At 43.2% G+C, this 144,179-nt stretch overlaps 5 protein-coding genes, 1 pseudogene and 1 gene segment (V, D, J or C); 3 read left to right on the top strand and 4 right to left on the bottom strand.

Annotated features, from left to right (window-relative positions):
* Positions 1–14,398: 14,398 nt before the first annotated feature.
* On the bottom strand, positions 14,399–27,392 carry LOC108922496 (dual specificity mitogen-activated protein kinase kinase 6-like). Of its 2 annotated transcripts, XM_018732680.2 has the most exons (13): positions 27,325–27,392; positions 27,028–27,150; positions 24,026–24,092; positions 23,690–23,738; positions 22,127–22,240; positions 21,802–21,921; positions 21,481–21,597; positions 21,223–21,274; positions 20,418–20,545; positions 20,015–20,092; positions 19,613–19,752; positions 18,870–18,915; positions 14,399–17,721 (listed from the first exon to the last, which is right to left on the bottom strand). In XM_018732680.2, exons 2-13 carry the CDS (start codon positions 27,116–27,118, stop codon positions 17,644–17,646), a joined length of 1,080 nt encoding a protein of 359 aa, XP_018588196.1. In that variant the 5' UTR covers positions 27,119–27,150; positions 27,325–27,392; the 3' UTR covers positions 14,399–17,643. The 2 variants fall into 2 exon arrangements, with proteins under 2 accessions (XP_018588196.1, XP_018588195.1); XM_018732679.2 differs by lacking the exon at positions 27,325–27,392 and having other exon boundaries at positions 27,028–27,306.
* A 1,051-nt stretch (positions 27,393–28,443) lies between these two features.
* btbd17b (BTB (POZ) domain containing 17b) lies at positions 28,444–39,403 on the bottom strand. Its single transcript, XM_018732714.2, has 4 exons — positions 39,380–39,403; positions 34,518–34,905; positions 32,301–32,586; positions 28,444–30,573 (listed from the first exon to the last, which is right to left on the bottom strand). The coding sequence occupies exons 2-4, from the start codon at positions 34,609–34,611 to the stop codon at positions 29,487–29,489; spliced, it is 1,467 nt and encodes a 488-aa protein (XP_018588230.1). The 5' UTR covers positions 34,612–34,905; positions 39,380–39,403; the 3' UTR covers positions 28,444–29,486.
* A 510-nt stretch (positions 39,404–39,913) lies between these two features.
* On the bottom strand, positions 39,914–65,164 carry ccdc137 (coiled-coil domain containing 137). Its single transcript, XM_018732665.1, has 8 exons — positions 65,034–65,164; positions 64,257–64,396; positions 62,245–62,470; positions 61,892–61,974; positions 61,729–61,808; positions 61,488–61,625; positions 42,246–42,313; positions 39,914–39,942 (listed from the first exon to the last, which is right to left on the bottom strand). Coding segments are annotated over exons 1-8 (801 nt in total). The 5' UTR covers positions 65,099–65,164; the 3' UTR covers positions 39,914–39,941.
* LOC114910167 (G-protein coupled receptor family C group 5 member C-like) lies at positions 49,822–52,836 on the top strand (the record flags this gene model as incomplete). Its single annotated transcript, XM_029250081.1, has 4 exons — positions 49,822–50,740; positions 51,611–51,649; positions 52,487–52,575; positions 52,696–52,836. Coding segments are annotated over 4 exons (1,188 nt in total), but the record flags the coding sequence as incomplete, so codon positions are not given.
* A 6,770-nt stretch (positions 65,165–71,934) lies between the features above and the next one.
* On the top strand, positions 71,935–73,158 carry LOC108922489 (retinal rod rhodopsin-sensitive cGMP 3',5'-cyclic phosphodiesterase subunit gamma-like). Its single transcript, XM_018732666.1, has 3 exons — positions 71,935–72,086; positions 72,748–72,788; positions 73,082–73,158. The coding sequence occupies exons 1-3, from the start codon at positions 71,935–71,937 to the stop codon at positions 73,156–73,158; spliced, it is 270 nt and encodes an 89-aa protein (XP_018588182.1).
* Positions 73,159–85,012: 11,854 nt separating this feature from the next.
* Positions 85,013–96,485, top strand: LOC108922509 (nuclear protein localization protein 4 homolog; annotated as a pseudogene).
* A 16,343-nt stretch (positions 96,486–112,828) lies between these two features.
* Positions 112,829–114,469, bottom strand: LOC108922508 (immunoglobulin lambda constant 7-like). The segment is given in 3 exon segments: positions 112,829–113,253; positions 114,129–114,202; positions 114,381–114,469. Coding segments are annotated over 3 exon segments (483 nt in total).
* Positions 114,470–144,179: the final 29,710 nt, after the last annotated feature.

The following is a 144,179-nucleotide window of genomic DNA, read 5'->3' on the forward strand; positions in this document are numbered from 1 at the left end:
CTGTATCCACATCCACTAAAACAGGAAAGCAATCTTTAGTGAAACAGAGGGAGCCAGTTTGTTTTTGTCAAACAGTGGAGCTGCAGATTTTGTTCATCTACATGGGAAATGAATACCTTCAGCTTGTAGCAAGATTATGTTCATGCTAAGAACAAGATTTCAATATAATTTATTTAGCTTCATCAAAGAGATGCAAGAAGCCACGTGGCTCTGATTCTGCTGCACTCATATTTGTTTCTTGTACACAAAAGAATTAAAAGTGTCAGAGACCATTATTCTAAAAGAATATTCAAGCAGAACCCACACAAAAGCCATATGTTTCCCTGCAATACACTTTCATGAGATTCCCAATCTTCTAATCTAAGGGTAACCCAGTAAAACCCATTTTTACATTGTTTTCATTTTTAAAGCCATCTAATGTAAATGAAGAGGGAGCACGGTGGCACAGTGGGTTGGACCTGGTCCTGCTCTCTGGTGGGTCTGGGGTTTGAGTCTCGCTTTGGGTGCCTTGCAACGGACTGGTGTCCTGTCCTGGGTGTGCCCCCTCCCCCTCCAGCCTTACGCCCTGTGTTGCCGGGTTAGGCTCTGGCTCCCCCACGATCTCGTATGGGACAAGCAGTTCAGACAATGTGTGTGTGTGTGTGTGTGTGTGTGTGTGTGTAATATAAATGAAGCAAACAAATTAACACGGATTTATGGAAAGACAAACAAACATCACCAGAGATTGGACCATCATTTCAGGGAGACCCAGTGAGGCATAAAGCGCATTTCAAGGTGGCAGGCCACCTGGTCACTCATGACTGGGAAAATACAAGGGCATGCATAAGGTATTATTCAGTATAGTAGATAAATCAGTGTATGAGAAACCCTTTGGCTCTTCAGGGGGATTCTCAAACATCTTCACCAAGTGCCTTTACTGGTCTAGCTGCATATGTCCAGAGCAAATTCAATCTCATTTTGGCTAGTGGTGCAGTTAGTGTAAAGGGATCTGGGGTATCAAGGTCTGGAGAAGGGGTATCTCAGGAGAGCACTAAAGCACAAGAGAACAGATCTGCTTCCCCATCTACATTTAATTCCCCTGCAATGGGATTAAGGGATCCAATCATCTGCCAAGCTGAGCCCAGTCCTCCAAGGAAAAGAGATACCCTAATCCTCTAATTAATCCCATAGCCTCGACAGATTAAAGGACCTCCTTAACTTCAATAGACATTTGGTGATATCTTAATTTTTTTCTTTTTGTTTTCTGGTTGTCTGATCAACCATGAAAACAAAAAGGAAATTCAGGCTCAGCGGAACTCATTTTGGGGCAGAGAAAGGCAGCTTCTGTTGAACATCTCCATCTCAAAAATCTCTTTACAGCATTATTATCATTCTCCTACAGATGAATACAGTTCTGCTTGGATGACAGAACATTCCAGTATGCAGTAGGAAAACTCAGAACCATCAAAAACACAAATCTCTATGTGGAACGTTTCATTATCGAACTCTGCACGCAGTAGTACAGTTTTAACCTTTTTGTAATACAATTAACAATGACGCATAGTGACTAATTATCAAAGGCAGAAATGTATGCCTCCAAACTTTAACAAAATTCACATTAGATACTACACTGAATACCAGTGCTTTGCACTCTTATACGCTCAAGTAATAAATATGATTGCTGCATGTTGTAGTTGCACAGTAAGGCTCGCTGGGTTGTTTGGACAAAATCAGCAACATAATTTAAATGAAAACATTATTTTTATAGTTTCAACAAAAATTCTTCTTTCTTCATAAAATGAGTGAGAGTCCTACATGGTCTAGTCACTACAGACACCTGCCCTCACTGAAGAGATTATAACCTGCAGAGGACAATTTTCTGCCTTGTCCTGTGGGAGATTAAAAAGCTCCTTTACCCTTCAGAACCGGAATTATAGGGTGGACATTGTGCTCTTTCTGGTGACAATAAATTAATTATATGAGAGGAAACTGAACTTATGGATGGAGCTATTTCCTGTTGTATCTTTTCATTGTAAATTTATTCTGCATATGAACAACAATTTTTATTTATATTTTCTAATGCAAAACTACATTTGATGTAACCTCAGACAGCCTTTCAGGGGTATAAGGTCATTCCTATTATGTTATCTCAGAATTCCATAAACTGAATATGCTGGAAATATTCGGCCGAGAGGCACCTCTCTGTAAACCTTATAAACAAAAGACAGGATCACTCTAAAACAACGGCTGCAGTGTTTTAAGCAGGGCTTTAAGGACAAGTTTCATTCACATTTCCTTTCACTTCCCTTTGACTCAGAATCCAAGCCATGTTAAAAGTAGGACTTTGGTGATCCTAGACAGGATATCCAGTGAAACGTTAATGTCTTGGCCAGATTAGATGGGCAGGAACACTGAAGGGAGCAGCTAAGTTTTCTACAGCTAATTTTGTAAGCAGGTAAGAGAAGACGATGAGCACAAGTGACTATCGATGTTTCCAGAGATAAGGAAGGATGTTTTTCACAGGACCTCAACTAATTAATGCCCACTTCACTTGTTTTACCTTTAGTCCTTATAACCCTTGTTTGTTTCTGGACTTCATCAAATAATTTATGACTGGCTTTGGAAACTTCCTATTTATGGCAAGTGAAGAATAAAAGATATTCTAGTCAGTTATATTATATAGCTAGAAAGATTTAGGATCTTCACTGTCCCATGCTCTGAGCAACAGTTCCCGCAAACCTTCCTTACAGTAACCTGTTGTGTAAATGCAAAAAGATTACAAGGGTAACTTCAAAACCTTTCCTGCACCTGGACAATTAAGGGGGAATGTCTTCACTTCTTGGATCTTCCCCAGTTTCCCCAGAGTCCTCTGGGCCCTTGTGATGCCACTCCAAATAACTGTAGCAGATTGTGCCAATTTTGGGGATTATTTTCTAAGGAGGCGAGGCGACATCATCCCTTTCCCAGAAGCAGAGATTTACCTCTGTTGTAAATATTAGTCGATTCAGAGATTATCTGTCCAAATCCAGGGTCAGACTGCAGTGTGAAAGGAATGCGTCATATGGTGAAAGCACCATTACCCTCGCCACCCAGACCTCTGTAGCTGGCATTGGAGATGATGTGACAGAAATATTGACTGACTGGGATCAAGTACCAATAGCATGCAGAGTGGCGGTCTCCACCTTCAGATTTCCAATACCACCCACCTACATTCCACTGCAAATTATCATACCTTTGATTTTCAGTTGCTGCAGCAAGAGCTCTAATTTTCTGCCATCTGCCAAGCTGAGCAAAATGTGAATAACCCAGGAACAAAAAGAATATCATAGCTCAGCTTAAAATAAATCCAGCTACACAACCATACTTGTAAAGATATACCTCACCCCACACTGAGACTTATCAACACCAAATCTGCTGAGAGATGGCTGACATATCTGCTGAGACGTTACCATGGGATTCTCAACTCTGCCACCCCTAAAGTTTCAGAAACATTACTGGGATGCTTTGCACTTGCTACAGCCTGGAATGGCCACTGTGCTGTCAATTGGACCACTGTTACTCTATTGTACCACAAAGCTTATATAACCGGCACGGTCAGATATTCAGTACTGTTGCCAGCATTTGCTCAGCATCATTGTTCCATTTTTCCACCATCATTCCCAGTCAACTTTTCTCCTCCGTCTTCCCCAGTAAACTGTATCTGCAATCGTTTTTCCTCGTGTGCCCAATTTGAAACCATTTTGCCTATTATTTTAATTTTGTTGCATTTTTATTTAATTTCTAAATAAATTTCATGCTAATAATAATACCTCAGTTAATCTAATTTTACATATTTGTGAAAGATTATGCCTGATATCCTGACTGTGGAATCAATGAAAACTGGATGAGAAGTGTGTCATGTTATTTATCACAAACAGCAGATTGCGATGAAAACACAAAGACTAAGTTTTGGAGGTCTGAAGGTCAGAACGGATCATAAAGCTGCAGACTTACCCTTATTGCTTGCCTCTGTAGCAAGCTGTGATACAGGTGACTTAATTTCTCACTGAAGGACTAATTTCTGTGGACGCACCTTTCTCAGGTCCAAAGTGTTATGCAACAAGTTTCCTTTTTTGACCTTTCCCCATTGCTCCACCCAAAACCTGTGCTTCTTCTGTGTTTCTGTCACACATTGCTTAACTCACTCTGAGATATATAGTAAAACAGCTGGTGTCTCAGTAGATGAATGCACAGAATGCTAGGTGACAACTAGTGTTTGGAACCACTACACTTGGATGTGAGCTGATGCTCTAGAGCGGACTTTGCCTACTTCGAAAAGGAATTTTTTTTCCATTATTCTGGGAGAATCACTCCCAGAAAATCACAAATCTGGGAATTTTCAAAAAAAAAAAAAAAAAAAACATGTAGGAAGGTGATCAGGATTCATCTATCTTGAGTTTTGTGCACCTACTTGAGCGATAAACATCAGTGAGTAAAGTGGAAAGAAACAAACTAAGTTTATTTAAGAATCACGTCTGCAACTATGTCTCCCTTTCTGCTAATGTAATGAACACATTGTATTTTCTATGAGATGTACGTCGCTTTGGAGAAAAGCATCTGCTAAATGAATAAATGTAAATGTACATGTACATGTAAATCACTCCAAAATGGTAACATGGATTCTTCGAGCCAGTACCCTAAAATTAAAACAATTCTTTCTATTTTTACAGGACATTGATGTCAGAATATTTTACCCAAACGTGAATTCATTCTACAAAACCAATCATGTCTTTGCCTGCTCTGAGAAGAGCTATCTGAGATATTTTCATTTAAAATCCAAATTCAAAGCTACACCATTCACCAGCAATACTTCACCTGGGGAGCAGATTGATACAGGTTCAGAGCCCATGCAAATGACTTCTATTATACCCCTAAGACTGCTACTTAACTTCAATGGTCTCCTGAAGTGCCTATCTACGCAAATGCGTGCTGTGAAAGAATTATAACCAGTGCAAGTCCTCTCTGATGACATCATCTGCTTAGCAAATAATCGGTTAATTAAATTAATTAAACATGAGGTCATGGGCACCAGAGATACTACAAGGCTGTCTGTATCCCAAGCCACTAGCATTTAGGAAAAAGTAACTCCAGCTCTCCCTACAAAGTCTGACACCATTTGCATGCTTTCAATAAGTAAAAGCACTTTTGTAATTATGTCTCTACAAAGGAGGTCTCTTTTAAACCCCAAGGACAAGTTGAGTGGCTATCAGTGGGTCCTAATAGCACTACCGCATGAGTAGCAGAGGTGCAAGTCTGCCACAGACAATGATGTTGCTCCTCAGCTTATTGTCTTGGCCTGGTCGCTTCCCTGAGGCTGGGAACCTGGCTGTTTGGCACCATGAGGTCATTGCAGTGTTTTATTTGAAGTTTACCACATCGCAGCAGTTTCACAAGGCTCAGACCTGATCTCCAGTTAACTCCACTTTTGTAACATGTGTGTCCAGTAATGTTGCACATGGGGTCCTCTGTAACAATTCCGTCAGCCTTTGACATTCAACGTGAAACTTCAATGTTGAATTTTAACAAAACATTGTGTGATCCAAGTTCTTATTTCTTTCACTTAATACCTACTTAGGGTCACATACTTTTTTGCTTTGAAAATGTTTTCTGGTGGTATTTGTACCACATACACTGTCATATTCTTGAAATTTAATGCATGTTGACCGTTACAGTTCAGAATACAGATTAGCGAAAAGATGTATTTGGGGGAAACACAAACTGCTATTTATCTTATAATTACATGTAGCATTACGTAATCTCTGCAACTGGCTGGCATCTTGTTCAGGGTGGATCCTGACTAGCCTAACTCCTGGTGCTTTTCCGATAGGCTCTGGACCACTGTAGTCCTGACTTGACAATAACGAGTAAATTAAGCTAATCTATTACTGGAGTTGAATTGTCCAGTACACAAAGACATCTAGTTCCTTCGTTGTTGTGGAATGACTGGGTAACTTGTGACCGATGATTCACTCAACTGCTAAAAACACGAAAACCGTCCAGAGGAAAAAAGAAGTAGATTTCCAACAGTCACTGTGTGATGACAGAAAGCTGGCAGCTGGAAGCCCTGCCCTGCAGCTGGCGCTACTGGTGGGATGTGGTGTTGGAAATCCCAGAGTGGGACTTGTGAGTATGGATGCCTCTCCGCACACTCTCCCAACAAACAAAAACAATACTGGAATAACACAGCTCTAGTTTGGAATTATGCGGCCTGGGCTCCGCTGTCCTGACTACTTTGAAAAGTTCCTTTCTCAAAAGCAACATGTAACAAGACAGTGAAGAACAGGCAACAGAAGGCGGTAAAGACCGAGAGCAAAACTTTCCTATATTCTCCATCCCACGTAATCATCCCAGCCTCATGGACCCAGTCTTTAAAGTGCATTTTCTGTGTATGAATATCTTCACTGTTACTGTTTACTGTCCAGTCATTGCCTCCTCTGTGAGCCACTGGGGACCTCTGTTTGCTTCTGTGTAAGACAGCTGTGGAATCACACTTCCTTCAAGTTTCCCCTGATATCAGCAGCTTTTAATAGCCCTGGAAAAAAGTCATATGTGCCACTGTAACTATGGACATATGATCACTGTAAGGACTTTACTTCAAAGCAGTATAGCTATAATAATGAAGCATACACACACATTAACTGAAACCGCTTGCTCTCACTGCTATGCATGGCTAATCTCATAAGTGGGGTCGCGGCGAATCGGAGCCTAACCCGGAGCCTAACGATGAACCGCGGTGCAGCAAGTGGTAGGGAACAAACTAGGTTTGCTTGAGACTTTCATGTCTGCAGCTATGTCTCCTTCTCTCAATGTAATGCATAAATTGAACTTTTGCTGAGATGTATGTCACTTTGGAGAAAAGTGTCTGCTAAATGAATATAAATGTAACTGTAACCCAGCAAGGCACAGGGCTGGAGGGGGAGAGGACACACCCAGGAGGGGACGCCAGTCCGTCGCAAGGCATCCCAAATGGGATTTGGACCCCAGACCTGCCAGAGAGCAGGACCCGGCCAGGCCTGTTGCGCCACCGTGCCCATACAATGCTGAAGCAGTATAGCTAATGAATGCCGAAGCATTACACATATGGATAAAGGACCCTTCTTTAACTTCAGCTGAACGGCTGACTTCTTACTACTAATTAGTGCTGTAATTAACTTGTTTGGGAGTCCAAAGCCAATATTTTGAAACAAATGTTCGTTATAGGAAAAAGGGCACAGGAGGGACAGCTGAGACACAGACTACCTAAACATTTTTTTCCATTTGAGACAAGCATCCAGGTACTGTTTATTCATTTAGCAGACGCTTTTCTCCAAAGCGACTTACAACGAATACTAAGTAGTCTAACAATGTTCAATACATTTTTCTGCCATGCAAAAAAATCGCTAAGCTGATTTGTTCCACTCAATAAGAGTCAGAATTTGTGAGTCATTATGACAGAAACCAAACCAGTGCCTGAGTGGTAATGAGATGTCTGGACTATTTTTAGTTTTCCATTTCATTCATTATCCACACTTTTCTGTTACATACTTATCTAAATGTTATATTTTCTTCAGTAGTATCTTTGTGTCCTCTCTCACTGTTTTTATATCCTGTACTGCTGTAGACTTGTCCAATTTTCTTGGGGATTAATACACTTCTTTATACCCACCAACCAGCATTACAAGCCTCAGTGTACTATGATTATTAATAGAAACATTTCCTTCATAGGTGGTCACATGGGTTAATGCCTTACTAGATTGACGTCCTGGAGGAAAGCAGGTTGTCCTGGTGACAAGGGTAAAAGCACAGCCCTTGAGCAACACTGGAGACTGTTACCGTCTCTCTCTGTCATACACATACATACACACACACACAGTCAGCAAATCAGACACACAAGTTGTAAAAGCCCCACCACCATGATGGGGCAACGTGTCCAGTACGGCACCTCAATCTGTAATGAGCTTCACGGCAAAACATTTGTGATATAACACTAACATTGCTGTGCTACTATATTTCTGTTTCTTAAGCAGGACACTGGTCTGATGCGAGGTAGAAAGTGAAAAGCAAGTAAAGTAGCGAACACAGTTCAACCGCTCAGCTTCACTGAGACTCTGATCCCTGCAGCTGCTTGGCTCATTAAGAGTGGCCTCATTTCTCTCTCGCAGGTAGATATTACGTTTCCTTCTCTGCATTAGCCCCACTTTTAAATAGTCTAAAGCTGCCTGTAAACAACACATACAGTACATATCTGAACATTCATCAGTGGGTACTGTTACTATGGCGCTGAATCCATCGCCCTCATTGAGAACCGCGAGTACGATGAAGAGGACGGAACTTCAAAAATACACTCATCACTTCCACAAATGTTGTTCTCTTTCCCCTTTTAGCAGTGCACGCCAAACACGATTCCCTCACTTCAGAGTTCTTCATTTATATAGAGGAGCTAGTGAACCTGCCTGACTTATTCTATGGTGCTTGTCCATGTCCATATCCAGCTGCAGTGATGATCTTCTGATGGTTTCAGTGCTGAAGCATGATGATGTGAATTACATTACAGAAAATGTGGTAATTAGTCAGTTTAAATGACATTTACTTCCCTTCTGTTTCTGGCAAGAATAGCCAAAGTCATCGAAGCAGATTCCATGGCATTGTAAGATCTTGAATTACACAGGAGAGAAGCAGGTGGACGAGACCCAACCAGGTGGTACGGAGTGGGGTGGGGTGAGAGGGAACGCCAGTGGAAAATGCAAACCTGTGCCAAAGGTCCGAGCGGCCTTTTTTCTATTGACACAAGGTGCTCGTATCCTTAGCAAAACATTAACCCTATTTGTGTGCAAAATTTACACAGAAAGAGCAAACTTGTGCAACTCCATGCCTATCAAAGCAAGCTTCTGCATCCTTTATATTTTATTTTTAGCTTTGCATTAGATAGAATGATAGGCAAACGAAGCTTTTTCATTTTTTTTAATCTTTCTTCATAAATATAAAAACAAATATAATAATGAAATAGCATCTCTAAGCAGTAAAAAATATACATTTTATTAGCCCTAGAAAGATGAAACAGCACAGGCATTTTCCAAGTTTCCATACACTGATAAACAGACACCCTGACACCTCAATCATGAGTTACATATCACCTAGACAATGCAGCAACCTTGCCAAGCTTTTAAAAAAAAAAAAAAAAAGTCTTTACTTCCACCGGTGATACTATGTCAGTTTGTCACCTGATCTCCTATTATGTGTTATGTGTAGCTATTCCTGTGGTCGATGAGCTGTTGTCATTCTGTATGTTTTACATCTCTGACACCTCTAATTCTTGGTTAATGCATGCAAACATACTGCCAATGAGTGTCCCATTTATTTTTTTTATGGAAGAATATTACAGAAAGATCAGATACCCTGTGCAGCTGCCACTTTTCACATAAGTGAAACATGCTAATGCTTCTAACAAGGATTGCAGAAAGATGCTCTCAATACAGTGGTCAGTAGTAGACAGACTTAAGACAAAATCCTTTTTCCTGGTCTCAGCAAATAAATATTCATAGATAATTTAACATCAATGAAATTATGTACTTTGACAACTAAAACCAGTTACTTAAATTAGCAATTTATATTTACATTTGTTTGCTTAGCAGATGCTTTTCTCCAAAGCAACTTACAATGAACACTATGTAGTGTTACTAGCCCACACACCTTATTCACCAAGGTGACTTACACTGCTAGACACTACTTACAATGGGTCACTCATCCATACACTAGTGGAACACACGCTCTCTGTGACAATATTTATTTATAATAAATTAATTAATGTTCACAGAATGAACATTTCTGAATGAAAACAAGTCCAATCAGACAAAAAGGCATTCTCAGTTCATAGACAGTATTTCTAGAAACTCATTGAATCTGTGATAGAGATAACATACAGTATGTACTTTATCATTCTGCAATTGTGCAGTACAGAAAACCTGTGTGAACCCTTTGAAACTATATAGATTTCTGCATGGTTTCTAAAATGAGATCTGATCATCTAAGTCAGAATAACAAAGAGTCTTATTCAAACAAAACGTTTTACACTGCCATACCTTTATTGAATAAATGGATCAAACAATCACTGCCATTTACTTAAAAAAGTGGGTGAACCTCCAGGATAATGAAACTTTGAAAAGAGGGTAAGTGAAGCCAGGTATTGTAATCAATCAGTCGGGTGTTCCAATTAATAGAGGTATCCCTTTCACCAGCCCTGCTGCATAAAAAACAGTTTTGGTTACCTGCTCTTCACAACAGAATTCTGTTAAAGTGCAATATGGGTCAATCAAAAGAGATTTCAGAGAACCTCAGAAGAAGAGTTGTTTAAGCTCTTCTGACTGAAAAGGGTTACAAAAGGAATTCAAAAGACTTGGTCCTCCACAGTCAGGCAGAGAATCTGCAAACTGAAGAAATATAGCACTGTTGCTACTTTCCCTTGGAGTTGGCATCTTACAAAGATCACTGCAAGGGCATCCTGGACAATCTTAAGAAAAGTAACAAAAAAAAATACCCTAGGGTGACCGTTAAGGATCTACAAGCATCTCTCCCATTTCATAACATCTGTGTTCCTGAATCTACCACAAAAAGCAGTTTATATGAGGTTACCAAAGAAGAAACCATTGCCGTTTGCCACAAGTTTACTAAAGATCACCTGGATGTTCCACAGCACCACTATAACAATGGTCTGTCAGACAAATGTTGAACATTTTGGTAAATATACACAGCATAATGTTTGGAGAAACCAAAAAAAGTAAATACCATTACCAAAACCTCATTCCAAGTGTAAACCATAGTGGAAGGAGTGCAATGATGTGGGGCTGCCTTGCTACTTCAAGGTCTAGAAGGTTTGAAATCAATAAAGGACCAATGAATTCCAAATGGTATCAGGAAATTCTACAGAAAAATGTAGGGCATCTATCAGTGATGTAAAACTTAAATTTGAGTTAAAGACAATTATCAAAGACAATGTAAATCAGCAACAGTGTGGGTCAAACAGAAGAAACTGCATATTCTCTGAATGGCTAAATCAGAGTACTGATCTCAATGCCACTGAAATGTTGTGCCATGATCTGAAGCACACCACTCAGGCATTCAATCTCAAAAATGCACAGGAACTAAAACAGCTTTGTACAGAGGAACTGGTCAAAATAGACCTGCACAGTGGGTTCTGGAGGTAATCAGCAGTTACAGAAAATGTTTGGTTCAGGTTATTGCAAATAAAGGAGGTTCCACATACTTGTTCCATCGAGGACCTTGATTATTGAACAAATGGTTTAAACAAAGGTAAGGAAATAAAAAAAAAAAAAAAATGCTAGGTGTGTTTGTTCAGTAACACTATCTTTATTATGATGTACAAGATCAAATCACATCAGGCATTCATGCAGAAATTCTGATGATTTCAAAGGGCTCATAAACTTCTAACAGATGTATATCACTGCAACAATAGTAGCTTAACATTGTCAGGTGCTTTAAGGAAATATGCAAACTAAATGAATAACTAACGTAACTGGAATGGATACACAGCCAAAAACAATCCAGCCACGACTAGCCCCATGACTCAGTTACACCACCACCATGCATGTTGTAGATGTAGTCCTCATTCTATATGGTAACTCTTGATTAGCATGTGGCAAGTGGGCTTGTGCAATGCTGAAGCAGTGCTCCATGACCCAGCTCTTACCAGGCCCATCCCTGCATGGGTTAGAGCCTACTGGAGTTGTATAACCACAGCCCTTACAGCCTGGGTCTTGTCTGGATCTGCTTTCAGATGAATGCTTCTCTTGCTCTCACTGCTATGCATGGCTAATCTCATAAGGTTCCTCTTTCATTCTTTATTGCTCGAGGGTCTCTTGCACTATGTAAACGTATTTACTGCAGCAAAGGTGGTGGGGGGCAGGCAAATGGGAACGACAGTTCGAAGGGACCTACAAAGCCGCCACATTATGCCCTGTGTACCTCACCTTCATCTGGGGACAAAGTTAGAGTGGACTCCATTTATAAATGTATAAATTCATATTTTAGTTTTGTGATACACTAGCAGGGAGTGATAGAGATCATTAGAAATCATAAAAAAAGTAGACGTCTACAGTCTGAGCAGTGCTTTAACATTATTGTTGTTACATTATAACACCAGAAACAACCAGTTGCTCTGTCTCTTTCATTTAGTTCAGCTGGAACTACCAGCATGCTGAAACAGTGAGGCCAGAGCTGGGGTAAATCCTTGGCATAGATGTTGCCTTTGCAGGCATCACGTAGCCCACGACAGCAGCAGATTGGCGAGCCTTGCAGGCAGTGGAGCAGAAATGACCTGAGAGTTATAGAAGAGGCAAACCCCTATTAGAATGGGGTCTGCACTAGTCAGCCAGTCGGGGGGAATCATATAACAGCTGACTGCTGCTTATGGCTAGCACTCCGCCACCCCCCCCAGCACCATGCCAGCCGCTGTCTACCATGTACGAATGGAGGTGCTATAGAAGTTTCGTAATTGAAAATTACTGGACGCATCCCAGAACTGGATTTCCTCAATGAAAGTCAGTCTTACATCATGCTTACTTTAATCATTTTTTAGTTTTAACAATGGAAATACATTTCAAAATGCAACACACATCAGCTGTGCTAATTGCATTGATACATCAAATCTCCAGCATTAGAAGAAGGGATATCCCTCTATCTAATCCAGGCAGACTGCTGTAACCACTGATGAAGTGTAACTCAATGTCAATAACCACTTATCCCAAGGAAGGATCAAGGCAATCTTGAGCCTACCCCAGAAACACAGGCTACTAGGCTAAGCAGGGGGCACCCCAGGCTGGACACCAGACCACTGAAGGACTGGAACAGTTTTATTCTAAACCAATAATCAGCCGGGTCTAAGTCCTCTGTCCATATACAAACACCCTGCACCTTACTTTGCCATGGCCCCTTCATGTTGGTCTCTGCAGAAAAATAGAACCTGAATTTCAATAGGAATACAACCAGAATTCCCCCCAGAGTTGTGTCTGTACATCACTATTGACAGTTTGCAAAATATATGGGATAAAGCTTTTGAGCGCATTAAAAAAATAAACCAGTGTCTGCTGAAACAAACACTTCTAGAATGTACTACCTTAATCACAGGAGGGTAGCCAAAGTAAAAGCCATATAGAGATGGACAACCAAACATTTACAGGTTGTACTCTGCAGCAGGATACTTAATCCTTTGGATGCCCCCTGCTGCTGTGACAGAGAATTCCAACAACCTGCTGTTCACTGACAGATTCTTCAACCTCTGATGTGAATACTATTTACGGGTTTGACGATTAGATGACTTTTGTGGCTTTTGAGAGGTTGTAGTCAGCCCCCCCCCCGCAAAATCTAGTAAGTAAAGGTGGGTGGGGCAATTACAGAGCGAGACATCTGACACGTACCAAAACAAAATCATCTGTCTTTGAGGTTACCATAAAATCACAGAAGTGCAAATAAAGCTACCATATTTTTTAGAATCCCAATTAAATATCAACTTTTGGGTAAACTGGATCTCTCCAACTTACCCTGAATTACTCCCAGTCCACCCTGGCTTTTAGTCACCCTATTTAAATAAAATAAAGTTGGTGTGGCAAGCAAGTGGACTCTGGGGGACTGGTGATACAGAGACAAGAATCCCAGTTATTCTCACCTCATTTCACCTTGTTCGTGTCCTCAAAATGGACATCATCATTCCAGAGAGATGCAACAGGATACTGCTCTGGTCCCAGACCCGGTTAGTTTCCTTTTCCTTATGACTAGTCCCACTGAAGTGTGTCCCTGACATATACACCCTTTCATTTCATTATTAAACATGTTGCACAACAGGTGCTTCCCCCTGCAGTGTTTCAGTCTATGGTACCATGGGGGGCACTGAATACTAACATACCTTAAAAGCCTACTGAAGAAACCATTTAGTCTTCAGTTGTATCCATCACTGATCCGCCGGCTGCTTCCTGCTATTGTACCTGTGCTCTGTAGCATAAGGAAACGGCATTAGGAAAATCAGCACTGGAGGAAGCTAGTAAGCTTATTATTAAAAGTATAACCAAACATGATTTCTGGCATCTTGGGGTGAAGAGGTTGGCAAGGCAAAAACTTCATTCACTTGAAGTTCTGCAAGTGACAAGTAGGGCCCATTCTTCAGAATCAGGCACCAAAAACAATTTCCTAACTCATCGCAACATGCAGCTGCACAGTATAGTCTCCAAGGTGGGGTCTGGCGATGTTCATCTTCACAGTAATGTTTGGCAAACTTCTGTAGGTACAGGGACTAATAGCTTAGGTTATTACAAACAAAGCTAAAACAAGAGCAATGACAACTGGTCATCTGGGACGGCATTTAAAAAAAAAAAAAAAAAAAAAAAAAAAAACACACACAATAAAACTTACCTTCCAGCCAGAATTATATTTCTTTGGTTTGGCGCAGAACAAAGATCAAACGCTCTGACTAACTCCAAAATGGTCTTTTTTCAAACATCTATGAATATACTGTATGAACACAGCAGGTGTTTTGTGTCATGCTCGTTATTACTCATTTACCAGCAAAAATTAGTTGGCGTGGAAGCAATGCCTTTTATTTCCGAGTACATGGGTGTTTTCATTACCTGTCAGTGAAAAATCTTCAGTGGCAAGAGGCTGTCAGGACCTGACAGTATGATGGGTCTGTAAATAAACAGCTTTACTGTCACACAGCCTTCAAAAATGTCATATCACTTCCATAGCAACGTCTCTTTAGTTTGCATCTTTGCTGTATTACAACTTTAAGAATGAGCAGATAAGTTGGGAATCCAAATCCCATCCCAGAATAATTAAGCAAACAAAACCGGTCTAATTATGTAGTTATGCAGTATCTGTTTTATCAGAACTGTAACATCAGATATGACAATAAAAAGTATCAAAGGCCTCACAACTGTCCTGTAGTTATCAGACAAGGCAATACAACACAGGAAGAGGCTTTTGACACAAATTAAAAACGTATAGAAAACTGCAAAGGCTGCAATCTTCAAGCAGGTTGGTCCGTCTTCATGTTTGTGTTACATTAAATGCCTGTTGGAGACACCTAAACAAGACTGAAACAAAACACACATCTTTCACTACAAATAATAAAGCAGATTTTTAATTAAAATCTCTAATATTACCACAATAATTAACACACTGCAACCCACCCATCTAACAAATCAAAAATTCATTTGACTAATAAGCAAAGGAAAAGGAGGAAAAAAAAAACACCTACATTTGCAGTGCTCTCTTCTACATTACAGTACAGAAATTGATTTTAAATAAACAAAGAGGAAATTCAGTGTTTCAGGCATACCAGCAGCCATCTCAGGCAATGAAACTTTGCAATTGAGCATGAGAGGACAGATAATGTTGTTCTGTTTTTTTCTGCATTTCACTGAAGCCCTCTTCTCAAACCCAGGGAGGGAAAAAGGCTATCTGGGACAGTTTCACACATTCATTACTCAGAAATGGACTGTAAACTAAGCTTTGGTGTGAGACCAAATGAAAGACACACAAAGCCCTTTGGCTTCAAATAAAAAGCTGTTTAGCAAACATACAGCTAATAATCTAAACCAGAGAAGGTAACCTACATCTACAAACAATGAAGGTTAAAACAGACCTCTCTGGAGCTGCTATGAGACCTTTACACTCTGGAATGCCAAACTACAGTTGCATTCTATGAGGCTGTCAACAAACCCCATGCCTTCAGTAGTCAAAGTGGCAGAAGAAACAGCTAGTAAGAGGAACTGTAGTGAAGCCAACATCTGAGGCTTCAAGGCCCACTGGTTACTTGATTCAGAAGTTCAAACCTGGACCAGTTGGCAGAGCACTTTCTGCAAGGCACTAGACAAAGAAGAGCGAGTAACAGGATGAGGAGAAGCAGTAAGGTGGAAGTGATACAAGGAGACTTTATAACGACAAAAGCCAGAGAAGTTCATTTTGGTTTAAATGTCCTCCCATCAAGCCCTTTAAATGAGAATGGTCTCACATATGGTGGTTGAGTCACCGCTCATAAAACCTTGTGGAAACTAAAAGACATTGTTTCATAACTAGTGTCTTAAAGTATAGTTGAGGGAGCAGTGTATGAGAATCCTTCTGTGGTGGTATGCTCTTACAGGGACTCTCAGTCTTTGGTCTCTCCACAGCAATAAAGTCATCCAAAAAAAAAAAAAATAAATAAAAATTCCAGCCAATCATGTCCAACCAGCTAACTTGTAAAAGGACCAGAGTACTAAGGGTGGAAGGGAAACGTGTGGTCCATCACTGACAAATCCATCAGGTATGCCTTTTGAAGTGCCCCAAAACTACAAACCCTCTGCATCACTTTACTGTCTAAACAATGGGCTGTGTATGCATGGCAATAGCCAGTGAGTTGAGATGTGGCCATCTGCAAAGCAGCGTTTACAGTGCACCAGGTGCCTCAAAAGGGCAGTCTTTGGGCATGAGCCGCCCCAGCATACAGCAGAAACATGCTGATGGCATTCTCAATACACTGCACAGGATATGGAGATTGTATTACCTGTCTGAAAAAATGAGAATCAACACCAACTCCATCAAACAGTCAGGAAGAAGAGATGACAACAATATAAATATCATTATTAGAGTCCTCATCATTGCATCCAGTCATATTCAGCTCTTCTGGTGACTCAATACAACTGGTAGAACCAGCAGACTTTCACAGGTTTGTCTGCTATGAATGCTGTGGGATCACACAAAAAGCGCACAAATATATAGTCAAACCACTGACTTAAGTGGTCACAGGGTCTCTCTGCTACATGGCAGGCAAGAGCTCAAGGAGGGTGTGGTTGGGGTTGGGACAATGGACCATACCACCAGCTGAACACATTGTACCCCTTCCTGTCAGTGTTGGCTTTTCAGTTGTAGGCCAGCCCACCCAGGACTTCCATGACTCTTGCCCCAGAAGCTCACTGGAACCCAACAGTCCTTGTCTGCCCCGCCAATCTGCACTTCATTGCTTTTGGCAGGTGGTGGGCATGCTGCACCCAAATCTATGGATCACTGTAATGATTTTGTGGTTTTTTTTATATTTTGGCAGCAGTCCCCTATAATCTTCTCATGATCCAGGAACACTTTTTCATGCATTATTCATGCATGCAGAAAACCCATATCAGCTACTAGTATTAGTACGCATATTGTTGTAATTTGCAGTAATATCAACTTTTGATTTTTTTTGTTTAATGCACAAAATAGGTTAAGTTTTTCCCTGACATTCAGTGAATGTCAAAAAATGTTGCCATTGTCCGTAAGTCCAAGAGAAAAGAGGGCAGAGAGTCCAGTAAGATTAGATCCTTTCAAAACAACTTAGAGGTCTGACATAGTAAGACAGACATTTAATTTAGGCCTTCTTATTTTCCCAGTATGAGGACAGTATCTTACACTAGTTAATCAGTTGTATTTTTGTGCTGCAATTGTGGGCAATGACTGGTGCCCAAACTACTAACCTACCAGCCAGCGATGTGCAAGTATAACCCTCCTGGATGCATAAAGACCCTACTTCCCCTGAGAGAGCCCTTCTGGGTTTCTGGACAACTACTGGTCCATTGGTGAAGTGCTCCGCCTCCTCTGGGACATGTGGGTGGTGTCATGCTTCCACTTTCAGTAACCGAGGACAGACTTGACAAAACTGGCCACATCTGTCTCTTTGGAGTCATGAAGTATGAAAAAGGGATGTTGCTGCAAAGAAAGACATCAAGAAGTCAGTCTACCCTCTAGTGGACATTTAACAGAAATACAGATGACCCTGAACAACATGGGTTTGAACTGTGTGGGTGCACTTAAACACGGATTTTTGTCAAATATATTTGAAAATTTTTTGGAGATTTGCGACAATTTCAAAAAACTTGCAAATGAACTGCACACCGTAGAAGTATCGAAAAAATTAAGAAAAAGTTAGGTATATCATAAATGCGTAAAATATGTATGTATTATGACTGACAATATTGTTTGCCATAAAAATTTTATAACAATTCATTCATTAATGTACAGGCTAGGCTACCGTAAAGCAATCATATTGCTACTTCTTTATTATCAATGCAGGAATCGTTATACCTGTAAATAACTATGAATTTCTTTTTCACATCATCTTTTAATTTTTGATGTCTTGTATTAGTAATACGTATAACATCTACAGTGTTTGTAGCAATAAGATAATATTGATGTAGGTACTGACAGACACACAATTCATCTTGTAAACAGATGACGATAAATACAGAACAGTACTGTAAATGTATTTCCTCTTCCCTATGATTTTCTCAATTTTCTTTTCTATAGCTTACTTTGTTATAATACAGTATATAATACATACAAAATACGTCTTAATCGACTGTTTTTGTTATCAGTGAGGCTTCTGGTCAACAGTAGGCTATTAGCAGTTAAGTTTTTGGGGAGTCAAAAGTTATTAGCGGATTTTCGACTGTATGGGGGGGTTGGCAACACTAACTCCCACATTGTTCAATGGTCAACTGTACATCCAAATTATAAATGTGTCATTTTATGTCTATATTGTACATGCACACAAACATTCTGCACATAGAGACTGCCCCCACACACACAGAGCCTGAAACCGTTTGTCCCAAGCAGGGTCGCAGCAAACTGGAGCCTAACCCAGTAACACAGGGCGCAAGGCTGAAGGGGGAGGGGACACACCCCAAGACGGAAAACCAGTCTGTTGCAAGACACCCCACGCAGGACTCGAACCCCAGACCCACCAGAGAGCGGGACCCAGCCAAGCCTGCTGCACCACCATGCCTCCCTTGCCCACATACATTCTTACATTAAAAGTTGAGAAAACACCAAAAAATTTAGCAGTATTCTAAACCTACCATGAGTTCTGTGTATGCTGGCCTCTCTTTGGAGTTCTTCTTCAAGCTGTCCAGAAAAATATAACAGAAAAACTCAGAGGAAAAACAAAGGCAAAAGTTGTGTTTGTGTAAGGCAACGCTAAAAGGAGAGCGTCAGCACCCTGTCAGCAGGGGAGAGCCCAAGGCGAGTTGTGGGCCTTCCTCCAGTTATGGACGGTGCTGCTGACCAGCTGTTTCTGTTACTGGGTTGTATGCGGGATGGGCATCCCAGCACCTCCGTTTCTGCAATTACGACTCATCACCTCCATTGTTAACTGGAACTGTGTCAACACCCTTGCCAGTAAACCACGACAATTGGAGCCCAAAAGAGTTTCCTGCACACACGTGCACTTCAGTCACCCTGAAAAATCCCACAAAAAAGTCTGAACCAAGAAGTCAGGCCAATATAAACAAGACAATAATGTGTACTTTAACTACACTGACATTCTGCAGTATAATCTGACTCCTTGGTGTACCTGAACCAGTTAGCATCTTTGGGATTGTAGCCACTGTGAAAAAGATGTACAAAAAAGGTACTCAAAGCACCACACACCCATTTCTAAACGGGTAAAAATGTAGAATGATTAGAATTACAGGAATGCCCAATGACTATAATAATAATAAATGGAAAGGATATGGTGGTTATCACCAACACAAAATGTTGTGATTCAGACCTTGTCACTGCACCTCGTTGCTAAAATGACAAAAACATGAAGTGGGCGTACCACTGCGATGTGAAATCTACAAACTCGGGGGAGAAGCGATCCGCTGGCAGCTGGGGTGACGGTTCCTCTACCACCTGTTTGAGCTGCTGGAAGGGGGTACCCCAGGAGTCATAAGGGAAACGCAGGATAGCCAGCTCAATCTAGAGGGGGGCATAAGTGTGTTTACTGTGGGACTGCAAACCCAAAGTCCAAGAACATCACACCAGCAGCAGCAATTTTTATGGTAAGATAGCATTCAGACACATGCACAACAGGGCTGCTAATCTCTAATGTACATGCATACATAATCACATACGCAGACAGGACATCTGCAGAATGCAACTATTCTCTCCTTATGAGTCACAAATATTTTACAAACAAAATCAGACCGGCGCGGAATATGGCCAAAACCTGGATACTCACGATTGTAATTCCTAAACTCCAGATGTCAGACTTGACATTGTAGCCTTTCTGATTGAGCTCTGGATTTATCCTCTCAGGCTGAGGAAGAACACAGAAGACAAGCAATAAATCAACCAGTGGCATTACATCCGTATCCATTAGATTTTACCCTATAGCATTACCTGGACAAGTTGAAGGACTAGTTTTTCAAATTGTTTAAAGTAACAAAAAGGCAAAAACATTTAAGGTGTACTCCTATTTTGTTTCACTTTTAAAATATCAATGTCTAGTCACAGAAAATAGTGAACATTTTAAACTTCTGGAAGAGCTAGGAAAACCTAGTGCTAACCCTTAGCATGATCCGCTACCTCTCTTCCTTAAAACTCCAAACTTTGATGACAAACTTGCCAAAAAGTCTACTCACTGCCATGTACGGCTTGCACCCAGCATCAATGGTCTTAGCGACAGAGTCCACCAAGTAGCCACTGATCCCGAAATCACACATCTTTACTCGACCCTGAGTATTGATGAGTACGTTTGAGGGTTTTACATCTGCAAGCAGAGAAAAGAATAAAAGGCTTAAAAATATATATTTCTGAGGGGCAAATAATACTTACCAAAAGCTGAATACCTACAGCAATAGGATGCTGATGTACAGCTGTCAACAAAAATTTAAATTTTGAAAAAAGAGGGGGAGGGAACCTTACCAATTGCAAATGATAAACTTACAAAATAACAAGGTCTTGAAAAATTGAAGAATACACTTCAGGAACATTTTAAAGAAAATCTTCCAGGAACTGCTGAAAATGTTAACCCATCAGTTCACTGGAGTAATTATTCATACTAGAAGATCAACTGTAAGGTTACGGCAGCAAATCAGTCCTGTACAGAGAAGATGTGCACATTTTCTGAAACTATCAAAAACAGATTAACTGAAAGCCATAAAAGAAAGAACAGATACAATACTCTACATTGTTTTTTTCACTGATCTAAATATGATATTTATTTATTGCTCAATTATTTGTGGTTTTCATCACTAAATAGCTGTATATGTGCTGCTGTAGCCTTGTGCAATTTCTTTCAGGATTAATAAAGTTTCTATCTATCCATCCATTCATCTGTCTGTTGAACACAAAACAACAGAGAGAGACATTCTTACTTTCAGTAATTGCTAACGTGGAGAATGGTAACATGCGGAGAATGGTAACATGCAAGAAGTCTGTTCTCACCTCTGTGTATTACTGACAGGTTTCTGTGCAGATGTTCCAGGGCCTTCACAATCTGCAGTGAAACAGTGCAGGGGATTGATTTAAACAACAGTCATAGTACTTGAAGCATATTTTGCTGACAACTGTCTAACCCATCCAGGGAGGCCACCCCAGTTCTGCCACACATCTAAACATATTCTAAAACAAACACACCCTTTCACCTTCTCACAAAACAGCATGTGCACAACAAGCATGAGTAAACCAGCTGCTGCTGCTCACCGAGGTGGTGATCTTTCCTAGGATGTCCTCTGGGATGACCATCCCTCTTTCAATGACCTGCTTATAGAACTTGTCCAGGGACGTGTCCATAAGCTCCATGCAGATCCACACATCACCCTGCAGACAGGCAAAGCGCATAATTAAGATCGAGACCGGTCTGGCAACGACTAGGAGGAACAGGAAGAGGGTGATTTTATAGGGATTTAGCTCTGCAAATAATGTACCAGAGCAGAAATACTTGTTGCAGCAAGGATGCAGTAAAAATCTAGCTGCCCAAAGAGACTGTTCTAACAATACAAAAGTCAATCTGCATTGAGGTACCTCTCGGAAGAGTGCCCCGTAAAAGGTAACTGTGTATAAACAGTCCACCGTCCTCATAGAGATGTCCAGGTCCATCAGCAGCCTCTTCTGCTCTTGTGTGTTTACTGTGGCCCGTATCCTCTGAAGTAAAAAAAAAAAATTACACTCTGTCAGACTTGCCAGAACTGGCATTGCTATTCTCCTGAGTTCAAATGCCCTTTGTGCACTGGAATGTCAGAACTAAAGCTGTGTGGTCCGCTGTTCTCAGCCCGGCTTTAAATGTCTTAAACCGAAAAAAGGACTGCATCCACCATTGATTCAGGACTTCATCCACCTCATCCCTCACCTTCACAGCCATAATGACACCACTGGGGACATGTCTCATCTTGTCCACCACCCCGTAGGCTCCTCGGCCCAACTCGCTAATCTGCTCCAGGTCATCTGCCTTCACCACAAAATTCTAAAGAGACAAGAGAGAATGAAAAGCACATATACATGAATTTTGCACTGTACACACATACACTCAAAAGGCTTTTTTTTTCCCCCTTCCTGGTACACCAGGCACATATAGCTCACCCCTCACAGTTCGAGAAGTCACAGGATTGTGAATTAGAAAAAGCAATAAGACAAGACAAGGAAGCCCAGTTACTGTTAGAATGAACAAGATATGTGATGTGACTTTGAACATACTCACACTGGTTACAACATCTCAGAAATGGCCATTCTCTAGGTATTTTTCCATGCTACAATGTCATGAGTTTACAGGAAATGGTGTGATGGACAAGTAAAAAAAACTGTCAGTAGCTTTAGTTGCTGAGGGCAAAAAAGTCTCACTAATCAGAGGTCGGAGGTCAATGGCCAGACTTGGTCAACTTTGAATATGCCGAAGATGGCATCTTGTGTGATGCTGGAACATTTAGACCTAAAACGCTGAGCCCCACGTGAGCTTAATCAAATGTGGTAACCAGATCTGAACTGGATTGGTAAAGCCAACACAATGGTCACAATTGCAAAAGTAGTGGCTCAGTACAATAGGGGTGTTAGAAAGGAATGCCACAATGCACAACCTGTTGAACATTAAAGCAGATGGGCTACAGCAGCAGAAGAGCATGCTGCGTTCTCTCCTGTATACTCAGAACTAGAGGCTGAAGTTCCAGTGAACATGCAGTCACCAAAATCAGATGACTGAAGAGTGGGGGGGGAATGGTCACTCAATTCCCAGTTTCTACTGCAACATGCTGATGGCAAGGCCAAAAACTGGCATGCATAGAATGAATACATGGATCCATTCTGCCTGGTGTCAACAGCACAGGCGGTGTTGGTGTAACGGTGGTGGGGATTGTTTTCCTGGCGCACGCTGCATTTTTTGGTATTATCAACATCGCACTGTTTGAATGCCACAAAGTTCCAAAACTTTCTTTGACTAGGTGCATCCCTTCAAAGCCAGTCTAGTCTTTTTTAAATTGATACTTCCAGCAAGATAATGTGCATTTCACAAAGCACACATCACCCCAGGATGGTACCACAAACATTACACTGCCTTTACTGTGCTCCAGTGGTCTACGCAATTCCCACTTCTCAAGCCAATAGAGCATCTTTTGGATGAAGTGCCACACGATGCTAGTAAAGTGCTGCCAAAAAAAAAAAAATCTGTGGAAACTGTATGAAGCTGTCAAGCCAACAATGACCAAGAACCTGTGAAATGTGTCCAGCATCTTCTTGGCAAAATCATGCAGTTCTGGAGGCACAAGATCATCCTACCCAGTACTAGCTAGGCATATCTAATAAAGTAGCCAGTGGCACAAATGTATATAGCCAAAAAAGTACACTGCACATTACATATCAGCATATACTGTATATGTGCACCTCAAAATTCACTCTACAGAACAGCACTGTCTTCCCATCCTACCTTTTCACCAATGGTGACACAAGCTTTAGAGTCCAGATCCCGTGGAGGCCTGCGAGTTAGAAAAACATACATGATCATACCTTCTTTAAACTACTGCACACTAGAGGTTATTCCAGGCTAACTCTCTATAACAATGGCTATCCGTGTAAAGCAACCTCTTCATCAAGCTGAACATTACATTTGACTGAAGGAACAGCTTTTCCCCCCCATCAGAGTTTAAAACATTACTTTTTCCTGCTTCAAAGCACTTGCCTAAATACTGCTGGGATTTAAACTTTCCATCAGAACATGCTCCTTGCTGGCCCATGCAAAGACATGAAAAGAGAAGTGCCTTACGATGCTGTCAGCGGAGGCTGCTCAAACACCTCCTTGGAAAGCTTGAGCCCTGGGTTCTTCTTCCTGCCTGAAGGGAGGAGGAGGAGGACAAGGACAGAGAATGAGTGCATGGCAGTGGAAACAGCACTACTTTTACAATGTATGAATTCTGAAACAAAATGCTGTTGGTTATAACTATCTGACAAGATGGCAGGCTTCTCCATGAAGAGAGTGAGAGGAAGAAGTTCACCGCAAGACTGCAACCCCATAACAGCTAACATTTCCCACCTGTAAATTACATTTTTTATAGAACTCCTGGAGAATTTAATGTACTAAATGTAAAAGAATGACATGAAAGTGGAACTTTGAATCCCAGCCATAAATGCTGCTCTCCTTTATGTTGTTATTTGGGAGACCCTTTGGAAACTGTTATACATCACCAGGCTCAACCGGGGGTAGGCTAAAAGGAACTACACAGTGATGTTCACATCAAAGAAAACAGAGGCAAATAATTATTTATGCTGATCATTGTGCTTTCAGCATCTCCCTCAGGTCACAGACAGATGAATACCACTCTGCTGCTCCTCTGTGAAGCCTTGTAGTCTATTCATAAGTTTTGAAACCATCTGAGTCCAAGTAAACCCAAGTGTACTGAAATACAGAATCAACTAAAATGCCAGTTCCAGGATGTGATTTCCCTAATGCAAAGTTCCAGCAGCCAACACCCAAGTCAGCTGGTCCTGCTACGAACAAAATGCCAAGCATTTTTCAAACCAATTAATGACTTGTTAATATGCACTGTAATCATACTTTAGAACCACACTACAACCAGAGCCAGTGCTTGCTGAATTACTGTGCAAACAATTTCATAACTAACTTCCATCATGTCGCTGTTGCTATTTACACAAGGAGCGCACTTCCATCAAGCAAACACCCTTCCCTGTGCTCAACACACTGTGGTGAGACATGTTTGTAAATCCGTTCCAGTCAATGTTTGTGCACCAAGCCTGAAACGACGTGCGACTGAAGTCAGAATACTGATCTAATAGCTTTCTTACAACTGGCAGCGGAATAAGTAGAATGATGGATGTCTTGGTACAAATGTGACATTTACGGAATTACGTTAGACATGCAAATACATACAGCTCTTTATTTTGACTCCATACTGCGTTAAGGACGCACACTATCCACGTGAAGCAAGTTCTAAGTAGTCCTTACTGATATCAGGTGAGAGTTCATTTACACTCTGCTGCACCACCCAGATGTGGTTGAGGAAGTACTCGTGTTGCAGTGGCTAAACAAATCAAGACATCCCCAACATCCCCAGCCTATTCATGAGGCTGTGAAGCTCCTAATTTCGCTTGGCAGGTATGCTGAATCTCGGCTGAACTCTTTTTGCCAAAGTAGGATGCGGGCAGCAGAACTGACAACATCAATTTCAACACATAAACACAAGTATTCACAAACAACCTACAAAAGTGACCTATGAAAGTCTTTCAGTGCAACGGTGGTGTTCTGATGTGCTTCAGAAATGCTGAATCCCTTTCAAGAAGGGTCTCAAAATACATCTTTCACCCTAACTCCTCTCCCTTCCTCAATTTGCATTACATCATCAGTCGGACCACCTAGACAGCTACACCTATAATGCGCGCTGGCAAAAATAGCAGTATCAGACTGACTAACTGCTTTTGAAAACTGTGCCTGTGCTAAGGCCTTCTGCGGTGAAATTCCTATTTGTTTACTGAGCTGTAGGTGACTGAAGAGTTTGCGCAACGAAAAATGTAATCACCTGTATAATTAGCCAAGTATAATGAGCCATGACTCAGGAGCACTACAGAGATGATCACTTTTTCGCTGGGAGGCCCATTAGATGTGAGTATGAGGAAGGCAATGGTGGTCGACTGGTGTTGACCATGCTAGGAATCACAGGGATAATATCGTAGAGACATTTGGGCCATTCCACTGGGTGGCACGAGCAGCTAGCTAGAAGGAGGAGGACAAAAACATGCTCGAAGCCTCTGAATTTTCGATATGACTATTGTATTGCAATCGATTTTTCATACTTATAGTTATTTCACATACATACTCAGATACTGCGCATTTGCCACCAAGTGTTGTCACTCTTGCACTGCAGTGAAGGAATTAAAATTGTTCACTCTGCAACATTAAGAATTATTATTCACCACATTTTCTGAAGTATTTACAGAACTTTACGGACTGGAGCTTAAGGACGCGTAAAAGTTTGCTTTTTTTTTCTTCCGGAGGTGCGCAGCTACACACGGATACTGGGCGGCTATTTATTGCGCCGCAACTTTTTGCTTGGAGACTCCTATTTTAGAGCCTTACCTTGGGCGCTTTCAAAGCAGCAAACCCTCTATTTTTAGCTTGTTGCATTTGTTAAGTGTGTCTATTTATTGCGCAGCCGGAACAACTCTGTAAGAGCAGACGTCAAATGGAGAAAATATTTTCCATTACGCACAGCGACAACAAAACAAGCATGAAATAGTGATACGATTCTAAATATATATTTATATGTGTATGTACAACTTTCAGACTGAAGCCACCTGCATGGTACCGTGCACTAAAGTTGCTAAAATGCAATGCACCGTGCAAGGCAAGGCAAGCTTTGCTGCAAAAATCAAATGGGAGAAAAAATAAAGAGTGGCAGAAAAGTAATAATTCTGCAAAATTCTGTCTCTGCAGAAACGCTGCAGCAGAGTCCGTCTATAAATGGACAGTGGGCAGATGGTTAAAACTAGTTTAGGCAGCGAGTACGTGCAAACGTGTCCGGAGTTTTTTCTGGAAGCTGCGGACCGTGCAAATGTGCAGCCGAAGCGCGAGCGCGGTGCTGGAGAGAGCGACGGACGGGCTGGCAGGCGGCGCGTGAGCAGAAGCCGTGCAGCAGAGCCCTCCAGCCTGAAGCGCACCAGCAGCACCAGCAGCAGCCAGAAAGCCGCGGGCAGCCAACTGCAGAACAAAAAATGCAGTCCTGCGGTATTGCACGGACCAGTTTGCGTTCTTACCTCCCTTGGATACGGACGTTTCCTTTTTGCTTGAATGGGGGGGAGGAGAAGCGCAAAAGACTTTGCCGTCTTTTTCCCTCCCTCCCTCCATCTGCTTCGTTCAGGAGTGTCGGCAGCTCGCCTCTGCAACAAAGGTGCACAATCCTAAGCTCGCGCTCCGCATGCAACTTGAGCGCTCCGGCCTCGGTGCTGCAGGTCTCCACGCAAAGGACGAAAGTGGACATGCACAGCTTGCATAACAAGCTGCAGGGGGGAATTCTGGAAATGCCCTGCAAGGAAAAGCTCAGCAACACTTACATTATGGGCCAAGACTGGCAGCTGAAAGGTCCTAACTTGGATCAGTGGGAGCCACTGTTGAACAAACGTCCTTCCTGTATAGCTCGCAAAGTATTGTGGTAAATGTAGTTGATCATAACAGAAGACTCAACCCCCTTTGGCGATGATATTTGTTTTTTCTCTCATGAGAGTCATAATATAATTTCATAATGATGCAGGGCACAGAATACTATTTAAGAAACACACATATATATTTATATACATATATATTTTGCCGAATTTCCTTTATAGTTTTCTTTTGCTATTTTTCAAAAGAACGTTTTTGTATACATTTTGTGTTAAATGACTGAAATTACACTTACGGCCTGGGAAATTACAATAACCAGCATATTTTATTAACCATATTTATAGCAATTTTGTGTGTAGTACCCATACATGCCTGTGGTACACTTACCCTCTGTTAAAGTACTTAGCACCATGTATTGTCCATTTGAATGAGGATTTTGAATATGTCAAACTGTGCAACCCTCTCAAGTACTGCAAAGTAGTTTTTTGTTGCCAGCACAAGTATTTAGAAAGCAAGTGGAAAAGTACCATGGAAAAAAGAACAGAAAACCCAACCTGTCCCTTTAAAAGCACAAACCATGCAATGTTCTCAGTAGAACAGGTCTCTCCAGTTCTCTGCATATTATAGAAACTGCTGTTTGCAGAGCTATTTACAACACAGTGACTGACCACCAGTGGTATCAAGCAATTTCTAACATTTATGCAGCATGATTATTTGCTGGTGGATTGTAATTATTGTGAACTTTTTATTTAATGGTGTTATAAAGGTGTAGAATGTAGGAAAAATATTAAATATTCATACAGAATATATTTTGTTGATCTGTTTAAAATAATATGTTATATGCTGTCTTACAAAAAGCAAAAAACATCTGAGTCCTTCAGACAACCTTTAACAGTGAATACTGAGGATTTCGGAAGCTACAGCTTTCATCAAAATGTTCATTTCAAAGGGTGCAAAATAACCTACATAGAACACAGTGAGGTCTGACTTTATATTTGTCATTCATGTATCATTATTCAGACAGAAAAAATGAGAAAAATCCTTTTATTGACATGAACTGGCTAGGTGTTTGCTGGAGAGGGGTGGGGAATATGCATAAATAAAGACTTCAAGATTATACTTCATACATTTTCCTAAATTTTAATCTCAAAAATCTATACTTTCATGAGTCACAACATCAGGAAGGCTGATGGGGAAGAATACTGTTAAAAAATCGGTTCTCTTCCTACCAGAGATTGGTTATTCATACAGCTATTTCAAAAGTTCTAGACTAAAATAACTACTGTACATCAAAGTTAGAAAATAACAACTGGAACAGTTGAGTATAATTTCTGTTGGAACAGTGGCAACTAGATAAAAGTTTTTTTAACTGTAAAACACGTTTCAGAGAGCGGAGTTTATGGATTTTGATGTTATGTACACACTGTAATGTAATATGAAAGTTTATGTATGGTTTGATATTCATGGTAACTATGGCCCTTTCTGCTGTTTCCTTTGGGGTGCACACAGCAGCACCTTAGAATTGGCAGCTGTCAACAAGAAAATCCCAGGCTGGCACCTTTCCTGAGATGTAGTACACCCAGTGGTAAGAATGTGCTGATGGCGTTGCATATTTCCAATGTGCACTTCTTGGAAAAAATTCCATCTTCTGTAAACAAAACCAAAACCAAGGTCATAGCCAAGTTTCGTTGCACACGATTTGAACAGCACTGAAGATATCACAAATGACACATGATGTATGGTGTTCTATCTGCCACTGAAGTGTATCCTGAATGCACACACCAAGGTAATGCTGCATTGTGATTTTGAGTTCTATGGTACAGGATTATGACTTTCTGCCACTTGGACTTTGTGCAATGAAAAGGGTAAAACTATCATTGGGGACATCTGGAACTTGACACCTCTCTACTCTGCTCAGATAAATGAAAAACAGGTGGACATTAAAAAACAACCAAATAAACTACAGTCCTCTGACTGTAGGAATGAGGTCATCCAACTAAGAGAAAAAAATACTGAAGCCACAATTTTAGTGCACTGCTTAAACTGAATTTGTGTGTGTGTGTGTGTGGAATCTCATGCCTCTGTGCACCTCTTTTCTTCTAGCTGGAAAGGGGTTTCACTTCCTGGCCACGATGAGGCTGTGGTAGAGGGGCTTGACCACAATGTGAAGGTACAGGGAGCTGTCAATAAGATACTCAGAGGCTCGCCGCTGCAGGTCCGCATCTGCCAGGAAGTCTCCTGTCTCTTCAGTGCTCTGGTGGAAGTTGTAGACATGCCGCACCACTGGTTTGCCTTGCTGGCGTGCGGAGACAATTACTGTTTTCTGAAAGCTGACACCGGCAAAATCGGCGCTAGAAGTGGCCGGCGTGACGATAATGCGAGGGTGGCCAGTGCCATCAGAGGCTGCAGCACGTGTGGCTAGCATGGCGCTGCTCTCTGCGTAGGCTGATCGCATGCTGAGAGGCAGCCAACGAGGTGAGAAGAGTGCGTTCCACGTCACCTTCTTGCTGGCATCATGGCCACTGGGGCCTAGCTGTGTCTGAAAGCTGGTGCTGCGGTCATCGCGAGTAGGGTTGTTAATCACCCACTGGGAGCCCCAGGCTGGCGACAGGTAGTTGCGAGGTGTGAAGATGCTGCAGTTGACATCAAAATATTTGGCGAGCTGTATTGGGGAGGCAGAGTGGAACTGGAAGGCCAGGAAGAGGAGATCACGCACTGACTCGTAGTACTTCAGCATCAGTGGTGACTGCTTTTGCAGCCGAAAGAGCTGCTGTGGGGGGATCATGCCGTAGCGGATGGAGCGCAGTGCCGACTCCACGGTGGGGCCACCAGGTTGGTTCTGCGTGATCCAAGCCTCCAATGCCTCATACAGCTCCAGCTCGCTGTGCAAGATAAGGTCGGAGCGCTGCAGCAGTGAGAGCAACAGCTCCTCACTGAGCGAGGCCCACTCCCTGCTGTGCAGCACCGATGATAGGTTCCAGGCTAGGTACTGCAGGCAGCTGTCTCTCAGAGCCACGTCACCTGTCTGGGTGGCATATTGGTACCAGCCAACGACGTGGCCACCAGGCGAGTCACTGGCCAAGTGCTGGGTCATGTAAACACTCAGTCCGTGCTGCAGGGCCGAAACACGGTACTTGCTGGCCAGCTTGTGCAGCGGTACAGCTTGTTCCAGGCGCAGGGAAATCTCACCACAGTACAAGTACCTGCATACAAAAGGGTTGGTTATCACTGCTGGTACAGAGTTCGGAAGGTTGCGTATTTGAGTCCCGAGTGGGATAAGGTTACTGTAAAACCTCCTGATGGACTGGTTTTAATTCCAAAAAAAATTCAAATCCAAAAATTTAGCAAGTTAAAGTACACACACTGGCTGAAGCTGCTTATCCCAAGCGGGGGTTGCAGTGAGCCAGAGCCTAGCCCAGCAACACAGGGCGTAGGGGAAGCACCCCGCTTTGGACGCTAGTCTGTCGCAAGGCACCCCAAGCAGGACTCGAACCCCAGCCCCACCAGAGAGCAGGCGCAGGCCAAACCTGCTGTGCCACCACATCCCCCGCAAGGCGAAGTAGTAGTTTTCATTTGTACATTTCATACCTAATACATATGTTTTCTTAAAATTACAGGCATTCCTCGATTTATGAACTCTATCTGAAATTTTGGTCTAATACCTCTTAGTGTTTGATACCCAAAATTTATTGAAAGCATGTCCAAAAGCAGTCTGAAAATTGCATTTCATGTAAGTGAAGGAAGCCAAGTAATGTATTATAAGTCTACAACAGCTGTTTCCTTTTGTTTTCCTGTCTCATATTACTTTTTTCCACTCATTAGTGCAGTGGTAGTACAAGAATGACTGCCAAGCACTCTCCCTTCTCAACAGCAACTCACAATCAACAGTTCTCTTCACTTGCTGAGAAAAGTAACAGTTCATTAGAGTAAATTGCAATGTTTATTTAAAATTTTCTGCACTTTTCGTTTTTTTACATGCGCATAATTTTTGAATATTCACTGCTGTTTACTGTAGATGTAAGACATACAGTCAATTCTGAAATGTATTACCTAGAAGCAAACCCATTAGTGAACTCAAAAAGTGTTTGATAATCATGAAGTGATTCCTGTCTCTGCATCTAGATCTTTCTATCTGTTGGCTTAATGCATTTTTGTCTGCTAAATGAATTAATATAAATGTAAGTGTTTATGATTTCATGCTGAAATCATAGGCTGATAGTTATACAGGTGTTTTACAGTATATTAGTGGTATTTGGCAAAAATGGTTTGGGGTTTTTGGATGGGCTAGGAGTGCATTATTATTTTTACTTTCGGTATATGAAACTTCAGCATTTGCGCTGATTTCAGAAACTGATTAGTTTAGTAAATCAAGGGATTGAGAGACTGTATTAAAAATATCTAAGCATTGAAATTCCTGGAATAAAATGCATATTTTCTTTTCAAAATTTGTGGATGCTTTTCACTTTGTAAGAGAGATAAATGTTCATTACATTTTACATTTTACATTTATTCATTTAGCTGACGCTTTTCTCCAAAGCAGCTTACAATGTTAAGGTCACAGTTGTTACAAGCTATTACAGTTATTTACCCATTGTGTGTGTGTGTGTGTGTGTATGTGTATATTGTACATCTGGGTAATTTTACTGGAGCAATTCAGGGTAAGTACCTTGCTCAAGGGTACTAGAGCTGGAGGTGGGGTTCATCTTGGTGGCTTCCCACAGACTTTAGGTCATGATGAGTATGCTTTTCCAGATTAAATGAATAAATGAGGAGCATCCTGACTGCACATTGATTAGTTCTGATCATCTTTGTGACCTGTGACCATGAGTGATCTTTCTGTCCTCTACCACTAGAGGGTGACAGGCCTACACATACAGACACACATGTTCACAGCAGAAGAGCACTCACCACCTGCCTCCAGTGACCTCACCTGATGAATTTCTCAAACACAGCAGCACAATCAGGGGCCTCCCTCAGGGTGAGGACGCTGCTGTTGCGGCTCTGCAGCAGGTCCTCAAACGCCTCGCTCTGCAAGGACAGCACCAGTGTATGCGCCTGTATTACCTTCACCTCATCAGAGTTGGCTGTGTGCACGCGCAGGGCCACGTCACTGCCGTTTCCCTGGGCAAACAGCGCTTCCAGCCGCTGGACGAGTGCCATTGAGTGGTTGATCAGGGCAGAGCCGCTTTCCAGGGCTCCCTCCTGCTTCAGCGCGCCTAGTAGAGAGACACCAAAGGTCAGGCAACCTGTCCACCAATCACAGCACATCTCTCTCATAAATGACAAATCAAAGCAAAACTATAGCCCCAGACAAGGTTACACTTGGTACTTTAGTGAAGTAAATACTACACATGTATCACACACATATCTTCTGAACAACTTGTCCCATTTGGGGTTGCAGGGAGCCAGAGCCTAACCTGGCAACACAGGGCATAAGGCTGGAGGGGGAGGGGACACACCCAGGACAGGACGCCAGTCTGTCGCAAGGCACCCCAAGCAGGACTCGAACCCCAGAACCACAAGAGAGAAGGACCCGGTCCAACCCACCACGCCACTGCGCCACTGCGCCCCCTCCACATATATCTTATTCATTCATTCATTCATTCATTCAGTCGGCAGATGCTTTTCTCCAAATCAACCTAAAAACCTGTAAAGCTAATTACAACAATTTACCCATTTTTACAGCTGGATGTCATTTTAAGTGGAGCACACCAGAGTAAGTACAGCTTTCAAAGCTGCAGGTGGGATTACAGCCAGCAACTGTAACAACTATGCTACCTTCTCCTCGTGTAAGTATTGGGACTACATTATGATGACTAAGTCAGCACAGGACTTTGGAGTGGCGAATTTTACATCATTGATGATATTTGGGCAGAATATCCTGGTGACATTAACTGTTGATTCTATGATTGTGCCTTGCAGTGTATGGTTTGTAAACATGCGTTTATTATTGTGGGGGGGGGCAGCTGAGAGGTATTCCGTGGACTCCAGCCTCCCTACCATCATCCCTGATGCGACAGTTCACCACAAGAGAGTCCAAAGGTATCCTTCCACATCAGAAAGGGAGAGGCCAATAAGCTGTGAGCTCAGCTAACCCCACAGCTGACGAAAGCCCGCATACCCCCAGAGTTACCAGTAGGGGATAACAGGGGAGGGCACCATGGGGGTCGAGACTCTTTGCTCAGACACATTTCAGACTCATACTCATTCCACACGGGTTGCATAGCTTGCTTAATGCATGGTATCCTTTATATGAAAAATTTCCGTTCATTAAGTATTGCACAGTGCTGACGTAATCTGTGGGACAAAATTTCAATGTTACTTTTGTATGCAGAATTAAGGTAACCAAACTTTAAGAATCCCATTCTTCCAAACTGTATTTTTTGCACGGGACTTTTATTTTTTTCAACACTTTCCACACGGCGATACAGCAACAGAATTCATTCAGCCGCTTCTCTTCTGTTTCATGGCTTTCTACCGGTTGTAAACAGACACTATAGAAGAATGTCTAAATATTTAGACCACCGCTGTGCAAAGACCAATGCGCTATAAAGGGGGACATCATTCAGAGCTCCTAACAACTACAGAGCAGCCCAAAGGAATGCAAAAGAGTGCAAAATCTGCCAGGATTTGCAAAGGGGGCCCAGGACTTCACCATTAAAAAGTAATACCTTGGGGAGTCAACACACGTACTGTATATTCCGAGTAGTGATAACAACCCAGTAGTCTCTTTTCCTCTCAGCATGCCTCTTTGCTTGGGTTTCTTTTTTAAGCAGGGCTATGGTTAGATTTGCAGAATGTGGAGCAGGATGCTTTGCCGCTGGAGATCAAGCCTCCCACCTGCTGTATTACCACCAGCGGAGAGTGCAGCTCCACTGTTCCCTGTGATCTGCTTCTCCCACTGGCACTTACAGAACCTAGAGTGCTCCTGGGCAATGTTCCACTTCACCGCTGAACCCCCAGGCTTCACCCCTCTGTGTACATTTTTTGACTGTGCTATACAATGTCTTTGAGTGGCTGCAGGAGCTCTCTACTTTTTTATCTGTCAAAAAGAACAGGGTGGTGACGTTGGGGGCTTACGGAGAGTAAAGCATCATCTCCTTAGGCTCTGCAGCAGCTTCAGTACCAAAATACAATGTCACCTTACCTTCAGTGACCATCACAGTGTGCAGGCAGACAGTGATGAGCAGCATCCTCCAGCAAATCTGCCCAGAGGATCCACCTTGCAGTGTCCAGGCCATTTCTCCTCCTATACCCCCTCCCCCTTATTGTATATTCCTTCCTGGCTCAGGGTTCCAGCGTTCGTGCTGCGGCTCTTCGCTGCTTGATGGACGTTTTGCCCCGTGTTGTGCTCTGGCTGCAGCTCGCGTGTGCTTTATGTAGGACGGCAGTCCTTCTAGGCATCACTCGCAGCCCTTGCGGACCCCATTGATTGGTGGAATCTGGCAGGGCCGTTGCCATGGCGACGGGTTTGATTTTGAGTTTTCCTTTTTCAGTGCAGCATGGCATCGATCTGGCATACTTCGGAGGGGAGCCTGGGGGGAGTTCAGGGAGGGGACAGCCAGGGAGGGGGATGGATAATAAATGAGATTATTTGACATTCAACAACAAGGGGCACAAAAAGAACCAAAGGAAAAACAAATAACGAGAGGAAGGCTTTCTCATGTGTTTGGCAAGAATGTGCATGTGCAAACCAGATAAAACACAAACACAACTGATTTTCCTTCACTTCCCTCTCAGTTATTGATCTTTAGGTAATTTTTGTTCACCCAGACCCAGTTCCTTACGACCACTTTTACAGAAGCAACTACTCTGTTTTATCCGGGCAGCATTTCATGAGCAACCGCCAATGATAGATGCAATGAGACACCTCCTGGAGTATCTGAAATAGTCAGTGCATTTGTTCAAGGTGCCAACTGCCTCCCAGTGAAGGGGTGGGTTTACAACACAGGTGCAGCTAATCTGAATTCCTGCTGGGATGGAAACAAGAGGATTGATTTAATATTTTTATAGAGCATATCTATCAGCATTTGCATTGACAATGCTGGATCTTACATATTTGCATCCATAAGAAAATGCTTTCTGTGGATTAAAAGGGAAACAATTACACAGACTGATGCATGCAAAATTTACCCACATCTCAGACTCCCACAGTGGTCTGAGATAATATTTTTAGGTGTAGTGATAATTATCAATCATAATATTTGAAAGATTATATCACACACACACACACACACACATTTTCAGAACCGCTTGTCCCATACGGGGTCACGGGGAACCGGAGCCTACCCAGTAACACAGGGCGTAAGGCCGGAGGGGGAGGGGACACACCCAGGACGGGACGCCAGTACGCCGCAAGGCACCCCAAGCGGGACTCGAACCCCAGACCCACCGGAGGGCAGGACTGTGGCCCAACCCACTGCGCCACCGCACCCCCTATAGATTATATCATATTAATCTAAAAATATTATAATATAAATAATTTATATTAATTTAATTTATACATTCTCTGAACCGCTTGTCCCATTCGGGGTCGTGGGGAGCCGGAGCCTAACTCGGCAACACCAGGCGTAAGGCTGGAGGAGGAGGGGACACACCCAGGACAGGATGCCAGTCTGTTGCAAGGCACCCCAAGCAGGACCCCAGACCCACCAGAGAGCAGGACCCGGTCCAACCCACTGCCCCACCGTGCCCCCCTCTTAATTTATGCATATTATATTATATTATATTATATTATATTATATTATATTATATTATATTTACTCTAGTGAATACTCAAGTCTTGTTTCTTTGTCTTATGCCTTTGTTCTGTGCTCTGTGACACTGTATGAGAAGAGCGCTCTATAAAAATAAAATTAATTGAATTTAATGTACGAATTGAATTTAAATAATAAAATTATGCAAATTATAACGAATTATAAATTATAAGGAGTTGCTAACTGCCCAGTTTTCAGTCAAAGTAGTATCAAAGAGTATAACTGTGTCACAAACCATTCGCATCTCATGCCCTCTGTAGCCCCTTTCCATAGCTGCAGTTGTGTGAACAAAAGCAGAAGATCCTAGCTGCAGCAGTGTGGTTTCCTTTCACGTGCAACATCAAGTAACCCCCTTCCTGGACTAGACAGCTGGGAACAAAGTGCACAGAAAGGAACTGACCAGAAGCTTAGCTTTTAGGCACTTTTTATTTGGGGGTGTGTTGGTGTAAGCAAATGTGAGTACACAGTCACTATGTACTGCCAGCATAAACATGTAAACATACACACATTTCGGCAAGCCTTGGCAACATGGCCATGCTGAAACATATGGCTGACACCAATGCAGGGATGCTGAACTCCAAGTTTGTTGGCAGCTGCAGGCAGGGAACATACCTAATTACCCAGATCGAGCTGGTAAATTAATGTCCGGGTCACACACTGTTCTGTACTGTAAAAGCTCAAAAAAGCCTGACTGGGTCATGCCATCTTTCATTCAGCAACTCTGGTACAATCTGACCCTGAAAGAAGGTCAAAATTATTGCACGTGGTATAAGTCAGCTCTGGTCATCATCCGTGATGCTCAGTAACTAATTAACACACACACGCACATGCATACAGTATATTTATTTATATGACATGTTGTATAAATGTATACATCTACACGAAAAAAAGCTGAAAAGCTGTCATTTCAGCTGTGAGATTATGGAAAAGCACAGTGATCAAAACAGCACAGCTCCCATCCCTGTGTGCTTTATATTTACTTAAGGTCAATCCCTGCAGTTCACTGCTTGTTTACCCACAGGACAGTATGCTCCGCTGCTCTGTGCACACAGAACCTCGTCACTCCAGGAAAGGATCAGAGATGCACGTTACATTAAAAACGGAGTAATGCTACCTGCAGGAAGTACCTGCCCATCCTGAAGTGCTGGCAATGATCTACGTGCCTTATGTCATATTTGCAGCACCCCTTAGCGTGCGTATTCCATGTTTACAGTAGATGAAAATTGTGTTTGCCTTCTGAGCACCCAGTGGAACCACCACCTGAAAGTCCCGAGAAAAGGACATGTTGTCCTCAGCTGTCATGCTGTTTTTATGTATTGTCCTGTGCTTACAGCACACAGCTCATCCCACTGTTTTAAATCTGTTATGTGCTGTGCTTGTTACTCCTTTGCTTGCCTCTGCCTCCGCGAATCTCTCCTTCTTTTCTCCAGCTTATTTACAGGATTCCCTTCTGACACAGTCGATTTGCTCTCCCACACAGCCACGTAAAACACCCACATGTTCTGTTTTACATGAAATGATAACACACAGAGTGCTGCACCCCACCTTGGCAGCAGAAAACAAAATAAAAAACATGCATGAAGAGACATCACTTGAGCACAGATATTAAAAAGTTGAAGGGATTTTGTAAAGCCTTCTCATTCAGATGTCAGTGCAATGCATTTAACCATAGGGGTGGCTCAAGCGAGGTTACTCTGCCTTGGACAACATTTGTATTATAAGAAGAATAGACCCAATTCTAACTGAATTTAAGTCGTGTTCCCATTGATTACTTATTCACAATGATTCTCAACACTGTTTCACGCAGCAATTACACTGAGTGCTCTGACCTTCTGTCATTACAAGTGAGTAGAGTGAAGACAGTGATCAATTTAAGGGGTGTTCATATTGGACATACTGAGCACTATTACCAATTTCCCATAATTAAAAGCATCTAAAGCCTTTTCTATGTGAGATCTTATATCTAATCTCAAAAATTAGTGATTTTGTTCTTTATTTAAGAACCTAATATGCTTCAGTGTAAAACCTTTGTCGCACAGAGCGGACTAGACACCCAGCTGTGGACCCAACTGTAGGATTATTATTACAAAGGTACAAGGGGCAAAGCAATACTCGTGGTCGGGCACAGGTGTGGTTCAATCCAAGGTGCAAAGGGGGTGATGGTTCGATGTGGGAGACTGGAAACAGGGACAAGGAGACAGGTGAGGCAACAAGGAGGGAGATGCACAGAGAAGGACAGGTAAGGTAGACGTATCGTGAGCGCAGGAGGGACAGTTGCCTCAAAGAGATTGCGAAACCGGGCAGCGGTGGAATGGTGCCCTTTATACCCGGCTGTGTTGATTGTGACCAGGTGCTTGCGGTTCAGCTGTGGGTGTGGGTGTGACACCTCTACAACTGCACTAACAATCTTCAAGCAAAGATGAGGGCCTAAAGTCTTTGCATGGAAAAGACATAGCACAACCTCACCTCACACTTAAATCTATTTTATACATGTGATTAAATATCATAGGTAAACAAACACACACACATTTCAGAACCGCTTGTCCCATACGGGGTGGCGGGGAACCGGAGCCTACCCGGTGACACAGGGCGTAAGGCCGGAAGGGGAGGGGACATACCCAGGACGGGACGCCAGTCCATCGCAAGGCACCCCAAGCGGGACTCGAACTCCAGACCCCCCGGAAAGCAGGACTGTGGTCCAACCCACTGCGCCACGGCACCCCCCTGGTAAACAAACATCTCCAGCAAATATTTCCCTCTCTGATAAAAAATTGTAGCAGTTTATCACATTACCGGAAACCCTGAAAGGAGCATCCAGTTTTACCATTCATGTGTCAGTCTAGGTCTGCCTTAAAACTGTGTGGCACACATGCATTGTTGCAATGAATGTCATAGCCTATAAGCCACAGAACACATTTGCATCACTACACTTGTAAAATCTAACTCTAACCCTAATTAACCCTAAATTTAACCCCAACCCAAACCCTAAACCTAACCCTAGCAAGCAGGTGGAACTACATGGAGAACTAGTTATAGAGTGTTTGTGGACTACCATGGAAGCTGAAAAACACTTGTTACTTGTAACCAGGTACCTGCTGTTCTCTACTCCTACTATTTTTCACTCCCATCAAATTCATACCATGCTCACCCTCTTATTCAAATAACAGTGTGATCATAGTTTGGTTCACAGGTCACATGCAATACTGGGAGTAGGTTCAATAAAGCTTAATTAGACATAATTATATGTAATTACAGGGCGCGGTGGCGCAGTGGGTTGGACCAGGTCCTTCCCTCCGGTGGGTCTGGGGTTCAAGTCCTGCTTGGGGTGCCTTGCGACGGACTGGCGTCCCGTCCTGGGTGTGTCCCCTCCCCCTCCGGCCTTACGCCCTGTGTTGCCGGGTAGGCTCCGGTTCCCTGCGACCCCGTATGGGACAAGCGGTTCTGAAAATGAGATGGGGGGATGGGATATGTAATTACATTTAAACCTATGGCTAAAGTCCATCATGGTGTATTATCAAACAGTTGACAGGGACATCATGATATTTAGTGATTGTTATAGTAATGTCCTGACAACAGAATACAACTTGCATAATTACACTAAATGCATTAACACTCATATTTATTTATTCTTTACAATTATTTTTTCTTTCTTTTACCAAAAGGCATGCCAGGGCATCCTGGGACTCATACTTTTAGGATAAAACAGAGTCCACTCTGCCCTGTCCTTTGAGATCAGCCAGTTCTAAGCTCTTTGGTACCTCCGTAGGGTCTGCAGGCGAAGCAAAGCAAGGGTTGATGCAGTGGGGGCTGTCAGGTCTGCAAAATGAAATGTTCTTACAGTTGGCAGTGGATACTCCCTTACACAGCATTTCCTGACACAAACGGTAGTATGCTGTGAAAGTACTTGTCTTGACAGAGTGTATGACAGAAGCAGAAATCCTGCATTCTACATATCTGTGTGAATACGAGAAACTTTCTCAACAGCTTTTGTATAACTGGGAATGAACGAACGAATGAATGAATGAATGAATGAATGAATGAATGAATGGATGGATATTTATTTATTTATTTATTTTAAATATTCATTAATATTTTGAACCACAACTTGTACATTTTTAGAATAATGAAACGGCTAAATTATTGCCAATGAGCTAAATCTGAAAAGTCTGTTCAGAAAAAAGGGAGTATTTTTTTAAAAGTGAATGTAAAAAGGTAGGAAAAGGTTATTCTCGTCAGTCAAATGCTGAAATTTGCCACAAGAGGTCTCAGAATGCTCAATTTTCACGGAAAGTAGTTGCTTATTGAAACAAACCCTGTACTGCAATGTATGATAAATACAATACAAGGATGAAAATGAAGAGATTAAGGAAATTAAGTCAGTTCACATTCCTTGTTTAAGAATTCATTAAGTAGTCTTCCTCCTTTAATTAGGCCTGTCAGCTCATTGACGTGGAAGCTTGGGTGAAAAGACACATGTCAGTAGCAGGCATTGTGTGGCTCAAAGCTAAGATCACACCAAATTAGGTGGCCAGTCTTCACCCTGGCAGACACATTCCACCAAAGTTTCTGTGATGCTTTTCCTACTTCTCCTGCCAGTTAAACTTATCACACAGCTTCCTTCTAAAAATCCCAGTGAAAGACGAATATACACAGTCCTCCAGTTTAATTCTGATAACTTTTATGAAAATGAACTATAATTAATTAATTGCAGAACTAAGCAAATTATAAGTTTGTGTAATTTTGTATTCAATTAAAACTTGCCAAGCTGAATATATATATATGTATATATATAAAATATATATAGTGTGTGTGCGTGTGTATATATATATATATATATATCGATACACATATACACGCACACACACGGTCTAAAGCCGCTTGGCTCGAGTGGGGTCATGGTGAGCTGGAGCCTAACCTGGCAACACAGGGCATAGGGCTGGAAGGGGAAGGGACACACCCTGGACGGGGCGCCAGTCCACTGCAAGGTACCCCAGACAGGACTCGAGCACCAGACCCACCACACAGCGTGACCCAGCCAAACCTGTTCTACCACCATGCCCCCCCCATATACATATGTGTGCATGTATGTGTTTGTGTGTGTGTGTGTTTATGTACTGATGTCTGTTAATATGCCTTACTATAAACTGTGTTTAAACATTGTATATGAATGTTCACATTTGGAGGGGGCACGGTGATGCAGTGGGCTTGGCCGGGTGCTGGTCTCTGGTGGGTCAGGGATTCAAGTCCCCCTTGGGGTGCCTTGTGACGGACTGGTGTCCCGTCCTGGGTGTGTCTCCTTGCCCCTCCACCCTTATGCTCTGTGTTGCCGGGTTAGGCTCCGGTTCGCTGCGACCCCACTTGGGACAGGGAGTTTCAGTCAGTGTGTGTGTTTGCATTTGTGTCTGTAGCAAGATCCGGTGTGTGGCAGAGGGCTGAGGTAGGTGTGACCACAGGAAATAAAACAGAGCACACACAGGGAGAGGAGATTAGTTGTGATCAGCTGCGACAAAGAGCTCCACGACAGAAGGATTATACATCCTTATATCGTCAGATGACACAACTGGAGAGCCAAGTCACATTATTGGTTAAAAAGGGCTATACACTTTCTGAGGATAATTAAATGGGAGGAGAATAAGCTAGTATCGACAGTTTTTGGAAGTGAATATCGTTGTTTTTTACATAGAGTTTGAATGTTGGAAATAGCAGTCTTTTATTTTTTCCCTTTTTTGAGAAAATATTCTCTCAAGAACTGGAAGAAACAAGACACCTAAAGGAAACTTCAGGTAAGAGTTTGGTCGGCTTATTAGGGAAACAAGAAAAACTGAAGGAGTAAGGGTACAGGTTCATTAATTAAAGCTGCCGTCAGCAGAAATTTAATAAAAGTAATTCAGTGATGTAGTTGAATTGATGCTATTGTGGGATGACAGAGTAAAATAATTAATGCTTCACACCTGTATTGGAAGGTGTCCGTGCAGGTTGGATCACGCTTATCAGTGATTTACGTTTACATTTAATTTCTTTTTCAGATGTTTATATCCAAAGCAATATGCAGGCTGATAGAATAAAAAGACATTAAATGCATTTCTTGTACTGATTTTACAAAGAAAGAAACTGCATACCAGCTCTCTGTAGATTCTTTTGAGTTTGCAGGTACTTTCCAAGATGTGGGTTGCAGCTTGTAACCTGTCTAGTTTCAACAAACACAAATTGAAGGAAATAAATAATGAAAACATAGATATATAATATGAAGATCTAAAATGTTTTGACGTGAAATACCTTTTGTACTATGCCATAATGCCCAGACTGGCAAAAACTTTCTCTCATCAACATGAATACCATAGAAACCTAAAACATTATTCTACATCTGAAAGAGAAATTTTACTGCTACTCACCTGTTGATCAATACAAACAAATCAGAATGAATATAAGATTGTGACTGCAAACTGAAAAGTTCATGGCACATTAATACAGATTTTTTAAATTTTTTTTGCATTCGGACAGTACATTCTGATTTGGTGTGTTCATATATAGTACTGGAAATAACACCAGAAACTATGAGAGAAAAAACAGGAGAACATGGCCCTACATAGCACAATTACATATGTGTGTGTGTACATATATTATATATACACACACAACTACAATATACATTCCTGGTGCTTCTGAACTACATTTACAACCAAGGTGCCACCACCGGCTCTGCCCGTAAAGAGTATGAGCATATCCATGTCCTTTAGGGAAATATTCACTGCTTATCAATCTATGTGCTCAAAAAAAGCAGCAGGGAACCCAAGTGGAAAGGAAAGCACAGAAGTACGTGTCACATCCACATGGCACAATGTGCCACCGTCCCACTCACAGCCTGCCTGCTCATGCATCTTGCAACAGCTCCCTAAGGCTGCTGTGGTAACTGCTACCCCCTCCCCTGCCGCTCAGAATAAAAGCCCGGCAATGTGAAGGAAAGAAAGGGAAAATTGATCATCCCTTGAGTGGGCTCAAAAATCTTCCGTGTAAACTGCTTAACCAAGCTAGACCTGAAGATGCAGATGGACAACTACAGTCAAAGAACAGTAGGAAGGTGAGGAAGTCAGATATGAGGACCACTGGTATGCCTGTGTCTGTGTGCACAGGGGAACATCAGAAGTCTGGTTTTCCATCATGGAAAACAGTCAGCAGTCAGTTAGGGGTTAGAGGTCTGGTACTCGCAACCAGCATGGTTAACATAAATATCTGTCTCTTTGGCATAATAAAACATTTTGTTCACTAGATAAATTCGGAGTTAGAGAACTGGATTTGTGAATAATTTTTTTTATATATTTTAATACCCCTCCGTGAACCGCCACCTTACCGTGGTGGAGGGGTTTGAGTGCCTGAAATAGTCCAGGAGCTATGTTGCCTGGGGCTATATGCCCCTGGTAGGGTCTCCCATGGCAAACAGGTCCTGGATGACATACGAGACAAAGCGCGGTACAAAAACCTCTTATGAAGAAAATAAAAGCAAGGCTTCCGTTCACCCCGCCTGGTATGGGGTCACCGGGGCCCCACCCTGGAGCCAGGCCTGGGGGGGGGCTCACATGTGAGTGCCTGATGGCCAGGTCTATGCCCACGGGGCCTGGCCAGGCTCAGCCCGAAGCCATGACGTGGAGCCGCTCTTCGGTGGGCTCACCACCTGCCGGAGAGACCATAAGGGGCCGGTGCATTGTGATTTGGGCGGTGGTCGGGGCCGAGTGCCTGGCCGACCCAAACTTCGGGCGCCAACTCTGGTTTTTGGGACTTGGAATGTCACCTCACTGGCGGGGAAGGAGCCTGAGCTGGTGCGGGAAGTTGAGAGATACCGTCTAGATATAGTCGGGCTCACTTTCACTCACAGCTTGGGTTCTGGAACCACTCTTCTCGACCAAGGGTGGACTCTCCACTATTCTGGCGTTGCCCAGGGTGAGAGGCGGCGGGCGGGTGTGGGCTTATTAATAGCCCCCCAGTTCAGCCGCCATGTGTTGGAGTCTACCCCGGTGAATGAGAGGGTCATATCCTTGCGCTTTCGGGTCAGGGAACAGTCTCTCACTGTCGTTTGTGCTTATGCGCCTAGCGGCAGTGTAGAGTACCCGGCCTCCTTGGAGTCCCTGGAGGGCGTGCTGGAAAGCGCTCCCACTGGGGACTCTGTCGTTCTACTGGGGGACTTTAACGCCTATGTGGATAGCGACAGTGACACCTGGAGGGGCGTGATTGGGAGGAACGGCCTCCCTGATCTGAACCCGAGCCGTGAGTTGTTATTGGATTTCTGTGCTAGTCACAGCTTGTCCATAACGAACACCATGTTCACGCATAAGGGTGTCCATCAGTGAACTTGGCACCAGGACACCCTAGGTCGGAGGTCGATGATCGACTTTGTAGTCGTTTCTTCTGACCTTCGACCATATGTCTTGGACACTCGGGTGAAGAGAGGGACTGAGCTGTCAACTGATCACCACCTGGTGGTGAGTTGGATTCGATGGCGGGGGAAAAAGCTGGACAGACCCAAACGCATAGTGAGGGTCTGTTGGGAACGTTTGGCGGAGGCCCCTGTCAGAGAGGTCTTCAACTCCCACCTCCGACAGAGCTTCAACCAGGTCCCGAGGAAGGTGGGGGACATTGAGTCCGAATGGACTATGTTCCACACCTCCATTGTCGGGGCGGCGGTTCGGAGCTGCGGCCATAAGGTCTCCGGCGCCTGTCGCGGTGGCAATCCCCAAACACGGTGGTGGACACCGGAGGTAAGGGATGCCGTCAAGCTGAAGAAGGAGTTCTATCGAGCCTGGCTGGCTCATGGGACTCCTGAAGCAGCTGACAGGTACCGGCGGGCCAGACAGAGCGCGGCTCTGGCAGTCGCCGCGGCAAAAACTCGGGCCTGGGAGGAGTTCGGCGAGGCCATGGAGGAAGACTTCCGGTTGGCCTCAAAGAGATTCTGGCAAACCGTCCGGCGACTCAGAGGGGGGAAGCGGTGTTCCACAAACACTGTTTACAGTGGAAGTGGTGCGCTGCTGACCTCAGCTGAGGATGTCCTCGGGCGGTGGAAGGAGTACTTTGAGGATCTCCTCAATCCCTCCGACACGCCTTCCGTAGAGGAAGCTGAGGCTGGGGACTTGGAGGGGGACTCGTCCATTACCCTGGCTGAAGTTGCTGAGGTAGTCAAAAAACTCCTCGGTGGCAAGGCTCCGGGGGTGGATGAGATCCGCCCCGAGTTTCTCAAGTCTCTGGATGTTGTGGGGCTGTCTTGGCTGACACCCCTCTGCAGCATCGCGTGGAGTTCGGGAACGGTGCCTCTGGACTGGCAGACCGGGGTGGTGGTCCCTCTTTTTAAGAAGGGGGACCGGAGATTGTGTTCCAACTACAGGGGGATCACACTCCTTAGCCTCCCTGGGAAAGTCTGTGCCAGGGTACTGGAAAGGAGAATCCGACCGATAGTCGAACCTCGGATTCAGGAGGAGCAATGCGGTTTTCGCCCTGGTCGTGGAACACTGGACCAGCTCTATACCCTCACTAGGGTGCTGGAGGGTTTGTGGGAGTTTGCCTAACCAGTCCATATGTGTTTTGTGGACCTGGAGAAGGCATTCCACCGTGTCCCTCGTGGCATCCTGTGGGGGGTACTTCGGGATTATGGGGTTCGGGGCTTGCTGCTACGGGCTGTTCGTTCCCTGTATGACCGGAGCAGGAGCTTGGTTCGCATTGCCGACAGTAAGTCAGACCTGTTCCCGGAGCATGTTGGACTCCGCCAGGGCTGTCCTTTGTCACCGATTCTGTTCATTATCTTCATGGACAGAATTTCTAGGCGCAGCCAGGGAACGGAGGGTGTCTGTTTTGGTGGCCGCGAGATCTCGTCTCTGCTTTTTGCGGACGATGTGGTCCTGTTGGCTTCATCAAGTCAAGACTTGCAGCGTGCACTGGGGAGGTTTGCAGCCGAGTGCGAAGCGGTGGGGATGAGAATTAGCACCTCCAAATTCGAGGCCATGGTTCTCAGTCGGAAAAAGGTGGATTGCCCCCTCCGGGTTAGGGGGGAGTTGCTCCCTCAAGTGGAGGAGTTTAAGTATCTCGGGGTCTTGTTCACGAGTGAGGGAAAAATGGAGCGGTAGGTTGACAGACGGATCGGTGCGGCGTCCGCAGTAATGCGGTCATTGTACCGGTCTGTTGTGGTGAAGAGGGAGCTGAGTCGTAAGGTGAAGCTCTCAATTTACTGGTCGATCTACGTTCCTACCCTCACCTATGGTCATGAACTTTGGATCATGACCGAAAGAATGAGATCACGGATACAAGCGGCAGAAATGAGTTTCCTCTGCAGAGTGGCTGGGCGCACCCTTAGGGATAGGGTGAGGAGCTCGGAGTAGAGCCGCTGCTCCTCCGCATCGAGAGGAGCCAGTTGAGGCGGCTTGGGCATCTGTTCCGGATGCCTCCTGGACGCCTCCCTGGGGAGGTGTTCCGGGCTTGTCCTACTGGGAGGAGGCCTCGGGGCAGACCCAGGACACGTTGGAGAGACTATGTCTCCCGGCTGGCCTGGGAACACCTTAGGGTTTCCCCAGAGGAACTGGAGGAGGTGTGCGGGGAGAGGGAAGTCTGGAGGACTCTGCTCGGACTGCTGCCCCCGCGACCCCGCCCCGGATAGCGGAAGAAGATGGATGCATGGATGGATATATTTAAATATATAATTACAGCAATATTAAGCTATGTTTAAATTAATTTTCATTAATCATCCTGTACGGGGGTGCGGTGGCGCAGCGGGTTGGGCCACAGTCTTGCTCTCCGGTGGGTCTTGGGTTCCAAGTCCCGCTTGGGGTGCCTTGCGACGGACTGGCGTCCCGTCCTGGGTGTGTCCCCTCCCCCTCCGGCCTTACGCCCTGTGTTGCCGGGTAGGCTCCGGTTCCCCGCGACCCTGTATGGGACAAGCGCTTCTGAAAATGTGTGTGTGTGTAATCATCCTGTCTGCAAGTTTTCTTGATTTGCTTAGGTAACAGGATGCATCTGTTTATAGCATATCATAGTCTGAATCACTGACTCCTCAGGCCAAGTAATGCTCATCAGATCCTCCCACAGGTTAGTCATATGCCAACATCATGTTGCTAAGATCTTGTTTAATGTGTTATGATTTTAACTGGTCTCTTTCTTCATTTTAATTGGAACACATGCATGTGTGACTACAATGCGATGGATTCCTGTCTTGACCAGACTGTACCCCTGCTAGTCTCACGCCCAGTGATTCCAGGATAGGCTCCAGACTGCTGTGGCCATAAAAAACGACAAGTGGTTCACGAAGGTGTGTGTGTGTGTGTGTGTGTGTGTGTGTGTGTGTGTGTGTGTGTGTGTGTGTGCGCGCGCGTGTGTGTGTGTGTGTGTGTGTGTGTTGTCCTCATTTTGCATTGGTGGTCTGTGTAACCTTAAGTGAGAGAAAGCTGTTTGCAGGCTCTAAATGCTGGTGAGGAAGCAACAGCAGTGCCTTTAAATGTGAATAGAGGGAAAACCAAAAACTGCTTAAATTCACTGTAAATCCAATATTTCCAGGCACTATTTTTGTTCTATGTTTGCCTGTTTGTGTAGTATAAAAACTGCTGTGCTTGGTGCTCTGGTTTCCTCCCGCTGCTCAAAGGCACTTTTTTTCTAGTGAATTGTTTACTCTAAATTACCAGCAGTCTGTGTGTGTGTGTGTGTGTGTGTGTGTGTGTGTGTGTGTGTGTGTGTTATCTTTGTACCTAACTGCAGTTGCTGGTCAGGACTCAGAAGGGAAACTTCCAGCATCATGTATGCTTATTTGTGCATTATTAGTATAGTAGAGTTGTCCACACTTACACTAAGACTCCAGAGAGTGGATCTTGAAGAAAATGACAAAATTCCTTGTGGACTGGTCAAGTTTACAGCAGCCTGGAGCCTATTCCAGAACCACTGAGTGCAAAACTGGACCATTACACACTGGATGAAACACCAGTGCATCACAGGGTAGCCACACACACACACACACACACACACACACACACACACAACAGAGGCAATTTTTTGCATTGGCAATCCACCTGAACCACATCTTTATGGTTTGAGCGAGGAAATAAAAGCACTCAGAAGGGATGTGACAAAGTTCAGATTCAAATGTTGTCAAACTTCAATAATTTTTGGCAGATCCAAAATCCATCAAATTTTATCAACACTTTTTGGCGGATATGAAGTTAATGTGGGGAGAAAAGGTAGTCAAAGCAATGCAGCTCATTATAAGCTTTATTTTATATGTTTGTGGGTTGTTGTCTGCAGGTCAAGGTGCACCTGAGACAGAGTGATAATTAATGATTGTACAGTACTACACGCGCACTGGTGTACACTTTTATATGCGAATCACAACTCAATGATTTGCATGTAAATTTGTGCATCGATTGCAAAATGCATGAAATGTGTTAGGCCTACTTCGTAAGACTTTGCATACCATGTATGTCATTACTGCGCAGCATAAGATGATTTGTGTCAATTCACTTATATGCAGCTTGTTTTGAGTTTTTAAGTGGAAATACTCATATTACAAAAATTAATGTTTATATTCTCACTAATATTTAATTTGAGCATAAACCAATGTTTTTTGAATTGCTGAAAAGGAAAATCACTCCAATGTGTAAAGTTGAGACCAAATAAATATTTCTTTTTATCTTTTAACTGATATGTGTATGTGGATTAATAAAAATTATACTTTCCATTTTTTTCATTAAAACCCGTATCTGCATTCGCATCGGTACGGATTTAGGCTATAAATTTAAATCCACATTCAACAGATGTGGATTTTGATCAGTTCCATCACATCTCTAACTCAGAAGAAATCCATACAGACATGGAGGGGACATGCAAACTCCACACATACTGAGCCATATTGGAACCTATGCCCAAACAGTTCAGGCCCTGTGAGGAGGCATCTTGACCCACTGTGCCACCATTCCACTCACAACAAAAATGAAATGATAAAAATATAATTACAGATGTTCCATGAAGCTGTAGATCCAGATCTCAGGAAAATCATGTATAAAATCTTACTGAACAGCAAATCTCTCCTGTTTAAATTTAATGTCACCAGTGATTTATGTAACCGTTTGAAAAGCTCCCATAAGCACGTGCATGCTTCTGAAAGGTCCTTGTGAAGTCTCCTGAGTCATGGAATCTTTTCACACACACCCATGACATGCCCATATTTATGGCAACAAATTCATGTGCAGATAAATATACACTGCAAGATAATCAGTGGTGCCAGAATGATAAAACTGTCTAACTGCACAGTGCAGATCTCACTGAAAACCTTTACATGACATACATTTTCAGCATTGTGTCTTACGAACAGTATGATTCCACGTAGTTTTTATTTCGGAATTTAAATTATTTTTCCAATTTGTTAGCTGTTCAGTGTTTATTCTGATAAGAAAATGCATGATTGCAATTAACAACAATCAACATTTCAGGCTCATTGTTTTTGCAAAACATGAGGAACTCAGGCAATTGCATTCCAGTATTCTAGAGTTAACATTGGAAGGACTTTAGCTAAATTTGAGTGCTGCACCACTGTGGCTCAGACTACCAATATTCAGACTGCTTTAGCTCTGTACAGTTGCTTGTGTCTTAGTGAATAGTCTGCTTTCCTTTACAGGTCTGTGAAGGCTGTCATATCACCTTGACATTCCTCCTGCAATTACACCCATGGCCTCCCTTTCACCTTCAACCACAGTCCCTCCTAATGGCTGCGGCCCTTCCGTCCTGCCACTCTACTACAAACTGTGTGACCTACATGCTATGTGGGGTGTGGTGGTGGAATCGCTGGCTGCAGCTGGTGTGGTCACCTCTTTTGTTTTGCTGGTGGTTCTGTTGGCCAGCCTGCCCTTTGTGACGGACCAGAAGAGGAGGAGCTCGATGGGGTTACAGACTGGCTTCTTGGTGTGCACCATGGGCCTCTTCAGTCTGACCTTTGCCTTCATTGTGGGGCAAAGCTTTGCCAACTGTGTGGCCCGCCGCTTCCTGTTTGGTGTCCTGTTTGCTGGCTGCTTTGCCTGCCTGCTGATACAGGGTGTGCGGCTCAATGTGGTAGCACACCGCGATCGTGGTCCCCAGGGCTGGATGCTCTGTCTGGGGGCATTGGGGCTCTGGCTAGTGGAGGTGATAGTCAACATCGAATGGATAGTCATCACCGGTGAAGCCGTACACTGCTCAACATCACAGCAGGACTTTGCCATGGCACTTATCTACGTCATGCTCCTTCTCCTCGGCACCATGCCAGTTGCTGTGTTGACCCTAATGGGCAAGCAACACTGGCGTAGGGAGGGAGCATTCCTCCTAGCTACTGCCTCAGTCTCCTTCGCTATCTGGGTAGTGTGGCTCACCATGTACCTCTATGTGAACAAGTCCATTGGTAATTCCAGCTGGGATGACCCTACTCTAGCCATTACCCTTGTCACCAATGGTTGGGTATTCCTCATCCTCAGCTCCACTCCACAGATCTGCATGCTCACCGAGAATAGCGAGATGAACTTTGACTATGAGGAGGCCAGCTATGAGAATGTCTTGAAGCAGCATCAAGTGTCTAAAAATATTTATGTGGAGAACAAGGCCTTCACCATGGAGGAGCCAAACCCAGGTAACTGTCTCCAAGGTTTTCCTGCTTAATTTGATGTCATAGTGTAATATCAGATAGGCAGCAGTGGAACTTAGTCTTGCAATGCCAAAGTTGCCCAAGAAGTGCCATTGCTGCAGAGTGTTTAACCTCAGTGGCTTCTCTAAAAAAACATAATATGCTGATTAATATGTTAATGTGGCAAAGCAAACACATATACACTGTTACAAGATGCTTTATTATTTTTATTTATTCCATCACTTGTTCCACTACTGTCACTATTTAGATGAACTGTTCAAACATCTTTGTGTCTAAAAGAGAACTATTTATGTTTATAGTATTATGTAGACAAAAATGTGTGTGAGGGGGAGGTCTCAAGCACTGGAAAATGTAACAAGAATCATATTTTCAGAGATGTTGGACAAATGACCTTGCCTTTTATAAAAACTGAAAAACTGAATACTATAGGGTGTTCATAGCTTTTACAGGTTTTCAGATTATAAAAGAGTAAACAAACGTCCAGCCTTCTGTCCGCAATGATTCGCTTGTGAAATTTGTTCATTTGTAAGCAAGGTATAAGCCTGGTTGAGCTCTGCTTATTGTAGAAGCTTACCATTGTTCCATTTGCCACATGACTGTGATGATCTCTTAAGAAAGAGGCAAGCTGAGAAGTCTTTAACAGAACACTTGGCAAACATCAAGAGTTTCAACTTTCACTGAAGTGGACTCACGTGCCTTATCTTCAGTGAAAAGCTTGGTGCCTTCATGGGTTTTGGAGAATATGTTTCTAGATATTTCACACAGAGTGAATAATTTCCTGTAGCTTTAAGTTCTGGTAACTGTATTTAAAATGGATCCTATGTTGACTTTTTTTTACAACACCCGGACATGCAGAAGTCACACTGGAAAACAATGACTTCAAAGCACTGACGGGTATGTGAATACACCTTTACTCTGTAAAAAATCTGGATCTTCGTAGTTTTTTATAGATTGCGTCTACTAAACTAACTGTTGATAATCGTAAAAGCAGACCTGTTAGAGGTACAAGGCATAGATGATGTCCAACTTGACTCACATCACCGTGTACATTTGTGTCCATGAGCCTCAAGGAAACACAACAGGTCCTGTTCAAACATTTATGACTGAAGGTTATATTTCATTATATGGTTTTCCAAGCCTCCACATTACTGTTGTTTGTTTTTTATAAAAGACACGAGTTTAAAAAATGCCAGGTACAGCAGATGCAGCTGTGCCAAGATAATTGCAGCTAATGGTGGAGAGAAAAAAAAATGCTCACAAAAAAGAAAGATTCTGTTCTTTCTGTACCTAACTGTGGCATTTACTAGTTACTCAGTGGACAACTCAACATGGGTAAGAAGCAATTAGTAGTAAAAGCATACTGTTCTTCATCTACAGCAACTGGTTCTTCAAAATAACAGCATCAATTTCCTCATGGACACAAAATTAGGCTGACCCAAGCAATTTCAAGTGTATAGTCCTACAACCAATGTTGTGCACTACATTTCCTGGTTGTAAACATTCTGGCATGGTCGTACTGCAGTAAAAATACATTTTTCATTTCCGCTGTGGCAAATACAATGTGAGGCAGCTTTGAACTGAAATGAGGAGTGGCACGATCTAAGCGGGAGAATGGCAGAAAGTTAGTCTGATCTTCTGGTCTTGTGGGCTGTACAAACACACCATCCTTCACAGCACACAGGGATTTGATGTATTCTTTGCCCTGGTAAAATGACTTGTTCTCGCCCGCAGCATCCCCCTACAGCAGCTACACCGGGCAACTGCGAGGTTGTGTGTACCAGCCCACTGAGCTGGCCTTGATCTCCAAAGGCTTATCCACTGTGAGTGCAAAGCCTGATGCACCTTCACATCTCTTTATGGACTCCATTGTGTAATTCAAAACACCCAATTTTACCAGATTTTTTTCTGTGTATCTGTACTGTCTTCATGCTGGCTTCCAGAAACAGAAGGAATGGTCGTATGAGACATCGATGACACGGATCACCCCCACTCCTCACTCAAGGAGCTGCAGTCCAACTACCGCATGCTCGGATCACACCCTTTCCACAATTGGGCCTTCACATAGCAGCACTGTAGGTTGAAAGGCTGGCCCTTCCCACACCTTTACTCCACACTAACCTGTACCTACACTCTTTCTGTCCTGTTGGAGCAGTGCAATTTATAACCATGCTGTATTTGTAACCAACCAAAAATAAGAGGAAAGTTTCACCAAGGAGACATTATTGTAATGAAAATGTGGGTTTCTGGACAAGAGGTTAGTGAACGTGTTTGGTAATGGATGCATGTGGGAAACTGCATTTTAAATTAGGCAGTGTTGCAAAATGAATAAATTGTTGTTGTTTTGAGGTACTGTACTGTATTGTGTTCTAAAATTAGTTTGCAGAAAAGAAAAGAATATATACTGGATGGTATAATGCCAAATGAAGCAGAGACTTGTGTTTCCTGCATGCCATAAGAACGACAAAGCTTACATGTACTCCATAAAGTTTCAGCAGTTCCACATACACTGACTTTTTCCATATTAATATAACTGGCACTGAAATTAAAAAATCCAGATTTTATCTGAGTTTGACACAATAGTCAGCACTAGAATGGTGGCATAAAAGGCAGCTTTGTGTTTCCCTTTAATGAAGGAATTTAGGTCATTTTTGCTAAGTGTGGAGAAATTAATGCTTCATTCAGCACAATTGTGTATGGACTCTCAAAAATCCTATTTCCAACCTGTGTTCTAAATATAAGAATGGCCATGTAGAAATATCTCAAGAAATAATGTCAGAGAAGCTGGAGGAATCACTGACTCCTGTATGCAATATAGTATGCCATGGGGACAGGAAAAGGGGTTTTCTATGGGACATTCAAAAAACACACCTTTTTCATATCTGTTTGTTCAGTTGTTTCTCCCCACAATGATGTACTAAAACAAAAGACTCACTTTGAATGTGTCTTCTTTTCTATTGCAGGGAAACTACTTGCAGTATAGACCTCATTGGTGAATGAAATCTACTTATTTTTTGATAAGTTTAGCTTTACAAGTGATTTTTTGCTTCATATATTTTTTGAATTTTTGTTTCCCAATTGTCTGTGGTTGTGGATAACAACTCAGGATCCCAGCAGAAAAGGTTTTGTCTTTGGACTGAGCAGGATGGTCTGCCTGCTAAATGTGAATGCTGAAATGGAACCCTGGGAGTCCAAACCCTTCAGAAAACCATCACGTGATCACCCTACTACAAAAAAAAAAAAAACAATAACAAGGGACAATGATTTTTGAAATTATGGACTTTTTCTGTAATTGTTTCCAGCATCGCCAAAGCTGTGATTTACTGTGAGACCCAGGGTACCACATATTTAATGAAAGCCTGGGTGTGCCCCTCCTCTCACTCTTACTTTTGTACACATGGGCACTTCTAGTAAGGTAGAGGACAAAACTTAACCCAGATATTTAAAATGAGTTCTGACTTGATGGAAATTTCCAGATTTGAAAAAAAAATCTATTATTGAATCTCTAAAATAAAAGAAACCTAGTTGTTCTTCTTGTCACATACCATTGTCTCCATTTTCATCAATTACTTTTTCTGTGAAGGGTTTCTATGATCCAGAGCCTATCCCAGATGGTTACTATAGATAGGGCACATGCTGGACAACATACTAACCCACAACCTATCAGTCATTAAGTAGCTTACACAGTTTTACCCATTTATAAAGCAAGCCATTTTTACAACAGCAAGGGAGAGTAAGTACCTTGCTTAAGGGTATTACAGCAGGAAGTGAGATTCAAATCTGCTACCTCTGCACGTGGAGGCAATACCTCAAAACACTATCAGCCAGCCCACTGCAATTCACTGTAAAATGACTGCAGTTTAGTGTAAATGTGAATATCAGTGATATTAGTTTTGGCTATATTATGCAAGAACTGAAAATATGCATAAAGGTTCATTGGCATAGGAACTAATCCACTAAATGTGCTGGATTCTCCAGAATCAAACAGCACTTTGGTGTAGAATTAGGGTAAAGTCAATGCATCCAAAAAAAACGGTGAAAAAGAGTGGAATGAAGGCCACTGAAGCAGCTGATCCTTTCAGTTAGGGTGAGACCATTACCTACAACAAGTTTATTTCTCAGAAAAACTATTTGAAATAACACCGCAAATAGTAATTTCAGTGTCTTGTTTCAGAGAATATCAGGTGCGTCAGTACACTAACAGAGCGAGATATAAATGTCAAGAGCCCCCTTCTTCTGGAACCTTCTTTAGTTCTCCCTACATGAGAACACCCCTACAAAATCCTTACATGGTTAAAGAGTAAAACAAAACAGCTGAGGGGTTGCAGCACTGCATAAAGAGAGGCAGTGTTGTAAGAGGAAGTATAACTTAATAACATGAAACTACAAAACCTCAGTGCAAAGAATCATCATAACAACATAAAACATTTGCATGCCTGTATCAGAGATAAGGCCAATTACAATGAATGAGTGGAACAGGTGTTAAAAGACTCCCACACACCCAAGACATCCCCAGCTTTGGCTAAAAATGTATAAAACATGTTAAGCAGATGCTTTTTTTCCAAAGCAACTCGCAGTGTAAGGTACCTACACTTATTTACCTGTTTAGAGATGGATAATTTTTAGTGAAGCCATTTACAGTAAGTGCCTTGCTCAAAGGTACCATAGCAGTAGGTGGGATTCAAACCAGCAACCTTCGATCAGAAGGCAACAGTTCTACATCAGGTGACACAGGATGAGAATTTAATTCTGAAGAATCTGTACAAAGCAGCATATATACAACAGCACAGAGAACAAGAATGAACTGACCGACTCTTGGATCACAAGAGTATAAGGATAAACAAATAAGAAGAAATAAAAGGCAGTAAGAAAAAAAAAGAAACTGAAAAGATGAAATAGAGTGCAGTACAAACAGTTCAGCACCACCCCACCAAGGAGAGGACTATTTATTGAGCCTAATGCCTGTTGACAAGAATGTCCTCAGATGGCACTCTTTAAAACAGCAGTGCTGGACCAGTCTATTGCTGAAGGTGCTATTCTGTTCATCCAGGGTGAAAATCGCTGCCCACTAGGGTTAGGAGCCCTTCTTCGTACCACTTCTTCCAAAGAAGAACAGCTTGTATGTATTAACTAACACAAACACACATTTTCAGAACCGCTTGTCCCATACAGGGTCACAGGGAACCAGAGCCTACCCGGCAACACAGGGCGTAAGGCCGGAGAGGGAAAGGGACACACCCAGGACGGGACGCCAGTCCGTCACAAGGCACCCCAAGCGGGACTTGAACCCCAGACCCACCGGAGAGTAGGACTGCGGTCCAACCCACTGCGCCACCGCACCCCCCTAACACAAACACATTCATGCAAATGAATGTCAGAGCACAGGGATGTGTGTGTTACAACTGGAGACTTTGTTGGCAATGGTGCTCTGAAGCATACAGATAGACAAAACAGCAAAAACATAGCACACCTTTGTTAATGTATCTTTTGCATTTGTTCCTTAGCATTTTCATTTTTTAGTTTATTTTTTAAATTTATTTCATTATTAGTTTGCATTTTACTCATTTGACCTTAAAACTAGGGCAGCACGGTGGTGCTGCAGGTAGCGGTGGTGCCTTTACTTCCCCTGCACTGTAGGTTTGGATGTGGCTTCAAATCTAGCTCAGTGTATGTGGTGTTTGCAAGTTTTTCCCACATTTCAATAAACTGATAGAGTGCTCTCCTACACAGTGAAGGATCAGAAGCATAATATAAATAAATGGTTGACTATACATTACATTATTAGAATAATTGTGTAATTACTAAAGCTGTAAGTCAGCCAACTGCCCATGGACATAAGGAAGTAAAACCCTGATAGATACATGCCACAATGTATTAAAATTGCCCTCCCAGCTCTGAAGCATGTGGCCATTCCATGCTTGCCATAGACCACCACAACTCTGTTTTTAACATACTTTTTAGTTTAGGTAGTCACCCATCCATCCATTTTCAATAACTGCTTATCGAGTGCAGGAATACAGTGATCCAGAGCCAATACTGGAAGCATATGGAGTGAAGCAGGGTACACCTTAGAGAGGATACCAATTGGAGGGAAAACAGACACAGACCGCAAAATGTGCATTAGGATTAATAAACTTCTTATCTGTTTGTCTGTTCATCTATCTATGAACACACCGCAAGCAATTTAGAGTTACTGACTCTCTCAAAATGCAACTTTGGACTCAGACTGCTAGAACAGCTAGAGCGTAAAATTCCACAACCTGAGCCGGGTCCAAATGCTCAGCCCAACACAATTCCGCCCTTAGGCAGTAATGGCAGTATAAAACATGCATATTTACATTTAGTCATCAAGCAGATGCTTTCATCTAAAGTGACATACAGATCAGGGTATACAAACATATCCCCAGGACAATTACAAAGGGTAAAGCTACAGCTTTCATCTGAAATCAATGTATCCTTACATCAAAAAAAGTGATAAATTAATTTGTGAAGGGGGTGCAGTGGCACAGCGGGTTTGGAAGGGTCCTGTTCTCTGGTGGGTCTGGGATTCGAGTCCCCCTTGGGGTGCCTTGTGATGAACTGGCGTCCTGTCCTGGGTGTGCCCCCTCCCCCTCATGCCTTGTGTTGCCGGGTTAGGCTCCAGCTTGCCGTGACCCCGCTTGGGACAAGTAGCTTCAGGAAATGTGTGTGTGTGTGTGTGTGTGTGTGTGTGTGTATAATTTGTGAAATACAAGTCGATAAAAGTACTGATATGACTTACAGAAAGTTAAATTTAACAATGGTAATTTTGAAACTTGTGTGGTTAGCCCTCTTGAGCAGTATGACTGACATTATAAAGGCAAATGGGTTTGAGGTCCCCTTGAATATTCAAATATTAGACAAGGGTGTGGAAATTAGCAAGGCTTTGCCTCCACCCTTGAGGGAATGGCTCAGTGTAAAAACATAAACAAGTTAATGTAAATACATAATTTTATTAGCGCCCATGGGAAAAACCATGCATCAATCCAAATTGCAGGTTAACCCTAATAAGGACATTCCCATCACTTATTTCTACAGAGCAAGGCTTCTGTTATGAAAATGGACATGTTTTGCTTATAGCCTATGGATTTGCATGTGCTCTAAGTAAGACAATGCCCTACAGAGTAAAGAGTTTAGTTAATTTTTAACATGTGCATGACAAGTTATTTTCTTTATAGGAATAAAGATCATTTAGGATGCACAAAATCAATTTGCTTTGGATGCTTAAGATACAAGCCCACCCAAGTGTGGTCTTTCAGGGACAGTTGCATCACTGACTAGTTCTTTAGCCAGCCATAGTGGCTGAGTTGGTCTTCCACAGCACCCTTATAGTTTGGGAGACAATTCTTAAGTCTGCTCAGCCTTGGAATGTCACAGCCATCCTTACGCACAAAGTCAGCAGCATGCGACTAAATGAGGCTCCAGTCTCAAGTATTGCACCACTCCCAACGACCATTTACAAAATGCTGTGTTAAGTTTACAGGAAAATGAGATTCATCTCCCAGCAACAATTTTACATTAGTCAGGAGCAATGTGTTTCCAAGCAAATGAGGTCGTGGAGATGAAGCCTGAAATACACATTTGCTTGGCAAAACATGGAAATACTTTCTGAACCGCTTATCCCATACAGGGTCACGGGGAACCGGAGCCTACCCGGCAACACAGGGCGTAAGGCCAGAGGGGGAGGGGACACACCCAGGACGGGACGCCAGTCCGCCGCAAGGCACCCCAAGCGGGACTCGAACCCCAGACCCACCGGAGAGTAGGACTGTGGTCCAACCCACTGCGCCACCGCACCCCCTACATGGAAATACTTTGAAAATGTATTTTAACTGGAAACAGTCTTACCTGCCTAAAATTAACACACACACACACACACACATTTTCAGAACCGCTTGTCCCATACGGGGTCACGGGGAACCGGAGCCTACCCGGGAACACAGGGGCGTAAGGCCAGAGGGGGAGGGAACACACCCAGGACGGGACGCCAGTCCGTCGCAAGGCACCCCAAGCGGGACTTGAACCCCAGACCCACCGGACAGCAGGACTGTGGTCCAACCCACTGCGCCACCGCACCCCCTCCTAAAATTAACAATACAATTATTAATTAAAAAAAAAACTGTCATCCCAGGTAAGGTAGCAGACTGGTAGACAGAACTATGATGATCACCTGAAAACACAAAGACCCTCAAAACACACAGTTACATACTTGATTCATTCTGAGCAGACAATGGATACTGCTTCACAGCTTAGCTATGCATGTAACATTTGTGACCAACAGGGACAAAGATCTGAATTATTTCTACTAGAACATCTTGCCACTTGGGCTACTATTTAACAAAGAGAGCTTGTTTGATTGATCTCCCTGAGAAATACCCTCCAGCTCATCTCACAAGTCTTTTGAGACAGGTTTCATTGTGTGTGATTTAAAGAGAGAAGGGAAAAAAAAAAAAAACCCAACAAGGACACATGTCACAGCCCAACAACTACTTGCCACACCTAGCAATCCTTATCAGTGTGTTGGTGATGCGAATACAAACAAGACAAAGGTGCAGACTTCATAAGACCCTTTGCTCAGCTCTGAGTACATGGTTCTCATGACACATTTATTCACAGTCTGCCTTCATCTTAAAATTCCCAGACTGGGTTAGGTTGCAATGGCCATTTCTGGCAGAATTATTTCTTATTTTTCTTCATGCTTCAAAGCTGTCCTGTGTTGCACCATGGTCTCCAGAGAAACATTTTGTCACACTGTATACAAGATATATAGAGGAATGACAATAAAAACAACTTGAAATAGAAGCTACTTACAATGGTTTACATGTTTACACAGTTAGATAATTATGTATCAGTTCAGGGTTAGTACATTGCTCAGGAGATAACTAGATTTTGTTTTTTTCTATATTAAAACTGCACTATTTCTTTAAACCAGTCAAACAGCAAAGCTATTAGTAATATGTGACCTACAGGATGCCACTTTAAAACGTCTAGCTGTCTGTCATGCTAAATTGGTGACACTCCTCTGTAAGCAGCTAGACCTCCATCAGGAACTTTCAGTTCCCCTGACAGGATACTTTTCTTTCAGTTGTAGGGGGTAAAGATGTCACTGAGCATAAAATACAGAACGTATCATCCAGGTATAAATGTTGACAGCAAAATGAACCAGACTCAGATTGTTTTCTGAGCACCAAATATTTAGCATCGTATAGCAGAGGGGTGGGGGGGGAAAAAAAAAAAAAGTTCTTGCAAATAAAAAGTTAGACCTGCAACTAAATAGCTTTCTGTGACCCTAATACCTACAGTAGATGTGTTTCAATATTGGATATGATGAGCGTTACCACTATTTAAAAGTACCCAAAATATCAGCCTGGACTACAGTTGAATTTCTGGTGTTTATTTGCACAGCTGGTTTGCCACTAAGACAAAGAAATATTTTAAATCCTTGCATAAAATGCAAATTACCCAGACAATATACCCTCTTCTAGGTTCCTGAAGCCATGTCTAATCTGGATGGGGAAACCACAGGACAACGTATTGGCACAGCAGAGTATCTGCATACCTCTACTTGGCTCATTCATACAATCAATGTTAAGAATGAGTTCATAACCTGGGGTCCATGAACTTGAACAAGAGAGGGGAAAAAAAAAAAAAATTCACTTTTTTTTTTAAACTAACCTCTAAATGAAATTTAGCATATGTACTTCAACTATGAATGTAGGCAACAAACCAGAGTAGTACTAGTAGTACCAGTGACTTTGTCACCAATACAGACAGCAGACTTCAAAAGATTACTATATCACAAATTTATTTTTATAATATTCTGATAACTTTACTTCATTATAATTTGTTTCCTTAGTAATCCTATATTATTTTATGCATCTAGATACATTATTCTGAGAAGGGGTTTATACGCTCCACCAGACAGACAAGGGGCCCCATGGTCCCCTGGTTTTGAAGTTTATACCCTTCGCAACATGTTAACAGGTCAAGTTTCTCAATGGTTTCATTTACATATGAACTGAAAAGGCAAACATTAATGAATTATCACACACACACACAATTCATTGTTTTGTCTTTAAAAATACAAACATTTCTACTGAATCCCAACTATAGATTGATATTGCATATTTACAAATAGAAACATAGAAATATACATTAATTCTTATTCTGACTGCCATCTAGTGGAGATGAAGAAACAACAACAACAACAACAACAACAACCTACACCACTTTACATTGTTGCATAAATCAGCAGGATTATCCAAACCTCCTTCAGACACAGCCATTCTCAGGTCAGGGAAAATGCATGAAGTTCAGAGAGACTGAAATAGCCATTTTCACACAAACAATGTGGTAACTGGGGACTGGAACAGAGAATGGCAGTCAAAGCAGAACACTTGGCTTTTAAACCTGATTTAGCCTGAACTACTATGCCAAACCATGCTGATACAGATGGATTGCCCTGGTGAGGATGGGAAAGGCAGGGTACCAACTAGCTCAAACATCTTCATTATGAAATGATTTCAAATAAAGTGCTTACTTTTCTACACATTTCAGCATTGTAACAGATTCACAACCTTTGTGGATCAAACTGAAGGAATGAAACCATGGTATGTAAATTCCATACTATAAACCTCATCACTAGTACTCCTCCTCAGTGCGGCTTCTGTAGCTCATCCTTCCCAGTCACATTGGAGCCTTGCCACTCCTGTTTTACCTTCTTCAGGTTGCGGTAGGCCTCAACCACACGGATTCTCTCTTCCTCCATCATCTTCTGCCTTGCCATGGAGGGCTTGGAGGTGGAGAGTGAGGTATGGCCAAGAAGGGAGTTCAGCAGGAGTCCCTTTGTTATCCCCTTGTAACAGGAAATTTTTATTTATTTTTTTAAATTACAAGATTTTGCTGCAATGCTTACATCACACCCAAAACTTGTAATCACCTAGTTTTAATTAACCTACCCCTGACTTGGTGGGTGCCCTCTTGGGTTTGGCTGTCAAAGATGGGGGTGCCATAACCACCTCACCAAAGCTCACCCTGTCTGTGAAAGAAGGACAAAAGCAAAGAATTAAAAAGCCAAAAATAAACCTATCATTGCCCCCCAAATATAAACCAAATGCACACCTGTAAACTTCTCCTTTTCCTCAATCTTCTCTCTCTTTGCCATCTTCTTCTTCTCTATCTTCTGTACCTTTATTTTGTCAAATCTGCAAAAAGAGAAGGGCAAATTAGGAAAAGAATGCAATTTCAAAAAACCAATAATAAATCAATCAGTCTGGTTAATTTTCAATAAACTTCAAGACAAATGCACACATGCCTAAAAAAATCTGCAGTATGCATGTAACAGTCAATGGTTCAGCTGATATCTGAAGTTCAGGACTGCTTTACCAATGAGAACAACTAATAAGCTGCAGAATGTACGGTGTGAATAAATGCAAAAGTCTTCTGTCTTTGAGATGGAATTGAGCGCTACGCACTCTTTCTTCTTCTCAGCTTTCCGCCTGCCGGCTGGCTGTTCCTGTTCCTGCAGCTCCACCTCTGGCTGGCGCTGCACTTGGTTTTTGGTGAGGAAGAGCACATGCTGGGTTTCTTGCTCCATCCGGTGGAGGTAAGCCCTCTCTGACTCCCTTTGCCCTCTGCGAAAGCATGGGACTGGGATGTCTGTTGCCTCTGCAGCTCCTTCTACAGGCTTGGGTGCTGTGGCTACAGAACAGAGCAGAAAAAGAAAATCAGGTCAGCTTGGTCATATTTATATTTACATTTACTTATTTAGCAGATGCTTATCTCAAAAGTAATGTACAATGTAATTTAGTTGACACCTTTACAATGTTATATTTACTACACTAAACTCCCTAGGTCAGCCCAGGACCCGCCAAATAGATTATATCTCCCTGTTAGCCTGGGAGGGGCTGGGGATACCCCAGGTTGAGCTAGAGGAAGTTGTGAGGAACAAGTACATCTAGGCTTCTCTGCGCTCCCTATTGCCACCACAACCCTAGAAGGACTAAGACGTTAAGAAGATGGATGGATGGATGGATGGATGGATGGATGGAACTCCCTACAATCATTCACTCATTTGTACACCATTTATAACACACACACACACACTCTCTCTACAGGTAATTTAGAGTCACAAATGCACCTGAAACACATCTGTATAGACTGTGGAAGGAAAATGGAACCCACATGAACACAGGGAGAAACCTCAAACTGCACACAGACTACATGGGATTAAGTCCAGGCACCACAAGACTCCACTGCACCCTACAGAGCATGAATATTTTCAAATACACTCACCAGCCACTTTATTAGGTACACCTGTTCAACTGCTCGTTAACGCAAATATCTAATCAGCCAATCACAGTGCAGCATCTCAATGCATTTAGGCATGTAGACATGGTCAAGATAATCTGCGGAAGTTCAAATTGAGCATCAGAATGGGGACGAAAGGTGATTTAAGTGACTTTGAACATGGCATGGTTGTTGGTGCCAGACGGGCTGGTCTAAATATTTCAGAAACTGTTAATCTACTGGGATTTTCATGTACAACCATCTCTAGGGTTTACAGAGAATGGTCAGAAAAAGAAAAAATATCCAGTGAGTAATAGTTCTGTGGGTGAAAATGCCTTGTTGATGTCAGAAGAGAATAGCCAGACTGGTTCAAGCTGATAGAAAGGTAACAGTAACTCAAATAACCACTCATACCAACCAAGGTATGCAAAATAGCATCTCTGAATGCATAACACATTAAACCTTGAAGCAGATGGGCTACAGCAGCAGAAGACCACAATGGGTGCCACCCCTGTTAGCTAAGAACAGGAAACTGAGACTACAGTTTGCATGGGCTCACCAAAATTGGACAACAGAAGATTGGAAAAACATTGCCTGGTCTGATGAGTCTTGATTTCTGCTGCAACATCCAGATTTTAGGGCCAGAATTTGGCATTAACAATATGAAACCATGGTTTCATATTAGTACCAATGGAGCATCGTTTAAATGCCACAGCCTACCAGAGTATTGTTGCCGACCATGTCCATCCCTTTATGACCACAGTGTACCCATCTTCTGATGGCTACTTCCAGTAGGATAATGCGCCATGTCACAAAGCTCAAATCATCTCAAACTGGTTTCTTGAACATGACAATGAGTTCACGATACTCAAACGGCCTCCACAGTCACCAGATCTCAATCGAACAGAGCACCTTTGGGATGTGGTGGAACGGGAGATTCGCATCATGGATGTGCAGCTGACAAATCTCCAGCAACTGTGTGATGCTATCACGTCAATATGGACCAAAATCCTTGAACGTTTCCAGCATCTAGTTGAATCTATCTCACGAAAAATTAAGGCAGTTCAGAAGGCAAAAGGGAGTCCAACCCAGTACTAGCAAGGTATATCTAATAAAGTGGCTGGTGAGTGTAAAAGACTATTTGTTTACATTTAGACTGAAAATGATGTGGTCAGTAAAAGGGGGGGGGGGGGCACACCTTTCCTCATCTTCTTCAGCTTGCTGGCCCCCATCGCAATCCTCTCTTTACTCTTCATGATCTCACGCAGTCGAAAAGGAATGTGTTCCAGGTGTTGTTCTTGCCGTGCGAGGTGATTCTCTCGCTTGTCCTCCTTCATCCTACGGGGGTGACAGCTTAGACACTGGTATGTGCGCTGCAGCTAAAACTACCCTCAATTCACTTCTACAGGGTGGACAGTAAAATGGTCATTACATATGATATGGTGGCAGAGCAAGTACCAAGTAGTGCTGCTGTCTCACAGCACCTGGGTGGTGTGAGAGGACACGGGTTCGATCCCTGCTCTGTGTGGAGTTTGCATGTTCTCTGTGTGGGTTTTCTCCCACAGTCCAAAAGCCATGCTGTTCAAGTTCACCCAGTGTGAGTGACACAGAGAGAGTGTGGTCCACTGTATGGATGAGTAACCCATACTGATAACACTACATAATACATAGAGTTCCTTGCAAGTCGAAGTGTCTGCTAAATAAAATGTAATTTAATTCACATGATTGATTGGCTGTGTGTGTCTCACAAAACATAACTTCATAACTCGCAAAATACCATTTTTGAGTTTCACTATAGACAAACTCATACTTCAAGTCACCAACACAGCTATTTTACATAAAAATCAGAGGGAGAGGAGCCAAACGGAAACTGCACATGATAGTGACATACACACATGAAATGAACAATTTTTACAAAAACAGCCACACTCCATCTGGGTGGTAACACTGTCGAAAATAATCAAGCACTATCTACCTTGCAGGATTGTATTTTCGTAGCTCTTTCGAATGTTCAGATTTAACTTTTTTGGATTTCCCCATGCCGCACGCAAAAACGCTGCCCAAACTACAGATAGCACACCGCTAGCTAATCCACATGGTGCTGAACGTACACATTGACCTCTGAACTCCAACCCCGGCCCAAGTCCCACCTACTGCGGATTATCGTTCATGCCAATTGGTGGAAAGAGATCTCATTTCTGATTAGCAACTTTTTAAACCAATAATCATGAAATAAACGTTCGAGGTTTTTTTTGTATTTCCTGTTTGAATTGCACAAATTACAAGTCGGCTATTCAAATTTTACTCTATGCATCCGCTTTAAATTTTTATATAAACGCTGATAATTTATTATTATTATTCACTGACCAGGGGTGGTATCGCTTTAGCCTAGAACAAGTATTCGGCGAGCTACGCATGATCTCATTTTAAACGTTTGGTGCTGTGTGTGTTTAGACTAGTCGTCGACGTCTTGTAATTACTTGAATTTTCAAAATCGGCATTTACGATTGTTTATAATAAATTATTATTCGGACCTGCTAACTGTGCATGATTTGCTATCTGACAGTGAAGGGCCAAATTTATAGGTAGTTTGATAAATTACAGGCTGTTTCCCAGTTGCAGTAGTCTCGATATGCTACGGGATTTGAACATACATTCTCATTCTGTTCCATTTTCAGAAAGAAATTTTATATGACTGGATAAGTCTTAAGCCTATTTAAGTCAACCCGCTTTCATTAAGATTGTATACAAGTTGTATGCTGATATGGGAGCAAAACAGCACCAAGTCCTGCACTAACAGATACTGCACGCATTTTATATGAAATTACATAATTATCCTAGAATTCACTGATGTACATTTTACTGCCAAAGCCTGTTTGAAGTATGAACTGACTTTTGTAATTAATTTACACAAATTCTGCTTGCAAAAAAACTCCCATGTTCAAATTAATCTCAAACAAAATTATGTCTGTTGCAGTAATTTTATGTATAAATTATACAAAAATTATGGGGGTGCGGTGGCGCAGTGGGTTGGACCACGGTCCTCCTGTCCAGTGGGTCTGGGGTTCGAGTCCCGCTTGGGGTGCCTTGCGACGGACTGGCGTCCCGTCCTGGGTGTGTCCCCTCCCCCTCTGGCCTTACGCCCTGTGTTGCCGGGTAGGCTCCGGTTCCCCGTGACCCCGTATGGGACAAGCGGTTCTGAAAATGTGTGTGTGTGTGTTATACAAAAATTGAGATGTCCAATCACAACAGGCTTTCTCTGTGGTATTGATCAAAGGACTGCACTCTTTGGTCAAGTGCACTGTACACCAATGACTACACCGCTAAAGACCCCTCTATCAAACTCCTGAAGTTTGCAGACGACACCACACTCATCGGTCTCATCCGGGATGGCGACGAGTCTGCTTACAGACAGGAGGTCCAAGAGCTGGCTGTCTGGTGCAGTCATAACAACCTGGAGCTGAACACGCTCAAAACAGTGGAGATGATCGTAGACTTTAAGAGAAACACCTCAGCATTATCCCCACTCGCCATCATGAACAGCACTGTGGCAACAGTGGAGTCATTCAGGTTCCTGGGCACCACCATCTCACAGGACCTGAAGTGGGAGCCCCACATAGACTCCATTGTGAAGAAGGCCCAGCAGAGGTTGTACTTCCTTCGCCAGCTGAGGAAGTTCGACCTGCCACAGGAGCTACTGATGCAATTCTACTCCGCAGTCATCGAGTCTGTCCTCTGCACCTCTATAACTGTCTGGTTCAGCTCAGCTATGAAATCAGACATCAGAAGACTACAGCAGATAGTTCGGACTGCTGGAAGAATCATCGGCACATCCCCCCCAGCTCTCCAAGAACTGCACTCGTCCAGAGTCAGTAAAAGGGCTAGCAAAATCATTCTAGACCCCTCACATCCAGGCCACTTCCTCTTCGAACCTTTGCCACCTGGCCGGCGCTACAGAGCACTGAGCATCAGGACAGCCAGGCATAAGAAAAGTTTCTTTCCTCAGGCCACCTACCTCATGAACACCTAAATCCACCCCCCCCCCCCCCCCAGGGAGTAAACCAGTGCAATACACAACGCTATTTATATTTATATTTATAACTATTTATCAAATCATATCTCTTACTCACACTCCCTTGCATTTGTATCTAGTGACTATTCTTGTATATTGGGTACTTTGTAATTTTATATATTTTTTATCCCTTATTCACATACTCTATCTTCTCATCTGTCTTGTCACTGTCATTCTGTCTGTGCTGTGGAAGTTCCTGTCACCAAGACAAATTCCTTGTATGTGTGAACATACTTGGCAATAAAGCTTGTTCTGATTCTGAATCATAGAAACTGGAGTGCTGAATCAAATATGACAGACACATAAATTGATATTATACCAAGCCAATCGGGCAGCAAATTTCTACTTCTTTAGACAAACAATCACTTACAGAAAGTCCACTGAATTTCCTAATCCTCCAGTTCTTCGGCATGCTACTGCAGCACCCTCAATCAGTATAATTTAATGTTTACCTTCTCCCATTTATACAGAAATGTTACATGACATGTCTCTCTGCAAGTCCTCTTCATTATTCATCAAGCAATGTGTGTCTGGTGCAGGGACATCCCAGCATACATTCCAACAAATACAAAACCTGGATTTTAGCCAATAATATAAGGATACTTAGAAGTGTAGAATAGAGTACAGAACTTCAATGAATGAAAAAATGAAAGACACACACACACACACACACACACACACACATCTTCAGAGCCGCTTGTCCCATATGGGGTCACGGGGAACCGGAGCCTACCCGGCAACACAGGGCGTAAGGCCGGAGGGGGAGGGGACACACCCAGGATGGGACGCCAGTCCGTCACAAGGTACCCCAAGCGGGACTCGAACCCCAGACCCACCGGACAGCAGGACTGTGGTCCAACCCACTGCGCCACCGCACCCCCAAATGAAAGACATTACAGTAAAATGAAACATGGGACCTCCTTGCTGACTTGGTGCCTGTTAGCTATGATTTCACTGGGGAAGCTGAACCCTTGCTGCAGAAAGGCTGGACTGGACTTTCCAATGGTTTTGTGCAGCCTTAGCAGCACAGAACAAGATGAAGTGCAGTGACGCAAAGGCACCTTCTGTCCTGCACGCACATGGTGAGCAAGGCTCATAGAGAGAATCACATTGGTACAGGCTCAGGATCAGTGGTAAGAAAGCTCAGTCAGCGACACGTGTGAGAGATTCTTCCTTACTCAGATGATCCTGGCTTTACTCCCAATCCACATTTGTGTTCCTGTCTTCAGCCCCTGAGTGACTTTGACTAACTAGTGCCATCTGATATCTCCAAGCAGGAGAGATCTACAAACACCTTCATAAAGAAAAATGAAGTTTTCTGTTCTGTTCCAATGATCAAGTAGATAACCTGTTCTAAGATCAATTTGCGTCACTATCAGTCTTTGCTAGCTTAAACAACTGAAAACACATAGACATGTTGTCTGAAACCGCTTGTCCCAAGGCAAACCGGAGCCTAACCCGGCAACACAGGGCGCAAGTCTGGAGGGGACACACCCAGGACAGGATGCCAGTATGTCGCAAGGCACCCCAAGGGGGACTTGAAACCCAGGCCCACCAGAGAGCAGGCACAGGCCAAACCTGCTGCGCCACTGCACCCCCTACTCAACTGAAAACATTTTGTATAAAAACCACACTTTTATGAAACTGAACCAGTTAAATTCTCCAACTGCATCACCATAAGAAATGGAAAGAAGGTAATAGATGTAACCTACAGATGCGATACAATAAAAATTGAGATCTTTTAGATGTATGATCCTAACCGTATGAAATGACATACCATTCCTTCACCGTGTGATACTTTGATAGCGTTACTCAAAACACAAAAGAGTTTCTTGACTAACTCACTCACTTATGCTAACTGCTTATCCATATCCAGGTTGTGGGAGTTCAGAGCTTATCCTAGAATCACAGGGCGCAGAGCTATTCAGAGTACACCTCGACAGAACACCAGTCCATTTCAGGATAGCCACACACATTCATTCACACCCTGAAAGCAATTTAGTGACCAAATAACAAAAATGCATGTCTTTGGAGCAAGGAGGGAAGTGAGATCACCCAGGGGAAATGCACACAGACACAGGGAGAATGTGCAGATTACACTCCTCTAACTGTAACTTACCCCATGCAAGAGCTGTCTTTAGAAATCAGAACCTAATTTCCTGTCCAATCTTTTTTCAGGGTTATTTACAGTTTGACTAAGATGCTGCTGACTTCAGGAAATGTCAGCCCATGTATAGGTCTTTCTATATTAATGCAATCATGTCAACATGTGCACAGGCCCAAAATATTTAATGAGGTGAAATGATGTAGTTCACAAGTTCCTAAATAGAGCTTTCTATTACCTAATAGAAAATGTTAAAAAAAAAAAAACAATCTGCAGGGAAGTTATTTCCTACCTTGTAAATCTGTGGTGACAGCGCATGAATTAGATTGTTAATTGCTAATATTCAGCAGTCTATTCACTGCCTGCGGGAAGGGTTACTACCTCTGTGTAGTCAACTCAGGAGACTGCAGACTGGAACACTAGGTTTGTCAGTTTTTATCAGTGACTGGACTACATGTGCTTCAGCAGCTGGAAGTGCTGCACATTGGCTTTAGCACACATTGGAATGGGGACTCCAGACATCCTAACTCTCATTTACTTACTTTCATTAATCGCTTGTCCTACTGAGGGTTGTGAGGAATCGATGCCTATCCCAAAATCACCGTGTTCTAGAAAGTCTGGAACAAAACAGTAATTCTGACCTCAGATATATCCTCTGATCTTACATACTTCTCTTGTCAGCCTCTGGATAACTCGGATGAAATATGTTTCTAGAAACACACAAATCCTTCTATCTGTAAACAAGTGTTTATCACAACTTCCAACTTTACTTATTTTGGAGTATTTCTCACTTTATTACACTTTGTTAGACTTTTCATGTAAATCAAAGGCAAATGCACAAATGAAGATCTGAAATTCATGAGGTTATACTGTATATGAGCAGATAAACAGTTTATGTTACAATGCTTGTTCTGCAAACTGGAAATAGTCAGCAAAGCAAAAAAATTATGTAATACATGATCTGTAATATAATACTGAAACATGTAATAAATGGTCTCAAGTCATTTAATAACTGAAAAAAATAGCAGATGATTTTGCATAACTGGCTAATCTACACCTGGAGTAAATTGCATTGTTCATCAATCCTCAGAGGGATCAGGGAAGTAGTCAGCTCACCTGAAATCCTCTTACATTTCAGCAGGTACAATAAGCCCAGTGAAACACATCACATAGATCTAGTGTAGCATAAACCAGCAGATCTCCACACAGGCTGCTACCCACACAGTCAGTGAGTATCATGGCTTATTTTGTTTTTAGCCTGTAAGCATCTGAAAGGATGAAAGGATGGATGGATGGATGGATGGATGGATGCTACAGAGTGGGAAGATTTTTAAGGTTAGAGGATGGAAAGAAAGATGGACTGATGAACACCAGGGGTGTTAAAAGCCTGGAGGTTTAAAGGGGTGCTAATGTTAATGTGTTTTGATGGTATAAACAAATAAAGAATTCAGAAGCATCCAAGAAAACCAAGTTGTAATCAAATCATCTGGAAATGTATCCCTACATAGGTACTCTGGTTGTACATCTTCAGACCTTCCTTGATTTCTATCACTAAAAGAAAAGTGCAACAATGGCCTATACCTGTGATTATAGATAAATGCCTAGGTATAGGAAAATGGCACTTTCAGCTATTTCTGTCACCAGGTCAGTATGGTGGCACAGCAGATAATGCTGCTGCCTCAGAGCTCTTGGATTGCTCAAGCATAGGCTCAAACAGAGTCTGTGCAGGGTTTGCATGTTCTTGTATTCGTGTGGGTCTCCTTTGTGGTTTTCTCCCACAGTTCAAAAACAAGCATTTCAGGGGAATTGGGGAATCTAAATTGTACTATTTTGTTTGATCGTATACTGCATTATCTACGTCATTTCAACCATAAGTTAAAATTAAAAATTTCAGGTTTTTGTCTGTAATTGAGTGTATACTAATGCAAGTATTAGATTAAACAAGATTAAGATGCAAACTCATGCCCCAATCTCAAAGGTGCCAAGGCAACATTGCACTACTTTTACACTTCTGTGTTCAAATTACTATACGATGTTATACAGTCTACTGTCACTTGGATTTGAAACACTTCCTGCACTAAACAATAGAAAATAGCATTTTTTCTACAACACTAATATATGAAAATGTCTGCATTTCTTATGAGATAAAATTTTAAAGAAGAATTGAAATAATCATGGTGACAGACACAAATTACTATAATACTGTTCTTCATTAAATGCTGGCTGTTAAAAGGCAAGTTAATTACTAACTTACTGCTATGACTCCATCTGAGAGACTACATTACCTCATGGTATCAAACCAGATGGAAGAAAAATAAAAGTGTGCCAACTTTTATCTTTTCTAATTGCGTTGTATTCTGCTTGTTCAGCACATCTTGCTGTGCCCTTGTTCAAATCAGAACATCTATATCAGACCAGTGGCAAGGACCTCATTATCTTGAGCATTGGTCTAAAATGAGACAAGTTCTGTTGATGATGATATCATAAATCTGGAGCGACTTTGAGATTAGAGCATGTAAATCTTAATCTGTATAAATAAATTAAGAGGATTAAAAACATTTCTGGATAAATCTGTAAAGATGAAATGGGCTGATGCTTTGTTTGCCTTGTGTAAGATATCGCCCTTCTTTTCCCTCTCACCAGAGCACCCAACAATTACTATACAGCTGTTAAAGAGGAAAAAAACTATCCAGTGAAGCCATGAATGCAGAGGTTAAAAAGTCTGAGGTTAAGTCTGCCACCCGTGTCACTGGTGGTCCTGTGCCAGGCACTCCACGGAAGGGAGCCCCTAAGTTCAAGCAGAGGTCAACACGCCAGTTCAAGAGTAAGCCCCCTAAAAGGGGAGTCATTGGGTAAGTCAACCATTTAAGTCTCATGGAAATTTGGAAGGTCACTGTATGAGAGTGAAGTCACTCTAGGCTTGCTTGTCTAGGCTTGCTGTGTGTCGCTTACAGCATTAAGGATTTACCCAAGTCGTGTTCCTGCAGGCTGCACTTTGTGCCACTTTTTCTTCGTTATTAATCGTAAATAATGCTAATACAGAATAGAAATGCTAGTTTTATAACAAAAACAATTTTTCAAAATGCCAAAATAAGTTGAAAATATACTTCTGTAAAAAAGTGTTACTTAGTTTATGTAAAAATGTATGGTTTATTAAGTGTTAGCGAATCCATGATGAGTCCAGAAACAAAAGCCTGCACACAATGCAGGGATAAGCAGTTGTGCTTACTTAAATAAACATAGCTGTTGAGTGTTACCAAAATAATTATTTCAGTTTATAAGGGTTGTAATAGTATAAGCGCACTTTAGTGCAGATCAGTGAAGACAGTCTGCATCTTACTTTGTTCAATAACTCTTTGAGAAATTTGATATGGATACTGGGACAGCAGCATTCAGCAGTGGTCTCAAAACTTGATCAGTGCCATTTGTTTATATTTATGGTCTTTAGCTTGTATTGCATGGAAGCTTTTAGTCTTCTTCATTCCTAAAAAACCCTTTCATGGATTCCATCAGCTTTGGTGATGACATTCCTGGAATGGAGGGCTTGGGAACTGGTATGTATGGCTTAAATGTATTTTAAAAACCTCTGATTTGCTTATCTGATAGCTTGACAAGTGATATTTAATCCAAGGTCTTGCTACAAATCAAGTCTTAAACATTAGCTAAATATACCCCTGAGATACAATAATCATAGACCAGTAGGCTAAAGAATAGGAACTGTGACTTCACACCTCGATAAATATTCTATCACTGTACATTAATCAGTATTCAGCAGGGATGAAACCTTAGCCTGTACCTTATTCAAATGGTGAAAAGTGTTAACAAAGTGTACTGCATTTTTCTGCAGACATCACTGTCATCTGCCCCTGGGAGGCCTTCAGTCACCTGGAGCTGCATGAGCTAGCACAGTATGGCATCATCTGAGTCTTTGAAGTTCAGATGATCCTGTGCGCACTTTATTTCCATCCTGAATACACAGTTCATCTCACCCCCTGAAACCATCTGACCACAAAACAAAATGTATTGAAATATAAAGAAATGGTTAAATGGATCTACACATTATCTGTAACAGTTTTTCTATTTTTATTTTGAATCCAAAATTTTGCAGCTTTAGCTCCTCTATAGAATTATTTTGATCCTTCTGTGTGGCGCTTCTTATTACCAGGTTTGTTCTACAATTATAGACACCAGCTAGCCACCATCTTAATTTCCCTCTTATTAGTCCTTTGTTTTATATTGAAATATGATACTTGTATTAATAAGGAAAAAACCAAAGGGTTTTTGAACTCTGAGCTCCAGGTCTTGTGAATGTGTTATTTTCTTGTTGTCTGCTGACCACATCAATTTGTAATAATTTCATGGAAGCAATACCAACATTGCCTTCCCTCTAGTTACAGTATTTCTCCATAAACAGAAAAAAGGCTACATGCCCTCCCCAGCATGATTATAGACTTCATATATTTAGATTCACTTGTGTTGTTTTTCCCTTATCTTTTGCACTGATTTCATTATTAAACAATTCCACTATAATTCATAGCTGTAAATTAAGCATTTTCAAGCATATGAAACTTGTTTTCTTTTGGATTAGTTGGTTGTATTGGCTTCAGTAGTTATACAAACAGGTCCAACAGTTTCTGGTGTGTATTTAAAAATTCTTCGACATAAAACAACAATGGTATCTTTCTGTTAAGCATCCTGCTATGCTTCCTTTGCCAAACCACAGCTGAAATTGCCATGTGTCTATAAGCCATGCTCTATATCGCAATACACAGGCTGTAAAGGTGTGTAAAGACAACTGAAAGTATGCAACTGTCCGATTATGGACAGCTGGTAGTGTAGTGATTAAAGTGCTACCTTTTGACCTAAAGGTCTCAGGTTTTATTCCCACCTCTAGCTGTAGTACCTTTGAGCAAAGTACTTACCCCAAACTGCTCCAGTAAAATTGCCCAGCTGTATAAATGAGTAAATAACTGAAAGTTACTTTGGAGAAAAAAATCAGGTAAATGAATAAATGTAACTACTCTGCTGCATCTTAGTGGCACATGATGTTACACACAAACTATACACAAGCGTTTTCAAGTGACGCCGATTCCAGATGTATATGTCAAATACGTGTGACAGGTGGTTCCTGAGCTAATTTTCGTTCAGGATTCTGGCTTTGCACTGCTGAATACTGAAACAGGGATGGACAAAAGTTTGTGGGCAATTACTGTATGTGCAGTTGAGGAGGCTGTATTACTGTTAAACAAGTATTTTCCTCAGAAGAATGGAAAACAAAATGCCAAAGGAGTGGTCTCACATCAGAACATTATGAAATGACTCTATCTGCTCTGGAATATAAATAAATTACAGAGGGACAAGAACTTGTGTCATTTCTGTGCTTTTTCTCCTTTAACCTCCTTCCTACTGATTCATTAAGATAATCTTGCTCTGTACTTTCCTTCAGTGAAGAAATGTAGAGGTCAATTCAGGGAACAGAGAAGAGCTCTCTGAACCAGCAAAATAACACACTTTTTGTAAGACTCTACTCTAGGAAAACAGTCCCACTATATAGTGTAGTATCCCCCATGGAGCTACTGGAGACAGGCTCAGGAGACAGAGTTCCAGGAAAATGCTCTTTATTGACTGCATACATTTTTTTAATACCTAAAAAACTGTCATACTAAAATAAAATCTAAAATAAAAGAATAAAATCAATAACACCAACTAATATGAAGACTGCATGACAGGACCTTTAAAACACTAAAAGACATCCCCCAAGGCTTAAAACCCTAAATAATTAAAAGAAACTTACCTGGTAACTCCACCGCTAAAGAGGAGCGGTCCCCTGGCCTGTTCCCAGGGTGTTACCATACACTTTACGTACCGTTTTTAGGTGTTTTCCTTTTTACAACATGTCTCCCCTATTGAAATTTTAGTAAAACAGGTAACTAGTACAGATACATATACACAATCAAAAACTGAAAAAATTAATAAACACCCTCACAGTAAAGTAAGCTACACTACACTAAACAGTAAGTAAATAAATAAATAAATCATTCAAACACACCATACCCGTAGTCACAAGTGACTACTTGAAAGTGAAATAAGTGGTACAAATTATAAAAAAGAAAATGTGCAATTAAATAAAGTGTGTTAAAAAGAATTAAAAACACTACACCTAACAAGAAACACAAAACCACAAAACATAACACATACATTCACCAAAAAAAAGGCTTGCGGTATTTTGTAAGTGCCAAAGGACGTGTGTTACTTACCCAAGGATGGAGGATCTGCCACAGACCTATGGGGTAACAGCCAAAAGAGGCCCTTCCACCTCTCTTTGGCTTCTAAGCAACCCCATTGCATTACATCCTTCTCCATCCTAAACGTTAGGTTAGCCCAGACTTTGTGATACACACCCTGGACGCTGAAGTCTACCCCTGTCTGGACTAGCTGGGTTCTTGCGTTCCTAAGCATTTGTTTGGTTACGCTGATCACCAGCCACGTCCAGGCAGTTGCTGCTTTCTGAGCGCCAGGGTTCCATCCTCTCAAGACTTTGTCATACGTCAAAACCATCTGCGAATCGACCTTCCTGCACAGGCGGGTTACCAAAAGCAAGACCTCCTGCACCTGTCCATAGTCCCAAAAGGCATGCATGAAAGTTTTGTGCTTGCTGCGCTGGAGCGGCAAGCAGAGTGGGTGGCTGGTCAGTTTGTGCCTTGTACTTATTTTGTAGACAATGCCAGTTCAAATCTTGCAGATGGTGGTCAAGCTTCTTTTGCTGAAAACTGGCCCACGTGCCCTCCTCGAGCCCTAAAAGAAGTCAAGTTCCTCTCCTCTCTTCTCCTCACGACCATGGCCTTATACAAGACCTTGTGCTTAAACAGAGTCTCTGCCTCGACCCCGGTCACCATGGTCTTACTCCACTTTACAGCATGGCTGTAATGAGCATGCTGTATCTCGGTATTCGGCCCAGTGTTCGACCAGGACTTCAACTGGCGCACTGGAAGGACCAACCAAAAACTCATAAAGTACTGGTGGGGATGCTCAATCGGAGCTGCCAGTCGATTACATAACTGGGAGAGGAAGAAACAATCCAGTTTAAGTGGAATGTCAGGCACATCCCACTATCCCTCCTCCTTCAGAAGGTACTGTACGTGACCTCCCCCCTCATGTACTCGTACCTGCTCCTCCAGATGAGATCGAAAACATCTTTTGTAAGGCCTCTCCGCATCGTGTGGGGCAAGGGGCACACATGCGCAAAGTAGAAAAATGTAGGGAGGATGTCCACCTTCAGCACCAACACTTTTCCTAGCAAGGAGAGGGACCTGGTATTCCACAAACCCATTTTCCATCTGGCTTTGGTCAAGCGTTCTTCCCAATTGACCCTGGCGGCACCTTCCGAAAGGAAACTGCCCCCAACACCTTAAGAGGGCCATCGCATTGGGAAAAACCACTGATGCAGTCCTCCGTTTTTCCAGCTGCCAAAGAACTTGATAACAGACTTGCCGAGGTTTGGTGCCATGCCAGAGGCATGCCCGAACCAGGCCGAACACCCAACCGAGCAGCCGACCCAAGCATAGGAACAACGTAGTATATTCCGCGTACTGGGCCAGCTTCACCTCTTTACTGCCACCCCCCCCGCCCCCGGCAGGAGCAGGCCGTCGATTCCTGGGTGGGCACGAATGGCAGCTGCCAGAGGCTCAATGTAAAAATGTAAAGGAGCAGGTAGAACAAACAACCCTGCCTCACTCCGCTTAGCTGGGGCACCCACCCCCTGAGGGAGCCACTGATGGTAACTTGGCTACCTACCTCGATGTAAAGCACATGCACCTATCTCAGGAAGTTATGACCAAAACCCACTCCACTCAGGTATTTATCGGAAAGTGGTGATCCACTCGGTCAAACACCTTCTCCTGGTCCTACCTGACCAGCGCAAGGGGGACCTTTTGGTCATCCACCCAGGCGATCGCATCCCACACCAGGTGCAAATTCCAGAGCGCGCGGGCACTCCGCACGTCTGGTTGCAATGGTCCAGGTCGGCCATTACCTTCCTCAGGTGCTTGGTCAGGAACTTCACGATGATCTCTGCGTCAACGCAAAGCATCGTGAGGGGTCTCCTGTTGGCCAGGTCGGCTTTATCGCCATTCTTGTACAACAAGGAGAGCACCCCTGTCCTCGTACTCTTAGTAAGCATGCCCCTCCCCAGGACGTCCTCAAAAACATGCAAAAAAAGCGGCCCCAAGACGTCCCATATTGTGGAATAAAATTTCACTGATAAACCATTGAGGCTAGGAACCTTGCAATGATTCATTTCACCAAGCACCTCCGACAGCTTGAGCAAAGTGACAGAGCTCTCTAAGCCGCCAAGGGTGTTCTCGAGAACCCGCAACATCAAATTCTGCAAAAATCTCCTTTCTGTTACCGGGTCCGTTTCCCTGACTTTAAAAAGATTTCTATAAAAAACAGCATGCAACTTCCAACATCTGGGCAGTGTCAGATCCATGGATCCATGTCAGATCCAAAAATCCATGGAATCCTGCCACAACAAAAAATTCTCATTAAAAAGGTCTCTATACTCCTTTCTTGGAGGACTTCAATATTCATCTTCCAGTAGCCACAGCCATGGGTCGGGGCCAAAATGAAAATCGTGGCCTCGACCATCATATGGTCCGTAGGCCACTGGGCGGTTAAGAGAATCTTCTTAAAAGTAACAAAGGGCAATGCTAAAATGTAATCTAAATGACTACAGGCACCGCAGCTGTTATGCCAGGTAATGCCCGGATCGGTAGGGTTGCATTTTCTAAAACTGTCAGTGAGGTTAAAACTGCTAATAAAGTTTTTAAAATGTTTAATATTAGCATTGTTCCTGCCCTCAAGAAAAATGTTGAAGTCTCCTCCTATTATTAGATGTCTATCAGTCACACAATGAGGGACCAACTCATAAAACAGAGCAATGCGGGACTTGACCTCCACCGGAGCGTAGATGCACAGAACACGTATGTGCAGACACACGGCATCCATCTCCTCCAGGGAGGAGGGATGCTCTCCGCCTTCTTCCGAAGGGGGTCCGGCTGGCGACAGGCACCCCTCTGATTCCGCAGCCTCTCTTCCAGACTTTTTCTTCTTCTTTTTTTTTGGTGTTGAATCTTCTTTTTTCCGCTTCAGAATCTTTGCCAGGGTAGGAGCAGGGCTTGCTCCCCATGAGCTCTTCAGCTTCACCAAGGCCCCCGCCTCCAGCCCCTGCCGCCATTCCACCGCTCTCTCCATCCTGTCGATTTTATTGTCCACCAGTGTTAATGCCTGAAGACCCTCCCCCGCAGATACCCCGGTTTCAGACAAGGCATCTGCGTACAAGGGCCTATACTGCGGGCAGAGACGGGCCAGATGGTCTTCACTAATGCAAATATTGCAGCGGCAGGGGCCCTTGCAATCCCTGGCGAAATGTCCAGTCTCCAAGCAGTTCCTACATTCGATATTCTTACACACTTCTGCTGTATGCCCCTGAACCTGGCAGAGCCTGCAGAAGGGAGGCTCAAGTCAAGTCAAGCTTTATTGTCATTCCACTACATGTGTGGACATACAGTGGGACGAAATGTCGTGTCTCGCAGGACCACGGTGCTGTGTAAAATAAGCATAAATATAAACATGCAACACTAGACCTAAGGACAGCTTTTAGACCTACATAACTAATTTACTAAGTCGATAATCTGAAATTAGTGCAAATATACATATACTATAAACAGTTAACTATACAATACAAGTACTTACATAATAACTGTGCAATAGAGGTATTTAAGAAGGAATAGTGCAATATGATTTGTAGTGCATTCACAAGTAAACATTTGTGTTATCTTGTTAAGTCCTTGTAACATTGAAGGTTTTATAAGAAAGTGTCTGGTGCATATAGAGAAAAGAAAAAACAGTTGGTTTGCATATGGAAAGGAAAAGAGTGTGTTTCCACAGGAGGTATCCAACAGTTTACATGTGGTGCGTGTGATGTGGTGGGTTGGGGGGGGGGGGGGGAGTGGATCCTGGTTTCAGGAGCTAAGGTTGTGGATGAGGTTTCAGAAGGTGGCAAGGTGATTGCAATTGAGGGCTCTCACAGCCTGGGGGAAAAAGCTGTTGAGCAGTCTGGCAGAGCGGGCTCTGATGCTCCGATACCGTCTTCCTGATGGCAAGAGCGGGAAGAGACTGTGAGAGGGATGAGTGGGGTCTTTCACGATACTGGTGGCCTTTCTGGAGCATCGTGCAAGGAAAATGTCCAGAATGGAGGGGAGAGGGGCACCGATGATCTTTGCAGCTGTGTTCACTGTCCGCTGTAGGGTCTTGTGGTCTGCTGCACTGCAGTTCCCGTACCAGACAGTGATGCAGCTGGTTAGCACACTCTCAATTGTTCCCCTATAGAATGTGGTGAGGATTGGAGGAGGGAGACTTGCTCTTTTAAGTCGGCGCAGGAAGTGGAGCCGCTGTTGCGCCTCCTTGGAGAGTGATGTAGTGTTGGTGGTCCAGGTGAGGTCTTCTGTAATGTGCACTCCCAGGAATTTAGTGCTGCTGACTCTCTCCACAGTCGAGCTGTCGATGGTCAGTGGGGGGTGGTCAACAGAGTACTTCCTGAAGTCCATCACAACCTCCTTTGTCTTACTCACATTGAGGGACAGGTTGTTTGCACCACACCATTCAACTAGTTGTACCACTTCCTCTCTGTAGGGTGTTTCATCATTGTTGCTGATGAGACCTACCACCGTTGTGTCATCAGCAAACTTGATGATGTGGTTGGAGCTGAACTTGGCAGTGCAGTCGTGGGTCAGCAGCGTAAAGAGCAGCGGGCTGAGCACACAGCCTTGTGGGGCACCTGTGCTCATTGTGGTAGTGCTGGAGGTGTTGTGGCCGACACGGACTGACTGAGGTCTTCCGGTTAGAAAGTCCAGGATCCAATTACAGAGGGAGGCATTTAGGCCCAGCAGGTTTAGTTTGCTGATGAGCTGTTGTGGGATTATTGTGTTGAATACTGAGCTGAAGTCGATGAACAGCAATCTAACATAAGAGTCTTTGTTTTCCAAATGGGTAAGAGCCAGGTGGAGAGTGGAAGAGATGGCATCGTCCGTAGAGCGGTTTGGACGGTATGCAAATTGGAGCGGGTCAAGTGTGTTGGGGAGGTTGGATTTGATATGGTGCATGACTAACCTCTCAAAGCACTTCATCATAATTGGGGTCAGTGCTATGGGACGATAGTCATTCAGGCAGGACACAGGTGACTTCTTTGGTACTGGGATGATGGTGGTGGACTTGAGACATGTGGGGACAACTGCTTGGCTTAATGAGATGTTAAAGATGTCTGTTAAGACATCAGTCAGCTGTTCAGCACAGTCCCTCAGTACTCGGCCTGGTATGTTGTCAGGACCTGCAGCCTTGCGTGGGTTAACCCTAGATAGGGTCTTCCTAACATCGACTGGAGACAGAGCACCTGGTAATTGGGAGGTGTGGGTAGTTTGTGTGCAGACTTGTCATTCTGCATTTCAAACCGTGCATAGAACTTATTAAGTGCATCTGGGAGGGATGTGTCGTCATCACAGGCTTGTGGCAGGGGCTTGTAGTCTGTGATGGTCTGAATAGCTTGCCACAGACTCCGTGTGTCCTTGCTGTCACTGAAGTGGTTATTGATTTTTAGTGCATATAACCGTTTTGCTTTCTTGATGCCACGGGACAGGTTAGCTCTTGCTGTTTTGAGGACTGCTTTGTCTCCCGATCTGAAAGCGTCATCACGGGTCTGTAGCAGCCCACGGACCTCTGCTGTCATCCATGGCTTCTGGTTGGCACGTGTGGTGATGGTCTTGGTGACTGTCACATCATCAATGCACTTTTTGATGTAAGCAATCACTGTTTCAGTGTATTCTTGCAGGTCTGTGTGGTCATGGTAGGTGGCTCCCTCTTTAAACATGTTCCAGTCTGTGTCCTGGAAGCAGTCCTGTAGTGCTGAGGTAGCATCGTCTGGCCATACTGTGGTCTGCTTTTGGACTGGTTTGGCAAGTTTGAGAAGTGGTTTGTATGCTGGAATTAGCATAACAGAGATGTGGTCTGAGTACCCGAAATGGGGGCGGGGTGCAGCTTTATATGCATTTTTTACTGTTGTATAAACCAAGTCCAATGTGTTGTTTTCTCTTGTTGCAAAGTTCACATGTTGGTAGAACTTTGGCAAGACTGTCTTTAAGTTTGCGTGATTAAAGTCACCGGATATTATGAAAAAGCCGTCAGGGTTATTTGTCTGTTGCTCGCTGATAGCGCTGTAAAGTTCGCGAAGCGCATCCTTAGCGTTTGCACAAGGGGGTATGTACACAGCAACGATGACAATGGCTGTGAACTCCCTCGGCAGATAGAAGGGTCGGCACTTGACAATTATAAACTCCACCAGCGACGAGCAGTGTTTTGACACTAACACAGCATTGTTACACCATTCCTTGTTAATATATACACACAAGCCGCCACCGCGAGTCTTACCAGACAGTGCTGTATCTCTGTCCGCTCGGTAGCATGTTAGCCCGTGCAGCTGAATGGCGGAGTCTGGGATGTTGTTGTTTAGCCACGTTTCGGTAAGAACAAACACGCAGCACTCCCTTGTCTCACGCTGTGTAGTCCGGCAGAGTCGAATTAGGTCCAGTTTATTTTCTAGTGAGCGTACATTTGACAGCAAGATTGTTGAAAGAGCTGGTCTTGTGGGGTTAGCCTTTAGCCTAGCTCGTATGCCTCCGCGCTTGCCGCGTTTGCGTCCCCTCTCACACCGCTTGCGGCACCTCCTTGTGCGGGTAGCAGCCTTAGGCGAGTCCGCGGTCTCGGGGTCTGGCTTCCGCAGTACACAAAGGCCTCTTAGCTTCTCAGTAGTCGTTGGTGATGGATGATGGTTACCTGCATTGCCGATTTCCAGAAGACGCTGGCGATCGTAGACATATTGCAGTGTAGCTTTCTGATGTTTCTGTTGTATTTCCTCTAGTTTTGAAGACGAGGGGACAAGACTAACTGACATTAAAACACCGTTTTTAGGACCCGGAGCAGCCGCTGCGTCTGACCGCGCCGCCATCTTGTTTCCCTTTGCTGCTGGGGGTAAAAGAGATAAGCCTTACTACTCTGTATATTAAAATATGCCAGGGGATGATGGAGTCAGTCAAGGGCCACAGGGTCAGGATGCAGGTGCACCTAAAACTGTCTGCATCCGTTTCATATGCCAAACTCATTCCAGATATCCCTGTGGCCAGGTAGGAGGTCAACATGGTGCTGGAGAAAAGCACAGACGGCCTCGGCAGGGACAAAGGGGTTGAAGACGTGGACGGTGATTATCCTTCTATCCGTCCACCAAAGGTGCTCAATCTTATATTGCTTCAACCCCCCGTCCTTCTCCTTACAGATTTCTACCATTTTCTGATAGGTTTCATCAGCGAGAACGGTGATGTTGACAAACCGCTGAGCCCCATTCTTTTGAATACAAACAATTTGTGCAGCGGCCAGGCCCGTCTTTCTAAAGATAGCTTCCCTGACGAATCCAACACGATCCGGGAAGTCCTCCGCTGCCTCTGTGTTTCGCCACCTGAAGCGAGTGGTGTGCTTCATCCTAGGAGCCATATTACTAGTAGAATGCTCCTCCTCCTCTGAAGATCCTCCCGGAGCAGCAGGGCTCTTCTTGGGCCTGGCTGCCTCTTCTGCAGGTGAGGCCATCGTCGCTTCCACCCTTGCAGATGTCATCTCCTCCCTCGTCGACTCCGCCACAACGTTCGGGTTCGCCGCTGTCGCCACTTCCACCGCCAATCTTCCTCCAGCCGGTATCAGTGTTGCGGCTCCCTCGATGAGGGGCTTCGACATCCCTGGTGGTCCTTCTTCTTGAGGGGAGCTCTTTCGGGTGGGTGACTCCTCAGGAAGACTCCTCCCTGGAGGAGACAGCCTCACCTGCACCCCACTTCTCTGCTGAGGCCGTCGTCGTCTTCTTTCTGGCTCCAGTCGTTGTCATCGTCTTCATTCCCATTGCCTGCATCATTGTCGACACCCACCCGACGTCTACGATGGCTTCATCCCCCAGTGCAACCCAAGGGCGGGTTGAAAATGCTATAAAAAGCCCTTAAAAGGGCTATGCTTTGAAGATGCTCTCTTACGCGCCCTGACGACAAAACCGGCATACTACACTTTGATCTTAGCCAAAAGGCCGAGAAGCACATTGACAAAGGCACAACAGACAGTATGAGACAGCCTGAACACTGGAAAGTTCCCCCAGGTCACTCTAAGCCCCGCTACTCCACACAATGGTTAGGAGGTCGCCACTTGAACCCCCCAGAATTACCCCATGGCAACATTTGGAGAAAAGCATCAGCTAAATGAATAAATGCAAATGTAAATGTAAAATGTAAACATAACAGCCAATCAGAAAGGAACACAGGACTATGTATAGGAATAGACACTAACACCAGCTATTTACATTAATCTACATCAGACCCCCTCAATCAGTGCCGTTACAATACTGTTTTACACTGTATTTTGCTTATCATCACTGACAACGTTTCACAATAAGGCAATTTAACCCCACGGATACATTACAAGGGCCTACAGAGGGTTGCATTAACCTTGGAAGTGAAAGTTGCACAAAAATATGTGCTCTTACATATTTTTTTAATATAAAGTATACCTTTTTTTAAGACAATAAGTACAGGTACACATCTTTTACAGTAAGTGCTGCATATGTTTTGTAAAGCAAGAAGAATGTTTTTGATATTACTCCTGCTATTACTGGAATGTGCTACAAGAATCTGTGGTACAGTAATCTTCGTCACAATGTAAAATTAATCCTTGTTGTTGTAGGAAGAAAAAATATTTACACAAGGCAAGGGCATGATCCTACTCAGCTTCGTGTGATTTCCTCTGTTTATTCAAACCATTACCTTTAAAAGTAGACCAAGCATAGCCTAAAGCATTACCAGCAATAACATAAATATATAAAAAGTTTTGCTAAATTTTGAATGTTTTAATTTTCACACTGAGCCATATTAACGGATGTTTCCATTATTATGAAAACACATACCGCAACACGTTGTTTTGCGATAAGTCGCTTTTGGTATTTGCGCTGAAGAGATGCAGCAGTAGCACACAAGCGCCAGCAGAGGGACGGAACCATTGCTGAGCGGAAAAGACTGCGCGTGTTTCACTGAGTACCTTCGGACTTGTTAGCGTGCAACACGGGTACCTGATATGTACCGTGGAGTTCCACTGACTGACAGAGTCCAAAGTAAACACGGGTTTTTCGGATAAAGACGTTGAGTTTCTGAGCTCCACTGATAGCAGCATGGCTCTGGAAAAGATGTTTGCCTAATATAACGGCGTCGTGAGAGAGAGAGAGAGAGCAGTGGCTGCTGTGCTGACGGCGCGGGTCGACGACACGTTCTGACTGTGTTTGCCTAGGCTAGTCTTTAAAGTGTTTTGATGAGTGACTTGAAATAATGTAATATCATGTAACGTAATTCCATTATGGCTGCTGAAAATTATGAAGTTGTCTAAAAAATTAAAAGCAAAACCGCTCGCTGTCTCTCTCTCAGAGACAGAAAGAGAGTGAGCAACAAGCGACGAGTATGCGCAACATTTTCCTGATTTCTGCACGGTTTCGGCAGCGATTTACTCGCCGGGTCACAATAAAAGTCATAATTGTAAAGTGGAATTACCTTCGCTGCCGACAGGAGTCTTTCTCCTGTTGCTGAGGTGATTTGTGTGCGACGCGCGCGGGGAACCGAGGCGTGATCCAAGCTTCCGGACTACAAACAGCGCGTTACACGACTCCCGATCTCCTTCAAAACGCTTTAGCGTCGGTGGGCTGTTCCAAAACTCAGTTCTTTGAAATAATTCTCGCAAAAATATCAACACATTTCTCAGTGCAAGTCACCAAGTGCAAAGTTTTTTGGCCAGTTTGTCATCAGAGGGACACTTAGCCTCACGTCAGTGTGTGTTTGGTGTTTTTCAGGTATGCCGTGTGCGCTCGTCCGAGGGGATGAAAAAGATCCTCTCCACGAAGCAGGAACTGCTGCAACGTTCCTCAAAAAAGTAACAAAGTGGAGAAGGATGCGGTGCAAACTGCACCAATGCACACGTACGGCGAATTTGGCGCGAACTTTCTGCATAGCTCATCCTCTGACCTTCACTCGAGAGAGCTGTGAAGAATTCTTCTGTCCAGCAGGAAGATTGGTGTCCGTGGCTTTCATCCGTAGTGATCTTGTTTGATCAAATTCATGTTTGTCGAAAGTGACCTCTGTCTGTGCAAAATTGTAAAAATGTGACTACTGCCAAAGTAAAAGGTCAAGAAGTTCTTCAACATTTTGCATTTGTCTGCAAAGCGAATGGTCGAAAATGTAGGTACACATCCATGCAAAGCATGCATACCGTGGACGCTGGGAGATGGTGAGATTTACTTGTGTGGTATGAGTGGAGTATGGACCTCCCATCAAGATCCCAGTGTCCCACTATGTCTCCTGCAGCCTTTTATTCAGCCACTACTCCGGCAGTGTTTTGCTTGCTTGTGTATCTTATAATATTTAAAAAAAAAAATTAAAAATTGGTAGGAGGGTATCATGATTTGTCTATCCTGTGTTTTTATGCACCTACTCAAACGATAAACCTCGGTGCAGCAAGTGGTAGATAAACTAGGTTTACTTGAGTCACACATCTGCAGCTATGTCTCTTTCTCAATGTATACACAAGTTGTACTTTTACTGAGTTGTACATCACTTTGGACAAAAGCGTATGCTAAATGAATAAATGTAAATGCAGGGTTCCCTATGCGGCAGCTTGCATAAGCTTCCTTTGGGAATAGCAGCACGCTATAGTATGAACTGGTTATGAGGTGTGTGACGAATGCTAGTCTTGTTCCACTAAGAAATATTAGAAACTTGGACGTGATTTGTTGAGTGATTGGGACAAAAGGTATGCATGAAAATAGTTAGCTTCAGCTTCTGTCTGCCCATTCTTGCAATTTTAAGTGTTTTCCTGCTAGAGAATACTGTGCCAGGAGTTGTGTTTGATTTGCCAAAGCATTAGAACATATCTTCCAAATTCAACACGCTAGTTACAGCCTACCTGATGGTCAAAGATTCTGCACCCTGATACCTATGAGACCTAATCACTCTCTACACCCCAGAAAGAACGCTACGCTCATCTGCCTCTTGCTGCTTGGTGGTAACACTCATAAGGGGACCAAAATAGAACATTTATAGCTTCTTGGTTTTGGCTTCAATGTGGTGGAATGATCTCCTCCTGCACTACATAATAGCTCTTCCAGTGTTCCAAAAAGGTCTTAAAGCACATTTCTTTTGGACCGATTTATATCCTAATCTCCTAACAGCTACATAAACTTGCATCACAACGTCACTATCATTTTCATATTTCCTTTCTGACTCAGTTCTATGGACACCTACTCATGTTATTTGCAGCAGCAAAAAAAAAACTGGCATCAAAGAACCTGTGCTTTAATAATCATGCACCTGTGTCTAATGCTTTTTGAAATGCACTTTTGTATACCATGAATTGTACATTGTGTCCTATGTGAATAAATGTAAATGCAATTTTCAAGGCCAAAAGCCTTGCCAATGAGAACATGTCAGGTGCTCTCACAGACTTTTCATAACTTCTGGTTGAAGGCCCAGTTTGTGCCACAGCAGTAGGTCCCTTAGGCAAAGTACACACACACATTGTCTGAACCACTTGTCACATACAGGGTCACGGGGAGCCAGAGCCTAACCCAGCAACACAGAGCAAAAGGCTGGAGGGGGAAGGGACACACCCAGGACGGGACGCCAGTTCGTCACAAGGCACCCCAAGCAGGACTCAAACCCCAGACCCACTGGAGAGCAGGACCCATGCCACCACGCCCCCCCCTTTAGGCAAAGTACACACACACATTTTCAGAACCGCTCGTCCCATACGGGGTCGCAGGGAACCGGAGCCTACCCAGTAACACAGGGCGCAAGGCCGGAGGGGGAGGGGACACAGCCAGGACAGGATGCCAGTCCGTCACAAGGCACCCCAAGCAGGACTTGAACCCCAGACCTACCAGAGAGCAGGACCTGGTCCAACCCGCTGCGCTGCTGCGCCACCGCGCCCCCCTTTAGGCAAAGTACTCTCTTTGAATTCCTTAACTAAAAATTTCCATCTGTTTTAAATGGGGAAACCGATTGAGGGACTCTGGATAAAACCATTAGCTAAGCCACAAATTAATAATAACACACACACATTTTCAGAACCACTCGTCCCATACGGGGTCGCGGGGAACCGGAGCCTACCCAGTAACACAGGGCGCAAGGCCGGAGGGGGAGGGGACACACCCAGGACGGGACGCCAATCCGTCGCGAGGCACCCCAAGCGGGACTTGAACCCCAGACCTACCGGAGAGCAGGACCGTGGTCCAACCCACTGCGCCACCGCACCCCCCATTAATAATAACATTTTTACACTATTTTTTGGAAATCTCTTAGTAAAGCATATTGTGTGCATACTGTAACTTGTGACCCCTCTGAACAATGTAAGTAAATTTACCTGGTCTAAAATCAAGTTCTCTCTTGACAAGTGGCCAAGGAGTTTGGTGCAGCTCAAACGGGTTCTCAGTCTACCTGAACCGGAACAAAACTGGTGAAATTGTCTCACATAACAAGACCCTCAGCCTGCTGAAGATTGTCAAAAAAGCTTTCACATTTTATATTTTCTGATGTCCTTGGGAATGATATCTGTTGTTCTTCTAAATAATTCTTGGACAGTTTTGTCTTTGAGTCACTACGTTGTAGTGTTTTAAAGTGATTTTTTTATCATTAATTAACTTGTTCTCTTCATTTTTACCTTTTTTTGTGCAGACCTATTTATGCGAGGATTTAATTTTAAATCTGCTACCTAGAATTAACACTCACATTCTTAGTCATACTGTATTTTCATTTTTCAGTAAAAGGAGCATATTGTTATGCGTGCTGACATTCATGTTCTGTTTCACACACTCCTCGATCAGATTGTAAATAATTTAATCTTTTTATTCTCATCTTGCCTGTGGTGTGAACTGGTTATGAGGTGTGTGCTCTGCCTGTAGACATGCCGTACCTGTTTCCCTCTGGGGAGGTCATGGCCTCACCTTGCTCATCCTCTTTGGTCCCTTCCACCTTGTCCTCTTCATCATTCCTGTTGAAGTCTCATTCTGTGACCCAAATTCAGGAAGATGATACTATTAATACCTGCCTAAGCAGAATGACAAGATTTATAGGTGTGGTGGCGCAGTGGTGCAGTGGGTTGGACCGCAGTCCTACTCTCTGGTGGGTCTGGGGTTCGAGTCCCGCTTGGGGTGCCTTGTGACGGACTGGCGTCCTGTCCTGGGTGTGTCCCTTTACACCCTGTGTTGCCGGGTAGGCTCCGGTTCCCCGTGACCCCGTAAGGGACAAGTGGTTCTGAAAATGTGTGTGTTAGAGACCTACAGTCGTAAGCCATGCTTGTAACCTCTGCTTCAGGTTTTTCTTTGTCCTTGTGTTGAAGGAAGTGCAAAACATAGAGTAGAAGTTTGCAAGTTGTGTTCATATGTTCATTCTTCTGTGAGCAAGACCCCACACACACACCACTTGCCCCAAGCAGGGTTGCAGTGACCCAGAGCCTAACCCCACCACACAGGGCACACACCCAGGACAGGACACCAGTCCATCATAGAGCACCCAAAGTGGGACTCGAACCCCAGGCCCGCTAGAGAGCAGGACCCAGCCAACAAGCCTGCTGTGCCACCACGCCCCCCTTAAGCAAGCCCAGTGTTATGTTAAAAAGGAATCTCATTCAGGAGAGCCTTTTGGTTTTTCTCTATAGAAAAGTGAGCAGGCAATGACTTACTGTGGTAGATGACTTTGTTATTATCTATGACAGGTGTGGCCATGGTCCTATGAAAAAGTGCGTGCACTGCGTTCCATTAGAGGTATACATGCCTGATTTTGCTAGTGTGTAACAGGACAACTTGTGTGATACAGATACACTACCAAGTCATGTTAGCTTCCTGAATTCTTCTTGTTTGGGCTATGCATAGCACCATTTTTGTGGTGGAGATGGTTTCCATGTTTTTGTGTTTGTAACCCATTTGTGGTTGTGCATGCATGCTGTGTTCCACAGCCCTTTCACAAGGACTACCTGAACCACCTGGATCCACCCATCAAGCACATGTTATTTCACCCTTACATCCCCAAGCTCACGGGTGGTGCTGACAAGTGAATGACAGCACAGATTTTTCCCAACTGTCACTGCATCTGGTGTGAGGGGTCATGGAAGCACGGTCACAGCATTTCTCTGTCTGTTTCAAGTTTCTCTAACACTGTTTCAAGGCTCAGACTCATGCAGATCATTGCAATTCTAACTCTTTAACATAAATGGGGTTTTAGCAGTCAAATTTCTAAGAGACACTTCAAACTTTCCCTGCGGTCTCTCCTGAGGGGGATGTTTGTAGCCCTGGAGAACATCAGCTGTAAGATTAGGTCAGATTCTGAGGGTCACCCGCCCTGGCCGGAGGGTATCTGCACCAAGTGTCAGCCTAGTGCTGTCACCCTCAGCGGGCAGGTGAGGTGCCATGCTCCACCCACACTCTGTGTACATTCTCAGTCCTTCACACAAGCACATTCTTGCCCTTCATTGCCATCTTTAAAGCCTAGATCAGGGGTGTCCACCCTTTTTAGGCCAAGGGGCATAATCATTCTTGTGAACTGATCTGAAGGCCACATGTAAAAACCACAGTATGTAACATACTGAATCTTCAATGTCTAAAATGAGAAATTATTTTACTGCGTAATGCAACTCCATTAATTGCAACTCCTTTAACAAGACATAATATTGTAACGGTGCTGAGGGGAGGTGTAATAGCCATGTGTAAATAGTTAATATAAGTGTTCACGTGTGTACATAGTTATGTGTATGTTATTCTGATTGGTTGCCGTTCCGTTTATGCCCATTGTGTTTAAGAGGGGATTCTGGGGAGTTCTGGGGGTGTCCCCTTAACCGTGGGGCGCTGTAGGGGTTCTGGGAGTGACCCAGGGGGATTCTCCGGTTTTAAGTACTACTTATACTGTCTGAAGCAACTTTGTTAAGACTGCTGGTAAAAGACATGTGGTGTGAGGGGTCATTGAATAAAGAGCACATTCCTTTTACCCTGACTCCTGGGCTGGTTTCTAATAGCCCTATGGGGGAATGCTACAATAGTATCATTGTCATTTATCTAGTACATACATGGATATACAGTCATGTGAAAAATAAAGTATACTTTTTTTCATTTCTATGGTATATATACTGTAGATACATACTGTAATAGCAAAACAATGGCATAACACAACTTAGTGTGCTGTCCAGTCTCTGTTTTTCCAAGTTTTTCAATGAGTCAGAATTCTTGCATACAGAGGTGTAATGGATGTAGCGCTAAGCTGTCTGGGGGATGTTTTGGTTCTGCAATGTACAGACTTTTGGCTGTTACCCAGAACTACAGGTACATTGACAACATCACATTCTAGAATCACACCATTGCAGACCACTTCTTAGACTTCTGGCGGAAGACAGGGAATCAGCATGTAGGCTTCCTGTATGGCAGGTATACAGAGCACGAGGACATCCTACTGGGCATACAGGCTGAGGTAGCCGCCATCTACGAGCCCCCACAGGTGATTAAATGACACACAAATTTATGCCCATGGACCTTGTCCATTCAAGTGAAGCTCCAAGAGTTCTCCACAAGGGGGCACTAAATTAAAGAAAGTGTTAAGTGGTGGGAGTGCAGTGGGTTTGGCCTGTGCCTGCTCTCTGGTGGGTCTGGGGTTTGAGTCCTACTTGGGGTGTTTGTGATGGACTGGTGTCCCGTTCTGGTTGTGTCCCCTCCCCCTCCATCCTTGCTCCCTGTATTATTGGGTTTGGCTCTGGCTTGCTGCGACTCCACTTGGGACATGCGGCTTCAGTCAACGTGTGTGTGTGTGTGTGTGTGCGTGTGTGTGTGTGTGTGTTAAAGTTAGGGGGGGGGGGGGGCTAGATGGCCCAGTGGGCTTGGTTAGGGCCTGCATTGTTGCAGGGAGGGGACACACCCAGGGCAGGATGCAGGGACACCAGTCCGCCGCAAGGCACCCCAACCAGGGCTGAAACACCAGACCCGCCAGAGAGCAAGATCTGGCAAAGCCCGCTATGCCACCGCACCCCCCCCAACTTAGGCAATTGATTATTAACAACGAACAAAAAGATAAGGCAAACAACATGCCTTTTTGTGAATATAAAATATGTTGGTGTCCTCACGGTCATATATAAAGTCACTTTGATTTTAGGAATTTATATTTTGGTATTAATTTTAGGTGACATTTTTCATTTTTAGGTGACCCCCTCTGAACTGGAAATCACCAAAGGGTGATTTCATGGAATAAATGAACCATGTTATGATAGCAATCGGTGTATGCGAAACATTAATTTTGAGTCAAATTCATCAACTGGGACATATGGAATTTTTCGAAGTTTTTAACATTATTGTTTGTGCATTTTAGCCTATTGAGGCAAAGCCTCTTCTGTACATTCTGCTTGTGCCTCAGAAAGACACCAGAATAAGGACAGTAGAGATCTATCTGCTGGTAAAGAGTAAATGCAGCCTTTTGAATTACCTTTGTTGCTCTTGCATACAGACAGACAGCCCAGGACTATTTGTTGGGCTAATTGTTGCAGAGCGGAATTTCAGTTTCAAATTCTGCAGGTGTTTAACTTTAATTTTATGATTTTTCCCCCACACATTGCTTACGAAATATGAGAACTTAATTTTGGGATGTTGCCTGTAGTAAATGACACATGTGTCTTATATCATGTCTTAGATGTTGCCATGCAGGATTCCTATTTCCTGAGTGCTGAGGAGTGCATCATGGCAGGATACTTTTAAAACCAACAACCCAGCCCCTGCTGTCTCTCCTCAGTTGGCCATTTCGGCTCCAAGTTTGTTACATTGGTGGCAACAGGTATGGGCCCGCTCCTGATCACCTTTCTGTTGCATAAGCGCTGCATCCACTCGCTGTATTTTCACACTGCAAATGCTGACCAATTCTTTCTTGAGAACATTTAAATTCTCCGACAGACATACAGGTATTTAGTGACCTTGTTGTGCATTTGGATAATAACTCTTGGGCTGTGGAGTCATCTTAGCTCTTTGGAAGCATCATGTTCCTCCCAGCCTCTCCCTACTGGGCCCCACTGATCACTGTGCTGCTTGGAAGTAGCTTTGAAGCTGGCACGCCAATGTGTCTTTTTCCATGGCAGCCTGTAACGATAGTCCGTAAGAGCCATATGCCTGGCTGCGGATTCCATTTCCACGCATAACGAAGGAACATACCTCACTGCAGTGCTTTGGGTATTGGATGAAATGTGCAGATTTTCCATTTTTCTAAATATTTCTCTGAAGCCATGGCATCATAGTTGGTTGAACACTTGTGCTGCTACTGCTCCAGAAATGGTACCTTTCACACAGTACAAGGTCAACTGAGCATAGAATAGTAGGTGGTTAAATATGCTCTTATTTATGATGTCTGTCTCTGTCATGACAGTCAAATCTTCAGACCTGTCCACAGGGAGCCCTGATAATCAGGTGCATTTTGAAGGCTACCAAGTGTTTAATCGGTGCTCAGCACTGGTGCGGGATGAGTGCCTGCTGCCCTGCCAGGATGCTCCAAAGCTGAGCTATGCCAAGGAGTCCACCACAGAGCAGTATGTGCCTGATGAGGTACAAGGCTTCTAAAGGTTTCACAGGCTTCTAAATACACCTGATAACTGCTATACTGCTTGAACAGGGAAATTACTACCATCACTGTCAAGCACACTCACACAGATTATACACATGTACACAAATAATGCCAGTATTCTAATCCACACATTAGCTTCATACAAAAGCACCGGGAAAACCTTCAAAAAGCAACCTTTTGCTTCATTTATGGTCCACAGCAAATGGATATCTTCTGTCTCTTTAAATCAAAGACAAGGTCCCTTCAGGCTTTGCAGACAACCTCCGGTGGGAACCTGGCTCCTAATGTTCCTTTAACCACATATGGCTGATTTGTTGCCTTTTAATAAATGGAATAGACTTTAAGTTCTGCACACACAGGCCGCTTCCACCCACCATAGAGTCAAGCTCAGTGGAGCTGTCTCACAGACTGCGATCTGGAATGCTGGCCTCACTTTGAGATTTTCCATGAGGAAGAAGTGAGAGAAGACTTGACCATCAGCTGTCAGATTATGGATAAGCAATTATAGCTAGCAGTGGAGAGGGAAAGGAAAGGCTACTAGATCACATGCTGAGCTGTTTCCACTGTGAGGGAATGGACAGAACACCTTCACAGACTCCTGATGAGAGCAGAGCCAGGGAAACCCTAGGAGTGGTGCTCTGTGTATGTGTGTGTGTGTGTGTGTGTGTGTGTGTGTGTGTGAGTGTGCTGTTTTCTATGAGCTCCTGTAAGCATAGTCAATGTTTAGACTTGTCACATGGGTGTTTTTTTAATAAATTAGATGTCTCTCATCCTTTTAATTACTACTGGCTAATCAGCAGGAACCCCAAACCATGGCACTTGCCTATGGTACTCTACATATTCTTTTTACTTTTATTGATAATTCATCGAGAAAAGGAGGTTGGACACATTGAGTACACATTCCACTGTGCAAATTAGAAAAGGCCACCAATCCAGACAAGTACATTTTCATTGGAATGACCACACCAGAATTCCTCAAGACACCCATCGCTGTGTAATATTGAGCCTTTGTTCAGTTTCTATCTTTAATAATTAAATTTCACCCCAAATGCTGTTTGCAATCTGTTTCTTAACACTACAGGACAAGGACATCACATTTTTAGCCTGGGCACTTCGTGTGGAATACTTCTAGATTGTAGATGTGAGTATCTATCCGGTGAAACAGTGAAGTTGTCTCCCAACTCTAGTTAACACTTTCTTTTTCTACATTTTTTTCAAGAGAAAGAGTTTAGTATTTGTTGCCACATTTTGAGTGTTTGATCCCAACAGATCACCACCACATTCCCCAAAGACCCTGTTTTCACGTTTGCTTCAACCTGTCCCTTCTCCATCGATAACCAAGATACCCTTGATGACACAGGTATTCACATGTAAAGGAATGTGGCCCTCGGTGGCTTTTTTTAGAATATTTTCTTCAAATCTTCAAATCTTTTTTGCAACAGCAATTTATATTTGAAAGAAACATTGCGCAGAAATAAATAGTTCTTTGTTGACATGAGCAAATCAAGTCTGTGATGGTAAATGAAAATCCTTCTTCCTGATGATGGAGCTCAGTCTTTTTTTCCAAGGGTCTGTGAAATCCTAGGTTTGACCCTTACAAATAAATGCAGGATGTTACGCTTTGAGAATTAGGTGGGTTCATATATTAACGCAATGTTACGCACTTACAGGACAGAGTAAGAGCAGTAACTGAACAGATTGCTTCATGCCGTGTCACAAAGCGGTGTATTAGTTCCTCCAGCCAGTTGGACTTTGTACTCTTTTCCCCAGCTTTTACCAGTTCCAAAAACAGTGTTTCATTGTATTGCATCACCCCTCAACCGCACAAACACTGAAGTAAACTAGCTCACATTCTGGGTGACACACTTCTCTTTGTATTCGCTCATGCACAGGCTTCCTCAAGTGTTCACCTGTTCTTTTTTGACATTCAGCCCAAAGGTTGATGTGCAGGAAATGTGATCTCTGGCAATTGAGCACGTCAGCGATTTCTCTCCCAAGAACTGCTCACCACCTTCTGTCCAAGGAGCTCTCGGTGGTGCAAAGTCAGACAGAATGTTATAGTCCAAACTAAATTTCCTGATGGACCATAGGAAATGTGCTAACCATACTTTTTAAATTCCAAGTATTCTACGTTGTTAATTTGCATTGTAATTTGTTTTGGTTGAGCAACTTTTTAAATCATTTTGAAGTGTACTGTCCATTTAAACTAATATGTTTACTTCAGATTCAGGAGTTGGAATAAGCAATGTTCTTCTTTTTAGTGGACTCTTAGGACTTCTAATGAAATATGGTTGCGGGAAGTTCGCCATGGTAGTGATGATTTTCAAATTCTTTCTGTGCATGCATGTCAACATCCATTTCTCCTGGGCATATGTTCAGGATTTCCACAGTTTAGCACCGTACCTCTCCAGAAATCCCTTCTGGATGTTGTGTTTGATTTCCACCTTCTGATTTTTCTATTCACCAATGAGGTCATGCCCCCAAGGGTGAGTTGGCATCTGAATCCATTAGTAACTTGTAGTGGTTATATATGCAGTTCTACTTCATAACTGTAGACATCATTGTAGATTCTGGTGTTGTTCCAGTCAGGAATTTTTTAATGAATTTGTGGAGTAACAATTCTAATAACTAGCAATTTAGATGGTGGTATGTGACAAATTGACTGCTCTCGAGAGTTGTGTTTCTGCATCTAGGTCTCTCCTTCTGTTGGTATAATGCACTTTCTGTATTGTTCTCACAGATGTACATCACTAGAGGAAAAGCATTGACCAGATTAGTGAACGTAAAGGTAACAACTGACAATAGAGCACACTGGCTATATGTGGAATGTCACAAGGTGAGAATGCACACATAGCCCCTTTTATTATAGAACCCAGTGCCTTCTGATAGCCTTAGAAAACTTGGATTGTCCATTCTCTTCTAATGGAGATGAGGAGACCCTGCAGCTGCCTCTTCATGATTGTTGTCTGGGCCCTGGTTAAATTCTGGTACACTGGACAGAGCTTCTTTGCTGATCTGGAGTCTTCCAATACCATCCTTAGAGCTGTTGAACCAGTGAACTTTTCAAACATTAAATAGTGTGAAAGAAAATGGAATAAATTTGCTCTGGCCTTCATTTGCAATTGTCAACCTCTATGGATATAATTTGCTAAAATTCCTTTGAAAATGCACTGTGTGTTATTGGACTTTCCCCAGAGATCTGGAAGAGATCAGCACTGTTTCACATTCCCTGGCAGCAAGCAAAGCCCTGTGGCAAAGGGTTAGGCCTGGGGTAGGGGCCAGGGGAATATCAAGGTGCAACAGCATGGATGCTACCAGCATAAACTTTAGTGCCCCTGCACATTGGATTTAATATGATCTTCTTGTTTGGACTGACAGGACAACATCGGGCTTTTACTTGATGATGTAAGGACATCCGATGAGGACCTGGCACAAACCTGGAGGAGGTCGGACCAGTGGGCTACCACTGAGCAGCTATGGGGCAAGTGTGAAGAGTACTAAGGGTGTGCATGATGATGGAGCTGGAAGGGTTGATTACAGGAGTTAAAGGGACATTGCTACATTTTTGGAGAAGTACTGCAGCTACATATATCCCTTTTAGGCCTAGTGGATTAAGTGCTGGTGACAAGAAGTCTTTGTGGTGTTTGTTGAAACCTTGCATCTGCAATAATTTTTTTCAGTTTTTTAAAGTTTTTCTTGCGGTGTAGTATTTGAAAAAGGGAATAGGAAAATCTGGTGCAGATGGTCTCTATGTTATCACATGTCACTTGAACAACGACTGGTGGACACATTTAGCACTGAGATGTGCCTTGGCTGGTGTACCTTCCTGCACAGCAGGCCTCCAGCTGGACCCAAGCTGTATTTGTACACATGTGTGGAGAACCTGCTGTGCAAGTGGTCTTCTGTTGTGGTAAAAATATTTATTTGTGCACAATTTTTTGGATTCTTCAAGAGGAAAGCCAATGTTGTTATTGTCACACAATACAAGTTCTTTGGTTGTTAGCGCAATGGGAGAAATATTTTTTTTTCTCACTGTTAACATGTTGGAAAACATAGAATTTTTAACCTTTTAATACTAAGTGTGGTGTTGGACCACTGTCAATGATCACTTGTATGTCCCTGTAAATTAAAAGTGAGAACAACAGATGTGAAGAAAAAAGTCCTTAGAGGTGCAAAGATTTCCTCCTTGAAAAACTGAATATAAAAATATTGAAAAATAAGCATTAAGTAACACTGCCTCATGTATGCTTTTATACTTTGAATTTACTAATTCTCTCTGCAGTGGAGAGGGGTGTGGTGTTGCAGAGAGTTTGGCCAGGGTTTGCTGTGTGGTGGGTCTGGTGTTCAAGTGATGCTGGGGGTGCCCTGTGGCAGACTGGCATCCCATCATAGATGTGTCCCCTCCCTCCTCCACCCTTGCACCCTGTGTTGCTGGGTTAGGCTCTGGTTTGCCATGACCCTGGTTGGGACAGGTAGTTGCAGACATTGTGTGTGTACTTACATTGGAAGAAACCCAGGTTTGCCTTGACCATTTTGAACAATGAAAATGTTTTGATTGCTTTAACTGGTCTTTCTCCTGCAACACAGGGACTGGTGGTGGACATCCCACATGAGCAACTATGAAGAAATAGCTGGCTGCAACTGCTTGTCCCACACAACATCGCAGCAAACCAGAGCCTAACCCGGCAACTCAAGGCACAAGGCCAGAGGGGGAGAGGACACATCCAGAACAGGGCACCAGTCTGTCACAAGACACCCCATGTAGGACTCAAACCCCACCAGAGTGCAGGACCCAGTCAAACCTGCTGCGCCACCGCAGCCTGTGGAGCAATGGGTGACACATTTATTCCAGTGTCTTCTACTGTTGTGTGGTCCTGTCCCCACTGGACCTTCATGAACCAGCCAGACATAGAGCTCTGCGAGATGTGCAGCCTGCCTCACAATTAACTGAACTCGTCACACCAACAAATTCCCTTGCCCTGGTGCTGAGGTGGGGTATGTGCTGTATGAAGTGAAGGGGCAGCATGGCAATGAAATCCTGCCAGAATAATGCAGCACTATATTCCCGGAATATGTTACTTTAATGGAGCTCAGCTTGAATGGACTGCTGACACCTCACCTCAAACCTCAACTGTCCCTCCAGCACGCTTTTTCGTGTTAGAGTGGAGCAAGAAGGATCTCATCTCTGTGCCTGCTGACCGAGTGCATGTCCACCTTGGGATCCTGAAGGTTATGCTATACTGTTTGTCCCATTTTTAACAGTGTGTCTTCCCCATTATTTTTACATCATGTGCTTTTGTGCTGCCTGCCAGTATGACCCCTGCCCAAGTCCCATCTGGATAAAACCCCACGCTTTTCTTCTCTAACCAGCTTGGTAAGACACTGTGTGAGTGCTGATATAAAAAACTAGACTAGTTTTTTTATTGACTGTATTTATGGACTTTGTGAAGTTCTGCCTTCCCTGAAATGTCCTGGTTAGACTATGGAGCATCTGGTTGAGTAAAAGTTTTTTGTGTTTTGATGCTTTGCCTGTAGCTCTTGCTGACAGCCAGACTCACCCTGTGCTATATCTCCTTTATACCTTTAGCCTAGACAGACAGGTTTGCTTCCAGGAAAGTGACATTAAAAGGGCAGTAGTGCTCCTCTCACCAACATTTGTACCCACAGCCCATACAAGGTATCTCTTTCCGCAGAAGATTTATAGCAGCTGCTAACATCTGCCATGTAGGTCTTTACTTTGGTTGACACAGGTTGGATGTGTGCCCACACAGAGTTTGTAACTTCTGTGCTCACCTCCTGATATGATGACCTCCTCAGATGGATTTATGAGAGACATGAATTTTACCAGGAAGTGGACACACCTGCTTTCATAAGAATGTGTTCAATAAAAGCCTATTATGTCGGTCCAGCTGCTGTCTTTCTTTCTGGGATCATATGTTAAAGTACCTGGAACATTTTCCTTTACATGTAATGCAAGGGGGGGGGGGGTGCGGTGGCGCAGTGGGTTGGGCCACAGTCCTGCTGTCCGGTGGGTCTGGGGTTCGAGTCCCGCTTGGGGTACCTTGCGATGGTCTGGCGTCCCGTCCTGGGTGTGTCCCCTCCCCCTCTGGCCTTACGCCCTGTGTTGCCGGGTAGGCTCCGGTTCCCCGTGACCCCGTATGGGACAAGCGGTTCTGAAAATGTGTGTGTGTGTGTAATGCAAGGGAGAAGGTTCCTGGTGTTTGATGATGTATCTGCAGTGCTGCTAATGTCATGTCCACTTTTTTCCATTCCTATTTGATACATCAAAGGATCAAAGATACTCAGCAGGAGGTCGTGCCTGTCACGCCCTCAACCTCGGCGCAGCAAGGAACACCTGCGACGGCTCACAGGGCAGAAGCATAAAAGGCATGCGCAAAGCAGGAACAAACGTGGAACCTTGTTCAGCCTTGTTACTCGCTCACCTTGTTAGCTTTAGTCTTCCTACCTTCTCTGTCCTTGTTCCCTAGCCCCTTCTCCTGCTTTCCTACGACTCCTTTGGTGTCCTTCGACTTCTCGCTTGTCTCTTCGGATTACGACTTTTGGATTGTGTCTTCAACAACATATGTTCATCGGTGACCTTTTGCTTGTCTCGTGACCACGTCTTTTGGATTCTCTTAGTAAATGCAGCTGCTCTGCACTTGGGTCTGACAACCTACTTCCTGGACGCCGCCATGACAGTGTCTTTAGCTATAGAGCACCTAAACTGTGGAATAGTGTACCAGTTACTGTCAGAAATGCCCCGTCTGTCTCAGTTTTCAAATCCATATTAAAGACTTACATGTTCACTCAGGCATATCACCAATAAATTTAATTCCACTTGACTATGTTGGCAGTTTTTTTTTTCTCACTGCTGTGTCAATATGTATTCAACTTATTTCTTTAAGTTATAACTTACTAGCAATTTCTTTTTTTCAGCATTGTCTCCCTACTACGATAAGACCTGAGGAGGCTGGCGTTACAGAAGCACCCCATGCTGACTGAAGCTACCATACAGCAGCAATGCCATTGTTACCTGTAATCTGGTTTAGAATTCTTATTCAATCTAGAATGCCCAGGAGGGGTGAGCAACCATTGGCATTTGGACCCCCAGAGGTTTTTTCTCCCTCAACTTTCAGTTGGGAGTTTCTTCCTTTCCTCCATGGCCAGTAGGCATACTTTTAGCTTTATAAAAGCATTGATAGTGTATTATGCTAGTTCTATAGTTTGTTTCCTTGTCTGATGTATTTCTTTCTTTATTCTATGTCTGTGTTCAAGTGCTATGTCACTGCTTGAGAACAGTGCTCTTGAAAAAATGAGTTGAATTGAATCAGAGAGCTGGAGGCCATTTTTGCTGTGACTGGGCCTGCTGCATTTTCCCACTTGGGTTCCAAATTGATGAGGAATCTGGCAGGGAGTACATGGACCTTAGTTTCTTTATTTTTGCCCAGATGGTCTCTTGGCTTCTTTGGTACTTTTTGTTCTGTACAGCTGGGACAAGATGGGACACTTTGTATTGTCCTTTAGGAAGACATATGAAGGTGTGTGAAAATGACAGATTTCTTATCAGGAAGTGAATGCAAATGTAATTGATTACCAGTCTAATGTGTTCTGCCTCTATGAGGTAAACAGCCTCTGTGAAAGAGATGCAAGGAGTTTCCTTGGCCGTTTGTTTCTGGAAGCAAACTTTCCTTGCCTTTCTATGGTGTGTTCTTATTCCAAAGTAAATAGGTCACAGCTTTGTTCAGATTTTCAGTCTTAAGTCTCATCTTTGATTTGTAGCCTCCGGTTCACTTGGTGACTCATTAAAAATTTCCAACAAGAGGCACATCTAGTGAACTCAGAGCAGCCCATTAAGCATGACATGTAGATCATGTTCTGCTGCTACTGCAGTTGTTTTCTGTTCAGCATCATAGTTTGTGTCCCTGTCTCTTTCTGCACAACCAGTTGGAAGTCCCACCATCTGTTTTCTTTCAGTCTTCTACACCTTCCCTGCACCTTGTTGGTGAGCACACCCACCCTGCGATCCAGAGGTCACATTTCCTGCTCACCAACAAGCATGGCAATGAGCTGAGGCTCAGGCCATGAGTACTTAAAATGAGAGCAAATACTGGCACTGTGTATGAAGCAATGCTCCTTATTGGTTTTTTACATTGGTGAGTGATGTCAACGTATCTCATAAGGACTAAGGAGATTCTTACCAGAGGGCTGAAGATTAATATGTAAGGGGGAACTGGCTTGGAGTATTTTAGCAATCCAAGTAACCATAATGTCCACCAGTACATACTGGAATGTAAAAGAGAAAGTTAACCTTAAGTTGTACAAAAAATGAAATGTATTGCATTATTTTGCCAGTATCTTGTTCTGGGTATTTTTGACGCAACAGGTACTGAGGTGGTTAGACAGCCTTCCAATCTTACAGTTCCAAGCTTCAGTATTTTCTCTTATTCTTTATGCCTGCGGCATAAATAGGTAAGTAATTGTAATTCATGCAGTATTCACAACTATATCACAGCAGAGCAAAACAAATTGTGTTGGGGATGGTTCCTGAACTGAGTTTTAGAGCTGTGCCAACAGATGGATGTTTAATGTAGCCCTGGTGAGTGGCATTAAGTGTGTGTCTATGGTGGAGTGTCAGGCTAAACTAGAGTATCATCATTCCTGTTAGCCTTTAAGTCATCTAAGCCTTGAAACAACCCTGATTAAGTCATCTCATGGTTCCACTGAGTAATTGTTGTCTGCCTGCCAGGAGCTATGATGTAGAACAACAGTCTGGTGAAATTATTTTCCATCTCCAGCTCGCAGGAGTCTGAAGACCCTGTATCTGCTTTAGTAAATGAATGTGTATGTCTGTGGACTTGCATATGTTTTTGAGGCACTGTCTATCCCATATTGCAGCAATTGTGTCACATAGCAGCTACTTCTGTAATGTATTTTGGTTTATATGGTGGTATAAGACAAATTCTCAAGAATCACGTGTCTGCTGAGATGTACATTGTTTTAGAAAGAAGTGCATGATAAATTAATAAATGTACTTGTAAATGTAAACTGTCTACAGTGTCCTCTATAAATGAAGATAAAACAACATAACCAGCTGGGATCCAACGTAGAGGAAGCATGGCAAGAATGACAGATGCAAGTTAAATCCAGTGATCCTCTCTGCATATGGCAAAGTTATAAGAATGCCAGTACCCACTGTGCTTCTCTGCATGTACAAATTGTTATTGCTTCTGAGGTCCATTTTTATGCATTTGACTAAATTCTTGTCACGCGGAACACAGGGAGCCGGGACGGCTGAACCCAAGTGCAGCGTTGCTCGTCTGAAGTTGAGAGAAGAGGCAAGTTCTCAAAACCAGGGACAGGCGAAGGGTCGGTTGATCGGCGAACAGGACAGGAACGAGGATCCATGGACGTGATTGAAAAACGAAACAAGGAGTCAAAAAAACCGGAGATCATGAACAGAGAATAGAGGAAGTGTGTGTGCGCGAAGTAATGCGAGGAAGGGCGGTTGTCCCAAACGAGATTCCACAGCAGTACGGGAGCTGAAGAAGGTCTTTAAGGGGTGAGCGATTACTCAGGAGCTAGTGCAGAGTCAGGTGTTGTCGCTTGTGTTGTGGGCGTGGACATGACAATTCTACAGATGTGAGACTTGTTTTCAGAGTTTTTCAGAGAGAAGTTAAGATGTGAAGACTGTAGACTGTGACTGACCAAATTATATATTTTACTGTCTTTCAAACCCCAATGTTTTTGTACAAGTCTTAGTTCTTCATTGAAATCCATTATGATGAATACAATATGAAGCATTATACACAAGGGGGTGCGGTGGCGCAGTGGGTTGGACCATGGTCCTGCTCTCCGGTGGGTCTGGGGTTCGAGTCTTATTACCGGGTAGGCTCCGGTTCCCCGCGACCCCCTATGGGACAAGCGGTTCTGAAGATGTGTGTGTGTGTGTGTGCATTATACACACACACATTTTCTGAACCGCTTGTCCCATACAGGGTCACGGGGAACCGGAGCCTACCCAGCAACTCAGGGCGTGAGGCCTGAGGGGGAGGGGACACACCCAGGACGGGACGCCAGTCCGCCGCAAGGCACCCCAAGCGGGACTTGAACCTCAGACCCACCAGAGAGGAGGACCCGGTCCAACCCAATGAAGCATTATACATTTTATAAAAAAGTCAATGTTCTGTTATTTTTATCTCTCATCGCCTGTTTTTGATTCTGTGTACACTGATGCAATAAGTTATTCTTCTTTTTTCAATGTCCAAATATTATTTTTCAAGAGGGCTTCTAGCCCAATAGCCGCACAATCATATGCGTGGCAGTCCTTCCTCCCAACACTCATAAGGACCAGTTCTGGCTGTGGGCCGTTGCACCCCAGATGTACTGCAGACGATTACGGTTGGCTGTAGGAATGTGCTTTTGGAGCGCTCCAACTGCTTCAAACACCTTTGATGGAACCGGTGAAAGTCCTCCAATACGGGCAGATAGTGGAATTATTACCACTGTATTTAAAGTGCACTGTGAAATTGTGGGCGATGTTCATTATTTCTCCACAGACATTTTTTTAAGAAATTATTTTAATTATAAGGGGTTTACCATGAGGGGGCACGGTGGTGCAGCAGCGTGGCAGGTGTTGCTGGGTCTCACTCTCTGGCAGGTCTGGGGTTTGAGCCCTGCTTGGGGTGCCTTGCAACGGACTGATGTCCTGACCTGGGTGTGTCCCCGCCCCCTTTGGCCTTATGCCCTGTGTTGCCAGGTCAGGCTCTGGTTCACCACAACCCCACTCGGAACAAGCAGTGTCAGACAGTGTGTGTGTGTGTGCGTGTGCGTGTGTGTGAGATGAACGAAGAACCTTGATGCAGCAAGTGGTAGGGAACAAACTAGGTTTGCTTGAGACTTTCATGTGTGCAGCTATGTCTCCTTCTCTCAGCGTAATGCATGAATTGTACTTTTGCTGAGATGTACGTCGCTTTGGACAAAAGCATCTGCTAAATGAATAAATGTAAATGTAAGTGTGTGTGTGTGTGTGTGTGTGTGTGTGTGTGTGGGTTTTCTATGGCTGTATCAGATATATCCATTAAACAATCCCCCTTTCCACACCTCCCAACCCATTTGGTAAACTGATAAAACTGGGGTGGAATGGTAGCACAGTGAGTAGTGCTGCTATCTCACAGTGCCTGGGTGGTGTGAAAGAACATGGGTTTGATCCTTGCTTAGTCTGTGTGGAGTTTGTGTGTTCTCCCTGCGTCTGCGTGGGTTTCCTCTGAATGCTCTGGTTTCCTCCCACAGTCCGAAGATATGCTGTTCAGGTTACCCATAGTGTGTGAGTGACACAGAGAGAGTGTGTTTCACTGATGCATGGATGAGTAACCCCTTGTAAGTAACGCATCTAGCAATGTAGTCACCTTGGTGAATAAGGTGTGTGGGCTAGTAATGCTACATATTATCCATTGTAAGTCACTTTGGAGAAAAGCATCTGCTAAGTGAGTAAATGTAAAATACAACCTTTCAAAAAAAGACTGATGCTCACTAAAATAAAAGATCCTTCACACTGCCCATTTTACTATTTTTATGTAGTTTTTATTTCCAGTGTAGAGTTCTGTAAAACATTTTTGGTGGAGGGCAGGGCAATATGTAGGAAACTGGTCCTAGCCAAGGGGGATGCCGTGGCGCAGTGGGTTGGACCACAGTCCTCCTCTCCAGTGGGTCTGGGGTTCAAGTCCCGCTTGGGGTGCCTTGCGGCGGACTGGTGTCCCGTCCTGGGTGTGTCCCCTCCCCCTCTGGCCTTACGCCCTGTGTTGCCGGGTAGGCTCCGGTTCCCCGTGACCCCATGTAGGACAAGCGGTTCTGAAAATGTGTGTGTGTGGTCCTAGCCATTGTCATGGCGGGGTTTTGAAAAGAGCGACGGACACCGGTGAGGGCTCATTCATTTAATGAAAGGACTGGGCACAAGAATGGTTGAGAGTCATTCAGGGGTCGATTGATTGACAAATGTCGTACAAAGGGAAAGGCAACACTCGTGGTCCAAAAACAATCCAAGGTAAACAACCAGAGAAACACAGTCAGGAATCAAAAGAGGAGAGCACTGCAGTTTTCCATCCAAGGTTCCACAGTGAGGTGCTTCTGGGTTGCCCTTTTGTGCTGTGCTCTCCTGATTGGCCGCCAATCGGTCGTTGGGAGAGGGTGTGACAGCCATATTAATATTAATATATATTGATGGTGAAAGAATTTGAATGACTGTTTTGCACTGGGGGGGGGCATGGTGGCACAGTGGGTTTGGCCTGTGCCTGCTCTCTGGTGGGTCTGCGGTTTGAGTCCTGCTTGGGGTGCCTTGCGATGGACTGGCATCCCATCCTGGGTGTGTCCTCTCCCCCTCCACTCTTGTGCCCTGTGTTGCCAGGTTAGGCTTCGGCTCACCGCAACCCCGCTCGGAAGAAGTGTGTGTTTGTTTGTTTGTTTTGCACTCATGCCTGTTACCCCTCTTTAGTTGTTTCAGTGACTGCGGTTGCTTAAAAAAAGGGATTTCTCTTTGAAAAATGAATGACAAGGGAAATTACCGAAGACTGATGCTGTCTGTTCATTAGCTACCCATGTTCCCTAGGTATCTTTTCCCAGGACTGCATTAGTCTAGAACATTTGCTGCTGTGTATGAGACTGTGTTGGAATAGGGAGGTAGGACTGTCCCCAAGCTGTGGGAGAGACCTTGAAAAGCAGCCCCTGCATGGGGTGGGGAAGAAAGCTGGGGCGAGGCTTCTCAGAGAACTACAAACTAAAAGGAATGCGCTCCATGTCAGAGTCTCACATTGTTTAAGAGCTTTGAGACTAACAGTCTTCATGACACTTCTTCTCTGGAAGACAATCCTTTGTTCAGGTAGTGGCTAAGTTATAATAATAACCTAATACTAAAAACTATTAATAATAATCTTGTATATGGAGGGAGTGCTGATAAAAGGGACGCTGCAGTTTTGTGTGACTCAGTGAAGATGCTGCTGTTAGTGAACTTTGCGGTAATACCTTGGGTATTCAGTTTTGACTGGCAAATGTATTAACCAAACAGTCTTACACTGTACTTTTTATTTGTTTTATAGATTATTGTAGCATGAGAATGTTCTTTGCACTGTAAAGGAATCCATATCTTTTTTTACTTCATAATCATGTTGTCATGGGTGCTGTAGTGATTTACAGTGTGAGTCAATATTTTTATTTACTACATACTACATTGTGCTATGTTGTAGATTTAATCCAAACCATGAAATGTATTGGCAATAGTTCACTCTTAGATAGTTTGTGTGTATGGCATGTGTAATGTGCTGTTAATCATCAGTGTCATAACAGTGCTGTGATCCTGCAGTCCAGTGGAATAGCATGCCATCATTCCCTCACTGAAGATGAACAAGGTGCTTTCTCTACTCTGTCTGGTGGCCTTCTCTTCTGCTCAGAAGACAAAAAGACAGCCAGTTCCAGAATGGGATTACAGACATGAAGGTGAATCTCTAAACGCTCTCCTTCAGTAGTATGTGAATTTATAATTTGCTGCTTTTTTTTTTTTTTAAATCTTGTCAGGTAGCATTGATGCTTTTCAGGTACAAATAGACACCAATAGACATCAGGCATCTGGACGTAATGCAGAAAGAAATGTTTCATTCAAAACTGTAACCCATGTTTCGTAGGACTAGGAACTCATGTGTTTATTCAGTTAGGTCAGATGAAGCCCATGTTGTGAAAACATTGAGTGTGTGTTGCTGTTGGGCCAGTCTAGTTTAGAACATTTTTATGCAGCACAGAAGACTAACTCCAAACACTGCTCCAACCTCACCTTGGTATTGGACAATTGGAAGTTTGCAATTGTGAACCAGGTGAAGGACCTCCTTCTTCATGATCCCAGTACCGTCCTACCTGAATATGTGAGGTTAGTAAAACTGTGTCACTTGCAGCTGTTTGTATTTATGTGTCTGAAACATATTATTCAATTGAGCAGCCTTCCTTCAACTAACAGGGGTAATTTATTCCATAAAAATCACCTTGCTATGTGAATTCCTGTTTTGAGGGTGTCAAATTGCTGTTATTTCTAATGGGAAAAAGTAGTTCAAAGTTTATTGTCACAAGTACAAGTACCGTGTACAAAGTACTATGAAGTTCTTGCTTGAATGCTTCTCTACAGACTACAGACAAACAAAATACAGTAGATAGTACTACTAAGAAAAAAAAAAGACATACATGCAAGGATAACAATAAATATCCAAAATAATTGCCATTCAGTAAAGTAACAATGCAAGTGATGAGCCTGGAATAGGTTCCCAGATGGAAAATATTAAAAGTTAATTTGTATTAAAACACCAAAGTAAAATGTATTTTTATGCATGACAAAAATGATTGAATTGTGTCACTCATTATCTAGAATCCTATAATAAAACTGGTATCATGAACGAGCAGCACTGTTGTGCAGCAGGAAGCACTGCTCTCTCACAGAGCCTCGCTGCTTGGACGGAGGTTCAAATCCTGTTTAGTTTCTGTGGAGTTTCCAAAGATGTGCATCAAGTGACTGAATTAAAAAAGATAAAGTGTGTGAATCTGTGTGGCTATACAGCAATAGACTGACATAACATCCAGGGTGTACTCTGACTATCCCTGTGCTTCCAGAATAGGCTCTGAACCACTGTGACCCTGATTTGGATAAGAAGTTAACCATTGCAAGTGAGCTGGTAGCATGTATTGTGCAGGAGAGTGAATCATTTTTGGATGATCAGTGTCACCTTAAATTTCATAAACCACAATCAAAATACTACTTTAAGTTCTAAGCGGAAGGCTCAGTAGTGACTCAGTATCTGAGATGGCTTCAGATACTTATGGCTTTAAATATATATATATATATATTCTCTGATTTCTAATCTTAATCTTTTGTCTCCAGCTTAGAACGGGACACGTTTGACAGTTTGTCACCATCACTTAAAGTTTCTGAACTTCTTTTCATTTTGGAAACTTGTAACTTAAAAGTAGAACCAGCTAAACTAGTCCTTTCACAATATTTGTCTGTATTTTTCATGTTTTGGTGTTTTTTTTTTTTCTTGGAGCTAACATTAGCAGGGGATCTTATTATATTACAAAGGATAGTTTGGTAATGACTGATATCTCATTAAACCATATAAAATTAGTTACTTTACAAAGGTGGAGGTCAGCAGATTGAGGGGTCCTAGACAACACAACAGCAAGAAGCATGTCTTGGATTCTGTATGTGACAATGCGTGTTTTTTGACCAAGCTGCCACAGTACTGTGTAGGATAATGTTCCAGATGCACCATCATCGAAATTCTTTACTCTCTGCAAGGATAAAACCTCTCTCGGAAGCACTGGGAGACCTCTATAAGGCATTAAATGGATTGAAGGAGCACCTGGGAAGACTGACTGACAAGTTTGACCGGGTAGAGGCTTTTGTGGATGATCTCCAAGCAGGCAAAGTTCGGGGCATTGGCCGGGTTGCACGCCCACCCTTCCTTCGAGGCAGAGAGATGCCCTTTGCCAGCACAGACCCAGGGGCCCCAGGCCGGCACCATGGCAAGGTCCGAGTCCGAAAGATCAGGAAGCCAGTGAGACCCCAGGCTTGAGTTTCTAGAGCTACCCTCTCCCCCTTGGCCTCTGACCCACCACACAGGGACTGAGAAGAGCCCAGAAGCTCATCAACCTGAGAAACCTTTAGATATACAATTCATATACTTACTTTGTATAATAATCTATTTCACTGCTGTTTTCTTTGAAATTCCTTTTCATTCATTGTGGTGAGACTCTGCATGCATATAAAAGAACTAGTCTGTAAATATTACCTCCCATGTAGTGGAATCATTATTTAACCATTCATTACATTTAACTTCAACATTTTGTGTTCAGTTTTCTTTGGCAATATTACTTTTAATTCTTGTGTAACTTAAAAATGGATAAACATACTTCTATATGTCCTATGCGTAGCTTTTATTTTGTTTTTACATTGTTGGGTTTCTATGTTAATTTGATTTTGAAATATATTTCTTGGCCCTTTGACCTTTTTTGGAGGACGTTTTGTCACTTTGCCACTAGGGGGAACCAAACATCATATTGGCAAATACAATGAATGGAAAAAGATTGTTGAGGTAATGTACTGACCTGCAAAACAATGTAACTTTTCTTTTTTGTAATCATATCAGTCATTTGTTCTCCCAGAACTCACAATTTTGTTTAAACTGGTTTATGTTAATACAGCTATACTTCTGTAGCATCTTTTCAATTGTGTTAAGAATTTCAGTAACAGAGACCTACAGTAAAATTTAAGCATCTTCTTAAGGTAATTGCACAATAATATAATGGCAGTGCCTTCCCCAAAACTAATACCGTAATAAATATGGAACATTACCTATGTCTAAGCAAACCATTTTTGACTGGTCTAGAACTTCTAAACAGGGTGCAGTTCTCCACCAAATAGCACTGGGCAGTTTCCAGCTTTTGCTACCAAAAGGCATTTGATTTTTCTATTTTATTTCGCTGTACTTTGGAATTTCATCTTTGTAGGTTGGTATACAGATAAGAGTACAGACATACACCACAGGCACTTCTCTAGAACCAACTTCAAGCCACTGAAATATTAATTTCAACAACTGCACTAAACCAATGTACTCTGGAATCAAATGTTTTAATGAAAGACACATTCTAGAAGTTGTTTCCACTTTCTTTTTCACTCACTCACTCACTCACTATTTATCATTCATCATATTCATATCATTCATCTGTTTGTCTGTCTCAGGACTCGCAGCATTCTGTCAAGATAAAATCTATTCTGAGGTAAAATGCCATACCTCTTTCATTATGCTGAGGTAGACATTTTCTGAACTTTAGGACGCCAGAGTGGAAGTGCACCAGGCTAGAGAGACAGCTGACAGGTTCATTTGCCTCCCTTGCTTTCACAAAAGAATAAATTCAGAAATAAAAACAAATTTTAACCCTATGCTGGGTATATTTCAAGCCATGACACAGACCCATAACTTGACTATATGCCCTGAAATTATACAGGCCTTACAGAAAACAGACTGGGTAAAACTATCACCAGCAGAGCACTGAACCACTTCAAATCAACCACATTTTTTTTTTTACACTGTACATCAGAAAACTAATCCGCAGGGGTGTTTCAGTGGTCCAATGTTTGCTGATGAAACACTGGGGTATATCATAGACATTACTAGACTGCAGAAAAGCAGATAGATCTGTAACAGAAACTGGTCATTATGCTTTAGACCTCTATGGTAGATCTTGAATAAGGGCATTATTAAACTGACCATGAGGTGAAATACGGTGGATATTAAAAGTCTTCACACTATTATTGAAATTTCAAATTTTATTGCAGCAAAAACTGAAATCAAGACAAATCATGCCAGACCTTATTCACATTTAATAAGATGAAACAAACAATATTTAAATAAAAAATGACAGGCCGACTTGTTGGAAGAATAATACACTCAATGCCTCAGTAGCATATGTGGGTAAATGCTTTACAGTTGGTGTTGTGACTGTTCTCTGACTGAAGCACTCACAATGTAAATCACTTATAAAGGTAATATAAACTCACCTGATATTTGGTCCAAGGACATTGTAATGATCAAATATGTGCTTGCAGTTTCAGGTGCTAAAAGTCAGGTAGTGACAGCTAATGTTTCAATAGCAGAAACTAAATTAGTTCAAGTAAGTGCAGCAATTAAGACATAAATAACAAAAATATTTCACAATTGATCAAGGTAGTGTGGTTTGTAACAAGTGCACTATCTGGAATACTGTAGTTTATTCTGATTATACAACAAGAACGACCTGCTTAAAAAATGAACAAACAAAACACACCTATGCAAAGTGTTATCAATTGTCTTTTATTACTAGAGGGCAAAAACTAGTGGAAAATCTCCACTATGATGTATGAGGAAAGGTGATGCTGCATGATACATATGACAAGCCAATCAGTGAGAAGCATTAAAAGAAAATTAAATTTTGCTTCCAAGTAATTACATATGTTTGTTTATTGCATGTGTTATATGTCTTTAGAACAATGCAAGCATTTTATCAGTGTTTCAATAATGATAAATAATAAGTTCCTAGACTTACTGTCCACCTGTTAGCTTTTACAGATGTCAGGTTCCTTTATTTTTTCAAGAACATAACATAAGAAATCCCGAGGCAAATATTCAGGCATTTTATAGATGAAATTAAAAGAAAAAGTCAGACAACAAATCAAACTACATAACACTTCTACAGTACACGAAAAATAACAGTGATTAATCTCATAGCCAGACCTGTAGCATAACAGCTGTATGCTTATGCTGCTACTTGTGTGATTCGGTACATTGGTACATGGTTTGTATGGTGGAATATCACAAATTTAATTATGCTTTAGGATCACACGTTTGCACCCAAGTCCCTCTTTCTGTTGATGTAATGCACTCATCGGTATTTTTCCTGAGATGTAGGCCGACGACACTTTGGAGAAAAGCTTCCGCTTAATGAATAAATGTAAATGTCAAAATGTTGTAGATGTGGATGTGCATGTTATAATCTTGCAATAGCCTCATACTGACAGTGAATACATGTGCGAGTGTGTTGGGCTTCCCCTAGAAAATCTACAAGAGCTTCACTCTGCCCCTCATTTCCATGGAACCATAAATAGCGAGCGGAGATCTGCAGGTGTCTCTCAGTTCCTCATGAAGCTACTTAAGCTTGAAACTTAGCTTCCTGCTAACTTTGCTGTTGCACTGTAGCATGACGAGGCAGTTTTCTCTGCTGCTGTCATCCCAGTAAAAATGTTCTAAGCGCTGTCGGCTCCGGGTTCACTTTATTTTTATTTAAATACGATGACAAAACGTTTCAAACGTTGAAGTTTCAGAAAATGACAGTAGTTTATTGGCGGACACTGACCTCTACCGGACAGTTACTGACGTTTCGTCAACTGGACAACTGCATGAGTAACAATGAGCACCTTCGTGAAACTGTCCCCCCCCCCTACAAACAGCACAAATGAGGAAACCCCCCTGATTCGTTACTGCTACATTTGTGCCGCAAATAAGAATTTGTGCCAGTGTTGTTTCTGAGATATAAACATTTAATTTTTAATGGATGTTACGTCACTCGGCTACCTACGGCGGCGTAAACACGACGCTTAGACTGGGGTAGCGGGTTACTAAAATATTGCAAAACATTAAATCCGAAAGTATTTTTATAACAACATAATAACTTCGGGACTAATTTATTTCTGCAGGGATTGGAAATACAGAGTAAAGTATACAACACTCACCAATGGGCCACCCTTTTGTAACTAAGCTAGACTGCTCCTTCCAAACACATTAGATTAAACTGTCACTTAAAGCATTCTCATGTTCTGAGTTCTCTGGCTGTCTGCTGTTATTTATTATTACTGTTACCGTTATTTATTGTTGTTTATTAGCATTACTCACTGTCATTGTTTTTGCTTTCAATGTCAATGTTTTGTGTAGTATTTCTATTGTTTTTGTTCAGTTTGTGGAGAAGCATTCAAGAAAAATTTCATGATACTTGTACACGTACTTGTCCTAACAATAACTTGAAATTTGAGTTGAAACTCATTTGTCAGACAGTTCGAAATAAGCCAGTAGTAGTAGTAGGTACAATAAAAGTATGTGGAAAACCTCATTACTTTAGCATGCATTGCTTCCAAATCAAAAGGACAAACACGTGAAAAAATTTTCAAAGTTTTGCTTTTTATTAAAATCAAAGGCAGTGCAACCTCGTTTAAGCCAGAGAAGTAAAACTATGCATGAAATGATGACAAACTTTCATTTATGAAGCAAACATTAATACACCTTCGGACAACATTGGAGACACACTTATTAGGATATACGACAAATGCCATAGACTAATAGAAAATACTGAGTTTACGGCTGAAACGAGTATAATCTGCGTGGAATTGTGCATCACACACCGCAGTCGCTCTTCTTTATTGTCGCCTCGGACTGTTTGGAGCCGAGCGACACTTTGCAGGAAAAGACGCCGTCGCTGTCCCAGTCCGAGGGCTTTACGGACAAAAAGCTGCTCAGAGCGAAGGATTTGTCCTCCTGCTGCTTTGCGGCCCCTGTGGAAACCCCGTCGGCCATCGGACGCCCGTTATATGTCCAGCTGACTTCGGCGAACCCGACGGACACCTGAGCCAGACAGACGAGCGCGGCTTTGTCCGCCTGGAGCTGCTCGCTGGACGGAGGGAGGAGAGTCAGCGAGGGCGCGGCGAGAGAGCCGTCTGGGGGATGGACACGGAGCGTTTAGTAAACTTAGACAGCCGTGGCGTGGTAACAGGACAAGCAGCTCGGGCTCTGTTCGCAAACGAGCACATTTTTCACTCGAACTCACATATGATGTGTCTTAGTTCAACTCAAGTACCTCGTATTGGTAATGTAATCATCTAAATGTATACACGAACAACCCGGAGCGGACAATGAAATCAAATCACAAGCCAAGCACATTGACTCGAACTCATAGCAATCGGGGTGAAGGGATTTCAGAATGTTTATCCATCATGTGTTTTGCACACAATTCAAAATCCGACCGCTCAGTGGATTTTTAAAAACACGCTAATTTTTAATAGATTAAACTGCAGAAAGGTGTTATTTTTACCGACAAAAACAGATATATAAATTGTGTTTTTCTGTCCGTACAAACAAAGTAACTGATTTTTGCTTTACAATCTGGATATAGTTTTGCAAAGCATCTTACTGAAAGTTATTACTGAACTGAATATCAAAGTTAACGAACAAAATTAGTCTGCAGTGAAAATAAAACAATTTGTAAAATCAGTCTAAGATGAAATGGAATGAAACACAGATCATGTAGAACTTTATGAAAATTAAATACATTCATATTTATTTAACATGAATATTAATACAGTCCAACATTACTTGTCGTCGCTTGACCTGCTCGGGACAAAGGGGTTATTGAAATTAATATAACTTGTTTGTTTGAACTGTAGCCTACATTAAATAATTTCATACACGTAATACATTAAGGTGACATAGTCTGATTTACTGTATTTACTTTGCATCAGAACAACTAAACTGGATACATCACAGAATATTTCACAAAGAGAAACATCATAAATTAAAAAGGAGAGTTACTTACCAGTGACAATGAGTTTCGTCCCTTGGCCGAATACCACAGTGATACAGCTGTCATACACAGCCGTACAAAAACTCCTTCACTTTCACTGTAGTGATTTGAGGAATTGTCACATCCTGTGAACTTCACCTCTAAACTTTCTCTCCATCAGTTCCACCACAGAGACATACTGACATGTGTTATTGTGTTATTTGACATGTGTTCATACATAATAATGGGATGTTTGAAAATACACTGGAATTTATAAACTGTCACATCATCTTCGCTATAGAAGTGAGGGTGATGCTCATGAAGATTGTGGTTTTGATGTAGATGAGAAGGATTTTATTGAAGATGAGACTCATCCCAACATCTGCAAGTTTTCTCCTCTAACCTTGAGTTTCAGGGAGCCAGTTTGATACACTAAAATTATCAATCAACTGACAGATCAGGTTCTTCATGGTGGAGGTGGACTTGGAGTCAAGTAGAAGGTCAAGAAATTGGACAGGGCACAGTATAGTGTAGCATCACTCCCAGCAGAGCTTCCGGAAACAAAGTCAGGAGACAGACTTTTAAACCAATGCTCTTCTTTCGGTAGTTGCCTTGACCAAGACGCAATGGACATCACATCAAAGATTACCCAAATATGTGCATGCCCCCCAGAACCACTCTGAGTCCCCCATTCTTCAAAATGGTTGAGGGCCCTTGTCACAATCCCACAAGGCCAAACCCAGCAGAAGTACAGTTTTTCTCGATCGATTTGACACATTACTCCAAACTCCGGTCACTGCTCTCAAAACAATTAACACAACCATCTGAATACTTCATTCATTGTCCTAAATAGATTGTAAGTTCTTGTCTATCTCATACTACTTTCAAATGACATGCATACTATTCCCAAAACACTGTGCACAGAATTCTGCAGTGTTTGCACAACAATTCATACAGCCAACCAGAACTGTAATATATGAGGAAAAAAGCAATTGCATGTCTTTCATTGGTTTAACACAAATTACAAACATTTATGTACCATTTTGCTAAACACAACAAGCAAAACTCTGTCATTTGTTCATTGCTCAGTTACACATGGTATGTTCTCAATGAGCCCCAAATTGATATCTGCTGATTTAGTAATACACACAACACAGGAAATGCAAATTTCCTAATTGATTACACAGTTATCACAATTCCTACAGCTATAAAAGGGGAAAAGAAAAAAGACAAAGAATAAGAACAAGAACAAGAATGGGAAAAGGAAGACATGTAAGAGTGAGAGGTGGTGGAGAGGGTAGAGGAAGAGTTGAAGAGGTTGTAGGAAGAGGAGAAGGGAGAGGAGTAGAAGGAGGAGAGATGGGTAGTGTGGAGGGCAATGGTGTAGTGGAAAGAGCAAGAGAAGAAAATGTAAGAAGACATGAGCAAAGATGAAGGGGACAGCAGGGTGGAAGAGGGAGGAGGAGAGGCAGAAGGATTGGGTACAGACGGGTTTCAAATGAAATGAGGGCCACCCTAATTGACCATGACATAAATCATGGTCTCTCCTTCAAAGAAGCTGGGCAGAGAGTTCAGCCCAACATAAACAGATCCACAGTGGCTTCAATTATCCTCACATTTCAGAGTGAAAACCGATAAGTAACCATACCATTGCACTCCTATGGTTAGAATGTAGTACTCTAGTTCTCTGCTATAAATGTTTGTACTCATCCAAACATTCTTCAAAATAGAAGTTCGACAACATTCAGGTGGAAGAACAAGATTATTTTCAGTTGAACAAGAGCATGCCATTGTTGACATGGTGGTCCAGAACAACACTATCCGCCTCAAAGAAATCTAGCAAAGAATAATACTGAACAACCAAGTATTCCAGAATATTCAGCAATGCAGTCTTGCCACAACTGATCGTATTGTAAGGAGAAATGCCATCCGGATGAAGCAGGTATACAATGGGCCCTTTGAGAGGAACTCTATCAGAGTAAAGGAGTTGCAATTCCAGTTTGTTCAAGGATGTGTAAGTCACGGAATTACTGCACTTTTATCGTAAATACAAAGATATTGTTTTCCTGGATGTTACTGTATGTGTCTATATACTATTCCACTCTAAGTGGCAAATTCAGGTGTCTCTGGGAATAACGCTGTGTGAAACTGGGAACCTGGACTGCTCCCCATCACTTACAATATAAACTTTGGAATCAATACCATTACTTTAGAAAACACTAATTTATTGTACTTTGTGTTCTTCTCACTCTTGAGGATTTTAGAGTTGGATAGCAGTTCTACCCCTCCGTGAACCGCCACCTTACCGTGGTGGAGGGGTTTGAGTGCCTGAATGAGTCCAGGAGCTATGTTGTCTGGGGCTATATGCCCCTGGTAGGGTCTCCCATGGCAAACAGGTCCTGGATGACAGACAAGACAAAGCGCAGTTCAAAAACCCCTTATGAAGAAAAAATCAAGGCTTTCGTTTACCCCACCCGGTATGGGGTCACCGGGGCCCCACCCTGGAGCCAGGCCTGGGAGGGGGGACTCGCATGCGAGCGCCTGGTGGCCAGGTCTATGCCCACGGGGCCTGGCTGGGCTCAGCCCGAAGCCATGACGTGGAGCCGCTCTTCGGTGGGCTCACCACCTGCCGGAGAGACCGTAAGGGGCCGGTGCATTGTGATTTGGGCGGTGGTCGGGGCCGAGTGCCCGGCCGACCCAAACCTCGGGCGCCAACTCTGGTTTTTGGGACTTGGAATCTCACCTCACTGGCGGGGAAGGAGCTTGAGCTGGTGCGGGAAGTTGAGAGATACCGTCTAGATATAGTCGGGCTCACTTCCACTCACAGCTTGGGTTCTGGAACCACTCTTCTCAACCAAGGGTGGACTCTCCACTATTCTGGTGTTGCCCAAGGTGAGAGGCAGCAGGCGGGTGTGGGCTTATTAATAGCCCCCCAGTTTAGCCGCCATGTGTTGGAGTCTACCCCGGTGAATGAGAGGGTCATCTCCTTGCGCCTTCGGGTCAGGGAACGGTCTCTCACTGTCATTTGTGCTTATGCGCCTAGTGGCAGTGTAGAGTACCCGGCCTTCTTGGAGTCCCTGGTGGGCGTGCTGGAAAGTGCTCCCACTGGGGACTCTGTCGTTCTACTGGGGGACTTTAACGCCCACGTGGGCAGCGACAGTGACACCTGGAGGGGCGTGATTGGGAGGAACGGCCTCCCTCATCTGAACCCGAGCGGTGAGTTGTTATTGGATTTCTGTGCTAGTCGCGGTTTATCCATAACGAACACCATGTTCATGCATAAGGGTGTCCATCAGTGCACTTGGCACCAGGACACCCTAGGTCGGAGGTCGATGATCGACTTTGTAGTCGTTTCTTCTGACCTTCGGCCATATGTCTTGGACACTCGGGTGAAGAGAAGGACTGAGCTGTCAACTGATCACCACCTGGTGGTGAGTTGGATTCAATGGCGGGGGAAAAAGCTGGACAGACCTAGCAGGCCCAAACGCACAGTGAGGGTCTGTTGGGAACGTTTAGCGGAGGCCCCTGTCAGAGAGGTCTTCAACTCCCACCTCCGACAGAGCTTCAACCAGGTCCCAAGGGAGGTGGGGGACATCGAGTCTGAATGGACTATGTTCCACACCTCCATTGTCGGGGCGGCGGTTCGGAGCTGCGGCCATAAGGTCTCCGGCACCTGTCGCGGCGGCAATCCCCGAACACGGTGGTGGACACCGGAAGTAAGGGATGCCGTCAAGCTGAAGAAGGAGTTCTATCGGGCCTGGCTGGCTCATGGGACTCCTGAAGCAGCTGACAGGTACCGACGGGCCAAACGGAGCGCGGCTCTGGCAGTCGCCGCGGCAAAAACTCGGGCTTGGGAGGAGTTCGGTGAGGCCATGGAGGAAGACTTTCGGTCGGCCTCAAAGAGATTCTGGCAAACCGTCTGGCGACTCAGAGGGGGGAAGCGGTGTTCCACAAACACTGTTTACAGTGGAAGTGGTGCGCTGCTGACCTCAGCTGAGGATGTCCTCGGGCGGTGGAAGGAGTACTTTGAGGATCTCCTCAATCCCTCCGACACGCCTTCCGTAGAGGAAGCTGAGGCTGGGGACTTGGAGGGGGACTCGTCCATTACCCTGGCTGAAGTTGCTGAGGTAGTCAAAAAACTCCTCGGTGGCAAGGCTCTGGGGGTGGATGAGATCCGCCCCGAGTTTTTCAAGTCTCTGGATGTTGTGGGGCTGTCTTGGCTGACACGCCTCTGCAGCATCGCGTGGAGCTCGGGAACGGTGCCTCTGGACTGGCAGACCGGGGTGGTGGTCCCTCTTTTTAAGAAGGGGGACCGGAGATTGTGTTCCAACTACAGGGGGATCACACTCCTTAGCCTCCCTGGGAAAGTCTGTGCCAGGGTACTGGAAAGGAGAATCCGACCGATAGTCGAACCTCGGATTCAGGAGGAGCAATGCGGTTTTCGCCCTGGCCGTGGAACACTGGACCAGCTCTATACCCTCACTAGGGTGCTGGAGGGTTCGTGGGAGTTTGCCCAACCAGTCCATATGTGTTTTGTGGACCTGGAGAAGGCATTCGACCGTGTCCCTCGTGGCATCCTATGGGAAGTACTTCAGGATTATGGGGTTCGGGGCTCGTTGCTACGGGCTGTTCGTTCCCTGTATGACCGGAGCAGGAGCTTGGTTCGCATTGCCGGCAGTAAGTCAGACCTGTTCCCGGAGCATGTTGGACTCCGCCAGGGCTGCCCTTTGTCACCGATTCTGTTCATTATCTTCATGGACAGAATTTCTAGGCGCAGCCAGGGAACGGAGGGTGTCTGTTTTGGTGGCCGCGAGATCTCGTCTCTGCTTTTTGTGGACGATGTGGTCCTGTTGGCTTCATCAAGTCAAGACTTGCAGCGTGCACTGGGGAGGTTTGCAGCCGAATGCGAAGCGGTGGGGATGAGAATTAGCACCTCCAAATTCGAGGCCATGGTTCTCAGTCGGAAAAAGGTGGATTGCCCCCTCCGGGTTAGGGGGAAGTTGCTCCCTCAAGTGGAGGAGTTTAAGTATCTCGGGGTCTTGTTCACGAGTGAGAGAAAAATGGAGCGGCAGGTTGACAGACGGATCGGTGTGGCGTCCGCAGTAATGCGGTTATTGTACCGGTCTGTTGTGGTGAAGAGGGAGCTGAGTCGTAAGGCGAAGCTCTCAATTTACCGGTCGATCTACGTTCCTACCCTCACCTATGGTCATGAACTCTGGATTATGACCGAAAGAATGAGATCACGGATACAAGCGGAAGAAATGAGTTTCCTCTGCAGAGTGGCTGGGCGCACCCTTAGGGATAGGGTGAGGAGCTCAGTCACCCGGGAGGAGCTCGGAGTAGAGCCGCTGCTCCTCCGCATCGAGAGGAGCCAGTTGAGGCAGCTCAGGCATCTGTTCCGGATGCCTCCTGGACGCCTCCCTAGGGATGTGTTCCGGGCTTGTCCCACTGGGAGGAGGCCTCGGGGCAGACCCAGGACACGTTGGAGAGACTATGTCTCCCGGCTGGCCTGGGAACACCTTGGGGTTTCCCCAGAGGAACTGGAGGAGGTGTGCGGGGAGAGGGAAGTCTGGAGGACTCTGCTCGGACTGCTGCCCCCGCGACCCGGCCCCGGATAAAAGCAGAGGAAAATGGATGGATGGATAGCAGTTCTACTCATTTTGAGTACCAGTATATTGATAAAGCTGGCTTCAGGCTTAACAAAAAAAGGAGAAGAGGGAGGAATGTGATTGGCCATTGTGCCACAGTCAATGTCCCTGGACAGTGGGGAGGTAACATCACCATGTCTGCCGCAATTTTGACTACTGGTGTTGTAGCACACAATGCTGTCTTAGGGCCATACAACACTGAAAGGATACAAATTTTTTTGAACTCCCTCAATGAAATCCTCTTCCCGCAGGTTGTAGTTGTTTGGGACAATGTGCCATTCCACCATTCGGAGCTGGTGCGAGAGTGGTTTGAACATCACCCACATTTCGGGATGGTGTTCCTTCCACCATATTCTCCTTTCCTGAATCCAACTGAGGAGTTCTTCTCCTGTTGGAGATGGAAAATGTATGACCACAACCCTTACAGCCAAGTAAGTCTTCTTCAAGCAATAGAAGAGGCCTGTGGAGATGTTGAGTCAGAAGCTTGTCAAGCATGGATTCAACATTCACGGTGTTTTTTTCCCACAATGCGCAGCTTTTGAGAATATGTGCTGTGATGTAGATGAAATGCTCTGGCCAGATGTGAATGAGAGGCATGATCAATAAAGTTCATTGATTGCAGTGCATATACGTATATATATTTTTTTCTTTCAGAAAACTCATTGTTATACAACAAAACTCCTCAGTAGAGAACTTCACGATAAACGTGTATTTGCATTCATGTATTTGTGTGTACGTCAGACTACGTTATACAATCAACAAAGCACATAATTTTACTTTTGATGTTAGTATTTAATTTTAGTAAATGCATTAGTAGACCCATCCTGGGTGTGTCCCCTCCCCCTCCGGCCTTATGCCCTGTGTTGCCGGGTAGGCTCTGGTTCCCCGCGACCCCGTATGGGACAAGTGGTTCAGAAAATGTGTGTGTGTATAGTCAGTAATAGAAACTCAAAACTGGAAAATCTGTGGCTTCTTTGTAGCTATTAGACACATCTGCAGTTTCCCCTCAGCTATGAAAGCAGAAGTAAAGTTCTGTTAGGAGGTTTTTGTCATGGTGTCAATCACTGTGTTACAATTTCATCTGGATGGCCAAACCACTTTTTACAGTAATACACAGCTGAGTCTTCCGCCTCCACACTGTTTATTACTAACTGGTAGTGTGTGTTAGACTGGGCTCTGGAGGTGAAGTGGCTGGAGGAGAAACCAGTTCCATAGGCGGGAGAGCTGAGAGCGCGGTTGAAATAGAGCACGAACTGGGGAACCCCACCTGGTACCTGTTTGTACCAGTAAATGTTATAGCTGTCATCCTGGGGTTTTTTACAGTCCAAAATAGCCGTTTCTCCTTTATTCACATTCAGCACTGATGGTTCCTGAGTTACGAGCCTTTGGCCTCTGACACCTGTAAACATAAAAAAACAGATAAACAGATCATATAAATATATATACAATACTTTCAGTGAAGTTTAAGTGACATGTTCAATTTATTACTTTAAAAATAGTTATACACAGAAGGACGAACTTTCTTACATGAGAGCACAGTGATGAGCACAGCAACGAAAGTCCTCAACATGGTATCAATGTGTGATGAGAACAGCTCTTACTCTACAGATCACCGATGAGCAGGTTGGACAGTAAGGAGAGCAGAGACCACAGGAGATGTATATAAGAGACCACTGAGTGTGGAGAAGGAGGAGCTTCTGCTTTCAACCAGATGCAAGGATTCTCTCTTAGACAAAGAAGATGTGTGGACTGTTTTGTCACATTGAGACGTGTAGTTTATTTATAGTTTTTTTACAGTTTAACGACAGTCCATGATTCTTTCCACTGAAGTGATGAGATGTCTGTGTGTTGCTAAACTTCATCAGCTGAACACTATGGTGTCAGAACATAAGATTTACACTTGTAAGCCATCACCAAACATAAACCTCTGAATAAAGCACCAAATTTAATACAGAATATTTTAACAGCAAATTTGTGTATACTGAGATTTTAAAACATTCAATTTCAATCAGCTATTAGAGAACAACAATAATTTCCTGTTTGATCAGCAACAAAGTTGACTGAATAATGAGATAAAGTCAAAAAGTTTGAACAATACAGTGAGAGTTAACAGTGGCTCTGTGTTAACTATTACAGTTGGTGATGCTTAGCTGGATCAAGAGAATGTTGATAATATGTTTGTTTTTCTTTCTGTTTTTGGTCAGAAGTCAGGAGTCTAGTTTCTGAAAAAGGTCTTTGAATTTACAATCACAGTTACCTGAACTGTTTATGGACATTTAATCTGACTAAGACTGATGGTTTGATGTGAAGCAGCTGGCAGAGAAACCTGTGCCACAGAAATGGGAGCTATATGAATGGTACACTGAGTGCTTAAATTTAATTCAGTAAAATGAGAATTCTAACGCGAAACAGTAACAAAGAGAGTCCAGAGAGTCCCCAGCACAGTGTCAGTATGTGGTGTAAGCAGCTCTCACTGTTACCCTGAGAGTTGAGAAGGGTGTATTTTATAGAGGACAAGCAACAGCACAGAGATACAAGGTTCCATTCAAATAAATTAAAAGGAAGGAGCTTCTGCTTTAATTCAACCCACTGCGCCATCGCGCCCCCCTTTTTCTATAGCAGAGTCATTGAAACTGAATGACTTAACTTTTTGCTTTGAAGGGTTTTTGTTGTGGTGTCAATCATTGTGTTACATACTCATCAGCTGTGCTCTCTCATGTTTTACGCAATATACAGTTGAGTCTCTGACCTCCACACTAATTATCAATTCATAATCTGACTGTGACTGATGGTTTGATTTGAAGAGGATGGAGGAGAAACCAGTTCCATAGTCTGGAGAACTCCATTCACGCTTCAGTATCAGCACAAACTGAGGAACTTCACCTGGAACCTGCTTGTACTTGCGAGCAACATCATTACTGAATGTTCCAAGGTTACACTCCATAGTGGCTATCTCTCCCTTACTGACTATCAGAACAGGAGGTTTCTGGGTCACCATAGTTACGCCACTAACACCTGGAGTTAAAAAAATCACACAAGACAAAAATATTTTTAATTCAAGTATGGAATACACTTAGTGCTTAAAATTAAATTTAGTAAAGTGAGAATTTTTACATAAAACAGTAGCAAAGAGAGTCCAGAGAGTCCCCAGCATAGTGTCAGTATTTGGTGTAAACAGCTCTTACTGTCCCTGAGAGTTGAGAAGGGTGAATTTTATAGAGGGTGTATTTTATAATTTTATTTTATAGAGGACAAGCAACGGCACAGAAATACAAGGTTCCATTCAAGTAAATTTAAAGGGAGGAGCTTCCACTTTTATCCATTTGTATTTATTTGGGCTTTTGGTTCAAGTGAATCCAATTTTGCACCAGTGTAACTGTGACTGAACACAAACAATTCAAAACTGGTACAGAAAGGTAAGAAGGAACAGAACTGTTATTTCTGCCAGGTATGTTTTCTGTTGCTCAGTTAGTAAAACTGCTCGACTCCACAGGGTTTACATTCAGTTTGTGTCCTTTTGTCCTGTTTCTTAATGATTGCAGTGGGTGTAGATCAGGTGGTTGTTCCTGGAAGAGAAGTTACTCTCAGATGGTTGTTATGGAAGTTTGTAAGGTTTGTGACAATATTACTCTGGTCGACATTTATTTATGAAATGAAGATGCATTAAATGTTTTGATAAAAGAAATATTAAAATTTGTACAACCAGAATTTCAATAAATACAGTATAAAAGTTATTTTATGGTGTGCTTTGAATTGCTCCAGCTACAATAACCCACCTGTTTAAATGGTTACATAACGTAGATAGTGTAACACAAAGTCACTTTGGAGGGAAAAATGCAAAAGCTAAATGAATAATTGTAAATCTAATACCTCTGCAATCACCCAGAACAGAATAAAAACCCCAACAAAACTCAGCTGAACAGATGGTCAAATGTTGAAGGAGGTTAATTAACTTTATGTATGAAGAAAGAAAATACTTTACAGCTTGAGAGACCTTGGTTCTAGTTAACTTGACAACTATGTGTAAACAATTATGTGTTATCTAAATGTAAAAGCAGAAGGAAAGTGCTTTTAAGGGTTTTTTTATGGTGTCAGTGATGGTGATACTAGCTCTTTAGCTGTATTGTCCCATGTGCTACAGTAATACACAGCTGAGTCTCCCACCTCCACACTGCTGATTATCAACCGATAATCTGACTTAGACTGATGGTTTGATGTGAAACGGCTGGAATAGAAACCTGTTCCATACGCTGGCAAGCTCCATCCGTGGCACCCTCTCAACACATACTGAGGTACTCCACCTGGGACCTGTTTATACCAACGAGCAGCACTATCAGTAACTGTACCAAGGTCACTGTCCATAGTGGCTACCTCTCGTTTAGTGACTGTCAGAACAGGAGGCTACTGTGTCACCACAGTGACACCACTCACACCTGGAGTAAAGATCATGGAAGATTACACACACACACACACATTTTCCGAACCGCTCATCCCATACGGGGTCGCGGGGAACCGGAGCCTACCCGGTAACACAGGGCGTAAGGCCGGAGGGGGAGGGGACACACCCAGGACGGGACGCCAGTCCGTCTCAAGGCACCCGAAGTGGGACTCGAACCCCAGACCCACCCAAGAGCAGGACCTGGTCCAACCCACTGCGCCACCGCACCCCCCCATCATGCAAGATTAATGTACAGTAATTACATTTTTTAAAAAAACCAGACTTTTAAAACGCAAACTTGAAAAGTCCGATTTCTTACATGTGAGAGCAGTAATAAGAACACACAGAGCCTCCAACCTGATCTCAGTATGTGGTGTGCCCAGCTCTTACAGTACAGCTGAGATCTGAGCAGGTTAGGCTGTGAAGAGAAGACAGTCTGCAGGACACATATAAGTGGACATTCAGGTAGATGGAGCGGGAGGAGCTTACATGCACTTAACCAATCAGCACTGGCCCATGAAGAAATTTTCTTATACAATAAGCAGTTTTGCTTTGTATACAATGTCTTAAACTTCTGTCACATGTTTGTCAAACCTGCTTTTCCATCTTGGGCTGGAATAAAAACAAAATAGAAATGCACCAGATGTCCTCTAATACTCCAGTCAGAGGTTCATCTGATGGGCTTCTGTATGCTTATCATTTGGTGCATTTGGTAGAACCAAACCAAGAATTTCTCAGCAGACGTTGTGAAAGAAATTCGACATAACTCAAACAAAGGACTCAAGACAGGAGAAAGTATCTTACTTTATCTCACCCCAGCCGGAGGGAGAGTTTCTTGTTCCCTGTGTAAGAGTCTAGGGAGTCTTCCCGAGCATCCAATACACACACATTATATAGTTCCAAACACACATGTTACATTTATGATAACTTTCTACATGCTCAGCTTGTGCATGCTTTTAATTTACTTATCTACTACATATCCCATAGGCCAAAAAAAGTTATGTGTGTCATATAGCAAGTACCCCTCACCCCTTCAGCTTATCTCTGAACCTGTCAACATTATTTTCTTGTTTTGGTACATCCTGTTTCTTACAGAATGGGCTTTCTGCAGCAGTTAAAAAATACATCAGTTGAACACTTAATGCATACCATCATTTCTACTCCACTTTTTTATTTTTCTCTAACAGCGTCAAGAAAGCTGGAGACAATAGAGGCCTTTGATGTTCTTGCCACATTCCCTCTTGTTCTTTCTGTTGTGCTGTTTCTCCAGATATACATTAAAGTTCAGATTAATATGCCTCCTTACATATCCTATATTTTTAGTTGTTTAACCCAGTATTAGTGGCATGCGTTCAAGACAACCAGTAGGTGTATGGATGTGTCTGGTTCAGGTTATTGATGAGTTTTTAACTTTGACATTCTCCACACCCCGAATATATGTGATAAAACAGTGTTGCTTATTGTGTTGCTTATTATGTTGCGTATCTACATTTCGGCATGTAAAATTATATTCTTTAAAGACCTTTGATCAGATTGACTTTGCAGTTATGCCTAGTGTCATGGCCCCAGCAGCAAGCCAAGCGACCGCACCTGCTGCTAATCAACCCAACCAGGTATAAAGGGAGCACCATAAACGCACAGGGTTGCAGTATCTTGCAAACGCCTCTTTATGTGGCTTTGTGAATTCAGCGTTCCACTCCCTGTACTTTATTCCCTGTTTCTGACTCTCCTGGCTTTTGACCCCCGATTGCTTGCCTGATTGAAAAAGGGAGCACCGTAACCATAAATTACTATCGTTAATACTCTATTGTAAGAACCTTTGTCTTATAATAATATACCTTTGTTAGCACCCACAGCCAATAAACAAATAAGAGTCCCAACAAAACTCAGTTTCACAGATGGTGAAATCCTAAACCAAGGTAATTTAACTCCCTGTGTATGAAGAAAGAAAAAATATAAAGATACAGGTTTGAGAGTTGTTGGTTCTAGCTGACTTCACAATTATGTGCACAGTGAAAGAACATTATCATTCAGACACAAAAGCAGAAGTGAAATGCTTTTATGGGTTTTTGTAGTAGTGTCAGTCACTTAGAGAACTGTGGGAGTGGTAGAAGCATAGAATATACTGTGGAGTTCCACCTGGAACCTGTTTGTACCAAGAAATATAATATCCTTGATCTTGACCAATTATACAGTCCATAGTGACATAGTGACTGTCTGTCCATTATTCTCAAACAAACTTGGAGGTCTTTGCGTTACCTGCATCTGCCCACTGACATCTGGAAACGGAGAAGAAACGGGACACTTTAAAATTCAGAATACACATTCAACCATATGAAACTATTGCATAAATGAATATCAAGGCCTAAGAACAAAGCATATTCTGATTTCTTACATGAAATGATCATTAGAAGAGTGGAGAGAGTCCTCAGCATCATGTTTTTCACTGAGCAGTTCTAAATGTCACACTGAGAAATGAATGGTGTGGGATGCGAGGAGGGAAGAGTCTGCAAGAGTCTGGTTGATATTCTTTGAGTTCTCTTCCTTGGAGATCCAAACATCCTCTGTGTACCTCCACTGGGACGCAATCTTTCCCCTGCACCATATAACCATCAAGATTTTACACAATCAGCAAAGAATTTCTGGGCAGCACTTGTAAACAATGTATGGCACTCCACTTGGTCCAGGGGCGGTGGCTGATCTTGCCTTTTTTACCACCTTCTGAACCGCCCTCAACAATCATTGCTTACACTCACACAATGCCATGCTTGCCCACCAGGCCTCACCTCGGGCTACCACCCCCAGACTAATGGACCAGTGGAGCGGCTGAACCAGGTTGTCGACCACTTCCTCCAGAGCTACTGCAGCCAGAAACAAAATCAGCTGTTGAGGTTCCTTCCTTGGGCAGAATACACCCACAATTCCTGCTCTCATTTGTCCACGGGACTATCTCCGTTTCAGTGCCTCCAAGGTTACCAACCTCCACTGTTTTCCCTAGCCCCCTGGCCCCAGTGACGTCCCTGCTATGGACACATGGTTTTAGAAGAGCTAAGAGATTTGGTGGACAGTCTGGGAGCACCTACATTAGAGCACCCACCATTACAAAAAACAGGAAGACAAGCACTGTCGCACCCTGTTTTTCCAGCCTGGGCAAAGAATATGGTTGTCAACCCAGGACATTAAGTTATAACTGCCATCCAGGAACTTAGTCATCACCACTTAGTCAACACCAGTTCATCTGGCCCTTTAAGATAATCTGACAGATCATTCTGGTCATGTACACTTACATTTATTCATTTAGCAGACATTTTTCTTCACAGTGATGTACATCTCTCTCTCTCACACACACACACACACACACACACACACACACACACACACACACACACACTTTCAGAACCGCTTGTCCCATACGGGGTCACGGGGAACCAAAGCCTACCCAGTAACACAGGGCGTAAGGCCGAAGGGGGAAAGGGACATACCCAGGACGGGACGCCAGTCCATCGCAAGGCACCCCAAGCGGGACTCGAACCTCAGACCCACTAGAGAGCAGGACCTGGTCCAACCCACTGCGCCACCGCACCCCTTACGATGTACATCTCAGAGAATACAATTTTTGCATTAAATTGGGAGAGAGACATAGTTGCAGATGTGCAATTCTTAAGTAAAGCTAGTTTGTTTTTTTCCACTATATGCACCAATGTTCAGTAGCTGCATAAAACTCAATAAACGATTCCTATCACCTTCAAACATTTTTTTTGAGATACACAAACATTCACATACAATAAAGGAGTAGCAGCTGTGTAAAGGCTTATCCGGGCATGACCATAAAGTTATGGTGCATGGACATTTACACCATACATGAGTTTAAGAGATCGTGGGCAAAGTGAGTTTAGAAGAGTTGAGTTTTCAGACCCTATTTAAATGTGAACAGAGTTTCAGCAGTTCTGAGTGAGAGGGGGAGGTATTTCCATCACAACGGAGCCAGAACTGAGAACCTCCATGCTTTACCTTTCATACTCGGGACCACCAAGTGGGTAGAAGTGGAAGAGCGAAGCTGTCTGGTTGTGGTGTAGCGATTGATCAAATCTTGTAAATAGCTAGGAGCAGTTTTATTGATGCATTTGTAGGCAATTTCCAGGGTCTTAAATTTGATCTTGGCAGCTATAGGAAGCCAGTGCAGAGAAACGGGCAGGAAACGCGTCGGCGAGTCAAAGCACAACGCAGCCAGCAGCATTCTGTATCAGCTGTAGAGGTTTGATGGCAATAGTGGGAAAGATAGACTTGAGTCAATCATCGCCACCAGACTCGTAGCTGAGGGGGTAGGCAAAATAAGTGAGTTGTCCAGTTTGATTGAGAGATCATGACAGGCCAGCTGGAAGGTATAGGATCTCTGTTTTGGAGAGGTTGAGTTGGAGGTGGTGATCAGACATCCATGAAAGGATGTACGACAGGCAGGCATTGATGCATGCGGAAATGTCAAATGGGAAGCAATGACAGGGCCTAGGGAGGAGGTTTAGACTGGGAAGAACAGAGGACCCAGTACCGAGCCCCACAGGACACCGGTTAAGACAGGTAGAGGAGAGGAATGGGAGCTCCTCCAGACCACTTGGTAGTATCTGTCAGATAGGTAGGACTCAGACCGTTTTAGTACCATTCCTTTGATCCCAAGCTGACAAAGATACGATAGTAGAATCTGGTGGTTGACAGTGTGAAATACTGCAGACAGATCAAGAAGGATAAGGACCGAGGAGAGCATCAGACCCTGAAAGGAGCGCCGTCTCCGTGGAATGATCAAGTTTGGTTTGAAGCGGCTGGAGGGGAAACCTGTTCCATAGGTGAGAGAGCTATTAGGACGATAGAAGTACATCACAAACTGAGGATCTCCACCTGGAACCTGCTTGAACCAACGAGTGCCACTATCAGTGACTGTCCCAATGTTACAGTCCATTGTGGCCACCTCACCTTTACTAACTGTCAGAACAGGAGGCTTCTGTGTCACCACAGTCACACCACAGACACCTGGAGTAAAGATCATGAGAGGTCAACATATTTCTGTTATCTCTGAATACACAGAGTCTCCAACATAATCTCAGTGTGTGGTGTGACCAGCTCTTACAGTACAGCTGAGATCTGAACAGGTTGGGCTGTGAGGAGAGGACAGTCTGCAGGACACATATAAGGGGACATTCAGGTAGATGGAGAGGGAGGAGCTTAGATGCACTTCACCAATCAGCACTGCCCCATGAAGAAATTTTCTTATACAATAAGCAGTTTTTGCCACGCCCACACCTTCAGACCAACACGGAACACCTGTGACTCAACGCAGACCGCAGCATAAAAGGCTGCGTCGGACAGCCAGCTGATGCGGAACCTTGATCTGCCTCCTAGTTAGCGACCTTCTCCAGCCATTTACCTGTTCCTGAACGCCTTCCCCGAACCCGTACCTCGTTCCCCCGATCTACTGCCTCCTTTGGATTCTCGACCTCTCGCCTGAACACTGACCTCGCCTTTTGGATCCTCCCTGTTACGACGTTCGCACCTCGAAGACCTTTTGCCCGTCCTCTGACCTCCTCTCTTGGATTTCCCCGAAGACACCACGATCATCGCTCTGCACTTGGGTCCGCCGCCTCCCTCTGACGCGAACATGACAGTTTTCCTTTGTATACAATTTCTTAAACTTTTGTCACATTTTTGAGCTCTTTCACAAAAACAGGACTTGTGCTGCCTGTTTGTAGAAAACAAATTTCATGGTTGTAGGGGGGTGCGGTGGCACAGGGGGTTGGACCGGGTCCTGCTCTCCAGTGGGTCTAGGGTTCGAGTCCCACTTGGGGTGCCTTGCGATGGACTGGCGTCCCGTCCTGGGTGTGTCCCCTCCCCCTCCGGCCTTACGCCCTGTGTTACCGGGTAGGCTCTGGCTCCCTGTGACCCTGTATGGGACAAGCGGTTCAGGGAAAAAAAAAAAAAAAAATTTCACAGTTGACAACATCACCCCACAGCACTCATGCAGCGAGGGTTGGTCTTCCTGGCCAGAAACACTGCAACTAATAGAACATGAAACAAAGAATAAAGTAATATGTCTAATTATTTCTGTGTTCTTCTACATGTGAGAGGGACTCACAGCAGTGCAAGAAACCACTGAAATACTTTAACTGTCAGCTTCTCATTTTTATTAGGAATTTTTATGTTCTTTGATGTGCAAATCTTTTCCGTTATTTCTGTATTTTGGTCTGTTCAACCAGAACAAACGTTGGTCACACCCACACAATGCCCTGCTTCACTGCTATGATAATGTCACTGACACAGACATTTACATAGAACCATAAATAGCGGGTGGAGATCTGCAGATGTTTCTCAGTTTCAGGACTAGCAGCCATTGTGTCTCCCTCTGCAGCAGCTGCAGCTCAGATCACTCAGCTTGCTGAGGAAATGCATTCAAACTCCTTGATCTTGATCTCCAGCCTTTGCTTTCTGCTAACACTGTGGTTGTACTGTGGCAGGATGAGGGAGAGTTTCGCTGGTTTTATCCCAGTAAAATGTTATAATCTCTCTTTGCTCCAACTTCACTTCAGTTTTAATACAAAATCTATGACAAAACATTTAAAAGCTTCATTTGCGTCCATTCCCGATGCCCAGAATGGCCCTTTCTTTTTTGTATTCAGTTCAGTTCAATTTTTTTTATAAAACACTCTTCTCATGCAGGGGGGGCGCGGGGGCGCGGTGGCGCAGTGGGTTGGACCACAGTCCTGCTCTCCAGTGGGTCTGGGGTTCGAGTCCCCCTTGGGGTGCCTTGCGACGGACTGGCGTCCCGTCCTGGGTGTGTCCCCTCCCCCTCTGGCCTTACGCCCTGTGTTGCCGGGTTAGGCTCCGGTTCCCCGCGACCCCGTATGGGACAAGTGGTTCTGAAAATGTGTGTGTGTGTGTGTGTGTGTGTCTTCTCATGCAGTGACACAGAGCGCTTTAACACAGGCATAAGGCAAGAAAAACAAATACATCAGGTAAGAAACAAAGAAGACAGTTGACTAATGACTACCATAATATAGTACTTTTATAGAGCTATAAGTATGCCTACTGGCCATGGAGGAAAGGAAGAAAAACTCTCAATTTAAAGTTGAAGGAGAAAGAAAAACCTCTGGGGGTCCAAGGGCCAGTGGTTGCCCACCCCTCCTGGGCATTCTTGTTTTAGTAACAATTCTAAGTCAGTTAACAAGTAATAATGATATTGTTGCTATAAAGGTATCTTGAATCCCCAGCTCAGCATGGTACGTCTCGTCCATCATGGCAGTTGGTCATCATCTTCAGTCAGCATGGGATTTGTCTGTCACCACCGGCAGGCCTCCTCAGGTCTTATGTTGCGAGGCAGCCGCCCCTGTCCCCCGTAACTTCCTCCAGCTCAGCCTGGGGGTTCCCCAGTCATTCCCAGGCCATTCCTGTAGTAGTGGCCTCGGTACCCCATATTCCCTAAGCAACTCCCACAGAATTTCCCGGGGAACATGGTCATAAGCCTTCTCCAAGTCTACAAAATACATTAGACTGGATGAGCGAACTCCCACGTCCCTTCAGTTATCTGTGAGAGAGGAAAAAAGCTGGTCCACTGTTCCACGGCCAGGGCGGAATCAACATTGCTCCCCTTCAATCTGAGGTTCAACTATAGGCCGAAGCCTCCTCTCCAGCACCCTGGCATAGACTTTCCCAGGGAGGCTGAGAAGTGTGATACCCCAATAGTTGGCACATACTCTCTGGTACCCTTTCTTAAAAATAGGGACTACACCCCAGTTTGCCAATCCAAAGGCACTGTCCCCGAGGTCCATGCAACATTGCAGAGGCATGTCAACCATGTCAGCCCTGCAACATCCAGGGCCTTAAGCAGTTCCGGGCAGATCTCATCCACCCTCGGTGCTTTACCACTGTGGAGCTTACCAGCTACCTCAGTGACTTCCACCAGGGAAATGGACTCTGACAGCCCGAAAGCCTCAGGTCCTGACTCCTCTAAAGGAGGCATATCACTTGGGTTTAAGAGTTCTTCAAAGTGCTCCTTCCACCTCCCAACAATATCCTCATCAGAGGTCAGAGTTTCTCCACTCCTGCTGAACACAACCTGAGCGAAACTCCTCGGACCCCTTCTTAGCTGCCGGATGGTTCTTCAGAACCTCTTTGAAGCTGACCGATAGTCGTTTTTCATGGCCTCTCCAAACATTTTCATTTACATTTATTCATTTAGCAGACGCTTTTGTCCAAAGCGACATACATCTCAGCAAAAGTGCAATTTATGCATTACATTAAGAGAAAGAGACACAGCTGCAGACATGTGACTGGCTGCACCGAGGTTCATTGTTCAAGTTGGTGCATAAAACACAGGATAGACGAATCCTGATACCCTCCTAGCAATTATCTTTTTATAACATTATAAGATACACAAGCAAACAAAAACAATGCTGAAGTAGTGGCTGAATAAATACTTTATCTGGTGATGCTCATGAAATTACGGTGCATGAACATTTACACCATACATGAGCTGGAGAGATCTTGGGCGAAATGGGTCCGGAAAAGGTGAGTTTTCAGGCCCTTCTTGAATGTAGACAGAGTTTCCATAGTTCTGAGTGAGAGGGGAAGGTTATTCCACCACAATGGAGCCAGAACCGAGAACCTCCGTGCTTTACCTTTCGTGTGCAGGATCACCAAGCGAGCAGAAGTAGACAACAAACTCCTCCCATGCCCTGGATTTTGCTTTTGCAACTGCAGCCGCTGCTGTCTTTTTCACCTGCTGGTACCTGTCTGCTGAGTCAGGAATCCCCAGAGCCAACCAAGCCCTAAAGGCCTCCTTTTTCAGCTTGATAGCATCTCCCAAGTAGGAGAGGGACCACCCCCTATCGAGGAGTTTGGTTCCAGAGCCAACACTGTGTGTGGAGGTGAGCCCAACTATATCTAGTTGGTATTTCTCAACCTCCCGCATCACTTCTGGCTCCTTCCCTCCCCAGTGAGGTAACATTCCACATACCAAGAGCCAGTTTCTGTTGCGAGGAGCCACAACGCGATGCGCCACCCCAGCCCCTCCCGCCACCTGGTACACATTGCACTCGACCCCCATGTGGGACCTTGCAGGTGGTGGGCCCACATGGCCCCCCCACGATGCCTTTTCAGGCTGAGCCCAGCCGAGTTAAGTGGGCTGCCCAACCACCAGGCACTCCCCTAGGAACAGTACCCCCAGCCCTGGCTTCAGGGGTAGGTCCTGGTGACCCTATTCCGGACAGGCTAAACGTTCTTTTGCTCCCATTTTCCATAGAGGTTTTTGGATCGCGTTAGTCTGGATCTTTACTCCAGACCTGTTTGCCTTGGGAGACCCTACCAGGAGCATACTGCTCCCGACAACATAGCTCTGGAGATCCCTAGATCATGCAAGCCCTTCCATCACGCCAAGGCCCCAATCCAAGGAATATTCTGTTTGTGAAAAATTTCAGTCTGGTTTCTGCACTGGTCACAGCACTGAAATGGCGCTCACAAGTACTGTTAATGATATTCTCATCTCCTCTGTTGCTGGTCATACCTCTGTTGTTATGTTACTGGACTTGAGTGCTGAATTTGATACTGTAGATCATGGTATCCTACTGAGTAAACTTGAAAACGTGGTTGGACTAAGGGGTACTGTCCTGAAGTGATCCGACTCATATTTTGCTAACCATGAACAATTTATTTTGAAATCTGATGACTACACCCCCTCTATCTCAACTATGGTTCGATACGGTGTGCCACAGGGCAGTGTGTTAGGTCCATTACTGTTCTCATTCTATATGTTATCATTGGGTGATATTCACAAACACAATGTAAGTTTACACTCATATGCCGATGACACACAGCTATATGTTTCGTTTAAGCCTGATGACCCATCACATATCGTGTCTTTAGCTAATTGTTTTATTCAATATCAAACTATAGATGAGTACAAATTTTTTATCTCTAAATGCTAGCAAAACAGAAGTACTTGTGGTGGGTGGTGATACCAAAACTCTTGACACAATCACACCAATATTTACCACAAGTAGTAAAAACCTCAAGCGTACAGATTGTGTTATGGATTTGGTGTCTTGTTGGATGGAAAGCTGTCATTTTTATCTCATGTAAATGCTTTGAACAAGTTGTGCTTCCTTCAGTTGAGAAACATAGCTAAATTAAGCCAATTCCTATGTAGGCAGGTGTCACATGCACACAGCCTGCACCTACCCCTCATCAAGGTGGCAGGGGTTAAAAGGACTGGGAGTCCTCACCTGATTGCGGAACCTCACATGAGCAACCGCAGCCTCAGTCTCTCCAGCAATTCCCGTCCGTTCTACGTTTTGCTCTCCTGGCTTCTGACCTCGTTTTGTTTTATCGACTAGCTTCCTTGTCTGTCCTCGAAACCCCAAACGCACATCGCCTGACCCACGCCTGTCCCTGACTACTGCTTTTGTCTCGTGCTTTTGATTTGTTGCTCATTAAACAGAACCCGCATTTGGGCCCCACTCACCTTTGCTCCGACGTCCCTTATTCCCCCATGACAGAAGGATGCTGAGAAACTGGTTCATGCTTTTGTTTCAAGCAGGCTGGACTATTGTAAAGCTTTGGTACAAAACTGTGAGAACTGTCACTAGAGTTAGGAAGTATGAGCATATAACACCTGTACTGAAATCACTACATTGGCTCCTGGGTACACTTAGGATTGATTTTAAAATCCTACTTCTAACCTATAAAGCAGTACATGGCATTGCTCCATCTTACCTTTCTGAGATTATTGATTTTTATATCCCAGGATGACATCTTCATTCATTGGATGCGGGTTACCTTAAAGTACCTGTGATTAATAAGACCTCAGTAGGAGGTCACACCATTAGCTAATAGACTTCTGACACTAGTAGACTAGCACCTAAACTGTGGAATAGTCTACCAGTTAGTGTCAGAAATGCCACATTTGTCTCAGTCTTCAAATCCAGACTAAAAACTTACATGTTCACTCAAGCACATCACTAAGACATGTAATTCCACTTGGCTGTGTTTCTGTTTTTCCCACCTTTCTATCAAAATGTATTAAAGTAATTTATTAAGTTATAAATTACTTCTTATTGGGTATTGTTTCCCTACAATAAGACCTGAGGACGCCAGCTGGCCCGTTACAGAAGCACCCCATTCTGACTGAAGATTATGATTAACCGCCCTGATGGATGAAACGTACCTTGCTGAACTGGGAAATTTAGCTACCATACAGAAACAATGCCTTTATTAGCTGTAAACTGACCTAGAAATTTTATTTAATGTAGAATGCCCAGGAGGGGTGGGCAGCCACTGGCATTTGGACCCCCAGAGGTTTTTTTTCCTCCTTTGACTTTCATTTGGGAGGTTTTGTTCCCTTCCTCCATGACTAGTAGGCACACTTATAGCTTTATAAAAGCATTGATACTGTATTATGCTAGTCTCTAGTCAACTGTCTTCTTTCTTTCTGTACCTTATGCCTGTGTTCAAGCACTCTGTATTACTGCATGAGAAGTGCGCTCTAAAATAAAAATAAATTGAACTGAATTGAATTTCGATCTAAAAAAACAAAAACAAAGACTTTTAAAAAAGAAAACTTATAATGTCACATTCCTTACATGTGAAAGCAGTGATAAAAATACACAGAATCTCCAACAAGATTTCAGTGTGTGGTGTAACCAGCTGTTACAACCCAGGTGAGTTCTGACCAGGTTGGACTGTGAGGAGAGGACAGTCTGCAGAACACAAATAAGGGGACATTCATACAGATGTAGGGGGGGGATCTTAGATGCACTTAAGCAGTCGGCACTCTCCCATAAAGAGACTTTTTTTATACAACAAGCCATTTTCTTGTGTATAGCAATACTTTACACATACTAAATACAATAATGAAAACATGTTTTTGATACATCTGTTGATGTAAATATATGTTGAAAGAAGACGACAAAAGGCAGACCACTGACATTACTTCAACTTCCAATGAACACTGTCTAGTGTTATCAGTCCACACCTTATTCATTCAGGGTGACTTACACAGCTGTATGCACTACTTACAATGAGTTACTCACACACACATTTTCGGAACCGCTTGTCCCATACGGGGTCGCGGGGAACCAGAGCCTACCCGGTAACACAGGGCGTAAGGCCGGAGGGGGAGGGGACACACCCAGGACGGGACACCAGTCCGCCGCAAGGCACCCCAAGCAGGACTCGAACCTCAGACTCACCGGAGAGCAGGACCAGGTCCAACCCACTGCGCCCCCACAATGAGTTACTCATTGTAGTAAATGCAATGAAACACATTCCATTATACACTATGGGTGACTTATAGTCACCAATCTACCTGAACAGTATGTCTTTGAAACAGTTACCACTCATTGTGCACCTACATTTTCATTTAATGCCTTTTACCAGCTGTGCTTAGTTCTGTTGGTACAGTAAGGGAAGGTCACTTACGCTGTCATATGTTTCTATATCACAAAGACATGCCATGCTGGTGATTGGGAATGAGCAACGGACTCAGGTGCAGGCTTGTGTTTTCATTTGAAAAGGGCAAGGTGAAAGAGTGGTCAAACTTCAAGCGGGGGTCAATTGATCAGCAAACGTTATCCAGAGGAAAGACACAAGAACTGTAGTCGGTGAGGCAAACAGAGATCAAACTGGGAAATCCACAACATGGGGCAAGGAAGCAATGAGAAGAAAACACTGCGATTTCTCTTTGGAGGTTCCCCACTGAGGAGCCTCCAGGACGTGCTTTTATGCCATGCCCCCTTGCAAGTGTTGCTGAGAGGCCAGTAGATGAGGGTGTGACATACACAAGTCAGCTCAAGGTTGTAATCCCTATGTCCATGTGTTTATCATACTGAATTGAATCTATGATCAAGAGGTATGTTAGTAGTGAAAAGACTGGGGTGCAGAAAAGGCACAAAGGCTGAGTGGTGTGTTCCTATGGTGACAGCTGACCATTGTCGATAGACCAAAAACTGCAAACCATTTAGAAGTGTAAATGAAATTTAAAAAAATTAACACGGCCCATTTCCTACAATGTCTAGAAGGACATTTTCTTGAGATTTCTGCTCTTTCACCTCAGTGGTACTTCGTGCTGTCTGTCTGAAGAAAGACAATTTCACCATTGACAACATTGTCCCACAGCACTGATGTAGAGTGAAAATTAGTTGCTGTCGGGCCCCCATGCGCCGTTCCATCTGCAACCTCTGCTGCTCATCTAGGGAACAACAGATAAAAGGCAGCCCTGGAAGCTCTTTGATGTGGAACTTCTGAAAAGAGCAACTGCTGCGCGCCTTTCGCAATTGTGCCGGTTTTCCTCATGTTTGCTCCCCTGGTTTTTCTGACAACGATTCCTGTTACTCCCTGTGGACTCCGTTTGCTGATTGCCTGACCCTCGCCTATTCAATAAAGACGAAAACGAGCACTGCTCTTGAGTTCATCGCTCTGTTTCTCCCAGTAACTATGACAACTGCAGTGTGCAGCTGGGACTAACAGCTAACAAAATAAGACAAACTATTCCATTCTCTATCTATGTTCTTCTAGAAGTTGAAGAAGAAGTTTCCAGTTTTTAATCTGGGTTTTTATTTTGTTTGACACACAGATCTTTTCAGTTACTTCTGTGTTCTGGCCAGTTCAGCCTCAAATATTGGTCACACATACAACATCACATTTTATTGAAGTAGCAATGTCTCTATTGTAGCTGCACAGTAATATTCTGAGAATGCTGTGTCACCCACACCTCCCTCCACACCTGCAATAACCCAAAAGGCTTCTCAGACCTTGAACAACCTAGTTCCTCATTTACACAGAACCATAAATAGCAAGTAGAGATCTGCAGGTGTTTCTCAGTTTCAACACCAGCAGCTATTCTGTCTCCCTCTGCAGCAACAACAGCTCAAATCGCTGTTTGTTCAGAAATGTGCTCAAGCTGTTTAATATCCATCCTTTGCATCCTGCTAACATCACGGTTGCACTCTATCATGACAAGGCAGGGTTTCTCTGGTGTTGATGTCATACCTGGAGGATGTAGTGGTGTGGCAGCTTTGACCAGGACTTTGCTGTTTGGTGGGTAGGTGGTTTGAGTCCTGGTCAGAGTACCTGGCAGTTCTGAATATCTCCCTGTGTGTATCCCCCGAAAATTCAGAAGAAAGCACTAGTAACCCACTTCTGTTCCCCCCTTGCCATGAAAACCATGTGGGTGGTTGCTATGGGTCAGGTTTGACTTAGCAGCAAAAACAATGTCACGCCTCCATCGGGGAGCAGAATAGCTACTGCTCACGTTAGACACTACAGGAAGTTCAAATTTCCCAGACTAGCCAGGAACCATAGCAAGACAGTTAAAATGTGACGTTATTTACATAACTGCTAAAGATACAGTAAAACTGAAGCAGATGAGAGAACCCATTCTTAATATGGTCCAAAGAACAGCTACTTGTACACAAAGGCTAATGACTGCCAAGCAACCCATGCTATAACCCTCTACCTAGTGCTACATCAAACACAACACCTCAAATCAATGGATATGTGCACAATGCATCAAACCACTCATGTGTATCTGCAGGGTTACTTTCCATAGTAGTATAGCGGTCCCCTATGTTTTTCAACCTGTCCACGGGCCCTGAACTTCAGCAGATCCTCTTTGGTATGAAGTAGATAGTCTGCACTAACTAGCTCTCCCCCTGCTGGTCTGTAAGTCTTTAAAACTGACTGTTTAAAATCCAACCAATGGTGATAGTGAGGGCAACTCCACCGTTCTGCTCCCACTTCTTCACATCCATCAGCTGCTCAATCTGTGACATGTGTTCCAAACTAAGTTGCCTATCCTGGCAAACCAAGTTGCTAGCAACAAAAAAAACCATCATAAGATGGAAAGTTATCAACAGCAGACTCAACCCCTCCCACTCCAAACATACACACCTCCAGGAACAAAACAGCGATGCTTTCCTTCAAGCAACTGGACTGTCAGGTGTTCACCCTCACAAATCATAATGATGCCCCATACTCATCTTACATCAACTCCATCTGTCCAAGTGTGGTCTACCTGTTCTGTTATCTTCCAAGCCACACCCCCATAACTAATCTTCTGTGTACTTAAATACTTGCTAAATGGCCCATTGTTCATTGGAAAATTGTTGCACTTAATACAACAGATAAATATTCATACAACCATGTTATCCAGGCTACAAACTACAGCTGACACTTTTCTCCAAAGCAACTTCCAGCATATTCTATGGGGTGTTATCAGTCCAAGGTGACTTATAGTGCTAGTATTGTAGACTACTTACAATGCATCACTCATCCATACGTCAGTGGAACACACTCTCTTTCAATCACTCACACACTATGGTTGTGTGTCTATGGACTGTGGGAGGAATCCCATGCAGACATGAGAAGAACATGCAAACTCCACACAGACTGAGCAGGTATCAAGCCCATGTCCTCTCATACCACCCAGGTGCTGTGAGACAGCAGCGCTATAGCTACTCAAAAAAATGAATCATGGCATAGTTTATAATTATCTATCTGAATCCCTTTGATTTTATTTAAAAAATCATTTTTTCAAATTTTATGTATTCAGATTACATGGAGTCAATTTAAATCTGATAATTGTGAAAATTATTCGATTTAATCAGTTAAATAGTATGAAAATGGTTTGAATATAGCTAGCTGGAACAAGCCAGATCCAATTAGTTAAATTGTATGAGATTTTTTTGCATACGATTTTCGGGAAATAGAATCGTATAGAAGAGGAAATGATGCCGATTCATGCTCCAGTCGTTAGGTGACGATTTTGCACATGCCACGTGGATGATATTCACCTGCAAAAAGCAGCAGCAGAAGGAGCAGCGTTCTTCTCGCCACCTTGCTTTGGAGCGCCCTGGTTCGTGACTCGTTTGCAACGTAAATTAAATTTGTACTCATCCTATAAAATTTGACAGTTTTCAGCGTATGTAAATATGTTATTTAGTGCTGTTTTTTGTATTACACAAAACTACTCAAATTTTCCTCAGTCCACTACTAGTAGTTACGTGCACATGTCACACATGCCATGGCATGTGGCCCATGCCATGGCCATGTTTTTAATAAAAAAGCTGACTTTAACTGCTTAGCATTTTTTCTCGTTGGCCAGTATTATACGTATTACTATTTAAAACGAACAGAGATGTGATTTTAGTGTATTTATATAAATTTACGAATTTCTAACGAAGGACAAGGAGGAGGAGTATGACCCACACTTACATACGATACGCTGAAACTGGCCCACCACGCTGGTGCATTACGGAAATCCGACAGAAAGAAAGAAATGGTGTTTGGGTTGGGGTAACTATTTACAGATTAAAATCGCTAAATTAGCCTAGGCTACTGAACTAACCACGATTTTAAATACATTTATCTCGTAAATGGATCGCATTCTAACAGCACTGCATGATGAGTTCATCTGTGCAGGACAGCCTGAACATCTCAGCCATGTCCAAAATTAGCATTCGACAAGTGTCAAATGTGAGTAAAGTTTACGAGTACATATGAAACAATCAATGTTACACGTTAACTTGGTATGATTATTAAATTGCAACGTCTGTGTGACACAGTTCGTCGGGTGTTGCCGTGATGTGACCCCGTCGGTGTTTATTGCCATGGCATTTTTGTTTTAGAAGTCAGTCAGAACGAGCTTCATTGGCAAGTATGTTCACACATACAAGGAATTTGTCTTGGTGACAGAAACTTCCACAGCACAGACAGAATGACAGTGGCAAGACAGATGAGAAGATAGAATATGTGAATGAGGGATAAAAAATATATAAAAATGTAAAGTACTCAATATACAAAAAATAGTCACTTTTAACGTTTAAGGCAAAGGAACAAAGACAGTTATAAAGTACTGCAGTCAGTATATAAGAGTACTATTCACAGTTCTCTAATGCTGGCTTTGAGATTTCATCAAAAGTATGCATTTTGTTTCTAATTAGAACCATTTACCTTTTACAGATACCTCAAGCATCCTTTCTTACATTTTTATGGTGGGACAACCTCCTAGACCTTGTATGTATGCTACAAAGATACTGATTTAAAAAACAAATTCAATACATCAGATTATGAACAATGAATCTCATTTTGAATTTTGGATGATTCAGCATAAAAAGCATAACATTCCTAATACATTGTTAAATACATATTTGCAGTGTTTGATTTATAGGCTATGTCTTAATGCTCTTTTAGTGGGTCAACAAATAACCCACTAAAATTCATTGTAGTGTCTTGGCTAACAACTGCTTAACACCATAGAAACAACCTTGAATACTCTAGCGACCACACATGAACAGCCCAATATCATCTTGCAATTAACCATATTTTCTTCAGAAATGCACTTATGTCATTATTTAAAGGGAAAGTTCATCCAAAAATAAGTGTTTCCCATACATTGATTTATTTGTGGCGGCCTGGCACAATATCAGTATTGAGCACCACAAATAGAGTGTTAGTCTGTGGGAAATGCTGAAGTAATCTGTATTTTATTCACTCTCAAGTTGTTCCAAACATGTATGAGAAGTTTTGGGACCCCATTGACTTCAGTAGTATGAAAAAATAAAATGGAAGTCAGTGGGGATGCAAAATTGTTTGGTTATAAACATTCTTCAGAATATCTTCTTTTGTGTTCAGCAGAAGAAACTCATACATGTTTGGAACAACATGAGGGTGAGTAAATGATGAAAATTTTAATTTTTTTGGGTGAACTAGCCTTTTAATAGTTATAAAATTGAGTTAATGTAATTATTATTAAAATGATACAGTTGCCAGTACAAAGTATGAAAATTATGAAATCAGAATCATGAAACACTCAAACCATTATGCTGATCTCAGATTTGGTGTAGCTAAGGAATTAATACATTAATCATGGCAAATCAGTAACACCTACAGTACAATTAACACTTAAATTACATAACTGAATCAATGGGATAGATACTGTCTATAGCAAAATAAAACAGGAAGAACTGTGAAAAACAGTTAAATATTGAATTTGCAGCAATTTAATCACTTTGTTTTCTAGCATATCAAACCACTTGTTTACCATCACTGCAACATCATAATATCCAGTGCTTGCATTTTTAATCTTGGTTCAAGTTCAAAATTAGTTCAAAAACCTAAAATTGCACTGGCTTTATTTTTTATTCATATTATAGTTTGTTAAAAGTAACTAACAGCTGACTGTAGGGGAGAATTTATAACTTGAAGAATCGCAATGCATTTGGATTGGTTTGTTGGCTTGTAGGTTTACAAAAGTAGCCTACTATTTAGGTGGCAACTTGAAGGGCATTCATGGTGAGTTGAGGTCATTTTCTTGGAAGTTGTGCAACTAAGCATGCGGGCTGTCTGGCCATTTTTCTAAAGTGATGAGTGATGTACTCATCAATCTGGATGGTTTGTGGATCATCTGTTTTTAGAGCTTTCTGAGGTCTTGTGAGTTCTGAAAAATGCTCCATTATTTTTCATATATATGCTGCTACATATCTAAAATGTCAGAGTTTCCAAAACAACATGTCCTTAAAATTCCTGAATAACACCATAACTGGCATTGGGACAGAACTCATTCGCTTTGTTTATCCTCCAGGACTTTGAAAGTGAAGAGGCTGAGTCTGGGATTTCACAGACAATAATGGGCATCTATGTCATTCGGGCAGAGGGTGCTGATCCTGGAGATGAACCTACAATGTTGGTGTGGTACTTGAAGGTTTGGCTGTTCTGCAAAACCTGCCGAGTGTCACACTTGGATGTGTGATGCTTTTTGGACTCATTTATGCCCTTAATCTTAACTACCCGAAGGACCTCAAGTGCACATTTGAAGCGTTTCAGAAAATCCTGATGGAACTGGATACAACCAAACTGTCACCAAAAGTCCAAGCACTGAAAATTAAGATGCTACAATGATTTGATAAACACTGATATTTCCCTCCTCAGGCAATGGGTTTGCAATTTTTCTACTTATTTGAGTGAACTTTTAAACTAACAAAACTTAAAGTTCAAAATGTAGTCCTTTGTTGTTAGAGGTTTTTTTCTTGTATAATGTTTGTTTTATACTCCTGTCTTCCTAACATGTAAACATGCATGAAAAGTATGGTGGTTCAGAACCACTTAACCACTGAGACTTATGGCACTTCTTTGTGACCTTCACCCTATTGTTTCAAATAATTGCATGTCACAGATTTGTGAAAATGTTAGTGTAATGTAAGCAATGGTGTTATCATTGAATCAGGTGTGACCTGATTTTTGTCTACTTCAAGTTTTCTAGTTTTTTTAAGCACTTCTTGAGGAAATGTCTTTTTTCTACAGTCTTAAAAATGTTTGCATTTATTTGTGCAAAGAGGTTGATAGTGGCAAAAATGTTTGAAAGTAATGCATTTAACCTTAATGTGTTTTGTTTTTTGTTTTTTTTTTTTGGAGATGTTGCACACAACACGTGTATGGGCACCGGCTAGTATGTCTTGCTAGCTCCTCTTTTTGCTGACTTTTGAGTTTTGTTACTCCCAAAATAGCCAAATGTCTTCAAGTATTAATAAATTGATAAATGTGGAACTATGTGGTCTAGCTGTTCTTTATTGTTTGTTAGATTTTGTTGTAGAATATTGTGATTGGGTAGGAATAGATAAATACAAATTTATAAATGTTTTAAAATGCATTTGGTTTATTATTAAAGAATGCTTAAATGTGATGCATTTTAAGTAAATTGGCTTTATTACAAAATAATACATACTCCTGTTTCTTATGAATTTAAAACAAATTTGATTTATTGATACTATTACATAAATCTTACCTGTCTCATTTACATATGACTTACAAATACGTATTTCATAAAGTTTATTAATTTGTTTAGGTTAAAAATATGTAATTCAAATGGATGGAAATTTTATATGCAATCAAAATACATAAATCTTAATTATTAGGCCTAAATATTTCTTTGAGTGATACTCACTGTACCACCATGCTGCTCTGTTG

The sequence above is a fragment of the Scleropages formosus genome, chromosome 3 (genome assembly GCF_900964775.1).
Source record: "Scleropages formosus chromosome 3, fSclFor1.1, whole genome shotgun sequence".
NCBI classification, from domain to species: domain Eukaryota; kingdom Metazoa; phylum Chordata; class Actinopteri; order Osteoglossiformes; family Osteoglossidae; genus Scleropages; species Scleropages formosus.

Bases quoted from the DNA above. Each gene is read 5' to 3' on its own strand.
- LOC108922496 (XM_018732680.2), bottom strand. From the start codon at position 27,118: ATGGAGGGAGGGAGGGAAAAAGACGGCAAAGTCTTTTGCGCTTCTCCT. The intron at 23,739-24,025 runs GTAAGGCACTTC...TCTAACTCGCAG, and splicing joins CAGCCTCCGCTGACAGCATC to GCCTCCACGGGATCTGGACT. The intron at 18,916-19,612 runs GTACGCCCACTT...TTTTCTGGACAG, and splicing joins GTAGATTTCACATCGCAGTG to CTTGAAGAAGAACTCCAAAG.
- btbd17b (XM_018732714.2), bottom strand. From the start codon at position 34,611: ATGGCCTGGACACTGCAAGGTGGATCCTCTGGGCAGATTTGCTGGAGG. The intron at 32,587-34,517 runs GTAAGGTGACAT...TCTCTCTACTAG, and splicing joins CACTGTGATGGTCACTGAAG to GCGCGCTGAAGCAGGAGGGA. The intron at 30,574-32,300 runs GTGAGGTCACTG...TTTTGTATGCAG, and splicing joins GTGTTTGAGAAATTCATCAG to GTACTTGTACTGTGGTGAGA.
- ccdc137 (XM_018732665.1), bottom strand. From the start codon at position 65,098: ATGGGGAAATCCAAAAAAGTTAAATCTGAACATTCGAAAGAGCTACGA. The intron at 62,471-64,256 runs GTGTGCCCCCCC...TCTGTTCTGTAG, and splicing joins GCTGAAGAAGATGAGGAAAG to CCACAGCACCCAAGCCTGTA. The intron at 42,314-61,487 runs GTAAAACAGGAG...TGTTGAAACTAG, and splicing joins CCTACCGCAACCTGAAGAAG to ACAGGTTACAAGCTGCAACC.
- LOC108922489 (XM_018732666.1), top strand. From the start codon at position 71,935: ATGAATGCAGAGGTTAAAAAGTCTGAGGTTAAGTCTGCCACCCGTGTC. The intron at 72,087-72,747 runs GTAAGTCAACCA...GGATTCCATCAG, and splicing joins CCTAAAAGGGGAGTCATTGG to CTTTGGTGATGACATTCCTG. The intron at 72,789-73,081 runs GTATGTATGGCT...ATTTTTCTGCAG, and splicing joins AATGGAGGGCTTGGGAACTG to ACATCACTGTCATCTGCCCC.